Source organism: Notolabrus celidotus, chromosome 6 (genome assembly GCF_009762535.1).
Source record: "Notolabrus celidotus isolate fNotCel1 chromosome 6, fNotCel1.pri, whole genome shotgun sequence".
Taxonomy (NCBI): Eukaryota; Metazoa; Chordata; class Actinopteri; order Labriformes; family Labridae; genus Notolabrus; species Notolabrus celidotus.
Window position 1 is genome coordinate 13,363,158 of NC_048277.1, and position 121,896 is coordinate 13,485,053.

The 121,896-nt window shown below is 39.4% G+C and overlaps 2 protein-coding genes and 1 long non-coding RNA gene across 6 annotated transcripts; 2 read left to right on the forward strand and 1 right to left on the reverse strand.

Annotated features, from left to right (window-relative positions):
- Window positions 1–13,131: 13,131 nt before the first annotated feature.
- On the reverse strand, window positions 13,132–19,583 carry dnajc24 (DnaJ (Hsp40) homolog, subfamily C, member 24). Of its 3 annotated transcripts, none has more exons than XM_034686746.1 (5): window positions 19,454–19,583; window positions 17,584–17,690; window positions 17,230–17,365; window positions 14,060–14,128; window positions 13,132–13,580 (listed from the first exon to the last, which is right to left on the reverse strand). In XM_034686746.1, exons 2-5 carry the CDS (start codon window positions 17,683–17,685, stop codon window positions 13,384–13,386), a joined length of 504 nt encoding a protein of 167 aa, XP_034542637.1. In that variant the 5' UTR covers window positions 17,686–17,690; window positions 19,454–19,583; the 3' UTR covers window positions 13,132–13,383. The 3 variants fall into 3 exon arrangements, with proteins under 3 accessions (XP_034542637.1, XP_034542636.1, XP_034542638.1); XM_034686745.1 differs by having other exon boundaries at window positions 17,584–17,735; window positions 19,454–19,581; XM_034686747.1 differs by having other exon boundaries at window positions 17,584–17,687; window positions 19,454–19,564.
- Window positions 19,584–48,137: 28,554 nt separating this feature from the next.
- LOC117814762 lies at window positions 48,138–54,397 on the forward strand. The gene is made up of 4 exons (XR_004631621.1): window positions 48,138–48,264; window positions 48,926–49,171; window positions 52,226–52,324; window positions 54,127–54,397. It is a non-coding gene; the product is annotated as an uncharacterized LOC117814762 (long non-coding RNA).
- Window positions 54,398–57,151: 2,754 nt separating this feature from the next.
- On the forward strand, window positions 57,152–118,967 carry ripor1 (RHO family interacting cell polarization regulator 1). Of its 2 annotated transcripts, none has more exons than XM_034686231.1 (24): window positions 57,152–57,455; window positions 98,381–98,504; window positions 98,976–99,128; window positions 99,949–100,027; window positions 100,698–100,721; window positions 101,113–101,166; window positions 101,806–101,955; window positions 102,454–102,517; window positions 103,561–103,604; window positions 103,823–103,948; window positions 104,027–104,175; window positions 105,314–105,446; window positions 106,974–107,099; window positions 108,727–108,896; window positions 108,995–109,676; window positions 110,302–110,438; window positions 111,491–111,611; window positions 112,102–112,237; window positions 112,410–112,571; window positions 112,729–112,887; window positions 113,023–113,219; window positions 113,786–113,869; window positions 114,108–114,198; window positions 114,956–118,967. In XM_034686231.1, the coding sequence occupies exons 2-24, from the start codon at window positions 98,407–98,409 to the stop codon at window positions 115,051–115,053; spliced, it is 3,237 nt and encodes a 1,078-aa protein (XP_034542122.1). In that variant the 5' UTR covers window positions 57,152–57,455; window positions 98,381–98,406; the 3' UTR covers window positions 115,054–118,967. The 2 variants fall into 2 exon arrangements, with proteins under 2 accessions (XP_034542122.1, XP_034542121.1); XM_034686230.1 differs by lacking the exon at window positions 57,152–57,455 and adding an exon at window positions 83,412–83,698.
- Window positions 118,968–121,896: the final 2,929 nt, after the last annotated feature.

Sequence of the window (121,896 nt, forward strand, 5' to 3'; positions counted from 1 at the left end):
GCAGTAGAAATATTATAAGGTTAGTTTAGCAAAATAGTAGAAATTAGAATGTTTAATCATTGGGATGGGGAGAGCGGGATAAGACAAATCAATTTTTACTTAAATTGTCCTCTCAGTAAGAAATAACTAGACATCAGTACACCTCATACATTCAGGATGTATTTCAGGATGTTTCCTATTCACTGAAATTATTAAAAAGTTTACAAAATAAACTTTTAAACATTTCTCTTAAATAAGGTTACTCATCCAAAGCAAGCAGCAAGCAGTTTTTTTAAATCAAAACAAGAAAAATGTAACAAAATTATGTTCTGCCTGGAAAAAGTTCCAATCCGCTTGCATCTAGTCAAGTGTAAGAAAACAGAATCAAGATTTATGTTCATTTGTAATTTTGTGTAATTGTTTTATAGTTTGAAACTGTGGGGATAGATCATTTGTAGCCTCAAGAACTCAAGAATATTAACAGATACATATACGATACCTCCTCCACCATTGCAATGTGTGTTGTCCTTAGAATGTATAATTCATGAACGTAGTCTCCGTGATGTCATCCATTGGTTTCTAGAGCAAGGTTTAAAGTTTTTGTATTTCTCTTCCTACTGTTAAGCCGCTGCTGTATACTCCTGCATCCAATTGATGCCGTAGCCTATGCCATAGGGCTACTGTGTAAGGTTTATCAGAGGTATAAACCAGGCTTTAGGCATCATAATACAAAACAACACTGGGTTTAAAAAAAACAGAATTATTGACCTGATTCTTATTTCAGTTTTGCACCCAACATTCATTTGATGTTAGTGCGCTTTATTGCTGGAACAATGATGATTCAGATTAGTCTGGGTTTTTTTTTTCACATCTGATCAAATCAGTGTAGAATTTTTTGACCATGAAAATTAGCTCCACAGGGGAAAACACAGGGAACCAATGGGGAGAACTGGCAAGAGTCCAGTTGCTGAAACCTTCCTATCACCTATTAGAACACACACACACACACACACACACACACACACACACACACACACACACAGTCTCCCAGACAGTGTTTGTCATCATTTAGCTGGTGAGTACAGTTGTTTTCCTGGAGGCCTCTGGGGACCCATCTGACACACAAAGTCATCTCAAGAGGCTCCGCCATGTTTCAGCCTGCTGAGCACACACACACACACACTCACACTCACACACACACACACACACTCACACACACACAAACACACACACACTAACACGAACACTGGAAAACAACCTGGTGGACATGTGTGTGTGAGTGTGTGTATTAGCCTTAGGGAGTAGGAAGGTTCTTGTCAGACACCCCCACCCTGGGATTTCTATAGCAACAGGCATGTCATAACAGTTCCCTCCAGTGGTGTCACCAAGCTACACACACACACACACACACACACAGACACACATACACATGATTATCATTCCCAACATAATTTCATTGGTGATAGTTTGACTGTAATAAAAAAGTAAAAAGATCCCTACTTAAATTTTATCTTAATACCAATATACCCAAAATTAAATCACAAAACATTCCTCTTTCCAGTATAACATGTCAAATATTAGAGCTGCAAAACCTGCTGCTTTCTTATCTCTCATCATGTAAAGCTCTTAAATAATGTGTATGTTATAATTGGACACTTTCTGAGGGTATGAAATCTGCTTTACTTTCCAAGAGGCATGGTGCCGGGGCCATGTCGTCTTACTGCCTCCCCAGCATAGGAGGTGGTAACAAAGGCTAACAGATGCAAGACAGGATCACTGTGTGCTGGCAGTGCAGGCAAGTGTGTGTGTGTGTGTGTGTGTGTGTGTGTGTGTGTGTGTGTGTGTGTGTGTGTGTGTGTGTGTGTGTGTGTGTGTGTGTGTGTGTGTGTGTGTGTGTGTGTGTTTGTGTGTGTTTACCTCTCATACTTCTACAATGACATAACACAGTGTGAAGTCCTACAATGGGACAGCAATATTACCCCGTTGTGGGATCAATGTGAAAGGAGGAGCGATGATGCTGGAGCTTCATCACTGCACTTGCAATATGAAAGGGACTCCAGACTCTTATCTCTTCAATTTGACCTGCACATGTAGTAAGTATTCTTGCCACTGACATGTGTTATCCATAATTATGCTGACAACACTAGAGGCCCTAAGATTTTGACTTTTCCCCAGTGCCTTTATAACCATCAAACAACCAAATCCTAAATTTATTTTTGTTACTGAGAGATTTGTATGGTGGCCCTGAAGGGCAAACACAACAACATTTCACATAACACAACAACATTACAGAAAACACAACAACATTTAACAAAGCACAACGGTTTACAGAAAACACAATATAAAAATGATCCAGAAATGCCGGCAGCCTCTCTTGGCCTGAATACATCGAAGATGGGCTGAGGCGGAGTAGAAAGAACCATGCTGCAGTCTCATGAAAATGTGAACATTTTCTTCTGAAGGAAAAACATGAAAAAAGTGAAAATTTTGTTTCAGTCCAGAAAAAAAAGTGGAAAAAGTGAAAACACTGGGGCGCAGTTGGCATAGCCGTCTAAGCATGGGCCCCATGTACAGAGGCTATAGTCTCTTCGCAGAGGTCTCAGGTACGTCATTTTAGGGGTCCCTAAAGAGCTACTCTGATGCTATTGGCCTCCCCTCTCTTCTACAATAGTCTCACCAGTCTGTGTCTTTGATAGTGTGAAGTGTTCTACACAAAAACAATGCAAACATGCAGAACACAGCGGGCACTCAGTGAAGCAGCAGTTATCCCTGACTTAGTCTGTGGAGAAAATCAGCAAGAGTGTAGACACACACACACACACATACATACACACACACACACACACACACACACACACACACACACATACACACACACACACGCACACACACACACACACACACACACACACACACACACACACACACACACACACACACAAACACACACACAAATACGCTACATGGAAGTGGAGTGTTAAGTGATTTCCACAAGTGATTATGCCGAGCCACTGAGCAGAGTGTGAGGAAATAAAGCGAGTGTAAACAGTGTCTTTGTGTTGACCACTCCTGCACATTTACACAGCCGGCTGGAGACACAGCTCAGATCCTTGTTGTAATTGTTAAGTGCGATTAATTTAACAAATGACAAGGGATGCAGACGTGTTTGAGAAACTGAAACAGGAGGAGTACGGAAACCAGAAACATCCAGACAGCACTTAAGGCATCCAAAAAACCATTGCTCAAATTAGTTTGAAACCTGCAGATAGTGATCAGTGTGCTTAGCATTTCAAGCTCTTTGGTGTCCATTTAAAGCCAATGTGAGGAGTCTTCAGCTGGTAATTCAACAGACTGAAGTTAAGAGTGATGCTTCTTTATGACCTACAAGAGCAAATAAGCCTATTTGGAAAAAGTCAGACTACTTTTATGGTGCGACATCTAATGCCTGTAACTGCTGGGAGGGGCTAAGTGTCAGACAAGATCATTTATAGCATGGTGAAGAAAACCCAACACAGCCACAGCAAAATTCAAAGCAAATGCAACATTTTATGTTACAAGAAATCAGGATGAGATTTTTTTTTGACAAAAAAGACAGCATATACAAGATCAGCAAAAAATAAGATGTATAACTTTGTCCACAGGGGGCGCCAAAGTCAACACAAACAGATAGTCTCTCACAGGAGCTTTAATGCACTCCAACTTTACAGGACAGTGTCAGCTGTAGCAGCAGGAGATGCTCATAACTGATCATACCTGAAGATTTTTTCACTTCTCAGTCCAAAAAAAACAGAATATGATATAAAACTAAATGAAGTGGTGTTAAGTTACACTATGAGAGTACCCCTTAACTCACTTCCTTCCGCTGTAGTTCTCATGGGCCTTTGCTAACATTTCAGTAAAAGAACAACAGTCTCCCCATGACTAGAACATTACTATGTGTGGGAATAAATCTCAGTTGTTACAGAGGGCCATCATGTGTTAGATTTGCTCGTCAGTGGATATCTCTTTAAATTAGTAGAAACAAATTGATGTTTCTCAGCAGTTTTCCCATGAGAATCAAATGGCATAAACCAGCAGCCTTTCATAACAGTCAACTGTTCATTCTAGGGTAAACTTTTCTTTATAAATAGCACAACAGGTCTGGAATGTCAGATAGTTTCCTGATTTGTGGGCAGATGATACTGAAGCTTGACTTTAATGATGAATTAAAGTCAATGAAGATATTTTTTAACATTTCACATGTCCAAAGATAGTTTTTTGTATGTGACAAAGTAACCAAACGCATTTTTCACAAGTATTTAATTCGGTACAGTGATGATAAAAGCAAACGTAGTGAGTATGCTGAAAAGAAAGGGGGGGGGGGGGGGGGGGGGGGGGGGGGGGCGGCTGTGAGCACTGTGAAAGACAGATAAAGACGTCTCTCCTCTGACAGCTCCGCTCTTTTCACCTCCTCTTTGCTCCTGCAGAGATGGAAGAGCAGCAGCTGACAGGTCTGCTGTCCTCTGCTTCACGTCATTATGACAGCACATGTAGAAGAAGAACGACTAATGACCCAACATTTGCTCTCTGTCATCAGGTCACATCTGACGACTGGCTCTTGTCAAAGCTTTTATACTGTTCCACTGACTGAAGAGAGGCCTTCAGCTTCTCTCACGGCTACTCAGCAGGTCTTCAGATGTGATGGGATTTCTTGGCAAGAAGAAGAATTACTGGAAATGAAAACGTCACCAGACATTTTTGTTTACTGTTGCTCTTTCAGGATACAGCTGCAAAGTTAATACTGCAAAGAAAATGTTACTATTAGACTCTTAATAAATGACAATGGGGATCACAGGAGTCAGAAGATATATATATTTTCAAATATATTTTTGTCAACTTCTTCATTGATAAGAAATTCAATAAATAAATCCATCAACAATAAATTTAAAACAATCCTCATCCATTCTGAATCTGAGAAACTCTCCTCATTTGCAGTAAATGTAGTAGAATGAAGCTGAAATACATCAATCTCTTTTAATCCAGGAAAACATAAGAATCTATCAACTTGTTCCAAACACACTTTCTAAATATAAGTGACTGATCTCTGTGGCTCACACTGATCATACACAGACAATGGTGAGGTGGGAGGTGAGGGCAGGTTGGGGGGCTACTGAGGGGCAGATTAAGCACTGAGGACGGGGCAGGGAGCAGGGGCCCGGGGCCTATTGGGGGCCTGTGAGCCAACACAGATTACTCACGCTTAACCTGGACTGAAGCAGCTTAGCACAGAGCAGGACACACTGCTCTCTATTCTGTTCTGCTCCATTCAGAGAGCAGGCCTCTCTGTGCACACCCCCCATATAACACCTTAATGTGTTGGCTTGTTCTTTTCTTAATAGAGCTGCAGAGCCTAAAGATGACTCTGTCATTGTATTTAGAACTTAAGTCTGTGGTGTTTAATGTTGAAATAAAGTAGAGGGAGTTTCAATTAAATGTTCTGAATAAGCCTGGATGATATTTGTGGACAACAACTTTTCTTTCAAGTGTAACCAACAGGTTTAACTTTAAACTCAAGTAACAGTGAAAGAAACCTGTGCAGAGTGTTTAAACTGCTGCTTGATTCATTTTTACAGTTTACATTTAGCCTAAAAAAATTGTGTCTAAGGCAGCTAACCTACAATAGATTTATATTTCCTTTTATAATGTTAAAGTAAAATTAAGGATGTAATCTATTTTTGGTTGTCTCTGTTGTGTATTATGTTAATGTGGCTTAACTTGTTTTGGAAGCCTGTACAAAAGATGTGTGTGGTTGTCATAATTAGAAATACATCAAACATTATAACTGTATCATCAAAGACTGAAATAAACCTGCATTGTTAGGCCTTGGTTTGTCAAAAAAATAAACCCATTTAAGAAGGATTAGTGTCCAAATTTTGAACGACCCTAGATAAATAAGGAACAAAAAAATGGCATATGATTATGTGAATTTGATTATTCTTAAGTTAAAACAGTTCCTCACAATATCATCCTTCCTTTCTCCGATCAATGTGCTGAGAAATGTGAAAAAAAAAAAAAGATTCAATGAAGGCTTTCTGCTGCTTTAAGCCATAAAAGAAAACAGATATTAAAACAACTATCACTTACATACAGGAACAGGAATGATGGTATACAATCCCTGAATCTTGCACAGGATATTGTAAGGCATTGTACAAACCATATAGTCTGAACCTCCTATTAACACTACTACATCTTTTAAATTTGCACACAGGATGTCACTGCCATGATGCTACCCACATTAAGACATCAACAGGGTGTTTTTTCCAGACTACACACAGCTCCTCAAGATGTTTGCATAAATTGAGCAGATTCTTCAAGGGCCACACACAGAGAGACACACACACAGTCATGGGTTGAGGGGTCCATTGATTGTTTTCCTGGTCATTCATCAAGCTGAGGAGCTAGAAAAGCTTTAAGCTAATAACAAGCTAACAACACGCTAATGAGTTGACACGGTCTGAGTGTCTCTGAGGCCCTGTCTGCTACAGCCAATTAGTCAGCACCCAATGGGACATCCATTTTTATTAACAAGGGAGCTGTTTGGTGACACAGTGGTCAGACTGACTCAGTCCAGTAGAATGGTACTGTTTCCTGTCTTGTTATTCCACTTATCTTGTGAGCTGTAAGAAGGAACACCATTATTACCACAATTTGGTGTCATGGTGCAGTCCCCACATTTGCATGATTGAAAATTAGACTAAACAAAGCTTAATGATTTGTCCAATCTGAAGCCTCTTTAACAAATGCAGACAATTCTGTACATTTTCTAGAGCTCTGCGGCTGGTATTTTACAAAGTTACTTGTTCGCACATGTCCCACACAGAGTTAAGTTTCCCGTGAGATGAGGGGGATGGTTAGCAGGGGGAAGGGGGATAAGTCTCAGTAGGCACGACAGGACATCAAAAGCACACTGTTAAAACCACAGTGTGATGTTTCTAACATGATGAGCAGAATCTGACTTTATATGCTGCTATGTGCAGAAATCTTTGCTGGATCTTGTGATACATAGAATATCCCGTTCAAGTTGTTGCAACTAATTTATTGCAATGCATTGCAATACCGTAAACCTAGTATGTATATATAGTGACATTTTTGTTTAAAGATTTTCCAGAAGTCTAATTGTAAAGACAGCACCATATGGATGACTCTGAGGTAAAAATCTTAATATTTTTGTCTATATTTCTGAATGTTTAGTAGTGTTTTTGAGCATCAAAACTGTATCCTCATACATAAAATTACAAATCTCAAGTAAATCATTTATTTTTAATGTCTCATTTATGAATATTCAGGTTTTATTGTTTAAGAAAAAACAGAAATTTAATCTACCAAAGATAAGAGGAGTGAAAGGAAAGCATGTATTTTCATATTTTTCAATGAAGAAAGGTTTTTTCAGGCCCAAATACATATACAATTTTATTTTGAAGATGATTCTGGAAACACATATCTCTCATCTCAATCTAAAGAAAATGTCAAAAATTTCTGAAGGACTTTTTTCCACAAGGTGTTTTAGCTGACAGTATATAATCACAGCATATAATCCACATTCATCACAGCCTTCCAGGGAATCCAGTTATAAAAGGGCTATGCCACAGTTATTATCTTGACAGTTATTCAGCGCATCCATCAACACCCCCTCCCCCCTCCATCCACCTTCAAACACAGTCAGCCACCCAAACAGAAACACAGACAGAGACATGAGCTGAGGACCAACAGAGAGAGAGAGAGAGAGAGAGAGAGAGAGAGAGAGAGAGAGAGAGAGAGAGAGAGAGAGACTATGCTTGAGGGGAGTCAGAGTGAGAACAGAGGAGAAGAAGAAGAGAGAGGGAGAGAAGAGGAAAGGTAGGGGGTAAAAGAAAAGAAAGTGATCTGAGGGCTCTAATTGCTGTCTAAAAAGGGAGGGGCCTCCGAAAGAGAGGGACGGAATACACTGCAAAAAACCTGCAGTGACAAAGCTATCTGAACTGGTCATGAAAACTTGTTCAACATCTTTTTTAATCCACCAAAATTTTCAAAAATCAATACTTATAAACTGAAAATAAGTTGAATATGTGACAGTGTGTAAATGATTGTCTAAACCTCTTCATTTGGTGTTTTAATCGAGAGTAAGTACATCAGAAATAGTAGGAATTCAAATGAGCAGCTGTCATAAATAGGTAAATTCAAAAAAATACAAATGATACATCTTATTTCTCGAAATCAAGTTTCTGCATAAGTAGGATCCTTTTATATGAGCTCCAGTTTAAAGGGACACTTGATACATCGGATTCAATTTCTGTGTGGAACCAACAGACAATTTTTATGTAATTAATAAGCCAAACTTCTATTGGGTTACAGAGGGCACTTTGGTTAAAAGTTTAAAAATGTATATTAGAACTCATTCTAATTACAGTTGTTTTGTGGAAATTTCAGTGTGTTCATTTTGGTGCCCCCTGTTGACAAAGAATCTCTTTGCTGTTTTATCCTGAGCATGTGTAAGTAACAGATGGGGACTTGGAAGTTAAAGACTTGGACTCATGTCACACTTATAGGTGACATATCATGCAAAATCGACTTTTTAATGTTTCTCTACCTGAAATATGTGTCCCTGGCATGTCTACAAACGCCCCGAGAATGAAAAAAATCCATTCTGCCCCTGTTCTGATTTCTCCACCTTTCTGTAAATGTGTGTGAAACGAGCCGTTTCAGACTTCCGTGTTTTTGTTACGTCACAACAATATCCGGTCTGTAACAGAAGTCAGAGCTCGGAGCTTGTTCAGCCTATAGACTATAAAATACTACTGAGACCCTCCTCTGTTTTTCATTCCCTGCACATGTGTGCTTACAAGGAGCTTAGGAGGGAGGCATGCTAGTTGTAGGCTGTCTTAATAAACACAAAGGTCGGCTTTACTCCCCAAGCCTGCAGAATTGACGATCTAGTGGATGATTTCATGGAAAAGTGCTAGCGCTAGTTAGCATAGCCACATAGTTACAGGTTAGTAGCTGTGTACCAAGACACACGTCGACATACTGACAAATAAAACAAGAAACACAAAATCTGTGACCAATGGTTCAGAAAGGTCCTGCTGCCTTTCTGGCAGAGGTCGGTTTTACTCCCCACGTCTGCAGATTTGAAGATCTAGTGGATGATTTTTATTTATCATGAATAAGTGCTAGCGCTATAGCATAGCCACATAGCTACATGTTAGTAGCTGTGTACCATACACGTCGACATATGACAAATAAAACAACAAGAAACACTAAATCTGTGACCATTAGTTCAGAAAGGTCCTGCTATAGGCGCCTCTCCGTCAGGATCAGATTCTGGATCAAATTCAGAGGGTTGAAGTAGTGCAGGTCTTCATTGAGATGCAGGTAAAACACACAGGGGTTGTATTCGGTTCCAGATCCACCCTGCATAACACAAACTTGTGCATGCGCAGACTTAAACACGCACACACACACACACACACACACACACACACACACACACACACACACACACACACACACACACACACACACACATACAATGCACTTTTTTGTTTTTAACAACCCACCACCATGTCTGCTGCGGTTCAAAACACACACTCCAGAGAGAGAGAGAGAGGTCCTACATTTCTGTATAACTTTCTAGAGTTCAGCCCCCCAAATTTTCCAAAGTTGCTTGTTCACACATGTCCCTCACAGCAGGGCCAGTATTCTCCAGCACACAGTGCTGCCACTTCTAAATGTAACCCCTTGGCATAACTGGACCTCTTACCTGCTGCCTCCTGTCCTCTCCATATTAGTTTCTCCTGGTGATTCATACTAGCACCTCTACCAGGAGGCAGAACATGACGTTAAATGTGCACTGCAAAAGACTCTGTGTAATATTTGCAACTAAACAGCAGTCAAAGCAACAAAGACAGTTATTTAGTTAATATCAATGCTACATGCACACGCACACGCACAAATGTGCAGACATCTCCTCTGTTCTTGTCTTGAAAATCCTTCTTTCAACTTTAAATGCTTATATTCATCCCATTATGTTTTGCTCTCTTGCTCTCACATGGATGTTTTAGAAGGGAAGCTCGATAAACTTGGGGTAAAAGTTTTGGTTGTATGCGTTCACACATGCACACTTGTTTACAGGAGTTTTGTTCATAAATGAATACAGATGAAGAGTCCAACCATTCATTGCTAGTCTCATCACCAATTTAACCATTGTATTCTGTAAAAAAAGAAGCAGTTTGGCAAATGTATTTTTACCCCTGAACCCTAAACTTAAGAGGGGTACCAACCACCAACCCAGCTGTGGGTTTTGAAGTGGAGGAGATAGTCTTGTCTGGCTCTAGTTGTTATTCAGTGGTCATCACACCTAAGATATCTCCCAGGAAAGAATCTCATCAAAACAACAACCTAAAGTAGTGAAGCAAGGTTCCAGTGATCTTAGTTGAACTAATCTGAGCTTGAAGATTTTACAGTGCATGAACAAGGTAGAGGAGGGGTTCTGTGGAGGGGGTTGAGTCTTGATAGAAAGTGATCTAAAGTGCTGTAATTGTAGGAGGTGTGTTGGTGAAAGTGATTTTGTGTCCCAGCATGTCTCTTTCTGTCTGTCACATCAATATTCTACCAACCCTTCATTAACCCCCCCAACCCACTCACGCACCCACACACCCACACACCCACACACACACACACACCCACACACACACCCACACACACACACACACACACACACACACACACACACACTCACTCAGTCGGTAAAATGGTCACCAAACTTCTGACCACTAGTGCTGACTCTGATGACATCTCCATATATCTGCCCTCCACCCTTCTACTTCTTTGGCACGTCTCTGTGAGGAGGTGAGTTGGGGATAAATTGATTGGGGGGGACGGGTGTGTGTCAGGGGGGTTTAATAGATGAGAGATGATCATCACTCGGAGCTTCTGTCAGCTGTGACCTTTGCAGGCTGAGTGACCAGAGAGACAGCAGAGTCATTACCAGCCTTTATCCTTTTGTGTGTCTGTCGCAGTCCCGCAGAGAGGAGAACGGCTCTGTCATTTAGGGCACCGGTTCTCGACCTGGGGGTCCCGGCCCCCTAGTGTCACAGGGTAATTTTTCAGGGTCAGAGGATAAAGCTCTATCATACAAATAATTTGCTTTTTTCTGATACGCGTTAATAACTTTTTTTTTTTTTTTTGTCTGTCTTTGCTTTCAATACACCGTCTCGTGTAAATACTTACATTAAACAAACTAAAAAGCAAAACTCACTTTTAGGTAGTAATTTTAGTACCCAAAACCTTCTTCAGACCTGCATTATAATCTCCACAAGCACAATCAAAGTACATCCAGCTGAAGTGCTCGTTTTGGCCCACTAGCAAACAGATATATTTTTCATTTTACTATATCAAATCATATTATTCATTATTTTAATGTGTAAAAATGAGTTACAGTTGTTGATGATATAATTCAAACATTTGCATTAAATTTAACAACAAAATTATATTGATTTTGATTGGACATTTGATTTATGCAATAGTCTAGAGCAACAGCTAACATTCTCCATAAACTGAGTGGGAGCACTGACGGGAGAAATATTGAAACTTGTTAGAAGTTTTTTCTTGTTTGTTACGGTTTGTAAACATCATGAACTATTAAAGGCTTTTTAAACGTATGTCTTGACTCAAGCCAGTGTGCCTGAAGACAGCCTTTACAATGGCTTCTGCCCTTTTGACAGAGGAGAAATATTTATTCTAATAAAAAAAGAGTCACTATGTAAAGGTATGTAACTCATATGTCCAATGTGAGGTGATTTTTATTAATTATTGACCAATCTGACACCGAGTCTTGATGCTCCCCACTATTAATCTGCACACACATATCTGCTGTTTGCACGTATCCACAAAGTAAGATGCATAGGAATTATGAAAGATGTAAAATTATACAATTTAAAGGTGTGAAATTAAGATGAAAGTTAGGTATAAGTATAAGAAGACTGCCAGGGGAAACTCTTTACTTGAAACCCTGCTCCCTGGATCTGAACAGAGGCAGGTGGCTGTTGGTTGTATGTGTGTCTGATGAGCATCAGGTATGTTGAGCAGCATCATGCCAGTGAGCAGGCAGGTCCATACATGTTCTGAAGACTCTAAGGTGCACAGATGCTCCTCACTCTGCCTCACTTGCTGACTCTCCAGGGGTTAAACATCACCCTTTGCAGCTTCAGCATCACATTACCTCAAAACAATTCCCATGATGCTCCTCCTGAAAACCCCCCACGACACTGTGAGGGGCAGTACCATCACTACGGAGTACCTTGCATCACTCATCAATGTATTCAGTATCCCCTGTGCAGACACTCTGTTAATGGCAGAAAATAGAAAAGTCTATTGCTCAAAATACATTTCATCTGGTAGCAATTTGGAAGTCTGGACTAAACTGAGGTATATGTGCACACTATAATGCTCAGTCAGCCGCAGGATCTTTAGCTACTTTTCAATGACTCAATTACCTCTACTGTTTTCACTAACCCATGTCCCTGTACTCATATGAGAACAAGATGGCTTCACCTCTTTTTTGGTTGGATGAACCTAAATGAAATAACTTACAGTAGTGTAGTATAAAATCATGCAGGCAAGTAAAACTGGAGTAGTCTCCTGATAGCTGAAGAAACGCTTTACACAAGGATACAGAGAACCCTGCCAGTCGGAAAAAGCAGCCATAGACGACCATATATGGTGGCCACTGGTACAATCTCGTGCCATTATTAATCACGTCCACTCATCTTGTACTGCCAGTAATGATTTAAAATGTATTTTGTTACACATTTGAGAAAAAAAATCTATTCAATTTGTTTAAGCACCAATGAGACCATACTTTTTCTTTTTTTCTTAATGAGATAGTCTTGTTGAGTTATTTTAATTCATTTTATGGCTTCATGTTTCTTTTTCCAAAGAGCACCTCAGAACAAACCAATTTTGAGTAAAGGAAAATATGCTCAAGCATGTTGACAGCATATATATTTTAAAACACAATTTGGGGTATCCAACATCAGTTTACTTGGATGTTAATGGCTTAAAATTGGAAAGCATTCTGAAAGACTTTGAACCCTAAAATGACATTATACATTTTACATCTGATATGACAGAGGCTTGTTTGCTTATCAAATTAACTGTTTTATTTTGTGTTTGCAGAATAAACTATGTCCAGAGCAGACTGCCCATCTGAGTTGTGTGTGAACATAGTGGTAGCATTGTCTTCAGTTGGTGCCCATGTTCCCACAAAGACGCACAGTTTCACATCTCCCGCCGACCAACAGTGTGGTTTGATGATTTTCTGCCTCTTCCAAAGTCGTAGTCTGACTCAACAGCGTAAAATCGTCCATATAATTATGAGTAATTTCATTTTTATATATGAGTCTGTGAATGTAATGACCATGTGACATACACGCTGAGGGAACATGTATCACAGCAAAGGACCACTCCTGTGTGCTCCTCTTCCTCTTCATTATCCTGCTGTCTCCTCTCCGTCTCCTCCTTCACCTCCTCCATGGAGACTTCAAAACTTCCCCCACAGCGACAGCTGTATGTGTACACACACTCGCCTGAAATAAAAGACACACATTAAAGATAAAAAGCTTCAGACTCACCAGCATTCCTCAAATAGTGATCATGAAGATGTACAAGTATTTTGTTCAGGACATCTGAAGATAACTTAAAGTAGAAATGCAGCAACTTAAGTGAGTTCTAAGGTTTAGTTAGCAAGATGAGTGTATATTGGAATTCAATACTTGTTTAATACAATTTTTTCTGAACACTCTACTGTGTTTGCCGTAGTGTTTTCTTGATTTGCCGTAGTGTTTTCTGATTTGCCGTAGTGTTTTCTGATTTTCCGTAGTGTTTTCTGATTTGCCGTAGTGATTTGCACTTCAGGGCCACCATACCACTGAGCTGTCAAACTAAGCATACACACTGGACCATCTGAAGTTCACATGTCTTGCATGCATGCTTGCATGCTTGCATGCATGCTTGCATGCTTGCATGCATGCTTGCGTGTGTGCTATCAAATAAGATGAGCAGTTACCCCTGTCCCAGGTCATGTCCTCCAGGTGAACTGTAGAATCCACTGGCCAATCCTGTTTGAGCTCCTGTGCTGGGAGGATTGTTAAGGAGGCAAGTATTAATGATGCTGTGGTAGAAGAAGGCACAAATTATAAACCAATAACTATTTGTATATTTTCTGGGCAGCACATTCAGCAACCAATTTTTTTTTTTTTTTAAACATAGAACAGACAATTGAGGCAAGGAGTAAAGAGTCCTAAGTAGCCAAACTCCACTCAAATAAACAATGTCACCACCCCACCCACCCACGATGTTCCAGACTACTAAATGCTGCAACTACAACCTGCTTTGATTTCCCCCTGACATTCCACCCAGGAAAATAATCTATCCTAGGCTGTAGGCTCAAGACCTGCAGGGATGGCAACTGGATTCAGGTGAAGTCCTTAAAGAGGGGCTGGACTCTTGCCTCTTTCTGACCGGTCCAAGGTGTAAGGATACACATGATGAAGAGTTTCTCAGAGAACAGAGGAGTGGGCCTTAATTTGACTATGAGATGCAGAGAGGAAGGCTTGAAATGTTGACCGTGCCTTTGCTTCAACCATTCAAAATAGTAAGTTTTGTCGTAGGACTTCAATGCTCAATGGAATGATGGAACAGTGTGCCCAATCTGAACCTGAGGAGGGCTCTGATATTAGACACGAGTGTTAGTCATGAATTGGTCATGAATTGGTCATGATGCCAAGTTTGAGTACTGGACGAATTCAGTACCGTGACTGACTTTGCAGCTGTATCATCCAATTAATTCTAATGTTTTTACAGATCTGATTGGGCTGCGGACTAGGTCTCTCTTGAGAGATCATTTTTGCAATGGTGTTGGTCCCTCTTCTTGTGGGAAAGGTGGAACATGAAGGAGGGTCTCTGGAAGCAGTGGACAGAAACCATAAGAGCAGAAAGCTCTGACGTATAAATAACATTTTCACACAAAACGTGCAAAAATAAAAGCAAGTCTTACAAGACCAGGCTGAGAAGCACATCGGTAGAAGATTAAAGACAAGAGTTAAATCACTCAACCTTATGGTTACCCTGTTTACAGGAGTTTAAGTGTTATTAAACAGTCTTTTTATGCTGTTGGATAAATGCCGTCAAATGCAGCTCAGACTACTCTGCAGTGTGGTTTAAGTGATTAAAGCTCAATGTATTCACACCTGGACTCAGAGCTGTTTACTTGTGACTGGATCACCCAGGAGGTACCAGGTGTCATATCAGGTGTAAATAGGGCCATTGTGTCAGCTCTCCATTAGCCTCTAATTGTTAAGTAGGTATAGCTAATTGATAGAAGATGGAGGTAAATGTATAAGTGAAGAAGAGAAGGACGATTACAGACTTAAATCAAAACAAAACATACGTATGTTTAGGGTTTTAGCCATACTCGTGTAACAGAGTATCATCAAGTGCCCATAGCCTTCATGTATTCAACTATGATCCAGGATTGTCTGCTATAGGGATTTTGGGAAACACCTCTTAAGCCATAGAAAGTCTATAAAATACCAGTTTAGCCCTTGATCACAAGCCCCTGATTCCTAAGATGACCACATTCTCAAAAAGAAAAAGAGATCAGAACCTCCATTGTGAATAAATGGATGAATGAAAAGTGACGGCACATTCTGAGGTAATAGACGGAAGGTGAACAGCTGGGTGTTCACACACTCTTATTTTTTACAGCTTGAGGAAACAGTCATTATCAAGTCATTTTGACAGTGATAATGACTTTGAACCATTAATAATTAGTGCTACATTGTACCTGAATTTTAATTAGTGTTACACTGTGCAACGAATAATTGCTGTTAAACTAATGATAGTTTAAGATCCAATGAGGAAGAGGCTGGAGCTTTAAGACGTCAGAGTACTATCATCTAAAATCAAACCAAAAATTAGAACATTTCTTTCATATAAGACACTTTTGTATCTGAAAAAAAACCTGACTAGTGGGATACTATTAAGTAAATAAACCTTTTGGAGACCCGGGTTAATTGAAAAGAGGCCTCAGATTTAGAAGTCATGTGACCAGTGGGCAGTGCAAATCCAGCCAAAGTTGTTGCACAGCAGGTTTATGCTATCATATATTGGTTTACTTTTTGTGTGTGTTTTAATTGAGAATTACATCATCAATTTATTATTTCAATACTACATTTTGTGAGATTATCTTTGTTTTTCTTGGTTGATGTTGTTGTGATACTATAAGGTATATTCGAAAGCACACATCATACTTAGGTAAACTTGACTAAGAGGCTCTGCTTTAATCCAGCCTGAATAAGCACTTGACAGTGGCATGGGAAAACATCTTGTGACAGGCAGAAACCTTGAGCAGAACTAAACTCATCAAAGGAGCTTTCTGTCTCAAATGTTTTTTGATCTCATTGTTTTGGATTGAATCTTTTGTATTTTTTTGCTGTTTGCATATTGATTCTGTTTAATGTGATTATTATTATTACATGGTGGTAAAAACTTAATTTTATGGGTCATACTAAAATTAATACAAATAACAACACTGATTAATTATTGATAAATAAGAAGGAAAAGCAGATGAAGAAGTTGATGAAGAAGAAGGAAAAGCTGACGAAGAAATAGATGAAGAAGAAGGAAAAGCAGAGGAAGATGAAGATATAGAAGATTTTGTAGTTGTAATCAGGAAACACAGAAAATTATATTTCTAAGCCTGGTATAAATACACCGTCCACTGTACACTTTTATGTAATATTTAATTATTGTTGTACCTAAATGTGCACTAAGGGTGTTTGTAGTGGATTGTATGAAGAAATAAATTCATCAAACTATCTACACTTATCAAACTAGTTCAGTTTGGGTCCTAATGTCAGAACATAGTATGGAACATACTTCAGGAGTTATAAATATTAGTGGAATTAACATTAGGGGTGGATCAGGTATGTAAGCAAACCTTCTTAGGTGTTTTCCTTTGACATCCCTAACATGCAACCCAATACCTGCAACTGACAACAACCCACTGAAATTATACCAGTTTTTTTTTTGTAGCATGTCAGGAGACAAGCTTTTTTTTTTTATTAACAGTTGTGTACAAGCTAATAGCTTCAACACTGTAGTGTGAGACATTTTTTTAACTCAACATTGAACATGTCAGTGAGGTATCAGATCAAGTAATCTGTGATGTCCTACCTCTCCTCTGCAGGTCATACTGTTTCCTGGTGTTCTGGTCACCGAGGATTCTCCAGGCTGCATCAACTTCTAAAAACTTCTTCACAGCAGACTCTGCTTCTGAAGAACACACACCACCAAGACGGTCTGGATGGTACTAAGTTTTCACAAAAACACACAAGGCAGATCTCAAATAAGGACTGTGACTGTGGAGGGTGCAAGCTTAATGTGTGAGACATAAACACAAGCACACATGAGAAAAGTTTTACATCAGGCAAGCTGTCCCTCTGTTCATGCCTGTTTGGATTGTGCTGATTTAGCTATACTTGATGTGTATTGCTTTAAGTCTAAAGACAGTTAGAGCAGTGTTTTTACCTTTAGAGCCAGCTGCTGGTATCTGTGTCTGAGCTGCTGCGCTGAGTCTGAGGGGCTGGCTCCAAGCACAGCATATAGGTCCTTCTCAGATACCTCACACATCCCTGCTATAACACAACACTGGCATCAGACCAACCCATTGATGGCAAAACCTGTAATGAAGGAACTAATGCTTTTCACACTTGTCTTTAGAGAGAAGCATCGGATTAAGGTGTGTGTTCAATGTGTATACAAACTTGACAATTCTGATCATAATATGAAGTATGGCCCTTTAACATATACCAGTGTATTTGTAATGTATCTCCAAATGTATTGATTTAAATTAAATATTTCCTGATATGATAAGGTGATACCTCAGTTATAGCTATTGCAGGTTTGCAGGGACTAATCCCTTTAAGTACACAGACCTGCTGCTGAGTCCTCATAACGTTGAATCTAAGCTTTAAGTGGCATCAATAACTTTTATATACTGCAAAAAGCCAGCCTTCAAAAACAAGAAAAAATATGCAAAAATTAGGGGTATATTATTCAATTCAAACTAAACAAAATTGTCTGCCACAGAACAAGAAAATTTGGCTTGTCAAGACTTTCCAAAACAAGTAAAAATATCTAACCTCAATGAACCCAGAAATACCTTAAAATTAGTGTATCTTCACTAATAACAAGTGCATTTTTCTTGATAGCAATAAAAAAAATATGAGACTTCTTTTCTCAATATGTTGAAATATATTCTTAAATCAAGTAAATGCTAATGCCATCATCTTTTGGGGGGGGGCTTTTACGCCTTTTCTTTTTAGGGGAGAGGACAGTAGATAGTGCGAGATAGTGGGATAGAGTGGGGGAATGACATGTGGGAAAGAGGCCACAGGCTGGATTCGAATGCAGGCCAACCACTTTACGCACCCTAGTGCCATCATCTTGACATAATGACATGCACTAGGCATTATATTTTTGAAACCAGCAAAGTTATACTAAAAACGAATTTACTTTTCTTGATGGAATGACAAAAGGTAAGAATACATTTCTCATTATGAAGGATCATTCTCTGCCTTTTAATTTGGATGACCTTTTCTAAATGTAATTATTTCTGTTTAAAACGGTTTGAAATGTTAAATCTTTAAATATTAAGTGTCAGTTTACAGTACTGTGCCAACTATAGTAATATATAGTCAGACAGGTTTTCTATTGTTTCATTGAAAATAAAACAGTGGATTGCATTTAGCTGTCATTTGTTTTAATTGTGTGAAGAGATCCAATTGTGTCAAAGTAATCCTTTTTTATTTCATGCTTGAAATAAGAAATAATTACTTTGAAAAAGCAGTTTTATACTTGTGAGTGTTGATGAAACAGCTTTGTAACAGTTGATATTCTAGTTTAAAGCATGTCATAAAATCTCAGTAACAAGCTGTAATATCTTACTGAGATAATTTAAGACCAAAGCACTCAAAACAAGTGAAACACTCTAACATAAAAACTGCTTAGTGAGAAAAACTATCTTATCAGGCAAAAAATAAGCAAATCTCACCCTTATCTGAAATACTCAATCTTACTTAGATTTCAGTTTCTGCAGTGTAACAAAATTTAAGGTCTTACACGTATAAAACATACCTATAATCCCTTAATTAAAAATTAGCTGTGGAAACATCTTTATTTATAAGTAATGAGCGTAGAAATATTTGTTTTCACTATTATTGTGTGCCACTCGTGTAGTATAATCAAAATATGATATGTTGACGTGTAAACGTGAACTCTGTGAATCCCTGCCCGCTGCTTTTAACAAACCTCCTCATTTGACAACAACGCGTGAAACAAGCTCCATTCATTCTGCCCTTCGTTCTTAATAGTTAAGGTTTTCGAGTATTAAACATACCTTAAAATGTAGCTGTCACCTGAGATACAACAACATGGTGTCCGACGATATTATGAGTCCCCCCTGTAAACAACACGCTGACTATTGGTTCTGCCTTCCGCTTCTTGTTTTGTTGTTTGATGGCGTTTCTCAAACAGTCTCTACGAACTACCGCCACCTTCTGGATTGGAGTACGGATGAGATCCACATCTCAGAACTGAAACAAATCCTGGTGTATTTGCCACTGTTTCATGCTGCTGAAAGGATTAACAACTAGGAAATTGTTGCATGATACATCTTACACACATCTGAATATGAATTACTCTTTCCTCTTGCTCAGTTCATTATTCATTATGAGAAATTGGTAAAGCTTTATTTAATTATATATTGTTCCTAACTGATTTTGATACTTGAGCATTAGCATGGATATGTTATTATTTGCTTCTCATTGCTGAAATAATAGCCGTCTATTTATATATTCTGAATAGTCAGTGTGATATATCTTCTTTTATTTGCCGTTTTTTATTAATTAAGTTGATTCATAAAAGAGTACATGCAACCTATGTTATAATACTCACTTTGAAATAATGTCATTTTTATTTTAAATTCTGTTTTAATTATTGTGTTTTCTCTCCTTGGTGTTCAAAGTTGTGAGATTTGATTCCAACGAAATTTTGAGAAACAAAGAAAAACAGAAACAAATATTAAGCCGTGAAGACCCCTTCTATGAGGAAAAATGTCTGTCTTTACAGCCATTTCATGGGTTGAAGCAGAAGCAATCTACATACAAACTCCTATTCATTCAGAACTCCAAATATGTAAAAAATACATTATGGGGCCCAGGTTTTAAAACACCTAATTAGCCTCTAATTAACTATTAATTTATTTAACTGTGGTCAGGCAGTGACCCTCATAGTAATTTTGGAATTGTATTCCAAGATTAAAAACAAAGAGCTGATGATGTGTTCTGAAAATTAAGTGAAATATCTGTACAGCAGCCAAGATCACAGTTCTGAGTACCACTGCCAAACGTCTGAAACAGACGCCAGGAAAGAGCAGCACCATACCACATGCTGAGAAATGTGTCCTGACAATACAGACCATGAAGCGATCTGTTAATTGAGCTGGGAACAGAGGAGATGAGGTGACACAATGACACCTTTATGATCCCACTTCCTGTCTGTCACTCACTTATGGCTCTTTAACGAGACCAGGAGGGAAGGAGCGAGAGGAGAGACACGGGGTGACTGACATTGTTGTGCACTTAATTATTTCTTAATTTTGGTCGAATTAAGGCTCAATTAGTCAAATGACATATTCATTGTCAGATTGTGAGGCTGTAGTTAGCACTTTATTAAATACACAAGTGTACAGTCACATGCAGGAAGTTTAATACAGCTGCCCTAAAATTGTAATTTCAAAGCTTGTGTTGCCACTTTGTCAGATGTGTTGATCTTACTCTGTGCTCAATTACAGCCTGTAGGTGGTTGGTACTGTTTTACACCGGTGTATGACAAAAGATGTTTTGCCCTCCAAAATGTAAGAGAAGGACATTACATTGATATAATAAAACTGCAAAGTTTACAAGATCATTTTTACTTAAAGCTACTTTGACTGAGTGGGGGATCCACTGACAGGGATGGGATTTCGTTTTCATGAGTATGTTTTAAGTAAGGGATCATTCATGGTGATCAGGTGGTTATGTGACTTAGAATCCCAACAGGGTGAGCAAGATGTGGAGGGGTCACCTACTCATTACACATTATTACACTTACTGAACCAGCCTACTGACTACAGACATAAACGAGCTGATACAAAGTATTCCTTTCATGGTGATTTTGCCATCAGCAACATTAGAGATACACTCACCACCAGCCCTGATGCTGTTGCCTGGATTGCAGGCAGAACCTTTTTCCTTATCAGAGATGATTGGGGCGCAGTCGCTCCTTGGTCTGCTCTCACGTCTGCGTCCGCTAACAGTCAATATTTCCCAAATCTCAAGACCAGCCTGAGACAGAAGTTGACATTTTAGTCAAAATAATTACCGATGTACAATGCCAACTACTACTAACATTTTTGTCACAGTGTCAACAGGCAGAGGTGAAATGTGTCTGCCACCTTTTATGGATTGATTTGATATGACATGTGGGATCAGGTTTTCCCTGGTGTTACTTTCACTGTTGGGAATGAGTTACTTTTGTTGAAAAGTTTTCACCCATCAGAATCAAGTCTTAAACACAGCTAGGTATTAATAAATTAACAATGAAATAAAAAAAATAGAATGGTATTTGCTGACCAAAGCAGTTCTCATATAAAAAGTATTGTGGTAAATTCTTTTGCTCATCCTTTTTAATTTAGGAACTGAACTTATTCACTGTCAGATTATAGACTCTAATGGACGCCATGCTTTCTGTCATTACAGCTAGTTCTTGTTATTGTTAATTACTTAATTGTAAAAAGAGCTCTGTTGACAAATGCAGACTCCTGCAGTATTCTGCACCAACGTAGCAGGGTAGAGGCGACAGAAAACACAGCAAGCACTAACACAAGAGTCATTTAGCTTTCCAAAACCATAGGGGTACTTCAGCTTGGTTCAGATTCAGCTCTTGAGAGCCTGTTTACATGAGAGGCAGCTTCACGGTGTGCAGCAAGTGACACAGCAGAAAGATCTCAGATATGTTCAATAACATCATGGGGTGAGAATTGAAGATATTTGATGCTTAACAGGTACATAAGTTAAACACACCAACCTCTGAATATTCTCTTGTCTCCTCAAAAGATGTCTGGAGATTCGTAATGAGGGCATGGAAGACGGTGACATATACATTGCTTTATGTTTCATCTTTTTAAACACCTGAACGCACATTTGTGTATTTGCTGGTTTGCATTGATGTGTGCTAAATAGTGGTTCTGTGTGCTTCTTAGCATTAATTTAGCATGTTAACAAAATGTTCCTTTCAGTCAATTTGTATCACCAATGTCAAGTAATATACTTCCTTGTATACTCAAAGTGTTGAGTGACAAAGATAAAGTTAAGTTGAGGAGAGGAAGTGATGTTTAAGAAAGACTACATATTTGTTGTGTAAAGGAAAGATATGAAATTATTTAAAAATACAGTTTGGTTTGAAAAACACTTTTCTAATTAAATGTTCTCAGATGAATAACAATAAAACAACAAAAAACAGGAATGTTTTTTGTAGTCAAAAAAGACCCCCATAACTGCCCCAGGGCACAAAAACCTTATTCAAACTTTTGTTTATATGTCTGTGTGTCTGTGTGTGAGAGAGAGAGAGTCTGGCTAGCACTCTCAGACATAGAGCAGCTGTTCATTAGAAATGTGTGAAGAAACAACACAGACGATAATAACAGCGATCTCTTGCTCATTAAAGACAGAAAAGAACAACCAGACATACACATACACACACAGACACACACACACACGCACACACATATACACGCCTGTCCACCTGCTTGTGATCATAAAGCTGTTGTTAATTACAACAGACAATATAAAAACATGATAAACAAGCTGAAGAATGTGCAGCTACAACATGTCAGTCAGACAGAATCACTGACCCACACATCAGATTCATATCTGACTCCGTACAGACGGCTTAAAGGATACACACCCACAGCTGTTCATCAGAAAGGTGTTAAATAAACTAATAATCATTAACAATAAAAAAAACAACTTCTACTTCACAAGCGCTCTCATTAACTGGATCTACTGCTGCAGTTATTGTCTGTAATAAACAAACCAAACTCCTGTATCCCCCCAAAAATTATCCCTCTGCAGTTTGAAATAGTTTTTATTTATTTAAGACTACAACCAAGTTTTTTTGGATGGTGCTAACCTGAATTTTGCAGCAGACTCTATGATGGTTTACGTCAATCCGCCTAAGCAGTTTGAATCATACTTCATACAGATGTAATAAGAGGAGCCAACATTTTAGCCAAATGGGGACAAACTGATGACAAAAAAAACTCTGTAGTCTGCAGGCTGCCACTAGCCTGGGTTTATAGTATCAATGATAACAGCCTAATGCCTTAACTATTTTCATACAGTAATGTTATAACGTTTATTATCTTGCCATTTTTTTCCTCAGACAATTTTATATTTTAAGGAATGTGAGCAAATAAGTCACTCATACAACAGTTGCACATGATTTTATTACTACTGGAGTTGAAAAGCTTTGTTTGGATGTAAGCAATCTTTATGCTTATTTGACGGTCAATACATAAATAAAATACACATCACTACGCATCAAAACAAGAACGATCAACCCCCCGTAGTGAAACAACCATGAGTAACTATTACCTGGTTAACTTATGGGCTTAGATTTATGAAGTAGAAAGTTGTCAGATGAAAATACTCTTACTACTGTCTGAAGACGATCCAACAATTTGCAGACAACTACCCGATTTATAAGGTCGGCCAACAACTTCTTGTTTTGACATCATATGTTGTTTTGTGTGATTTGGACTGGTACGCGTTCCGCCCACCAGCCTAATACATGTTCTGCGAATTCCTTGGTACACATTTTGCCCCTCTGTTGCAGCCTGAAGACAGACCCCTCTCATATAATTTTGAAAGCATCAAACAACAGCACATATGATTTGCCTTCCAGAGCCACAGTTGTAGCCAAGATCATTTGATTCCCAAATCAAGACACTGGTAAAAAGTACTTTACACTATTATATGGACTGAAAAACAGTTTTGAATAAAATAATTATAAGACTTTTAAAATGTGATTAAAAGTGTGGTTAATCACTATCAAATATGAAAATTCTGCAATTAATCATACATTTGTTATAGATATATTTTGACAACCTTAGATATTGCGCTTTAATTGACCACCCACAACATCAGTAATGACAGAAAATCCACATCAAATTTTGTGAAAACAAATTTTCAAACTGAATGGATATGTGTTTGCAGCCAAGCACACACACACACACACGCACACACACACACACACGCACACACACACACACACACACACACACACACACACACACACACACACACACACACACACACACACACACACACGCGCGCGCATTTTAAATGTAGGCAACTGCAAACTACTTGGGCATGTAGACACACTGGAGTGGAAAAAAAAACACATCTCATCTTCCCACAGCTCTGTGCCTGCACACACACCAAACATACTCACAAATGCTTGCACACACAAACATGCAGATTCCCAAACTCACACACACATACACACAGACTGTCTGCCATCCACCTGCTTCCCTTGCTTGGCCTACTGACACACTCAGTTGTCAATGAGTGTGTGTGTGTATGTCTGTGTGGGTTTGTGTGATTGATGATGGGTCACATCTTGCTGTGCTCTGAAACACTTCACTGATTTTAAACTGCTGAAGCAGCAAGAGACTGTACATGCTTGTGTGTGTGTGTGTGTGTGTGTGTGTGTGTGTGTGTGTGTGTGTGTGTGTGTGTGTGTGTGTGTGTGTGTGTGTGTGTGTGTGTGTGTGTGTGTGTGTGTGTGTGTGTGTGTGTGTTTGTGTGTGTGTGTGTGTGGGTGTGTGTGTCTCAGCATATCCGAGCCAGAGAAACACAGCTGGTCAACAGAAGTTCCCGGGCAGCTGCTTCCTAAATAAGGCTTTTTTAGTCTCTCGGCTTTAAGTCTGGTTCACGCTGAAAATCTTTTACAATCTTACCAGATGTTGAAAATGTGACAGACTCCACACATGTTGACAAAAAATGGCAGGTTTACCAGTTTTGTTATTACAATGCATACAGTGCAACTATATGACCAACAGCACACCACACACTGCCAGATTCCATTCCCCACCAGCCCTGACTCCTGAGATTTAAAACCTCACAAAATCTCTAGAGGTAGAACGTGATGGATCGTGTTTTGATCATATCACTGTTTGTAATCTGAATTTGCCGGCATCCATTTGTTCCTAAAATATGCCCAGCACACTCACAGCCACAAGGAATAACAATCAAACTTAAAACCTGATGATTTTGTTCATTTCAATCATTAAACATTTTAGTGCTGGGATCTATGTACATGGTTTGGACAGGAGGCATATTGCATGAAGCAATATGTTGCAAATGCTCCAGAGCCATGTTGAAGTCAGCAGGCAGTGAGTAATTACTTTTTTATTCAATTTTGGGCTCTCAATAAATTCAACCTTAAACACGTCTGTGGGAAGGTATGATTTAGGTTTAAAGATGCTGCTAAGAATGTCCGTTCATATGTTAAAAACTCATATACTCAGGACAAAGCTGCTTTAATAAGATCACCAGATCTTTATAGTATAACTCAGATATTAAGTAGGAACTTATAGTAATTATTTTCCTCCACAAATAAAGCCTTGTACTTATGGCCATACTGTGTATTTCTGTAACAGTGTATTGTTTTGTGTGTGTGTGTGCACACTGTTTGTGCGTGTGTGTGTGTGTGTGTGTGTGAGTGTGTGTTGTTTTTTTTCTTTTGTGTGGGCTGTCGTGAGTGTGTTCTTTACACCGGACTAAGTGTTAGGCTTCAGCACACTCACTGACACATCCATAAGTGCGGGGCATGTGTATGTGTTCATGCATGCAGTGAATTAATTGTAAGTGTGTGTGAGTTGAAGCGTATTGCATTAATTGTGTGAATTCAGTTGGAGCTAAAGTTCATACAAACTAAGACAAGAAGGAATAACTTCAACACTAAACTCCTCAAGTTGAACTACTGCACCAAAAACTCAAATTAATATCAGATTTTTTATTGAAGTAAGAACGTGTGCATGAGTGGAGTCTTCAAATAATTAAACCAATTAATCAATCAATCATTTTATTTACATAAAGCCAAATCATGACAACAGGATCCTTGAAATAGTTGTCAAAGATTTCACAATCAATGTAAATATATTATTCTCACAGACAAGAAGAAGGCTTTGTAAATTCAGAGGTGAAGTGTCATTTTTAATTCATCTAGTACTATCACATTATGACTCATTGTCTGCGTTTAGTGGTGGAATGGTTGAATCTTTCAGTATCAAATGAAAAGTATGTGAGTTTTAATAAGACAGGTGCATTTTCTTACCTGGAGAGGAAGTTACATTGTGATCAGGGAACTCTCAATGTTTCACACCTCCTATATTCTTCACTGTGAAAAATAAATACGAAACAATAACTAGACATTGAAGTTAAAGCAATCTGGAAGACTAACAAAATTTGCTTGAGAACTTGCAAGAAAGCCAAAGATCACTGAATGTAAAAAGGATATTGTACCAAAGCCTCCGTCCATTGTTGAAAAAATGGAGCCAATGTGGAAACGCAAGAGTCCACTTTAGGCTGGCTCTAAAAGTCAGTAGTTGGCAGTTCAATGAGTCTGTGTTTAAGCTTTTTCAATGAGTACAATTTTGTCCTAAAGTACTGATGTTTCTGCACTAAGCAAAACCTTGCTTGTACCTTGCTTGTTAGCTAGTTCAGTGTTTATCATCCATCTGTTCTTTGTCTGCCAGTGTATGGGAGTTAGGATTAATCTTGGTTCTTCTCTTGAGAAATAATGACAGTTGGTAGTGACAGGGAGACTAGTTGTTTTAAGTTACATAGTACATGTCAGTCAAGTACCATGTAGCAGTCTGTCTTGGCTTGTATTGTAGTCATGACTGAGTTGGGTCCTGAGTCCTCAGCGTTTCAGTCTGAGTTAAGTCAGGATGGAGTATATAGACCTGAATGGACTCCAGGTAGGCAGGAGCAGTTTTGTCTCTGTTCTGTAAGCATGTGGCAGGGTTTTCAGTTTGATGCAAGTAGAAACTGTCAGAGCAGAAATATGAGCAGCAGAGTGAAGTGTGATGTTTTGGGTTAGTCGAAGATCAGGTGCGCTGCTCCGTTCTGGAACATCTGTAGAGGTTTAAATGTGCATGTAGGAAAGGCCTGCCAGTGTGTGGAGTTACAGTGGTCAATTTGGGATATTACTAGGGCCTGTACCAAGAGCTAAGCTGCATGTTCTGTCAGGTAAGATCACATATTCCTGATATTACAGAGGGCAAATTGGCATCAAGTAATCCAGGCCACATGAACCTTAAAGGTTAGGTGGTCATCGGTCATCCATCCATCCATCCATCCATCCATTTTCTTCCGCTTATCCAGGGTCGGGTCGCGGGGGTAGCAGTCCAAGCAAATTGACCCAGACATCCCTCTCCCCGGCGACACTTTCCAGCTCCTCCTGGGTAATCCCGAGGCGTTCCCAGACCAGGCGGGAGATATAATCCCTCCACCGCGTTCTGGGTCTACCCCGGGGCCTTCTCCCAGTTGGACGTGCCCGGAACACCTCTAAAGGGAGGCGTCCGGGAGGCATCCTTATCAGATGCCCAAACCACCTCAGCTGACTCTTTTCGACGCGGAGGAGCAGCGGCTCTACTCCGAGCTCCCTCCGGATGTCCGAGCTCCTGACCCTATTCTCTAAGGCAGAGCCCAGACACCCTTCGCAGAAAACTCATTTCAGCCGCTTGTATCAGCGATCTTATCCTTTCGGTCATGACCCACAGCTCATGACCATAGGTGAGGGTTGGAACGTAGACCGACTGGTAAATCGAAAGCTTTACCTTCCGGCTCAGCTCCCTCTTCACCACAATGGTCCGATACAACGGCCGCATCACTGCTAACGCTGCACCAATCCGCCTGTGGATCTCACGCTCCATTTTACCCCCACTCGCGAACAAGACCATGAGATTCTTAAACTCCCCCACTTGGAACAAAGTCTCACTCCCCACCGAGAGAGAGCAATCCACCTTTTTCGGCAGAGAACCATGGCCTCAGACTTGGAGGTGCTAACTCCCATCCCGGCCGCTTCGCACTCAGCTGCAAACCGCCCCAATGCCCGCTGGAGGTCCCCGCTGGAGGAAGCCAACAGAACCACATTGTCTGCAAAAAGCAGAGATGAGATTCCAAGCTCCCCGAACTGGAGACCCTCCTCCCCCCGGCTGCGCCATGAGATCCTGTCCATAAAGATTACAAACAGGATCAGTGACAAGGGGCAACCCTGGCGGAGTCCAACGCGCACCGAGAACGCGTTCGACTTTGTGCCAAGTATGCAGACACAACTCTCACTTTGGTCGTACAGGGACCGAATAGCTCGCAGTAGCAGCCCCCAAACCCCATACTCCCGCAGTACCCCCCACAAGAGCCCACGTGGTACACGATCGTAGGCTTTCTCCAAGTCCACAAAACACATGTAGACTGGATGGGCAAACTCCCATGCCCCCTCCAGGAGCCTCGCAAGGGTAAAGAGCTGGTCCACTGTCCCGCGGCCAGGACGAAAACCACATTGTTCCTCCTGTATCCGAGGTTCGACCTCCGGTCGGAGCCTCCTTTCCAGCACCCTAGAGTACACTTTTCCCGGGAGGCTGAGAAGTGTGATACCCCTATAATTGGAGCACACTCTCCGGTCCCCCTTTTTGAAAAACCAGTACCTGTCAGCGGCCTCCAGAGACCCCTGGGCCAGCCAGACCCGAAAGGCCTCCTTCTTCAGCCTGACGGCTTCCCTTACCGCCGGTGTCCACCACCGGGTTCGAGGGTTACCGCCACAACAAGCACCGATGGCCTTCAGGCCACAACTCCTAGTAGCCGCTTTCACAATGGAGGCCCAGAACATGGTCCATTCAGATTCCATGTCCCCAACCTCCCCCGGGATGCACAAGAAATCCTTCCGGAGGTGGGAGTTGAAGACCTCCCGGACAGGGGTCTCCGCCAGATGTTCCCAGTTAACCCGCACTATTCGTTTGGGTTTACCAGGTCTGTCAGGCAGCCTCCCCCGCCATCTGATCCAACTCACCACCAGGTGGTGATCAGTTGACAGCTCTGCACCTCTCTTCACCCGAGTGTCCAAAACATGCGGCCGCAGATCCGATGATACGACTACAAAGTCGATCATCGATCTTTGGCCTCGGGTGGTCTGGTACCAGGTACACTTGTGAACCACCCTATGCTCGAACATGGTGTTCGTTATGGACAGTCCATGCCTAGCACAGAAGTCCAACAACAGAACACCACTCGGGTTCAGATCGGGCAGGCCGTTCCTCCCAATCACCCCTCTCCAGGTGTCTCCGTCATCGCCCACATGGTAGTTGAAGTCCCCCAGGAGAACAATGGAATCCCCATCCGGGATCCCTTCCAGAACCCCATCCAGAGATTCCAAGAAGGCCAGGTACTCCAAACTGCCATTTGGTGCATATGCACAAACAACAGTCAGAGCCTTCCTCCCCGCAACCTTAAGTCGCAGGGAGGTGACCCTCTCGCCCCCCGGGGAAAACTCCAATATCGAGGCACTCAGCCAGGGGCTTGTGAGTATGCGCCCAGGCCTCCCACCCGGACCGCCACCCGGCCTCCTACGCATCCAACCCCCATGCCTACCCCTGTGAGTGGTGGGCCCACAGGGTGGCGGCTCCATGTTATTTTTTTGGGCTGAGCCCGACCGGGCTTCATGGGCGAGAGCCCGGCCACCAGACGCTCACCAAAGAATTAGGGCAGATCTGGGCTTGAGTTTGGTCTATCCCAGCTGGATTTTGATCTGATACTGTATGGGGGGAATTCAGTGATTTGAACATTTGGCTGATATGATCCTGCCATCAGTGATTATGATGTTTCTAAGAATCCCCTATCACAGACACAGATGACTCTCTTCATTTCTGAAAAATTATATGTGGCAGGAATCTAATTGTGTTTTTATAAGGTTCTCTCTGTGTGTCTTCAGTCAACCTCTACATTTGGATTATCAATGACTACATCTGAGAATAGTGATGCCACAGAAAGTGTCATACTATCTCTATTTTATATAATGTAACAATAGCTAATGTTTTTATCTAATGTATGAGTCGGTTATAAATCTTTACATAGTAGTATCAAGTATATGAAAAGGAAATGATAAAAACGGGAAACACTGAATGTATGATAAACATAGTTAGAACCAGGGAGCAAATCGAAGGGGGCAAGACATTTTCAACTAGACTTACTCCAAATCAGCTGTGACAAATAGGAATATATGAACATCAGTGAACACACACACTCAAATTGAGATGTTAAGGCCTAGTGAAGTGTGGCTGAGTTGCAAGAGAGAGAGAAAGAGAGAGAGAGAATGAAAAAAATGATGTTGGCTTAGCTATATAAAGTCAATCCAGGGCCTCATACACAACACTTTCCTTTCTCTCACATTCTGGATATCCCTCTGCTTTTCATCTCTGGACCATTTTCTGACCTGGAGGCCAGCTTTTGGTCTACAACTCTCATTAACAGCTCTGGTCACTCAGGTTTCATGTTGTTCATTTGTACATCTGTAGGTAGAGAGAAAGAGAGAAGAAAGTTTCTGACCTCATGAGAGGTGAGAAAGAGGGCAATGTAGCATCACTAGTCCAACCACCTCTGAGGGAAGAAGACAAGCAAGTAAACAGGTGAGATGAACACAGGTGGGTATTTATCATGGTTACACCTCATGGTGTATCAGCTGTCTAACAAGAGCCTGCATGCAGGACTTCACTACTTTTCTGTACAACTATGACTCATGCGGTATTTGCGATTCATTCTGTAGTGTTCGAGACTGGAGATTTGCATCCATGTATTTTGATTATGAAATACCTCATGGTCCTAAGCAGACCAAATCTCTCTGAGTAACATTCAGGATTGCTGTTGGTCAGTGCTTCAGTTCACTTTGAACCATGTGGCAGTTAGTCAACTGTGGGCACCACCAAATTTTTTTTACAGAAGTAGAATGTTTACCTAAACTTAAAATAATAATAATAATAATAATAATAATAATAATAATAATAATAATAATAATAATAATAATAATAATAATAATAATAATGAGCCCTCATTGAAAGTGTATTCTTCAATGGTTTCTCTTTCTGCTGTTTATTTGACTATAGTGGGTCATATACTTCCTGGTCTCTGGGCGTGTCTATGCAAGTCTTGAAACTTTTGCCAGTCAGCTGACCTGAGGCTTATCTCTCATTGGCTGCCTTCTGTTTTGCCCACGCCCAGATAAAAAACAGCCTTCTGCACAGCTTTCCATGCAGCTAGCTGTGTGCTCCCATTCACTAACGTGATTGGCCTTTTCTGTTAACATCAGTACCACTAAACAGAGGCACAGCTGACTGCTGATATGGTGACTCCAAACGCATCCACATAAAATTCAGTTGCTTCTTTGAAAAATTACCATTTCACAATTCGTACACTAGAAGAAATAAAGAAGATAAATGATCTTTGACAGCAGGCAGGTGACTGGAGGACAAGCATACACCCTGGGATTCTCCTGCTCCTGATAGGAGAAACAGAGTTGGGTAACTGGAAAAATAGTCACGCTGCTCACGTGGGTTCACTCACTCGTGATCAGATCAAACCTGAAGCAAAAGTTCTCCCCTCCAGATACTACAGCTTCAAGTTCTTGGTCCTTTCATCCTCTAGAGCAGGGGTGTCCAAAGTACGGCCCGGGGGCCAATTGCGGCCCAAGGTCCATTTAATTATGGCCCCAAACTTCCATCTTATAATGTATTATTATAGCAAAGAAATTAATCGCCTTCTGAATCATCTGTACATTTGCAGTTTCTTTAAAGCGCACAAACAAAACTAAAGTCAATCCAGAAATGTCTCAAAAAGCTTCATATGGACTACTTTTATAAATTCAAAGCTCTGGATATTCTGCAGGAATATAATTAGGAGGAAACACAAGAACTCTTAAAGTTGGCAGGCTTTTTCAAATTAATGTTTTTATCATGATGTGAAAATGTTCTTGATGAACACTAAAAGTTCAGAGGACACAAGACAAGATCAAAATTCTGAAATTGTGCAGAAAAGGCAAAAATTTGGTGCATAAAAAATAGTTCAGAATGCAGGACAAGAATGATTTAGTTCTTAAATTGTTGTCTGCTGGTCAGAACAGTCTTAAAAACAACATGAAATAGAAGTGTGATGAAATCCAGATCCTGATCCTGTCATAAAAAAATAACGAGACAGTATTTTTCCCCACATTGTCTGACCCGAATGTAAAACATTCTACAGAAGAAGACAAAGTTTGATCATGTTTAAGTGGCTTGTGGAGAACTGAGGACTTCCTAGTTACTGATTCATTGAGAAAAAAATGTAAAATAGTTGTTATTAAATAGAGATTTCATATATAACTTTTATGATTCCTAAGTCACCTAAGTCTCAGTAGGAGCCACTGGCCCTGAAGTATTCTGACAACATCAAATGTGGCCCTCTTTGAAAAGAGTTTGGACACCACTGCTCTAGAGGAATTTTCTATGATGGAAATCGTATTTAGCTGATGCCATTTTAGCTGAGGACCATCTGTTTGTATGGTTGATCAGTATTTCACTGTAGATATAATGAAATGCAAGGCCAACAATCATTCAAATTTTTGGACCCTCATGAAAACTATTAAGATCCTAGTTTTACGGCTTTGCATCACGTTTTTTTGCAACTTTAAAGTCTCCTCAAAAGTTTTGCTATCAACTTCCTATGTAGCTACGTATATAGTTATTTCTCATCTTAAAGTTGGTCCTGACCAGTGTTGGGAATAACGGCGTTAAAAATAATGTCGTTAGTAACGCCGTTATTTTTTTCCAGTAACGGGTGATCTAATTAATTACTATTTCAAACGTTACAACGCCGCTACCGTTACCGACAGAGAAATGTGGCGCGTTATTATGCACTGAAATCTAACAGCTCTCATCCGACCTGGCTCGCTCAGCCAGGCACAGGACAGGAGCTGCAAATAAAATGTTTGTTGGCTGTCTTTCTTTGGTGAGGGGGAGGGCTGACAGACACATAAGTAATGATGATTGGCTAAAGGTAGAGTACAATTTCACGTTAAGCCAATCAGTGCCAGAGTTCAGGTAGGTGGGTGTTGTTGTTTAAACCTCAACGCGCCGCCGCAAACAGCCGCACAAGAGAACTAGATGCAATAATGACGAGTCCGGAGCGGTCTGTCCCGATAAAATTGGCATTCACAGGATGGAAGAAGTTGAAGTTAAAGTGTTCAGAGTATATGGATGGTAGATAGATGAAGGAATGTTTGGGAGCTAATGTTTGATTTGTCCATGTCTTACTTTTCAGTTCTATTTTAAAACTGTTTACTTTTGCTTTGAAGAAAATACTTGAAGACCTACAGTTTATATCAATTGTCTGAAGCTGTGAGACAGTTTGATTTATTTAATTTACAGTTTTTAACTGAGAATGTTTTGTTGAAAATACTTGGAAGTACAGTTTATATCAATTGTCTGGAAGCTGTGTGATAGTTTTCTTATTTTACAGTACATTGAGCTAAAAGCACTTGTTGCACTTGTTATTGTTGAAACTTTTAGTAGTGAAGAAAATACTTGAATTACGGCCTACAGTATGTCTACCAGTTGTGGTTTGAGGTCCAATAAATATTAAGTTAAATGAAGTACCCGTCTATGCTGTTCTACTCTATGCAACTGGCCCGTGAAACCCACTCAAAAATCAAAATTAATTTACATATTTGAAGGTTTTTCAAAAAAAGTAACGCAATAATTACTTTCCCAGGTAACTAATTACATTCATGAAGGAGTAATTCAGTTACTAATTCAATTACTTTTTGGGGAAAGTAACTAGTAACTATGACTAATTACTTTTTTAATGTATTTTGCCCAACACTGGTCCTGACCACTCTCTGCCAGGTAACCCTTAGCAGAGGAGATTGTTGTTGAACTCCATGCTGACTCATTCTTATATCCAAACAATCCTCTTTCACCACCTGATCATTGATACTTACGCATTCCCTCCCCTCAATGACAGATTTTGCTGTCTCTTTACCAGCTAGCTACTTGATATAAAGTAGTTGGAGGTGATGCAATGCCGGCCTAAGAAGCTCAATTCTATACTCAATAACATCTGTTGTATGATTTCTATTTAGTCTTTTCCTTACAAAGTGCAGCATTACAATTACTCCAAAACAAAGCAACAAGTAATCACACACTTTGGTTGGGAATTAATTTCAAGACTCAGTGCAGTAAAACCACAAGTCTTTAAATGACTGTTAAAACACAGAACAACTAATGAAGCGCTTGTCAACCAGCAGATTGCATCTTGACTCTAGCCGTGGCGATTTTCTGCTCAGTTGTCTCATCTCTGTGCTCACTGAGCTGTTGAAATTCTCTCTTTACAATTACTCTTCTCTCTTATAGCAGCAGCAGCAAATAAAAGTTTGTGCCCAACTTTCTAATTTCTCATCTGACTTTGATATTGTTACTGTGAGAAAATGACCTGCCTGCACACCATAATCACACAGAAAGTAGAGCTGTGAAAAAGTGTATATTTGACAGTTAATCAATCTGTGCAGTGAATCAGAAGTTATTCATCGAACATTTCATTGGTTCCATTTTGAGCTTCCTTAAATAACTCATTTGTTTTTGCTGCTAGAAGTTTCCTTCTTGATGTGTTTTACTCCTTAACTGAATCTCTTGAATAGGTTGTTGACATACTTTAAAAAACCTTTGCAAATCAAACCATGAAAAGGTTACACCAAACAGTATTAGGGACTGTCATCCAGGGAAATAAGAGGCATGGCCGGAAAAGCCCCCCCCCCCCCCCCCCAGCCTCTAGTTGGACCAGCTCAGCCACAGCTAACGCTGGGTCAGAGTGAAACCTCAGCCTGTCAGCTTGCCCCGGCTGGCCAATGCAAACCCTTACGGCACCCCTCTTACAGTAACCCCAGATCAATGCCCTCAGGTGAGCGCCCATACCAGCCCTCAACTCTTTTTGTAGGGGACTCTATAATCAGAAACATCCGACCGGGATCAGCTCTAACTTGCTGCTTCCCGGGAGCCACTGCCCGGGATGTTTCCGACAGAACCGCAGAAGTCCTTACCAATAAACCCGAAATCACCAATGTCATAATCCATGTAGGCTCAACAACCACACCCGAACCCTTAAACTAAAGTGCAGAAAAATAGAATGCAATTGAAAAATAAATAAATCAAGTACTCTCCACAATCTCCTTAAAGAATTGTTGGCAAACTACCAGGCAGCAGTAACAGATGCAAGATCAGCCTATTTCTCAGACATCATATCTAGAAATAATCACAACCCCAAAACTCTATTCAAAGTCATCAATTCTGTTACCAAGGGACCAATCACTCAAGATCAAGAACCCGGACATAACTGGACTGAAAGATTTGCTACACATTTCATAGAGAAAATAAATAACATCCAGTCCAACATCTTACCCCACCCCCATAACTTAATTGTTGTTAGCAATAATACCACCCAACTCACCCAGTTTAAATCCACTAACCTCTTAGCCCTGAGTAAAATAATTTCTCAGATGAATTCCTGCACTTGTGTCTTAGATAACAAAGACGTTTTTAACACTATCGGTCCTTTTAATTTATCAATTATGAACAGTTCTCTTGCCTCTGGTACCTTTCCAAACAGCCTAAAGCATGTGATTATTCACCCACTACTGAAAAAAAAAAAACTAATCTGGATCTCTAATCTCTTAACAACTACAGACCCATTTCCAAGCTTCCTTTTATATCCAAAGTACTCAAGAAAGTCATTTTAACCCAACCTACTGATTTTATGCAACATTATAATATTTTTAGTGATTTTCAGTCTGGTTTTAGAGCTTGTCATAGTACAGAGCTGGCCTTAGTTAAAGTAACTAATGATCTTCTTTTAACTGCTGACAGAGGCAAGAGTTTTGTTCTTATTCTTTTAGATCTTTCCGTTGCATTCAACACAGTCAATCATTCCAACCTACACCGTCTTGAAACCTGGATCGGCCTTAAAGGAACAGACCTACAACTCCTCCATTCATACCTGTCCAATAGAACCTTCTCAGTGGTCTCAGTAAACTCCAGTTCATCAAATTCTAATTTACAGTGTGGTGTGCCAAAAGGTTCCATTCTCGGCCCTCTCCTATTCTCCATCTACATGCTACCCCTCAGCCGGATCATTCAGAAACATGGTGTCTCTTTTCATTCATACGCAGATGACACACAGCTGTACATTCCCCTCCATCACAATAATCCAGACAGCCTAGATCATTTACTCACCTGCCTCATAGACATCAGAAGCTGGATGTCCAATAACTTTCTAAAGCTCAACCCTGACAAATCAGAAATCATCATTTTTGGTCATTCTCACTCCTCCACCCTTCTCCATACCAAACTCGGTCCCCTGTACAATAACATCACAATAAAAGTCGAAAATTTAGGAGTGACATTTGATTCAAATTTCTAAACACTCATATGAAAAATACAGTTAAAGCCTGCTTTTTCCACCTCAAACAAATCTCCAAAATAAGACAATTATCTTCCCCCTCCGATCAGGGGCTTCTTTTCTTTTTTTTATCGTTCTGCCCCGTTTTTAAATGCTTTGTAATTTTCAGCATTTTTTGTTGTGAAGCACTTTGTAACTTTGTTAAGAAAAGTGCTATACAAATAAAGTTTATTATTATATTATTTTTAGCTGGTATATGAGCTAGTTTACCCCCATACTTCCCACAAAATGAGATCTGTTTGTGAGAGTGGCTTATTCCAGTGGTTTATCCATGTTTACCTGAGGTTTACTAGTGCCAAGTTTGATGTCCCACTGCCTACAGCAGGCTTATCTTGGTACCAGCTCCTCAAATAGAGCTGGCATTCAGTTCAAGCTGTGAAGTTTGTGTTCATCTCAACAAATAATTAATCATTTCAAATATTTCCATCTACAAAAGCTGGGCTTGCTGAAAATAAGTGAGGTTTGTGAGAAAAAGTTTGGACTCCACTAGTTGAAACCTTTACTCCCTTTGGGTCCCTCCAACTGGATCTGCCAGCTCTCAAAGCTGGCACAGAGGAGGCCTAGAGCTGGAGACAAAGGAGACAACATGACATTGAAATGACGACTGATAGCAGCAGTGAACCAACAGCTTTTAAATTGAGGATAGTCTCCTGATTGAACTTTTTCTCTCTGTGGTTCTAATGAGGTATGTAAGAGAACAAAAACACCACTTAAAGTGTACTGTTTTTAAACTGAGAATAAAGACAAATGATGCAATAATCTCGTACCAATCAACAGTACCGGTGTTTTAAAACATACACACACAAACTTTTTGACAACTCTGAACTCTGTTCTAATACACCCTCACACACACACCCTCACACACTAAACTAATGAAGCATGAATGATATTCTCTCCAGACCATCACTACAAAAATGGAATTTGCACGTTATGAAACTGTCACTGCATTGACATATCACACACACACCACACACACACACACACACACACACACACACACACACACACACACACACACACACACACACACACACCTCACAGCTTTAAAAGGTGTCATTTGTCCGCTTCAGTAACTGCAGTGAATATTCACCCTGACAGCTCTTAAAAAAGAAAGGAGCAGAGAGGAGCCATAAAAGGAGAGAAGAAAAGAACAAAGTATATATCATCAGTTAATTTTTTTCTTTTTAATCTATTATGTAGAGTTAAAAAGGAGGAGCAGGGGGGAGTGATGATGATTCCTGGACTCGTAGTAACCCCTCCTGGACATATATGGAGCAGCAGGCTCACATTATGTCAGATGATTTGAGGCACTGAAGGTATCTGGTAGAGAGTATAATGGTTATCTCATACCTGCTCTATGTCTCTTTATACAACCTTCTATTATTTATTCTGTTAGCAATGGTTACTTGACACATTACTTTTGAGATCCATTTTTTTGTCTTTACACATGCTTCCCCTTGGGTATGTTGTTCATAGAAATGGTTGCTCATTTTATTTTTTTAGACTGGTGAAAACTAGATGTACTTGCTCATTATCTCAAGAATTTAGAAATTTCCAAAGAACTGCCTTTACAATATCAAGGGCTGAGAAGTTACTTATATAACCCAACAGACCTCAATGGATCACAGCACATGACAAAACAATCTCTGTTATCTGCTGATCTCTAAAAATTGTGCCAAAAATACATACTAAAGGGTACTTTAAAACACACCCTCGAGGTCATTGGAATAGACCCTAAATGATATTGCAAAACTAATGTGTATCTGGAGACAGATATAAAAGGTCCCTCAAGTTGAGGCTCAAGGGTATCTTCAAATGTTGCTCAAAGTAACCTGAAAAGAGACAATTTTACCTTCAAACAGACACTAAGGGGTTTCCTAACACCAATGCTGGTAACACTTTACAATAAGGGTCCCTTAATTAACATTAGTTAATGCATTATTAAGCATTAATTAACAGTTTATAATGTTTTTATAATCATTATAATGCATTACCTAACATTAATTAACATATTAGTTTATTAATAAGCAGTTAATTAATGTCTACTGCTCAGAGTTAATTAATACATTATTAAGCATTAATAAAAGTTACATAATGTAATTAGTTAACTATTAGTAAATGCTTTTTGGACCCTTATTGTAAAGTGTGACACATGTATCCCTTAGGTTACTTATTATAAATGCTGAAGTGCCTCATATGCATTAGTTAACCATAATTAACCATTAGTGAATGCTTTTTGGACCCTTATTGTAAAGTGTAACACATGTATCCCTTAGATAACACATACGCTGAATCACTAGTAGATTATGAGTAGTTGAAGCAACACATATAAATAATTTTACACGTTTTATTTAAAACAATAAAACAGATTATCACAGAGGGCAGCCTGATATTGCTCTGCAGCATAAACATACACACATACACACACTGTGTTGCTATGTTCATGCCCCCTCACTTCATCTTCATATTCGTAACTAAGAGATGTCCATGTTGTTCAAAGCTCTCCTCTGTGCGAGTTGAGATGTTATCTGTGATAATCTGTTTTATTGTTTTAAATAAAACGTGTAAAATTCTTTATATGTGTTGCTTCAACTACTTTTCATCTAATAGTGGTTCAGCGTATGTGTTACCTAAGGGATATATGTGTTACACTTTACAATAAGGGTCCAAAAAGCATTTACTAATAGTTAACTAATTACATTATGTAACTTTTATTAATGCTTAATAATGTATTAATTAACTCTGAGCAGTAGACATTAATTAACTGCTCATTAATACATTAACTAATATGTTAAATAATGTAAGGTAATGCATTATAATGTTTATAAAAACATTATTCAACTGTTGATTAATGCTTAATAATGCATTAACTAACGTTAATTAAGGGACCCTTATTGTAAAGTGTTACAGGAAAAAAATGGGTACCTTGAAACAGATGTCTAAAGGAAACTTGGCAGAGGGTTAAGGTACCGTTTAATAGACACTTCAGCATTTCTTGAAACAGACACCAAAGGGTTAAACACATGCTGCATGTTACCTTGAAACAGATCCTGCGGGGTGCCTTGAAACAAATGCTGATGTGTACAAACAATAAGGGTACCTTATATCTACATTGTGACTGTATCATACTTCAGAGGGGGGCCACGAATGTCAAATTTTGACAGCATGGGGATGAGAAAGCATAAAAGTGTGTATTTTTTTATATTTAGACTACAGTATGAGGACATGTGGCACCAAGCTTCCCCCCTCTTAGCCTCTTACTGTCTGTGTGTCTGTCGGTCTATCTGTCTATTCACCTGTCTATCGTGTCGATCTGTCTTTCACACAGAATGATAATCATTGGACAGCCTAACACCATCTCAAGTTAAATGACTTGGAAAAAGAATCAGTGCCCTCAAACAATATGGACGTCCAAACATGTAGTGCAGCCTGTCAGTGTGTTTGTGACCTGTACCGTTTGCTTCACTGACTGCTTGTTGACTTGACAAGGCTCTTTGTCCTTTTGAACGAAACCCTGTGGACACACATAGTGACACAAACACACAAATCCAAATGTCACAGCAGGAGGTGAGAGAGGAGCCTTTTAGCTAATGAGCTTTTTTCATTCCCCATTTACCCTCCAACTCTCTCCCTCCACAAATATTCTCCCATCTGTGTCCCCTCTTCTTCTGCCTCAGTTATTGTTGCTTGGTCTATTATTTTACGTTGTTATTTTTTTTTCTGTTCCCTTTTAGTCTGTAGATGATTTAGGTGATTGTTTTGTCTGACAGACATTTCTCAGTTCACAGAATTCACAAGAGAGCATATGAGGGGCTGGATGAGCCAGGCTGCAACAAGAGGCTACAGTATTGGTTCTATAAACAAAGCTTAGTCACATTGGTCTGAGGAGGGTTTTATGGCTTCGATCATTGAGCAGCACCTGCCTTCAGAAGAGCTCTGAGGACTCTCTTGTAAAAAAGAATTGTTGTACAACTTAGATGAGTTAAATGAGCACTCACTGAAAGCAGACACTGTATTGAATATAAACTGTGTGTACGACCTTCTCAGTAATGACTGGTCATCTGTGTGACAAGCCTCATCCAAACATCTGATGTTAAATGACCTGTGAAAACATGTCCGCTGACACAGACAAGACAAGACTCAAAGATGAGAAAGTTTTAGCAACAGGGAGTGTAAAATCAGCAGTGTGCAGTCAGGCTGTGTGGCAATTGGGTTAGAAGAATAAATACATGTTTGTACCAGTGTCATTTTAATAAACTACACAATGGTGTGACTACTGAACAGGTCACTATTCAGAGAGTCTGAGGGTGGCACTGGATGACAGGTCATGGGGTCAACGATATGAAAAGTATGTCAGTGTTTAAACATTCTCACAGTCATACTGCATGTTAAAAGCTGACATGTTATTCTGTGGGTGAGTTGTTTTAAAATGGGCTTTATGAATAAATGTGGCTTGACTTGGATGGCATCAATGAGCTGTGTGGGCTTTCACTTGTTTTTTGCAGAAACATTTATATTTGTTGGCCACTGTTACAACAATCTATGAATATTTACCCTTACAAATATGATAAATCAAATGTTGTCACTGGTTTCAACCAAGAAACACACAAATCTGTAAATTTTACTGCCTTCTCCTGGAATTAGTTTGGATTAACTTTTCTGTCACTTGCAGTGCTTTTTCACATTCAGTTTCAGCAACGGGACATCTGTCAACTTAAGTCAACTCAACTCAACTCAAATTGTATTGTCATTCATCTGGATAGCTTGTATACACCTGAATGAAATTGCGTTGCTCACATGGCAGGTGTGAAGCGGTGCAAGTGCAATAAAACGACAGACAAACAATACAACGGACAACAAAAACAAAAACAGAAACAAAATTAAAAAAATAAAACAACAACATGAGGACAGACGAGAACAGGGCTGACTACGTGGGTTAACCTCAATATGGACGATGAGTAAATAAATAAAACAGCGTAAGTGAGGTAGTTCAAAGTGCAAACGCTGCAATATATATTGAAAAAATAATTCAACTAAAATATTGTTTCAAATAAATAGGCAGTAATAAATAACTATTAAAACACAGAAGGCACAGTGGTGGTCATTGTCCAGTATAAAGTGACATGTGACAGAGTCAAAGTCAAAATTGTCCAGGATCAAAAATAGTGTATGGTGGGACGGGGGCTGTAGGGGTCAGTCTGAGATGGTGGGGGTTGTAGAGGTGGAGGTGAATGTGAAGGGCAGCAGTGTATTAAGGAGCCTCACAGCTTGGGGGAAGAAGCTGTTGCAGAACCTTGTTGTATTTGTCCCAAGCGGCAACCTACGGTCTCAAAATAGAGTCCATGCTGAAGTGTTATAAACTGGAATTCTTCGAGCATCCGCTTGAGGCTGACTGCAGAAACACTGGAAACTACATACACACCAATTCAAAAAAGACGATCTTTGTTGCATAAACATGTTTACAGCCTGGTTAAAAAATGGCTTGGCTCTACGTAGCTAATTTCTCTATCAGCACACACTGTACGGGGGGTGAATTTTTTTCTAACGCGACGGTTCAGAAGATATTAAGATTACAGGTTTTGCCCAAATTAACTTGACTGACAGGCGGGAACACATAGCTGTTGGCTAGGAGGCTCAAAGCCCGCCTCTTTGCCTCACATTAAGTTTGGTTGAGTTCAACATTACCAATATGGCTCCCGCCGATGATTGGCTTCAAATATAAAATAGAATAAAAAAGATGGTGACTGAAGAAGAACGTACTGGATGCACATATAGAGCACTCTGTCGGTTTCCTGTCTATCTCAATCACTGAACAAGAAACAACAAGAAAGTTAGGGGCAAGTCATGAAATATAAAATATGAGAAAATAGTGATAGAAAAATGAAGAATGAAAAAACTGATTGGAAAAGAATGGTAGATACAAGATAGAATGGTGGAGGAGGAGGTGGGAGAAGAGGGGGAGTTGATAATTGTGTGTCAGATGGAGGAGGAGAGAGTGAAAGAAGAGGTAGAGTTGCTAATAGTGTGTGTGATGTTGGTATTGATCAGTCCCACAGACAGAAAGGTGGGACGTGACACCATGACCTGACACTGTGGCTAATCGAAAACTAATTCCCCGTCTCCATCATCATCATCATCGACATCACACACACACATTAACAGCTGTGATCGGCTATCGTCCAGCAGCTATTATCTTTGCTACAATTACATCTTATGAACTCCAAAAGTATTTCAAGTTTACAATTTTACTCTCAGGACCAACTTTTCACACTAGATATCATTGTGAACAAAGGACATCATCATGTGTGGTCAGCGTTATATTCATCTGGTCATCTCCTCAAAATGTAGATACACTTCTCTGATTTTCTTTCATGTGTACATCATATAGCACACTGCAGTTCGATCAGGCTGTTGCAAGTAATTTTGATGATTCTAGTATCTTCATAAACCATCAGTCATTGCTGCAGTTCATTTACATCTTTCTGAGCATCAAACTTTTCCAGAACTAGTATTTCTAAGATTTTTTTCCCTTCATTGGATGGGACAACTGAAGAGAGACGGGAAACCCAGGAGTAGAAAGCAGAGAAAGACATGCTGATAATGTTCGTGGGTCCTGGCGAATCAGCGACCCCTGTGACAAGACCGATAGCCTCTGTACATGAGGCACCTGCGTAAACCACTAGGCAAACAGTGCCCCTCTAGCATCATTTAGAAAAAATGCTTTGAAGGTCATATCAACAGAATCTCTAAGTGGACATGTGTCCATACACACCTGTCCATCCAAAAATTGTACCCCTCCCAAAAGGAAACCAACACAATTGTTTACCTATCATATGTATTTTTATTTAGTTGGCATGTAACACTATTATTATTTTGATCATGGATATATTTCTGGAAAAACAACTGCAGGTGTGTTAATCCCTGCCCCTTAGAATCAGTAGGTTCATTATCATATTGTATCATATTTGTGTAAATTTATCGAAGGCCTCAGTCATTGTAAGTTATATAATTTTAATGAGTTGTTTATTCTGAACAGTTCCATGAAAAGCCCCCCAGCCTAAATGTTTGGGGCCCCATCATACACCTAGCACAAAGCATCTTAGCATGCAGAACAATGTTATTGTAATTTTCCACCTGACACACACGTCACTTTTATGCCCAGCACTTACATTGTGTGAATAACAAGTGAACTTAATCCTATGTTAGTGCCCATTGGCATGCTGGTCTTCAAACAATGTGTGGTATATTTACTTTGTCATTTCAGTACATCATAATACTTATTTCAGTAATGCTGCTGATCAAAGGGTGTCAGAAGACGAAGACACCATCACCACTATCTCTCCAATCACCTGCTTTATCTCAGCCCTGTGCAGGCCAAAACTCTAGATCGAGACCATCAAACTCTCTATCTGGCGTGTTATTTTTGATGTGCACTCTCTCAAATTCACACTGAAACAGACACACTCTCTGACACTAATGCACAACTAAATGGTGATTATTTTACAGTCCTTAAATATAACTTTAAAGCCACTAGCTACCCCACAGAGTACAGCCACTTAATCCAGCAGCGAAAAATTTTAAGATTTACAGCCTCCCTTCCTTTGATGTATGAAAAGTTGGACACAAGACTTGAGCTTCTTAATTAACCTCAGTTCCCTTTATCCACTTCCTTTAAAGGTGAGCCTTCTCCATCCCATCAACAACGCTCTGTGATAGCCGAACACAACTATGTTGAACTATGTGAGTTATTAAAGATAACGAGAAACAATCAATCTGGATGGTGGTCTTGTTCACTTCTGTAAGGAAGAGGAGCAATCACTATCAAATACGTTGGTGAAATGTGCAGTTACTGCCTCACGCAATGCTCCAACAACGTGGCTAACCACAACTCATATAGGACAAAGATTAAGAGTCATTTTAGATGTAACTCCCTCTGCTGTCATTCTGTCGCTATCTTTTTCTGTCTTTCCCTCTGTCTCCCTCTCCCTGCTGTCTGTCTCTTTCCATTAAAGGTGTCTTCTTGGGTCGATGTTTAGCGGGAGGAGATTTGTGACGCCTACTACTCTATAAACATCCAATCATAGACCTCATGACTCTCAGCTGACCTCTGACCTCTTTCTCTGTTCAGGGGAACTGCGTGTGTGTGTGTGTGTGTGTGTGTGTGTGTGTGTGTGTGTGTGTGTGTGTGTGTGTGTGTGTGTGTGTGTGTGTGTGTGTGTGTGTGCCTCTCAGATTGAGAGCTCTGAGTGATTACACTGTCAATAAATGTGTTTATTTGCCGGGGGCAGAGAGGAGCGTTTCTCAGAGATGAAAAGGTGTTTTGAAGCACTTTGTTGCGAGGAGCGGAGCAGACGAACGCTGTAATCAGATCCCTGTCTGAAGAACAATGTGTGGTCAAAATAATGAGCAGAAATCACAGGGTAAAAACCCTCAACACACAATCAATACAACTGACAGCAGAGACAGGGGGAGAGGCAGAGATGGGACACTTGAGTCTCTCTCTCTCTGGGTGACATTTGGTCTACAGTTGCTGTGAAAACATCAGGGCTGGATCAGTGAACATTCAGCCCTCTGTAGTTTTTAAAAGCCATATTTTAATTGTGTTTACTTACTTGAACGTTTTTTCAGGTTAATGGCATGTAAGATCTGGTCAATTGGTACAAAATAAAAATAACTCTGAAACAACCTTTGCAATGTTTTACTAATAATGGGGAATAATCCAAGTAATTGAAACATCAATTAATTGGTCTTAACTAAATATTCATTTTCACATAGAGATAATCTACATTTAAAATCGCTTACATTTCAAACTGAAAAACTTTATTTAATAATTCTAGGTCAGTAAGGAGCAGAATGAGTCTGTAGCTTCATTAGTGGAGAGTGTGAAGGACTCGTTACATGAAGCCATAGCTGCTGAGACCTCATCAAACAGCTTAGTTGGGTCAAGTGACCGAATGCTTCTGCGGTATGATATGACCTGAGTAGTGGATTGTTGAGATTCTGGTAATCCCAGCGAAAACTGAATAAAGTAATGGTCAGAGAGGTGAAGAGGAGTCACACTCAGATCAGCTGTGGAGCAGTTGCGTATCAGTATCAGATCCAGTGTATTGCCAGCTTTGTGTGTTGGAGGCGTTGCAATCTGTTTTAAGCCAAAGGAGGATAATAAAAAGATAAAATCAGTTGCCTGGGCTTTATCCATGTGGATGTTCATGTCTCCCGTAACTACCAGTGGTGAGCCATCATCAGGTATGTCTGAGAGTTGCATGTCCAGTTCCACAATGAAGCTGTCCAAGTGTCCCCCCGGTGGGCGGTACACCACAATTATTGTGAGAGGTTTAGTTTTTATTTTCTTTGACACCCCCAGAGGCAACAAGCAGTATCTGCAAGTGTGTATCAAAAATTCTCATGACATCCTTGCAGACAATTTTGACAGCTCTTGTGATTGTCAGAACTGTTTCTTCTTCTTTAGATATACACTTACTGTTAAAGTTTATTTTCCCTGTTGTCATCAAGATTTCATTTTTTTTTTGTTCATCCAAAGCTACCTCTTACAGCCCAGCCAAAACCGGCAGATACATTACACCTTCTGATATTTCCTAACATCATGAATAATACACCAGATTCATGCCACCAATCCAGTTTCAAAATAGGCTCATCACTGAACACGGTGTGTGTTAGATGATGTTGGACTGTAATCACTTCTGGAGACCTCTCTCTATCAGGTGATGAAGAGATGGGCTCTTCATCACTTGACACAGGCCATCTCTCAGTTGAGATCAATCTACAGAGATAACTGTATTTGAAGGGCTCACCAGCGATCTTTGAGAGTAGGGGGGTCATTTTATGATGCTCAAGAGGTCTATTTATCAGCTTTATTAACCTAACACTCAGGATGGTTTTCATTCTACACTGATACCTGCGGAAAACGTCTTCATATAATGAGGAGGCATGAAAGACTTTTTAAGTCAATACTGGTTTAGCGATACAGTGTTCAGCCGAAAAAAAAAGAAACTAAGTACATCAGCAGGTAAAAAATCAATCCCAGGCTTTACAGTATGATTGAAAACTTACAGAGCAAATAAGGAGTCATGATGTTCTCGCTGATTTTTTTGGTGAACCCCGCTAGCAACAAACAAATAAAAAAAGTAGGGTGAGCAAAAAAAATTTATAGAAACAATGCAGTCCCAAATTTCCAGTTTATCCACACTCCCAGTCAAGATGCAAAATACCATAGAATAATGGCACAAAGAAAGCTGTGTATGTTACAAAGAGGGGTATGTACATTATAAGGATGTCTCTGTGTGTATTTTGTATTTTAAGATTTATATATATACACTTAGGAACACATGCATGCTTACATAATTAAATGTATTAGCCAGCCAGAGAACCAGCACAGAAGCTAGGCTATCAATCACACCTGATGGGGTGATTTGTACTGTCTTTTTGCTCTTAGTAAGTAACTCTGACCCAAACAGTAAGGGCCTGATCTACTAAAGGTTTACGTATATAAAAACACGTGCAAACTTGATAGCGCGTGCAAAGCTGATGTACTAACCAGGTGCACCGAGGATTGCGTCTGTCAAATGAGCAAAACAGCACGCGCAATCCATTTAGCATGTTTGCCTTCGTGAATATGCAGAATATATGCAGATTATAAGAATGTGCAAAATACTGGGAGGAGGAGATGCAAATGTAATAACTTAGCACCCATCATGTGATTAATCAAACCTGCAACCGATTGCAGTCGGTGTTTTTGCGTCTATATTTAGCACGTTTGCAAGGCAGTTGCAAACTGGCACAGCGTGATTTCACAAATGGCTGCAGTCATTGTGGCGAGAAGGAGGCATAGGTGCAATGACAGACGACAGAGAGAGAGAATCTTTCATACACGTGTCAACATATTTGGACTGTCAGAAATAAAAAATAGTAGACATATCGTCTATCCAGCAATGCCATTTTTGAGCTGCTGGATGACCTAAGGGCTGATTTGGAGCCAGTCACAAAAAGGAGCCATGTCATATCTCCTATGGAAAAACTCCTTGCACACTGCAACTTTCTTGCATCTGGATCATTCCAGCAGACCATCGCAGTTAGTGCCAGCGTCTCCCAGTGTCCACCCGCGTAATGAACGTTCATCTCCTGTGCTCTCCCCTCCCTCTTCATTCGCCAGCAGCTCAGTTGAAGGACCACTGCCACTGAATGACCTCCCGACTGTTGCCAGGGCATTGACGGCCAATGGCAGCCCAGACACAGCACTGACCGGCTGCCCTGTGTGCGCAACGATGGCCCGAGTGTCCAAGCAAAGGGCACACGCAACATTGGACACAGCTCTCACCTCCTGATCAATGGCCTGTAACCCATCCGTCTGATTTCTCTGTTGCTGCAGCAACTCCCGATCAATATCATCATAACAATCTGGATGCCTTCAGGAGTCTGCTGAGATGTTTTCTGGTCTGAGCTGATTTGAAGACCAGAAAGGACTACTGCCTGCAGTAGTTGGTAGCCTAGTTCCTGCACTGGTTCTCTGGCCAGTTTCTTGACAAGGGGGCTGAGCTGACTACCATCCCCAGTGAGTAATACTATTGACAAGAACCTTATACTACACCACTTAAAAAAACAGATTATCCCCTTAATGCATTGTCAGATAAAGTTTTGAAACATTTAAGCACCATGTCCCAAACACTAAGCAGTCTACTATTATCTTAAACTCAATTTGATTATTGTGTTTGCAGAGTTATTTTTTACACCCTGAATTCTAAATGGTGGAGGGTCAGGAGCTCCAGAGTACTTCAAGAACATAAAACTTATAGCATTCAGTTATTATCAGTGTCCATTGAAGTGAAAAGATGCTAAATCCCCTCACAACACAGCATGTAACTAACACAGTTAAAAAACATGATTTTTAAGCTTGCTTTAAAAATAACCAAAATTTCACTCTTTGATTTTGTATTCATGCAGGAAGGTTTAAATGGCTAACACTTATCTCTCGTAAATATGTTTAGGTACACTGACATTTGTCTGCAAACAGTAACACTTTGTCACCTTTCATATTAGAACCACAAATATACCTACTGAGTGTTTTAGTGTCACAGTTTTCTTTAAGTACCTTTGATTGATTTATTTCACAAAACAGCTGTAAGAATAAAACTAAGTTACAGAGAAGAGTCAACAATAATGCAGTATTCTTTAAAGGCACTCTGAGGAACTTGTGTTGATTCTTGTGAACACAGGTTGTGTTTTCCCAGGAGGAAGACTGCATTTCCCATGAGCACCATTACTCCCCGTAAAATGAAGCTCTTCACAAAGCGTGCATTTGTTGTGGCTGCAGTTACATAAAATACAGACCTCCTCTTCGACACCACTTTTCTTTGTTCAAGTGGACTTCCTGAAGGATGCAGAGTGAGTGCTACAAAAACTATTAACTTTAACGTAACAGCAACAAAACTTCCTGTAGGTCAACCCCGTCCTCTGACCAGGTAAGAATATTTCTGATTTGTCCAAGACTTTCATTCACAGATTGTTCCTTAATATTTATTTTTTGCATTTGCATTCTTATGTTTTCCTGTTAAGTTATGAATTAATGTGGATACAAAAAATTGAACTTCTGCAAAGCTAATAGCAGCTCTAGTAGTGCATCTGGAGAAGATTCTTACACTCTTAAGCATTTACACATAGATACATTTACAGATATTGTTGCACAGTGATTATACATGTCTATTTTTTCTGAACAGTAATTACAGACAACCTCCTATCATCTGGCCTCCTCTGCTCTCTTGCCCCCACCCCCCCTCCTATCATCTGGCCTCCTCTGCTCTCTTAACACCCCCCCCCCCCCCCCTTCTCTCTTTTTCTGTCCTATCCTTTTAAGTTCTGGTCTCTTTTCTTTTATCAATCTCCCATTTCACCGAACTGTGTTCAACTCAAACGATGTATCGTCACTTTGACAGCATGTGACGGGAAAGCCTCTCTTTGTACACATATTCACAACTCAACATGTATCTGATGTAAAGTCCACACAGGATGTGCAGTAATTACAGTCAGACAGCAGTTTGATCATCATCGAGCATTAATTACATACTGACCTGGTCTGAACATACATTAATTACATACAGTTAACAGAGAAACAGGACAAGGTGACATCTCAACACTCCTCTTGTGATGTTTTCCGAGACCCTCTGTGTGTGTGTGTGTGTGTGTGTGTGTGTGCGTGGTGTGTGTGTGTGTGTGTGTGTGTGTGTGTGTGTGTGTGTGTGTGTGTGTGTGTGTGTGTGTGTGTGTGTGTGTGTTTATGTATAGAGGTCACTTTCTCTACAGGGCAAAACACAACAACATTTCACAAAACAGAAAGGGTAAGGACAACACTTCTTGTTTCTGATTGGACAGAATCTGACAGCTTGACATAATTTCCTGCCTCTATAACTATTATTCAGCTGAGTCCCTGCACAAATTTTAAACTGAGTTGGAAGGAATAGAAGAGGAGACGTACATATGAGGACATCCTCAGGTCTTGGAGTCAGGTGTCAGACCTCAGATGAGTAAGCATCAGGTCTTTTTTGCTTAGGGACAAAAAAAACCAACCTTTTTTTGTATTTTTGTCAGACGTAAAATTTTCACTTTTTTCAAACTAATACTGAACCTTTGTATGTGTTACAGAAAATAGCAATCAGACTTAAATAATAAATAAGGTGAATGTTAGATAACATACTAACAGTCTGTTTATAAGCTCGCAATTATTGCAATTTAAATATCTAGTTAACTTATATAAGATATTTTATATGTTTAAAGCCAGAAACTGATCTACAGTAGTTGTTTATGTTTAGATCTCATAAGGAGGATTATAGATGAAAATTGAACTTCAAAAGTCCATATGCACTTACTACATAAGAGGAAATGTGTATTTCAGTTTATAGAGTTCAACTGGGGAATTCTCTAGATTATGCTTTAAAAGGTTGCTCAGGGCTGTTGTGTTTGGTGTAATGTTTTTGTGTTTTGTGAAATGTTGTTATGTTTTGCCCTTCAGGGCCACCGTACTTTCTCAGACCTTTTCTGTGCAAAAGGTTCAACAGAACAGGTGCAAGGAATGTATTTAGAATATGTGTTCTGTTATGGTTGTCACCATCGTGGTGCTGTTAACATTTAAAAAAAATTGTAACAGTAAAGCTCAAAATCAACCTTTGTGCGCAGGTGAATCAGGCACAGTTTAAAAATTTGTCTTAAACAGTTGAATCTCATAAAGCAGTATGAATAGAAATGATGGATGGTTGAAGCCTCATGAGGCTCTTGAGCGTTTGCCGAAAAAGATTCAAAGTCGTTAAGCGTCAAACACAGCAATCACAGTGACACCTGGTGGCTTGTAAAACATATGGCAGCCCTCAAATGACAGTCAACACCAACACACCTCTTTGATATTCAAAGTTTGAGTTGAATATTTAAGAAATAAAATTCCAAGAGAACCTTGTGGTATGACATAAAATGATCTGTTATCCTATTGTTGTTAAGTTGTTCTGCATTGAGTATGTATACTTTAGTGCAAATAAGCCTGTCAAACGATCATTTGTGTAATCAAACTTATGTCCATTTCTAACTTGCAAGTCATATGAAATTAATCAGACATTAATTATCTTCTCTCTTTTTTTAAGTTATATTTTAAAAAGACAGTTGGGAGTGATATGCAGGAAAGGATTTACCTGCTTAAGGACTATAGCCTCTGTACATGGGGTGCATGACTTAACCACAAGTCTAAACCACTCCCCACATTTATTATTTCTTTTAAATGTACCTTAAAGGAATTTTTCAGTTTTAAATCCTCTTATCAACATGAAACTAGATAAATATGCTTGCTTTTATATACAAATCTATGTCTATTATTGTTGCAATAATCCAAAACAATGACAAATACTGTCCAGAAAAATCTCCAGAATAACCTCAAAGGTACTGCACGCTCATAAGAGATGCTGAAAGCATTACATGACAAACTCAAGCCCAACAAGCAACAGCAGATGGGTATATTGAATCTAATTGCGTTCCATCTCACAAATACATGCAGTAGTTAACTTATGAAACTTTCTGAACTGTTAAGCTGAAAAAAACTTTTTTAAATATTTCAAAGTTACTGAAGTCACCGGTCACGTGTCGCTTAATCTACGATACCAACGGCAACACTGTGTCCTAAAGTTGCACAGCTCACTCAAGCAATGAACGCTTTGGATCGTCATTAAAAGCACCGATCTCTAATAGAAACACAACTTTTAGGACAGAAATGGTGATCAACAGATACATACAGATGGAAGTCAGTAGGGATTTCAAACTTAAATAAACAGATTTTAGAGTGCAAAATACTTCACCCACAACCCAGTGATGTGTGTCAAGTGGGCACTGTACTGTATGCTGGAGCAGGTCTGATCATGGTGATGCTCTGCTGCCCTCTTCTGGCAACTCTACCTAAGGACAGGTACCTGCTACAAGCTCTTTGATTTGCAAACACAAATGATAAGCAGTAAAATACATTTTTCTATGTCTTTCCTCCAAAGGGTCTCAATGCTAAGTATGAACATGATGAGTCTCGATCACAACAGAGTGTGGGACATTCAACTTGTGAAGGCTATCTGAAGGTCATCCGAAAAGTTGTGGTAATGACTTTATCATTTCATTTTTCAACATGATTTTATCAAATATAGTTGTTTTTTTCTCATGACTGGAGGCAGAGGAGGGTGTTCCATGGAGCCTTTAGGGTTTCTGAGGACAGTCTGCGATATCTATACACTGCCACTGTAACAGACTTTCACCTATCCTTTGGGAGGCACTCAAGTGGGCAGAGAAAAGACATCAAACACTTTTAAGATCCCCATCATGTGGCAGAGAGTTCTTTTAACCTCACTGAAGGCTGGTGAAGAAGCTGTAGTTTTATGTCCATGACTTTTTGTACATAAATCCTCACAGATTCAGAGATTGATGTGAGACAAAAAAGCTGTTGTTCTGTATTAGGGTTCTTCAATATTTTAAAACAGGCTGGAGTTGTTTTAACTCTTCACTGTCTCATTGAAGGACATTTTGAGTTCAATGTTATTAATTTGTGACTATTCCTTGAATGCAGCTAATCCGGCAGCGTCTCTTCCTTGGGTCCATGCTATCAGTGTTGGCTTTTCTTAGCAAATGAGTATTGCACTTCCAGACAGTTGTAAATAATGCATACTGTGTCTGGGTTCATAAGATTACCAGTAGACACACACATTTCCACTCATTTCAACCTCTTTGTCAGGAACTGTATCTGTATTAACTGTAATGCTATTTCCATTTTCTTGAGGCTGACCACTTTGATGACCTGCTCTCAAGGATTTGTGTAGGAGTCTCTCTATTGACTGGAGCTATAACTTGATTAACTGGATCTATAACTGGATATAACTGGATATAACTGGATATAACTGGATATAACTGGATATAACTGGATCTATAACTGGATCTATAACTGGATCCATAACTTAATGACCTAACTCAGTTTTCGTAGTGACTAGGAACTAGGGTCATGCTGAAATCTTTCTTTTGTTTTATTATGCTTTATTGATTCCAAAGCTTGTGAAAAGTTTGATTACTTGATGTTTAAAGATCACCTGCAGAGAGATGTTTAACACTTTGTCCCAAAAACCAGAGAGTATCTACTGATGGGTTTCACCCCAGCTCATTATGTCTGCTCTAAAGAATGTTGTGTTATCTCATATAGCAGTGTCATGCTGGTTGGTAACTGTATGATCCACATTTAAATATTCGAGAACATTTACAGCGTTACGATTTCCTTTCTCTTTCTTTAATATGGATGGACAAGTGCTGCAGGTCTGCTTAAAGTTTTTATTTCAATAACTATGCTACACAGGAGTAGCTATGGCCAGAGCCAATAAGTTTTATTCAGGGCTGTCAAAGGATTGAGTTTATAAATTGTGATTAATTGCTGAATTCAATAATTAATTGTGATTAATCACGTCTTTAACTGCAAGTTAACAATGTAACACAATTCTTACCACTGTCTTGATTTTGGAAGTAAATGAATGCAACTAAATGTGCTTTATGATCTTGACTTTAAGATGTATAATTCAAATTAATGCTGCAGTGCTACACCAGTGTGTTCTGAAACCATGATCTGGAGGTAGGATACAGATTTAAAGAACTTCTTCTGTGAAACACAGAATAAGTACAGTGTACATTTACTAAACTCAAGATTTGTTTTACAAATGTATGAAAAAAAGTTCATATAGGGCGATTAACAGCTCCACGTGTCAGCAAACAGACACAAGCCTCTCTTCACTGTAGACACAGTCCTTTCATAAATACAGCTTTAGATAGACAGAAATACATAGAGATAACTTCCATTTTACCAGCATTACATTTAGAACATTTTATTTAGTCTACTTCAGTACCTGAATTATATTATTCTTTACAGACACTGATGTTACCTGCAACCTGACTGGGTGGCAGCCCTGACAACACTGTGAATGATAGGACCACTGATGGAGAGGCCAAGGTGAGGTCAAGGATCCAAAGGAGAAAGAGCACTTCTTTTCCTTTACAGATGGAGCTTTCAGATAACACGCCCCAGCTTTAAGTACCTCATCAGAGGAGGTTATTGCTTGGTTTTGGGTTGTGTTTAAGGTACTTGGTGGGTATTTGTTTTTTCTGTTTATTTGTAATAAAAAACAAAAGGTTTAACGTGACACAGACTTAAAGATTTTATTGTCCTAAAAATATTCAGCCAAACAACACTATCTCACAAGAGTAGAAAATATAATGTGGCTACAAACTGAATAAAAATGACTTCATAAACTGTTGTAAATGAAACCAAAAGCAAAGTGGTATTTATTCATGAAAGCTATGATCAAACCAGTGATTCACACTTCTGCAATAATCATTTAACTTGTCAATGAAAGTGATTATATGCTGCCATCTGCTGTGCAAAAGCTCATCTAGACCTCTGCTAGTGATCGTTTCCTGCTTTCCCATGATGGAATTATCTGGAATATGTAGCCTTTGTTTCACCCAAAATTCTCGCCTGGGCACTTGGTAGCTTGTCGTCCATTTACTGGGATGAAGAACAGGCTGTCTTCTTGACATGAGCACATGCACTCACAGTGACAATTCAGTTCAAATAATGGTGTAGCACAATAGACTTTCATTACAGTGTAGCACTTTACTAGGATACATTTTTTAAATAGATGTATCTTAAGTATTGTGTTTGTTTTTTTGCTGAACGGTACAGATACACTGCACATTACAACTCTTCAGAACTCTGCCGTAAGGCTCTTAAATGGAGGTTCACCTGCAAGCCAATTCAGTCGTGCACATAGCTGCACAGATTTCAAACTCCACACCACATTCTGCACACTCACCTGACAAACAATTCCTCCCAGTTTGTGCTCTATTTTAGTTGCAAATTTTGTATTTTATTTACAGAAAATGTAATGCAAAAGTGTTAGGTTTTTTATAATTACTGATCGCTCTCATCCATCTTCGCTTGGTTTAAAAAAAACAATGTTATGAGTCGGTGTAGAGAGTGAGAGAATGTCAGAAAAACTAGAAAACAATGTGAGACAAAAAGTTAAAACAAGAAATTTTTTAAGTCAATTAAAGCTTACTGAAGCTTGAGCACCAAACCTCCAAAGATAAATTATCGATGACAAGGTAAGGTAAAGTGTATAGGGAGCAGGTTCCTCTAGCAGTTTGGTGAGACAATAATCCAATACATCTTGGTATTAATTATAATTTTTTAAAAATCCAAGGTAACTTTATTTGCAGGTACACCCTGGTCTATCTAGTCCACTGTAGTATCACTCGGACCATAACAGTGCTATCCATGGTGCTGATGCCTTCCTCTTTGTCCTGTGTATATACATTAACAGAAAGCCTGATGTATTCTTTTGATTTCAAAACCTTCTCAGTGACATTACCAGTCATAGTCCTCAGAAACTAGCGGGCACCAGACCTTGCAGTAACCCAATGTCAGAGTATTGTATTTATGCCTTCAGGGTAAAGCACCAAACCAATGCATTTCTCATTCTTTATAAATTTGTTTACAAAAAACACAAAAGTAACTCAAAGTACAATAAATACGTCACTAAATCTGTTTCACCTCTACAATTTAGTCTCCTCTTTATCTTCCTTTTTTTCTAACACTGAGGGTTCAAACAGATTTGTAATTAAATAAATCAACTGTGCAGTAGTTCCAGATAACTTCTTCTAAGATTACCTCGGTTGTTGCCACATTTGCCAACAGAATTATTTCACTTGAAATAAATCTTAAGGTATAATGCCTGATTTAAATTTAGACCTTTGCTTTGATGGCTTTAATTTTCCTCACAGTGAGTAGATCCTTCATTATGTTCAGAGCACATTCAAGATCTTTCACACTGCTTAAAGTGAAATCACAATAGAATATGAATTAACAATTGATATAATGCAGAAGATCTCATGTTCAATGTAAATCAATGTACTGTATACACTGAGTCTAGTTTCATGATTCTATATGAACTTAACCAAAGATAGGCTGTCTCCCTCCAGAGGTCAACCTGAAATAGACCAAAAAGATTAGACTATCATAATGCTGAAGTGAAACAAGATTTTAGTGAAACGTGTATGGAGCAGGTAACTCAGATCCCCCGCTCCTCTGATAAATACAGAAAATATATCGCACAGAGATATTTTTATGACAATCTCACAAAACACTGGGACACTGGAATGGTATGTTCGTCAAAACATTTAAAGAACACAACATTGATTTAGCGCTTCTACATTATAGCATAATCCTGATAGCATGATAGCTAAATTCTAAATTAGAGAAAATTATATAAATCTAAAATTTGATTGGTAACATGTCGGTGTAGACTAATTCTCTAAGAAACATGTATGGTGGCCCTGCAGGTAAACTGCACAACCATTTTGTGTCAACAAAGTCATTTTATAGAAAGTTTAAAAACATTCCATTAAAAGTTAAAGTTATTCATAATGTGGAGAAATGTGGAGAAAAGACCAAAATGGTCTTAACATTACACAATAAAAAAAAATACACAAAACATTAAAATAGTACACATTGTCAAACATTTCAAAATATAAATATTTAATCAAATATGAAAACATTTCACAAAATATAGAAAATACTACGTAAAATAAAAACGTTTTAGAAAACTTACAAATATGAATTTGCTATTTTTATGTTGTGATTTTTTTTGTGAAATGTTCACACATTTCTTTTTGCATTTATTAAATATCTTTATATATGAGAAATATTCTCATTGTTTGTCTTAGTTAAATTTTGGCGATAGAGTATTTTTGGGTCTGGTAAAATGTTCTTGCATTTGACTTTTAAGGAAACTGTAACTGTAGGTTGGCCGGAAGTAGAATATTTGTCAGCCGTGTCTCGCCGTAAAGCCCGTGGTAAAGCCTCATGACCAGTGAGCACACATTATCTTATTTTGAAGGTACAACCGGATGTATCATGTTTAGGTGAGCAGCGCTTGACATTTGTGAAGAGTGCTCTGCATTGCTGTCTCGCGGCGTGGAGGAAAGCTGTCTACTGAAGTAATGTAGCGGATTTATTATTTTTATTTTAGGAATTAGACTCTGTAACCACCTCCAGCAGACACAACCCTCATGGACTAAGAGAAGAGCCGTCCTCGGAATAATTTTGACCTGGTTTTTCAGGTGTTTTTTCTTATTTGGACAAAGAAAGGATTTGTGTCACCTGAGAGAGGAGAGGAGCCAGACCATCGCAGCAAACATGTATGTTTGTTTATATGTGTCTCATTTCAATGCGTTTCCCTTTATCAAGCTATCTGTTTCTCCTCCGTATTTAACCCTCCTAGTTAGCCTCCTGTTTTGGTTGGGGGCTTAGCTTACATTAGCTGAGGACATCTTCTCTGTCTGTCATGAGCAGCTTTTCTCTCACTGCTTCAGTCTGCTCCTGTCTGCTCCTGTCACACCGACACATCCCGCTCTCCTCAGTCTGGAGAACCAGCAGCGTGCTGAAATAAATCTTTAAATCCAGCAGCAGGACTTGTAGCTGGAGCTCCAGCTTCAGGCTCACGCCTCAGTAAAATATCACCTCGTTGGTTTGCTTGCTGCAGAAACCTCCGCAGTGTTCCCACAGGATGACATAAAGTAACAGTGAGGGCTGGTGAGCGTTGGGACAACCATATCTTGCCTTAAAGTTTGCTTTAAAATAAATGTTGACTGATGAGTGGTGTATAGCAGAAACCTGCAGACCTTTATGGTTGAGTCTTTAAATGTATGCTCTTAAATGTAGCCGAATGACAGTCTGTTATTTTGTACCACGACTGAGGTGAAGAACTTTCACTTGAATGTAAGTATATACAGAATTTCGCTTTAAATATTAAATAATGATATGTAAAGAACGTACCCATGCAGTGATTTGTGTGTGTGTGTGTGTGTGTGTGTGTGTGTATGTGTGTGTGTGTGTGTGTGTGTGTGTGTGTGTGTGTGTGTGTGTGTGTGTTTCGCTTTCACTTGGGGTCGACATTGTGAAATGTTCTTTTCAGACTCTTAAAGCTGCTGTTGTAGGAATGGTGTAAAAAACGTTACTTTTTTTCTGCTGGGTTTGGAGAAAAGGTCATAATGCCCATCGAGACTCATCAGTAGGTGGAGTATTTGAGACTATTGCAAAATCTCTGTGTTTTCCAATGCCTTTGTATCAAGCAATGTTATTATTCCCCTCGTTCCCGTTATGGCGGACCAATCATAGGCAATCTCCAATCCTCTGTCCTGATTGGTTAAGGGGCGGCCCCTACTACGTCTTCGACTGGTTATGAGTCCGGCACTATCATGACTGCACACGCCGATCTGTGTTGGGGGGCTAAGAGGAAATCTGGTTGGGAGGGATAGTGTTGACATTTGAAGACCCCCTCTCTGAACAGATGTTTACTCTGTGACTACCAACATCAGCTTTAACTACATTTCTAAACACTATTCAATATTACTATGTGTGCATATACTCACCCATTAACAACACAGCATTCAGTCATCATATTAATCGTATCTAAGTGAAAACACTGTTTAAATGTGTGTTTGGACAAAAAGTACAGTTGTTGTTCTTCTTTTGGAGTGGCATGATTACATAACATCAATGCAAAGTCAGTATGCAGCTGGTAAGGAGGACCCATGCAAAGTCTGATATTTGCATGATGCTGTGTTGTGAAGCATCAGCATTAAGATTCTCCTGACACAGCACCAGAAATGGTTCGTTTGACTTTGCTGCATGTAGTTATTCCAGTATCCACAAGATGTGTTTGTTGTGTCAAACATCACAGCTATATCAGATTGGTTTGGGTCCATACCTCAGTCAGTACTTTGTAAGAGTTACAGTTACAGTGAAGTAACTACTCACTGGACAGAGAGAGGAGAGTCTGCAGCTGATCTGAGAGCAAGTAGTCTGTGCTAGTCAATCTGGAGAAACTGGAAAGCTGTGCACCTCTGGGTGATGTCATGAACTTAGACTTGACACCAGTTTGTTTTTGGACATATCTGAAAGGACGATTATTTGCATGAGAACATTAGAATGGACTTAAATAAGCTGTTGTAAGACTTAAACAATTTATTGATTCACTGATGATTAAAATAGCAGTCAGTTTAGCCATCTCACACGTTTCTTAAGCTTCTGTCTCCAGATAGAGTGACAGCATTCCTGTCATAGCTGTGAAATGCAGCGCACACTGTAGTAGTAGTCCATCAGCAAAAACAAACACAGTAGTGTTTGATTTTGTTCCAAGTGGGGTCGAGGTCATGGTCTCCAAATGTTGCTGTAATAAGTGACAAAAACTATCTCGTTCAGGCTGAGTGTGGGAACGCTCCCACCAAACCACAAACACACTGTGTCTGTGTTGCTCTCTCAGAGGGAAGTGAACAGAGAGTCCTTTGTGGCGCTGCAGGGCTCTCACTGTTAGAAGACCTAATTCAGCTAATAATCAAGCCTGCGCTAACAAGCTGCATGAAACAGATACAGAGCAGGGGGTGGACACTGCACGCACTCATCTGACTGTCATCTCATTCAACATTTCCATCAACCAAATAGAACGTGAAGCATTTTAGACTTATATAAATGCAGTTCAATGTTCTCTGCTGAAATGCTGCAAAAATGTGCAAAGTTTGTGAATAGGTTACAAAATTGAAATATAAAAGTTCTTGTAAATGGACCAGGTATTTCCTTTTTTGTGCAAAGGAACTTAAAGTTAATTGATTTCATACTACCATAAGCAGATTTGTTCAGATGAATCAGATTTTGCTGTTTAATACAAAACTTCTACTATTTGTTAGTTTTCTTCTTAATCAAACTTACATGACTCTCATGTTTTGATTTTTAAGATTCATGTATAAAACAGAGTTTTTTACTAGCATTACATACACATTTGTAGCCAACTATTATTTCAGCGTTACAGGTCTTATGATGTTTAAACAGAAGCATTTAATAGTGATAAGGATTTCATCCGTCAGTCTGGATTTTAAGTTGTTAGAGGAAAAAAATACTGAGCTTACGTTTGGCTAACGCTCGGATCATGCTGGAGAGCATCACAGAAAACCAGATTTTTTAGAATAAACTGCTAAATCAGTGTTTTCAGCAGTTTTATCACCACATCTGCTTAATTGGTTCAGGGTCAGACCTCGCGTAGCAACTCAGTTCCTAATAAAACACTGAAGAGTCATTTTGGGACTCAGTATTTCAGGTTTACAGTCCTATATGTTTGCTTCTGCACCAGTCTTTGTATGCAGCTACGCAGCAGTTCAAACTTGACATCTTGCCCTTCAATGTGGCTTTCCTTGATTTAAAAGATGTTTATTTTTCTACAGCTGATACTGAAGAGAGGAAGCAGCAGTGAAACCAAAGCACTGCAGAGACAGGAGAAGTTTAAAGCGTCTGTGAGGCCCTGAAAGCCACCTGACATGGTTTACTGTGCAGAGCCTAAGGCCTCTGTCCCTCTCTCTCTCCCACACACACGCTCACACACACACGCTCATACGTGGTCCTTTGAAGATAATGACTTCCTCTGGTGGAGTAGACTTCCTCGAAGAACTGGACTAACAGCCACCAATTAACACAGAAACGTTCAAACTTGGATATATACACACTTATATAGACACACACACACACACACACACACACGCACACACACACACACGCACACACACACACACACACACACATACACACACACACACACACACACACACACACACACACACACACACACACACACACACACACACACAGGCTGGTTCGGACTCTTAAAGTTATTATGAGAGTTAAAGACTCTGACCTTCCATTTTGAAGTGAAATTTTCCACTGATGGTTTGGTTTTTGTAGTTAGAAACACTTTTGCATCTACACTCAGTGTTTTAAATCTGGATGAACTCAGTGTGAGCGTCAGTCCACAGTATAATTAAGAGAGGATACATTATAATCTATATGTGAGTATTCTGGTGCTCATTTTCAGACAGTTTGATTTAAAGTGAACTTCTCAATGGGTTTTTGTAGGTGTAAATAAGCGAGCAGCCATCACTTCTATACCTGCACTTAACACCGTACATGTGCATATGTAAAGAATGTCACTTCTCCGTGTCAATGCTGTCGAACCTGCTACATGTTGAAATATACTCTCCATTTTTCAAAAATCTGTTCACTCTATTTGTGAGTCAGAAATTCCTGACCATCGGAAACCTTTAATAATCCAACATCTTATTCAACACCCAAGAACAATTCATACACAAAGAGAGCCTAAATAACATTAATGAAAGAAGGACTTACTACAGCGACCTGATGAAGTTGAGAGGTGTGCCACATAAAGGTTTCCATTAAAACATACTCTACAGGTTTTATGTCATTTATGAGACTAAAAATAACCAAAAGTATAGTTATTTTGCCTCACAATTATTAATCTACAATTGGCGATTGTGCTTATTCTATAACATGATCTATGATAATAAATGTAATAGCAACAACCGTTTTTTCTTTTATTGACACCACCATTTGTCCCGTACAGATTTTGTTTTGAGGTCAATATTACAGATGCAGGATATGGATTCTTTTTAGCCACTGCTGATAATTATGAAAATCTGCTCCTGATGTATGATAGCTGTCAGATTACCAATGGTTTATTCACCCTTTTGCATTGAAAAAATAATTTAATAATGTGTAGTTTCTGCAAACATGAGGTTAAGAAAGGCGAAGATCTAGTGAGCAATGATGGATGTATTAGTAATCCCTATACATCACTATTGTTAACAAAACAAACAACAGTTCTGACCCTTCATTTTATTTTATCTTATTTTATCTTATTTTATTTTATTTTATTTTAGCAAAGTACCAGACAGAATCGATTTTTGTTGTACTTTTACAAAGCATATCAAAAAACCTACAACAAACATACTTTAGCCTTTTATAGACCATTGTGTGTGGAGAGAAATAAAGTTGAGTTGAGTTGAGTTGAGATGTTAAATGACAAAATCAGACAGGTCAAAAAGTTCAGGTAGTTTAATCCATGAGTGTTTCCCTCAATACAAAATGAAAGCAGTGTAAAGTCTTCATCCAGTCTTAAACTCTGCATACTCCCTGGATTAACCCCAAAGTCCATATGTCTGTCCAAAACTCATGTCACTCATATATTTGTAGATCAGACTGTGGAGACCACAATGAAACAGGGCAGGAAGGGATGTCTGCAAAGCAGCAATGGTTCTGGAGACTAGACCTGGGTTATGAGTATGCCATTACCAGGTGAAATCCTTAGTTCTCTATCAGAAGGAGGCTGGTCAGTTGCCATAACTTAAGTCTGCAGTTTTCAAATGCCTGTTAGATCAGCACTATGACACTCACCTTTTTGGTAATGCTACCTGAAGCTACTGCTGCTTCATAGTTCTTCAATCTCGGTTTTTGACTTTTCGCTTGACTTCAAAGATTTGTTGTGCACAGACTTTTATCCTAAGTAGCACATGCACATTGCTACTTACAATCATGTTCTCCTCCTCTAAAACAGTCCACATGGGGGACGTCATTTTGGCTCTCGCTGCAGCTTATTGTTGGTCTTCTTCTCTGTGCCTTACAGTGGATTGTACACCACCACATATTGTGTAGGAATGTTAAGGCTTGTTGAAAAGTAAATGAAAGCAACTATAATTAGTTGCTGGAATAATAACAAAATACTCCCATTGTCATTATTGGACTGATAGGTATCATGCATCTTTAGTCTTCATGTTTGATTAAATGGGATATGAAATGTATGATAAACACGTCGCTGGAACATTTTCAAGAAAGCTTCCTGTGGATCAAACTGGAAAATAAAACACATTAGCCTGAGGAAACTTTTACGTACCTACGGTTTTAGAAAAATACTTTGAAGCATGACCCCACTACACCTTTATAGGCACTGTATTTCGTTGTAGATGACACATTTAAAAGGCATTGGTATCAAATAGCTCATATGTAAGGACACAAAGTGAGCCTTGAAGGAACACTGAAGATGGATCACTGACCTGACCTCTGACTCAGCTGAACTCAGAGTCTGTCCGTGTGTGTGTGTGTGTGTGTGTGTGTGTGTGTGTGTGTGTGTGTGTGTGTGTGTGTGTGTGTGTGTGTGTGTGTGTGTGTGTGTGTGTGTGTGTGTGTGTGTGTGTGTGTGTGTGTGTGTGTGAAGCCGTCCAGCTCTGTGACTCATGCTCTGTCTTTCCTTAATAACAGAGCTGCTGCAGTAATCACATGTTTCACTGACTTAAACAGCCATTTAGTCTTTTTACCTTTGGAAGTCTGTGCGTACGGGATAGAGGGAGGTTTGGTCATTGGAGGGTCAGTTGTTATTTTCAGCACTGGTCCTGGGGAGCTGTTTCTGTTGAGATTACCGTCGTCGTGTTTCTTTCCAGAATGCTTTTACTTTGAAAAGCTGTTCTAGGAAATGTTGAGTTTGCGTTAGGTACTCATCTAACCTGTCTATTCTCTTCCTCAGTCCCCTCGTCGTCTTTGCAGGGATGGACTTTTGGGACTTGATACAACTGTCACAGTGTTTTTCCTGAGTTTGTGCTTCCTTGCACCTTCTCTCCTCCTGTATCTCTGAAATAACTTTCCATCGTACCTGATGGTGAATGTTGGAGAGGAGGCTTTGGAGTAACTGAGAGCAAGGAAATACAGGTGTGGATACATTTCACATCCACAAGTCGTACACAGTTCAGTGTTGTTTAAGACTCACATATTTCGGACAGAGGCATTGTCTCCTTCTTCATCGTGTTTAGCTTTCAAATCTTTGTGAAGATATGACAAGCAAGCAAGTGATGCAACCATGTTAAGGGAGGAGACGTTTGAGCTTAATGAAAAGTGAGAAAAATGCATTTTCCCTTCTCCGCCTTCCAAGGCTGCTGCACAGTTTGTTCTTTTGGACAACGTTTTGTCAAATGTGATGTCCTATTTTGTACATCAACATTGTACTGTTGTCTGTTGTTTTCTCCTCAGGCCCTTGAGAATAAACAGTGTCAACAAACAGCAACTAAGAGCTTTCTGGGAAGGATACATCTTTGTTTCCTCGCTCTAAGCTCCTTCAGGAGGTGAATCCAGGAGGTGAATTTAAGGGGCTTGGAGGTTTGGGGAACGATTTTCGAGTCATGAGAGGAGAGAGGACGTAAGGAAGCATAAGTTGGTGTAATGAAAAGCTTCCATTGTCGCTGTCCGTGTCCTCCTCTGCACCTCTCTTGATGTCTGCACATGCAGATGGTTCAGGTGAAAGAGATTAATAGAGGATTACCCACTAGGTCTTTTGCCTGCAAGACCAAAGCTACGGCGGATAGAGAGTGGAAGATATAGAGAAACAATGAAGCGTTATGAAACAAAGTCTAACCATACATTTGTGCATAAAGTCCCAAATAGTGTTATAAATTATTACATTTATGTATTTTCAAGGTTAAATTTAGGCTGTTTAAAATCCAAATGATATTTTTTTTGTTAAAAGTTCATTCCCAGTTCCATCAAAGTCCAGTGGGGTGTTTTTTTTGTCTTGTTTCAATAGTCTGAACTCAAAGATCTGTAGCTGAATTTAGTTTATTGCAGACAAAAGCAGAGAATCATCGATCAGTTTGAGAGGCTGAAACAGCATTTTCAGCCTCTTCTCATTGAATAAAAATGCGTTTTAAAAATGTAGTCACAAGCGTGACTGTGGTGTTGGTAACGCTGAGTGTTTCTGAGCACAGAAAGCTTCCGAGAAAAGGAATCTCTCCAAAACTGGCAAGATAAGAATGAAATCATTGCCCTTTCTTTTGTGCCTGGTGAGGCTTTTATCAGTATTTCACTTCTGCCACATGCTGAATGGAGTCATAGCTGGTTACAATGAAGATGAGGTCATTCAACTAATGATAAATGCTGCAGCCTGTAAGATCTAAAAAATACTGACAAATACAGTCATATCTAAAGGCACTGTGACTCTGACCACAAAAAGTAGGAACGTTTTTTTCCTTCACTTCTACTGTTTGTTAGTTTCATTATGCCAGCAGTGGTGGACAAGGAACACAACTTCATTACTTGAGTGAAAGTATAGAAACTCTTGGTCAAATGTCACTGAATACAAGTGAAAGTTGCTCAGTCAAATTATGACTTGAGTGAAAATACTGGAGTACTGGCTTTTACAAATATTTAAGAAAGTTATGTTTCTTTATAATAGGAACCATAACAGAAACAACCAACAATAGAATAAAACTGCAACTTATTTTCTTTCTACAAGCACAGACGACTTTGTTTATAATGTTAATCTGGAATGAAACTAATATTAGCTACATACCTCCACATACTGTCTCAAGTTGGACACCCAATTTTCATAGGCCGTGAAGTTAGTGCGTGGTAAACAGAGGAAAAATTTCAAATAATTTGAATCTATCTGCCATAGCCATCATTACCACCACAACATGAAGTGTCTGATCTGAGTGACATTCGCTCTGTGTATGCTCTTCAATCATGATGTACAGGTATGGGAACAACACTTAAACAAACCACACATAAAAGAACACAGAGGTAGTTTATTGTCTTTTGGATCCGAAAATTCGGCCACCGAAAATTTTTGGCCCAAAATGGCTCAAAAGTGCATTTTTCGGCCAGACGTTCGAAAGACGTTTATCACCGAAACAACATGGCCGAAACAGAATGTTGTGATGACGCAAGCAAAAACCGCGGCCAGTACATGCTTGTCTGGATAAGGGCCAACATGTCTGCCTCCGTTATTCCTTTAATTACATCACTAAGGAGTCTTTTAAGCAAAGAGGTGGAGACGGACCACGGAGTGAAAACAATGAAAAGTACACTACGCTCTTTTAACCCAGTGTGTTCAAACTGCTATACAAACTATCTTCAAGAGTCTGCTAATAAATGGCCTAGAACATGCCTGTGCAACACAAACAGAAAATGCATGGATTATGTCAAATCCAAGGAGTGAAATGTTACATCTGTCCCCGGTCTCCCTAATAGTTTGCATAATATTTTATTTTGGTGTTTAAGTTTTCGACCTTGGTTTCCTTATTTCCGGTTTTCGGTTCTCGGTCAAGAATTTCATTTTGGTGCATCCCTAAAAAATATAAGCAAAATACATCAGCACTCAAAGATAAGTGAAATACCTTTAATACTAAAGATTGACAGCAGTTTTAAGAAACAAACATGTTTCAGCTTTGGGCTTTTGAGAGTGTTTCCACGTGTTTTTGCTCATAGTGTAGCTTGAATCAGTACCAAGTGACTTTGATACCTTTTTTGAGTTCAGCACAGCTGCTCTTTCTCTCAGATTTTAAAAATATATCGCCACCCACCCTCCCAAAAAAAGAAACTCCCAAAAAACACTCAAGTAAAGTACATATACTCAAAAATGTACCTATGTACAGTACTCAAGTCAATGTTTGTATTGTCCATCACTGTATGCCACATGATCTTAAAACAGGGTTCCCACGCGTCCTGGAAAACCTGGAAAACCTGGAAAACCAGTTTTCCAGTACTGGAAAACACCTGGAAAATGGGAGAAAAAATAAAATGTCTTGGAAAATCACAGATAGTCCTGGAAAATGATTCCAACATGGCTGCGTGCGACCTGACCCTATTAACAAAACACATCCCCATTCATTGAAAGTTGAGTGCACGCTGTGCTGGAAAAGACAGCGACACTGCGCAACTTTTTTCACATCTTTTCTCCTTCACTTCATAATCATGCATTCACAGAAAACGGGGGTATATATATTGTTTATGTTTTATGGTACATTTGGCTCAATTACCGTGCTCTAGCTCAGTTGTTCTCAAAGTGGGGTCCTGGGACCCCTGGGTGTCCGCGAACCATAGCGTGGGGGTCCGTGAAATAATTTGAATACATTTCTAATAAATTATAAAATTGTGCTGTGTCATTACAAAACAGCATATACACCATTGTTATGATACCATTTGATGGCTTGAAGGGATATGTGAGTCTTGTTACTGTTAATTTTCTGAAAGGGTTTAAGATCAATTACTTGAAGTATAAATGCTGTCATGTTGAGTCCACAAGGAATGAAATGACCCTCTGTTTTAAAGTATACAAGTGGTATTTACTTGATTCAAATTGAAGTGTTATCTGTTTATCACTATGGTACAGGTCGGAAGTATTTACATTGATACGTTTTACAATACAAATAGTTCGAAGGGCAACTAAGAGTGCAAATGGTAGTAAGCATGTGCTTTAGTGATGGGAAGTTGGGCTCTTTTCAGAGAGCCGGCTCTTTTGACTCGGCCCCCAAAGAAGAGCCAACTCTTTCGACTCCCGAACGGGTGTTAATTTAGGATCTAGCCGTATATTTGACCTTAACTTTGAAAAAAAGAATAGTTTGTGTTGAAAACCCTTTTACGTACAGTGTTTTTATGAGGAGCCTTATAATGCCCAATTTTGTGAATTTATTCTTTTACAAAACCATTCTCACCCTGATCCTAGGGTTAGGATTGTGATTAGGGTTAGGGTTATGATTAGGCTTAGGGTTATGATTAGGGTTAGGGTTGGGGTTGTGAATAGGGTTAGGGTTAGGATTAGGGTTAGGGCTGTGATTAGGGTTAGGGTTGTGAATAGGGTGAGGGTTGGGGTTAGGGTTGGGGTTGTGATTAGGGTTAGGGTTGTGATTAAGGTTAGGGTTAGGGTTGTGATTAGGGTTAGGGTTGGGGTTGTAATTAGGGTTAGGGTTGGGGTTAGGGTTAGGGTTGTGATTAGGGTTATGATTAGGGTTAGGGTTAGGATTAGGGTTAGGGTTAGGATTAGGGTTAGGGTTATGATTAGGGTTAGGGCTGTGATTAGGGTTAGGGTTGTGAGTAGGGTTAGGGTTTTGATTAAGGTTAGGGTTAGGGTTGTGATTAGGGTTAGGGTTGGGGTTGTAATTAGGGTTAGGGTTGGGGTTAGGGTTAGGGTTGTGATTAGGGTTAGGGTTGGGGTTAGGGTTAGGGTTGTAATTAGGGTTAGGGTTGGGGTTGTAATTAGGGTTAGGGTTGGGGTTAGGGTTAGGGTTGTGATTAGGGTTAGGGTTATGATTAGGGTTAGGGCTGTGATTAGGGTTAGGGTTAGGATTAGGGTTAGGGTTATGATTAGGGTTAGGGCTGTGATTAGGGTTAGGGTTGTGAATAGGGTTAGGGTTGGGGTTGTGGTTAGGGTTAGGGTTGTGATTAGGGTTAGGGTTGGGATTAGGGTTAGGGTTAGGATTAGGGTTAGGGTTGGGATTAGGGTTAGGGTTGTGATTAGGGTTAGGGTTGGGATTAGGGTTAGGGTTATGATTAGGGTTAGGGCTGTGATTAGGGTTAGGGTTAGGATTAGGGTTAGGGTTGTGAATAGGGTTAGGGTTGGGATTAGGGTTAGGGTTATGATTAGGGTTAGGGTTGTGATTAGGGTTAGGGTTGTGATTAGGGTTAGGGTTGGGATTAGGGTTAGGGTTATGAATAGGGTTAGGTTTGTGAATAGGGTTAGGGTTGGGATTAGGGTTAGGGTTATGATTAGGGTTGTGATTAGGGTTAGGGTTAGGGTTTTGATTAGGGTTGGGGTTGTAATTAGGGTTAGGGTTGTGATTAGGGTTAGGGTTATGATTAGGGTTAGGGTTGTGAATAGGGTTAGGATTGGGATTAGGGTTAGGGTTGTGATTAGGGTTAGGGTTGGGATTAGGGTTAGGGTTGGGATTAGGGTTAGGGTTGTGATTAGGGTTAGGGTTGTGATTAGGGTTAGGGCTGTGATTAGGGTTATGATTAGGGTTAGGGTTGTGATTAGGGTTAGGGTTGTGATTAGGGTTAGGGTTGTGATTAGGGTTAGGGTTGTGATTAGGGTTAGGGTTGTGATTAGGGTTAGGGTTATGATTAGGGTTAGGGTTGTGATTAGGGTTAGGGTTAGGGTTTTGATTAGGGTTAGGGTTGGGGTTGTAATTAGGGTTAGGGTTGTGATTAGGGTTAGGGTTATGATTAGGGTTAGGGTTAGGGTTTTGATTAGGGTTAGGGTTGGGGTTGTAATTAGGGTTAGGGTTGTGATTAGGGTTAGGGTTATGATTAGGGTTAGGGTTGTGAATAGGGTTAGGGTTGGGATTAGGGTTAGGGTTGGGATTAGGGTTAGGGTTGTGATTAGGGTTAGGGTTGTGATTAGGGTTAGGGTTGTGATTAGGGTTAGGGTTGGGATTAGGGTTAGGGTTATGATTAGGGTTAGGGTTGTGATTAGGGTTAGGGTTGGGATTAGGGTTAGGGTTGTGATTAAGGTTAGGGTTAGGGTTGTGATAAGGGTTAGGGTTAGGGTTTTGATTAGGGTTAGGGTTGGGGTTGTAATTAGGGTTAGGGTTGTGATTAGTGTTAGGGTTGGGGTTGTGATTAAGGTTAGGGTTAGGGTTAGGGTTTTGATTAGGGTTAGAGTTGGGGTTGTAATTAGGGTTAGGGTTATGATTAGGGTTATGATTATGATTAGGGTTAGGATTAGGTTTAGGATTAGGGTTAGGTTTAGAACCAGAACTAAATTTAAGCATTCAGAACCAAACTCATGCAAACAGAACCAGAATCAAACTCACCAGAATCGAACCACAACCGAACCAGAACCCTACCAGAACTGAACCAGAACAGAACCAGAACAGAACCAGAACCGAATTGAACCAGAACCGAACCAGAACCGAACTAGGACCGGAACTGAACCGAACCAGAACCGAACCAGAACCCAACCAGAACCCAACCAAAACCGAATCAGACCCGACCCAGAACCGTACCAGAACCGAACTAGAACCGAACCGGAACTGAACCGAACCAGAACCGAAGCAGAATTTAACCAGAATTGAACCAGAACCGAACCAGAACCGAACCAGAACCCTACCAGAACTGAACCAGAACAGAACCAGAACCGAATCGAACCAGAACCGAACCAGAACCAAACTGGAACCGGAACTGAACCGAACCAGAACGAACCAGAACCGAACCAGAACAGAAGCAGAACCCTACCAGAACTGAACCAGAACAGAACCAGAACCCTACCAGAACTGAACCAGAACAGAACCAGAACCGAATCGAACCAGAACCGAACCAGAACCAAACTGGAACCGGAACTGAACCGAACCAGACCCGAACCAGAACCGAACCAGAACAGAAGCAGAACAGAACCAGAACAGAACCAGAACCGAACTCAAGCAAACTGAACCAGAACCAAACTCAAGCAAACATTATTAATGTCCTCAGGTTGGCATTGAGAAAAATCAGATGCCTCAGCTTGGATGGGCTGATCGGAATTCTCCTCAGTGAGTATTCGCCCGGTCTTCAAGAAGACTCTCTCTGAAGGAACAGATGAAGCCAGGTTACACAGCCTCCCCTCCATCACCTGTATCCTATATCCTCACATGTGATTGGCCGCATGGCCGCCATGCTGACCAATCAAAACAAAGTTCTGCTGTGAGCAGAGCTGGGGCTGAGCTCTGTGAGAGCTAAGCAGCTAAAAGAAAAAACTGGGAGCCGGCTCTCTCTCAATGCGAGCCGGATCTTCTGATTCACTATAATATAACATATTAGACTATTTAGGAACTAAATTAGGAACTAAATTTAGACGGTCATACCAGCTTCATCATCAATGAAAATGTCCTGGAAAATGATCTCTGGAAAAGAGTGGGAACCATGATAAAAGTACAGCAATGTGTAGGGCAAGATGAGTCTTTTGGTGTATATAGACACAAAGCACTGTATGCTGTGACAGGCATATACAATGTCAATACAAATATGTGGTGAGATGTGAATTCATACAGAGTAGTGCAGCTGAAATGCAACACTTATAGCTGGTGTCCGTCTGAGAAATGCTGGCTTCCATCCCAGCTAACAGGTCATGAATCGTGGCACTGGTCAACCTCAGGTATCTGGAAGCAGCGGCAAAGTTAATCCAGACACGGTTCCTGGAGAGGGTGGTGAAGTCAACCCGGCTGTGTGCAACTGCACGTGATGTCATGAACCCAGACACAGCAGCGTTTGTTTTTTTTGACCTATCACGATGCAGGAGAGACATGCAGACATCTTTAAAGTGCTTTCTTTGTAGAGTAGCTCTGATTGAACAGTTGTAGAACAATCTTAGGATGTCACAGGAATTTGGACGCTGATCTAAGGAAAAATATTTAGAAAACCACCTTTCTTTGCAAATTGACAGCAGTACTAAAGTTTGCAATGAGAATCCTGTTGGTTTTATATTAAGCTTAATCAGCAGTGTGCATAGATTCAGCATCAGAGCTGTTGCACGACTGTAGACTCTTGCTTACATTTTGGAACCTGCTATTAGTTTCTCCCCCAGTCGTGGTCTGAAGATTCTGAATAACCTCCCATCAAGGGTTAACCTAATGACATAGTACCCTGCCTGCAGATCCTTCTTGCAGGCCCAACACTGCAGAGTAACAGATACAACTTCAATCAGCACTTTCTAACAGCAGTGAGTCTTTTATTCCATTTATGTAGAAACTAATGCAAATTCTAAATTTAGATCAGGTCACATGTATACTTTATTTGAATACATTTAACATTTTAATGTAAGGGCATCTTTTTAAACATGAAGTCTGGAGATTGCTCGTGATAAACAGAAAATATAACTGTCCCACCTGATGCAATCCCAGAGAAACAGGAAGGAATAAGTGGAATCTTTCGATCTATTTCAGCCTGAGTATTAATGTAAAGGTTATTTTCAGTAACTTTATCTGTGACTTGGTGCCATTTTAGACCGGCTACAAACTAGTAATTAGCCGGCTGCACTCCAGTGACAGTTAAGCTGATTATTGACCAGCTGGAGATTAACCAGAAAGTCCCACTTCACAGGGGTCCTCACACACACACTCACCCACACACACTCAGTCATATGGTGCTTAGTGAAGTAGGAACAGCCTGTCAGTTTATTACCCAGCTCATTCTTCTTCAGCAGAATGAAACATGACTTCAGTGATTTGTTTCATTAGTTCAGTACAGGATGGTGTAGGATGTACATGTTGTTCAGACACCCTGCTTAAAAAGTGCAGTATCTCTACAGGACTTAATAAAAAAGCTTAAACAGTAATAAAATTATTAAAGTCATTCAGCTACATTTTCAGAATTGCATTAAGAAGAGATTCGGTTATTTTTAAAACATATTTTGGTTAATTCTCCATGCAGAATAAAGGCATTTCCGGTCTGCTGCTGCCCTGACAGGTAACTGATGGGTTAGTTTTTCTTGGTATTTGTGAAGTGTCAGTTCTGAGCTCACTCTGGAAAGACAGCGGTCACAACATAACAAAAAAAGGTTTATATATATGTATATACGTAGTACTATTATATAAAGCAGTAAGTTAAAAAAAACATTATATATATATATTTTTTAATTAATTGAACATTATTAATGGAGAATGGGTGAGATCCAAAAGTTTTACTTCTTCCAATTCCTTTTCAGATATGCAAATACAATTCATATGAAGATACAATTGATTATGATTATTATGATTATTATTATCATTTTTTATTTTTATTTTTTTTGCATTTTATACTGTTTTTTTTTGTCTTTTTTGTGTCTTTTACCTTTTTTAAAAGTAAACACTAAATACATAAGCTCTGAATAGCCATATATGCCTAATAAGCTAAATTTACCATCAACAAAACACAAAAGAAAACACTAAAGCTATGATCCAACAAGTGAAACTGTCATTTTTAAGTTAATTGATTAAATAACAAATATGATAACACATGTGAGTGCCTCAGTTAATGCCATCTTTTACAGACATGTAGTTCTACAGAGCATTCTAGATATTTCACTGTTTGTTTTGTTCGTAGTTATATTAATATGAAATATATTATAATAATAATAGAGAACCCTGTCTTCTAATTGGACCAACATGATTATGATTTATGGTTTTTTTTCTATACTGGAAATTTTGGTGTTTTTCTGCTGGACAACCACACATGATCCCTGCAAGAAGTAGATAGATAGGTCTAACCTAAACCCTGAAAAGCCAGCACTTTTGTTGACAGTCATGCACATTTAAAGGTGACGTGGAGGTCATTAGGGTTAATTTCATGCCTGAAGCAGCCTGCGAGTGCAGTTCCAAATCTTTTTGAACTTGTTCGTCATTTAGACCCAGAAACTAGGAAAAAAAAATCTATTTACAGATCAGGCGACTTTATGGTCCTTCTGAAAAATATGAAATGATTACTAACTGAATGGCAGAACATGCTTTTACTAAACTGCTCCTTCACTGGGCTCACATCTGTCAGGTGCTCTGTCTTTTGAAAAAATTATGTAGAATTAACTTTAAGAGATTTCTGATTAATTGTCAACTATGGGTCTTTCATTTGAGATAAAGAAGCTTCATTTTAATCAGGCACCTTTTATCACACAAACTGTAATGATAATCATTTCTGGCAGAATGTATCAACAACAGCCTATAACTTTGTCTCAGGTAAAATCAAGAACTCATGAAAAGTAACACAGAGAAGAGATTTGAGCCTCATTGGTTGTATTTGTTTGAGTAGTTTTTCCTTACAGCAAGAGAAAGGCTCCAGTAATGAGTTTGATTGCATGTAGACTTCCCCTAATCCAATAAAGAGCAGGACAGGAGTCCCTCACGTTAGCGTGAACTCTGATTGTACCACCTTGGATCGACTCCAACACAGCAGGTACTTTTAACACTGGGTTACAGTTGCTCGTAAACATGGCGTGTTAGCAGCTTATGTTAGAGAAGATAAACTTGGCGTGTAAAATATTCCCTTAACTCCGGTTCTTGAGATTTTAGAAACATTTTTTACATATACACTGCAAACAGAAGCAACATCAGACTAGCTCCATGTCTAAAATTTTATGAAATGGTTTTACATATCCTCTTATTTCACAAGTCCCAAATCTTTGCGCACACTGGCCTTTAATGCAAAATGTGTTGTCTGAGTGATGAGTCTTGCTTCACTATCTCACAGTCTGACTGATTCACCTGGGTTTGTAGAAACCAAGAGAATGTCACCCACCTGAAGTAAGATTTGGTGGATACTGGTGTAACAAGGGTTTAGTCTAAACACCAATTAATTTCAGTGAAGTCTCCTTTTAATACAGGCAGGAAGACATAACCAATGTAATGATACTTTGTGAGTAGGGATGAGAACTGATAAGATCTTGCACCCTCAGTTGGGAGGAGCAGAGTACGTTTATCAACCTAACTGCCTGGGGGAAGAAGCTGCAGCATCCTGCTAGATCTGGCGCAGATGCTCCTATTCCTACTTTCACATGGTTGGAGGAAAAAGAGACTGTAAAAAGTGTGATGAGAGGGGTTTGGATGATCCTACTGGCTGTCTTCACTCTCCTGTTCAGCTGCTGTTGATCAGACACCTTACAGCTGCCTAACCAGGAAGTGAGGCAGTAACAGAGTATTATGTGACATCATTGTTTTGCAAGGCAAGCTGATCTAAGTGGAAGGCATTGATTTGTGAACCATTCAGCATAAAGGCAAATGATGACTATAGCTGGAACCAATTGGAACTGGTTCTCAATTGCCACTCCCTATTTGTGAGACAATTGAAAATTGGTATCTATGCAGGACGATTGAAAGCAGTGGGGACAAAAATGAATCACAATACCCTCTCTAAACAGGAAAGGGCGCTGCCTTGTTTGACATAATTTGTCTCTTATGAAGAATGTTTCAGAGTTGGGGATTCACCAACAGAGAGTAAAAGAGAGGTAACAGTCAACAGTATGACCATGTAAGAGCTCATACCTCTCTTTGGGGTTCTAACTGATCAAATATTATTTATACTGTTAATTGTTTCATATTTTAATTATCCCCCACAAATAGCTGTTATACGAGGCTCTCTTTTCTCTAAAGTTTGAACATAAACTCGGACACTTGCCCCCCTTAAAAAAACATGACAAAAACGTATTGTGAACCCATCATTGTGTATCTAATGGTATTTTCAGTTGAAGGTATTGTTGATCCGAAAAGACATTTTGATAAACTGGGAGTTTCCAACCCTGCAGCAACAGTTGAAGGAAAACCCTTTGCGTATGCTGCCAGACTGTGAATCTCTGGACAAAACAAAGTCACTAAAAACATAAACTCCAGGGTCTTCCCAGAGCCCTGACCCCAACCCCACTGATCACCTTTGGGAGATGTTGGGCTTATTGCTGGGCGATATTGAAATAGATGTTATCACGATAACATTTTTCATATCAGTCTACCGATCATTTCCATGATAAATAGCAAATCATTCTTTCATATCATTTTAAAGGCATATATTTTTCTCCTGAGTGAAGGTGGAAGAAACCAGACAGTTTGTTAGCTTGTATCTGAGATTTACTAGTCTAGTAAACAGCCAAAACATCTTCACTAATGAAGTTTAGTGGCCTTTCTTGTCGAGCATGTTTTCAGGTTTTGCGTTTTCTTCAGTGTCGCTGTCGTTTCAGCTGTGTTTACATTCTGTTCCATGCCAACTTCCTCTTCTGTTTAATGTTAGGTGAGAACTAGCATTTAAGACACACTAACGTCCCCTCCCTTTCCAGTGGTTTGGGGGTGTAATTACAGGTTTAAATATGTCAACGTTTATCGTACATTTGTTATATTTATATTGAGAAAAATAATATCCCGATAATTATCGTTATTGTTTTATCGCCCAGCCCTAGTTGGGCTCGACATCTAACATCAATGTCTCACCTCACAAATACTCTGTTGGCTTTAGTAGCAAGCTTCCACAGAAACCCTCAAAGACCATCTGTCTCATGAACTTATCAGCTTAATCTTCATATCCAACAGACTCATAAATGTGATGATGTGGTGTCCATGGACTCCTGTCGAGGCCGGGTCTAATTAAATGATTGCTTAGTATGAAATTCTAAAAATATGAAGCAGGACATTGCTCAGCTCTGAACATTCCCTGAGCAGGGTTAAAAATAGATCTATCCAGGGAAAAGGAAAGAGGTCACACAGAGAGCCACATGGAAAAGCTTCAGCAGTGTGCTGGATTCTGTGACCTTTGTATTAAACTCATGACCTGTGTGTTAAGCTTTTGACCTGTACGGTCTCTGCTGGTTAATTTGAAAGTTTTACAGATACACTGATTTTGTTTTACCTTAACAGAGAAATCAGCTGGAGTACAGGAATGGACAAACAAACCCCAGCTAAAGCACTATTCTCAGTGTAATTGTTTTATATAGAAACTCTTCAGGACCTTACTTTGCCATCAGAAAGCCTTTTGGTTTTTGCACTTCTGTCAAACGCAATTCTCGAACCATGGAGTTATGGAGCAACTACTATCTCTGATCTCGGACTTTAACCAAACCTGATGGAACAATTTTATAACGTCTGTTGTTTTGTAGTCTTTTTGATGGTAAAATAACCTTGATGATGTCATCAGTGGAGGTCAGTTAAACAGAGTAACTGAATGTTTTAAACTAACTCAGCTCTTCATGGTGCATAGTCCTGAAAAAATACAAACCAGAGACTCTAAATATCATATTTACTACAACTATCTTATTTTAATATGTCTGTTTTTAATTTCATGTCTTTGGAGCCTGACCAAGCGGCAAACCTCCGGTCTAAGAATATGAGTCCAATGTGGAAGTGCTAAAAACTGCAGTTCATCGAGGATCCGCTTGAGGCTGGCTCCGGAAGTACCGCAAACCACATACACACTAATTCAAAAAAGCCGATCTTTACAGCAGAAATAAACATGTTTACAGCCTGGTACAAAAGACAACTGTAGTCTGGATAGCTCATTTCTCGATCGGCACGCACTGTGTACGGGGGGTGACTTTTTTTTCTAATGCGGCAATTTCGAAGATATTGAGATTACGAGTCTTCCGATGAGAGGCACAGCTGACTTGATTGACAGGCGGGAACACTGTAGCTGTTGGCGAGGAGACTCAAAGCCCGCCTGTTTACGTCACACTGGCTCAACAGAAGCAATATGGCTGCCGCCGACGATTTGCCTCAAAACAGCGCTTCAGAAACAGATGGGTGACGTCACGGATACTACGTCCATATTTTATACAGTCTATGAGCCTGACCTTTGTGAAGTAAAGGTTTAGTGATGTCCGCTGCTGTATTGACCTTACTTAACCTTGAACCTACTCTGATCATGTGCTACCTTTCGTGTGGAAACTTTGAACTCATGAGCCGAAACAGCAGTAACAGAAATGAGTAAGTTGATAGTCAACTGAAGATATAAATACTATCTAGTGTAATAACTGTACATGTGTCATGAGGATGACTACAGCGATGTGTGTGTTTGTGTGCCAGTGCTGATTTCAGTGTGGACAGTGGGTTGGTGTTGTCTCAGTCTTGAGCCGTGCCAGCCTCCACGATCATCACCGTGAACTTATCTGAATTCCTCTGTTTATGAAATCCCCCCTTTTTCCTCTCACTTTCTCTTTCTGTCTTACCCGCTTACTGCTGCCAGCATGTGCTGAAGATAAGAATCATGGACGTGATGTAAACTTAGGAAGGAAGAAATTGCTCATCATTTACAGTAAATGGGAGTGGGTGTAGGGAACTGAAACTGGGGTTTGACTCAAGGTCTTTCTGTTTCAGAATGTGAAAATAGGCATTTTCTTGAAGGACTGAAAATAAGGCAATGAAATCTTTAACAGAAATCCTTTCATTGATCTACCATCACACTGACCAATACACTTTTTTTTTACTGCTGGTTTAGACAAATGATCACATTTTTATCTGTTGAAACAGGCAGAAAAACACGACAAAAACAGCTTTCAGAAAGCTTGTTGTCAGAATAACAACCTCAGGTTCATCTAGAGCGATAACAAATAGTAGTGAGTGGCTAATGTCAGTGTTATTATATGTTTCTTTGATTCAAAATGCTGCAGTGGCTTTATTAACTGTAGCAACCTTCAACACGCCAGCAGAGGGAGGACTCAACACTGCCCCTGCTCCCCACATCATCATCATCATCAGTCTGTTATCTGTAACCAGAAAATTATGTACAAGTAAAGATATCTTATACTGTGATAGACCAACTGCAAAATAAATTTTAAAAAGAAGATAACGCATTTTGAATACTCTTTTGAAACTGAAGGATACGTGCATTTCTCTCAAGTAACACTCTAGTTAAACATGACCCCTGTCTGTTTACAAGAAACTTTACAGAGCACCTTAAACTCTAAGCTTAGGACACATATGCACAAGAAGAAACAAATTGGAAAGTCCAAAGCAGTGTCAGAGGAAGGTGAAGGAGAAAACTGAGGGGGAGCTAGCGTACCTGGGCCGTTGGGGTATTAAAGATATGACAGGAATGCGAGGAATGGGGTTTCATTTCAGGAGGAGTGTGTTTGTGCCGATGACTCAGCTGAAAACGGTTGAGGTTTATTGAAGAAGTGGAGACAGGTTTAATTTAAAGCAGCAGGTGGGAGGGTGTGCTAAGTGTGTGAATTCTGTGTTAGGCAGACTGTGCTCTAAACACAAAGACTAAAAGAATCACTGTTACAAATGAAATACTCCAGTCAGGTGAGATACATGCACACTGCCCACAAACATGTCTCAGTGACTAGACGTGTTCCATTGAACGGTTTCATTCATCCCTAATGTGAATATTGATCCTTTGACAAAACATGTTGGAGTGAAATAGAAGACGGTTGAGGATCAATGTAGCCTGATGAGTGCAGCAATAACTCCAATGCTCTGTTTGTCAATGGAGTCTGTTAGCTTTAAAGTGAGGGATTATAACAAGTGTTTCTGTTTAACAATAGATTCATGAAATAAAAGAAAAATGTCTGAACGATCCTTTCTGTAATGTTGTCAGACACTGTAAATAATCTGATACTGTCAGTGGTGAAATAAACACTTTTAGCAGGCGTACTTACTTGGGAATATTTGCCTTCAGCATTTATTAACTTTCAGCCATTACAGCCTGTTTCAAGGCTGCTGACTAAATCTGTATTAAACCAAACTATACTTAACCTATTAGTCATTTCTATTTTTTTATTTGTTTAATTTTAATGAAACACCAGAATATTTATAAATTGGGGACAGGTTCAAAAATCTGGTACTTCCTCATTAAGTGTTACTCATTAGTCTTATAGATCAGGGGTTCCCAAAGTGTGGGTCGGGACCCCCTGGGGGGTCGCGAGACAAAAATGGAGGGTCGTGAGATGTCTTCCAGAATGTTTTTTTTGTAAGTAATCTAAAAATAGTACATTTTACCCATTATAGTAAAAAATTTTGACAAAAATAGTAGCTAAACTTTAAATAAAACCTTGAAAATAGAAAATGTAATGAGTTTTCTGCCTTTCTTTATTGTCAGATGACTCCTAAGTTTACGGTTAGTGAACAGTTCATTATCAATCATCAGTAGCAGCAGGTTAATTCATAATGGCACAGTAAACTCATATAGGTAGGCTAATTTGCTGCAGACTAGCTAAATAAAGCCACATTAAATCACTTAGAGGGACAGTCGGGGTAGCGAGTCTTTGGCACCAATATTTTAGGGGTTGGGGGCTGAAAAGTTTGGGAACCCCTGTTCTAGTATAACCAAGATTCAACTTAATGAGATGAAATGGGTTTTCAGATATTAGTATAATTGAATTGCAGTGGCAAACTATGATTACTAAATGCAAACCCTGTCTGGAATAAAAATAAGAAAACACTTAATTCTGATGCCAAAACATTATCTGAAAAGCATTTCTTTTGGCAGAACAGCAGCAGGAGGTGATCTCTGAGCAGTGACTTGATGCTGCCCTGATGCATCTGTAGTAGAGTATTCATTCCATATCTGAAAATCAACAAACTAACTTACAACCCAACTTAGGCTGCTTTGTTGACTTGAAACATCACTGAGAACATCATGTTGATTGCAATAACCAGTAAGATTTGACTTTTTTTATTCTTCAAATGGGCTGGGCTGATGTCTGGATTCTAATTCTTTAACATTGTTGAAAGTCCCTCCAATGTAGGGCTGGGCAATATTGAAAAAGATGTTATCACGATCAAATAACAGCTGATATCGATAATTATCACGATAAATATCAAATCAATATTTCAGGTATACTTAAAGGCAGATTTTTAGTCCTGAGTTAAAGTTGTTAGCTTGTATTTGGATTTCATTCTCTGATAAGCTTCTTGAATCCCTCATTTTTGACGGTGTTAACAAGAAGCAGGTCTTTTGTGTAAGATGAGATTGTGACGGTGGTTGCGGTGGATATTGGACGTGTTAGAAATGCACAGCAGAAGTTGTCTCTGTGCTCTTTCTTTACCCACAGCATGAATATTTAATGAAGTATATTAAGTTAATAGTTGACACCGAGTGGACACAGTGATAGACTAACGATTCTGCTTTGAGCTGATTTTCTCTTTCAGCTGTTTACATTCGCTCTAAATGTCTCTTAGCCCGCTTACCCCTCACCCTGTGGCATGATTGGCCGTTCAATGGGGTGGGGGGTGTAATTACAGATTTATTTATATCAAATTTTTATTGAACATTTGTTATATTTATATTGAGTAAATATATCACGACAATTATCGTTATTGAATTATCGCCCAGCCCTACTCCAATGTAGCTTTGACTTACAATTTGGGTTTGATGAAATTCTATATAGTGCATACACTGTGAACAAAATAGATTTAACCATCTGCAGAGCTTTTGTCCAGATTTTTAAATTGTGTTCTGCAGCATTCTCCATTTCCTCTACCAAAACAAGAGCATGCTGCAATGAGACATGCCCACTGCATACTGCTGTCACTATCAGCCCTCTTGGCAGACATGTTCTCTCATTTAGTGCTGCTTCAGTGAAACACAGAAAGCTAAGTTTTGTCCTCAACACCAGGCCAGATAACCCAAATCCAGAACCCTCTAACTATGTAACATAGGCTCTGGTCAAATATAACAGTTAGCATCTAAAAAGTGTTAGAAATAAGTTAAACACTAAGTCTTAGATGCTTCCATCTCAGTTTATGTAAAATTCCCTGATGTTGGGTTTAAATTGGGTATTGTTTTGGTAGTAATGAAAAAATTAGGCAATCCAGTCATGAGAAAAGTCACAAAGCTTCACAGCTGTCTGCGCTCAGTGAGCATGGGCCAAGTATTAAAGGCCAAAGTGGCTCCTTCTCCCTCTGATCTGACTCAGACGACACAAATGTAAAGCTCTTTATGATGCTGATTATCACATGTGCTGTTGCTGTATACAGAGCCGGAGAGAGCTTTGTTGATACTTATTCAGAACCTCTACTCATAGATCATAATGTTATTTTGATCATTTCAGGCTAGATATCAGAAGTATTTAAAGCTGTTCATGATGAACCAGCAGAGCAGCAGCTGCTGTGTTTAATTATCATCACTCTTTATATCTTCACCTGTTCTATTCTGTAGATCAGTGTCAAAATACCCTGATATCATCCTTGTGTAAGGGTGTGTAGTTCTTGGTGAAAGAGCATACTGTTTGTGCCTCATCTGTATCAGTGCAGGTTGAATAGCAGCTGTTCTGCTATTCATTAACAAACGTTAGGTAAACACTATCTCTGCTCTCCACATCAGGTTTTTTAACACAATGTGGATTTCTTTTTGTCTATGGACAAGGGGCACAGCTTGGCCCCTGGTAAAAGATAAAGATTCAAGCTTTCTAGAAAAATCAGATAAACAGCAAATTTTAAGATTAAAAAAAAAAGGTTATTTAAAGCTTCTGTTGACGTTTAATTTTAGAAGCCTTCTAGTATAATAATACTTATATAATAATTTATTATAAATAAAAAAATACAACACAAGTTAAGCAATGTTCAGCTTTGGAATCCCTGCTTCATCAGTGGTCCCTGCAATCTTTGATAAAAATATAGGACTTTTACTTTAAAGACTAGCTTTAGAGCCCAATACAGTTCAAAACAACACCACATTCAATCCAAGAGAAAACTTGAACAAAAGGAAAACATCTATATTTATTTGACATGTTGAGCATTTCATAAACTGCTGCAGATTCATCCATCTATACAAAATGGTTCAGCTGAACGTTTGGGGATGTTTTTTTTTAGCCTTTGGATCCCATGAATCAGATTTTTCGGAGACCTGTGCTGTTAACTCAACATTACCTTTTTTTCATAATTAACCTGCTGATGCAGAGGAAATAAAACACACACAACAAAGTCCAGATTTCAAACAGTCTAGCTCACTTTTTGGCTCAATATGGAGAGAAATGCAGAAGTTCTTTGTGGCAATATTTTATCGATCCAACACAATTTTTTTTTTTAAAGGTATACATTCAAGCTCAGCATTTTTGTATCTCATTTGTTATTCATTTTAAATTGTTATATGTTATCAAATGCAAATCAACAACAACAACAACAATGTGATATTGGCATTATATATATCAGCTATCGGCCAATCTGCTCTCTAATTATCAGGATCAACATCTGCCTTTGAAAAAACAATATTGGTCAACCACTAATTAAAAGTGCATCTAGCCACTGAATTTTACAGTAATTTGTTTTGTTGTTAAACAGGCTTCCGTCATGTTAGCAGGCCCTAACGTAATAGCTACTTTCAAAATTGTCACTATGAAAGTTAGCAAAAACTATTTTCAAAGTGTTTTATTAAAAACATCCTGTTGGAGGCGCTGGTGGACTAGCGGTCTAAGCGCCCCACATACAGAGGCTACAGTTGACTCCCGGCCGTGACCATTTGCTGCATGTCTTCCCCCACTCTCTGCTCCCCACATCCCCTGTCTCTCTTCAGCTGTCTTATCAATAAAGGCAAAAAAGCCCAAAATATAACTTTAAAAAAACACCCTGATTGTATTTTGTCACCTTATGTAAGTTGATCTGCTAGCAATATCCTAAAGGCATGCCAATGTTATAAATGTTTAATGATGGCATAATTTTGTCACAGAAATTAAATAATAGTGTGACTGTAAACGCATCAGTTTTTAGTCTACCTGTAAGACCATATAATTTTGGTTCATGCTCTTGCAGTGTGTCTTTCCATTAGTTGTGTGCTGGATTCTGGCAGTGTTGAGGCTCTCATGGCTAACACACTCCAAAGTCTTCTCTAAATACTGAGCCTTTAGATCCTCAGAAGAACTGAGAGTGTGTGTTCATGTTTGTTCTGGATGTGTGTATTGTGCCATCTCTTGGCACTGAAAGGACGCTGGGTAAAGACTGATTTGTTGTGGTCAGAAACAATATGTTCAGCAGTAAGAAGGAGGAGCAGGAAAAGCAGTGATGTCATCAGGGAAGAAGAGGAGGGAGCGCTGCTTTAGGTTTCTCTTCCCCCTCCCTCTACACCCCCCCCTCCTCTTCTTATCAGTGTGTTGGAGAGACAGAGGGGATCAGTAGGTGGGTGGACGAGGGATTACCAACTGTGACAGTGGACATGGGGGAAGAGAAAAAAGGAAATAGACCAGGATAGAGAAAAAGAAGTGAAGCAGCTTCCAAAAAGAGTGAGTAGAAAAGAAAGAAAAGTGAGACATCAGAAAGGACTGAGACACCACTTGGAGCGAGGACTGAGCGTTTGTTTCTGGATTGGGTGGACTCATCGCTGAAAAAAAGCCTGAACACCAGAGCCAATATGTACAGTGGATATGGAGGTATGAAGCAGTGCAGCTCAGTGAGATGAGCTGCTTTCTAATCATTAACTCTTTGTTTGTCAGGATTTCTCACAGTTGCTGGTTAACAGGTTTGTTACTTATTCTGAGCTATTGGTGGGAAAGTTCAACCAAAAAAAGAAAACAACATAAAGGCAACCTCTAATATATTTATATTTTACTATTTTAGCAAAAACTGTGATTCAGTAAAGTGCTTCAATAACTTTTTGGCTCATCATGTTCACATGTGAGAGATCTCTGGTTCAGTGGGTATCAAAACACTTTGCCGTTAATTCTCTTTAGATTTATCTGCCAGTTTCCCTTTCTTTCCCACTCATCTACAAACCTGTTGCCACTCAGCCTTGTTTCCAATGTGTGACAAGTCAGAACTGTAGGGAAGTCAGTTTGGCACTTGGACTCTTCTACTACAGAGCTATGTTGTTGTGATACTTCCAAAATGCTGTTTGACGTGTATCGTTCAGCATTAATGAATGGTGCCTTCCTTGATATGTTAACTAGCCATGCCATGGACATTGTTTGTTTCTTTATGTGTTCCTTTACCATCCTGGATTCTGGCTTTGATCTGTGTTCTGTTAACAAGCTGGTTGGCCCCTCCCCTTTTTAGAGCAGAGGATTCGGTGTCCATGATTTCCAAAAAGAATGTCAAACTTTGACATGTCAGACAACAGGACCATCGCCTCGGTCCATCTTAAATGGGCTCAGTCCTAGAAAGTCACCAGTATTTCTAGATTATGTTTACATTTGGCTTCCTCTTTATATATGATTTTAACTGGCATGAATTTTTCAATGATAATATGAACCGTAGTTAATGGAATCCTCAAATTCTGTAGGGTTGCACCTCTCCTACTTTTTAGGTCCCGATACCGATATCGATACCTGGGCTATGGTATCTGCCGATACCGATTCTAGCCGGTCCGATCCTGGTATTGATTTAACAATCTCTATTCCTTAATGTGAGGATAGAATCATGTTTGGCAACTTCAGGAATTTCTGACTTTGTAAACCAAAACAAAATAAACAATTTAAAACTGACAGTATCATTACTCAAGAGATTATAAATGTGAACCAGCAGTTTGGTGAGTTAATCTTCATATCCAACAGATATTACAATTCCACTGTAAACCTCAGCAGTGGATAAGAAACATTACCACTGCACATGTTGCAAGTTTCCGGCGGAGTTGTTAGCAAAAGAAGCATGCACCTAAACTGCAGAGCCTCTGTAGTTATCTTCCATCATGCTCCGCTGGGCAAAAATGCACAGACTGGCGCTGATGACGTAGGAGATGCACATGGCTATTTTAAACACAGAGAAGCATAGAACTGAGATTAATAGATCTGCCATATGGTTTGGCACTATAAATCGGCCCCTTGGCACCGATATCCGATCTAGCTTTTTGAGCCCGATCTAGCCGAGACCCGATACCAGGATTGGATCGGTGCATCCCTAAAATTCTGTGCTGTTTTATCCTGAGGAACATTTTCATGAAATCACCGAAGTATTCTCCACCAAGTCTCTCACAGAGTGGTGAACCTCTTCCTATAGTTACTTCTAGGAGACTCAGTCTTTCTAGAATGCTCTTTTTACACCCAGTGAAAGTACCGACCTGTTGCTAATGAATGTAATTAGTTGTGTTGTTCCTCTGGATGTTAGTTTTTTGCATTACTCAATTTTTCATTTTTTTCTTTGTCCTTGTCCCAAATATTTGAAGCATGCTGCTGACATCAAATTTGAAATTAGAAATATTGATTGTTTCCATAACAAAATTCAATATTTGATTTGATGTCTTTGCATTATTGTAACTGAAATATAGGGTTCAAATGATTTACAAACCATCACATTTTCTCAGGGTCCCAACTATTATGGAGTTGAGGTTGTATGAATGCTATAACAATCTGAACCTGTCAGTGGCAAAAACTTTAAGTCCAACCACAGGTGGACTAACGTCTGATGGTATATATTTGCCAAAGTTTTATCACAGTCAGTTTCATCGCTGCAATCTTCCCAAAAAATACAAAAAATCTTGAACCTCTTTGTCATTAAGAAACCAAAACAAGTAAAAATGGGGTCCAAGCTTAATTTTAACAGAATCCCTTTTCAAAACTCTTCCAAACTTAAACCTGAAGTTCTGCATGATTATTATCACACCCAGTGTTTGAGACAGACAAAGTAGGGTCGGTCAATAGTGAATGCCAGGTTAAAATTTGACAGTGTGTATGTGTGTGTGTGTTTGTGTGTGTGTTACCCTAATGTGATTCATGGAAATACACTTCATGCTGACCTTGCCATAACACATGGAAGAAGTGCTGAGTGTCCAAAACAGCAAATAAAAATGAACTTGAAAAAGGAAGTTAGTTATTCCAGCCTGGCTCTTGACTGTGTTACGTGAGCTGTCTGTTAATGCATTGATAAGTTGTTACGTTTGTTACTAGCAGCAATTTATTTAAACTATTGACTTTATGAGTCAGGTTGGATTTAAAACACAGGAATGTCCTACAATCTCCATCATGTATAAATAGCTTGTTGAGAAGCACATGTTTGCAATGTAAACAGGAAGTCCCCGCAGCAGCAAAAGCTCAACATAACTTCCATAACAACAGTTTGAGGAACCCAGTGATACATTTAAGTTACCAGTTAGTCTTCTGTTAATGCAGATGTCACATTGTTTTACTTATAGCTGCATTCATAGAATGATTTATATGATTTAGAGATTGTGTGTAGTATGAAGTCAATCTATCTGAACATGCATCTTTATAATGTCATTAAGACAAGGATGTTGGTAACCTTTTTGGCATACAGTATCTATCTGATTGATTAACTGAGGTTATTGGTAAATGGTAAATTGATTTGTACTTAAATAGTGCTGTTCTAGTCTTTCTGACCTTTCAAAGCACTTTTACACTACTTGTCACATTCACCCATTCATACCCATTCACTCACTGATGGTAGAGGCTGCTATGTAATGAGGGTCCATCAGTATTAGCTAATCTAATTGAATCTCTCCTCTGAATAACAGAGGGAGCAATTCGGGGTTCAGTGTCTTGCTAAAGGACACTTCGGCATGCGACTGCCGGAGCTGGGATCAAACCGCCAACCTTCCGATTGATAGACAACCGACTCTACCCACTGAGCCACCGCAGCCCACATTATTTCGATATTGTTGATATTTGTCATTCTGAGAGTACTTCCTTATCTCCGCATCAATCCACAATTTGGAGAAGTTAGCAACATGATGAAACAGAATTTTAAAGTGAGTGTAAAAAATGTCTTTATTCCATGCACTCTGTCATAAATAACAGATCTTATGAAAACGTAGTTGTATGGGTGCAACTTGTCTTCTTTTGGATTTGCAGAAATCTTTCAGGCTCTGCTAGAAAACTTGAGTAGGTCCTAAATGTGTTTTATAATTTAGGTGATTTAAGTATTTTTCAATCATAGCTACGTAGGAAATGTTGATTTAGTTGATATCAACTTTTGACAATACATTTTGTATTACAGTTACACATGAGAACATAACAAATAATTCATTTATACTGTATTAACTTTGTGTTTTTTAGCATGGCAGGCAGTTCTCAGGATAAGTACAATGTAGGGGTTGATGGTACACATTCTACTGGACTGTTTTTGGTGCAGGACTTTCGGTACAGTCCAGATGCGTATCTGAATATGTATGGAACAAAAGTACTTAAATTGTGGGTTCCCACATAGACTGGAAGACTGAGTATGTCTAATCCATCATGGAAGCCACAACAATTGAAAGGAGAGAGCTTGAGAAAGCCTTGCTATCATAGAGGTCTCTGATTTGGCAACACTTCAGTCCCGCTGAAATACAATGATCGACAAAGACGAAGTGGATAACACAAAAGTTGTATGCAGACTTTGTTCAGTAGTAGTAGTTTCAACACTTGTTAGCGCATTTGAAACAGAACCACAGGAAGATGAACATCAATACAACTAAGAAAAAAAACACCTTACTGCAAACGCAGAAGCCTTTTGCTGCTAGTTCTGAACTGGTTGAAGCAACAACAACTGTCACTGATGTTTTTATAGCTGTGGATCTTTGACAAGAATCAGATGTTAAGAACAGATTTTGACCAGATTTAGCATCTTTTCTTGTAAACACTCACACATTTCAGTGCAATCTCATCATAATACATGAGAATTTTCAGCCACTCTCTCACAATTCAGTTTGTGGGAAGAGTGGCTTGTGACTTTGTTTATTCACAGCAAAGGGCTTTTCTCTTTTTCACCCAGTACCCTCAGGACTGCTACAGCCTGATGATGAACCGTGTTTATGGAGCTGTGACTGTCTATTGATCAAGACTCTCATATGAGTACAGGGGCTGCACAGTGGTGTGGTTTCTGGTTCAAATCCCTGGGCAGGACAGGGGCCTATCTGTATGAAGTTTGCATGTTCTTCTTGTGCATGCCTTGGTTTCCTCGGGGTACTCGTCTTGCTCCCACAGTTCAAAGTCATGCTTGTTTAAGTGGCTCTAAAACTGCCTTTAGGTGTAAATGTGACTGTGAGTGGATGTTTCTATGTGTCAGTCCTGCAATTGATTGGTGACCTGTTCAGGGTGCACCCCGCCTCTCGCCCAATGACATCTTGGATTGGCTCCAGCACTCTAAACAGAAATAGAAGGATAGGATGGATTAATGGAATATAATTACAAAAGTTTAGGAAAATGTTAGTTGTAGGCTGTTGGGCCTTATTCGGGGTGAGCCATATCACTTGTGATGCGTGGACCGTCAAACTGAGCTCAGGGTCTGCTTCAGTTGTTGTCAAAGTTACATAATCATCTCATGGTTATACTGTCACTGATGCAGATTAATTATAAACCACTCAACAATAACATAACTTTAACCAAACTGCTAAAGCCGCTTCAACCTGACAATAGCATCAGCATCCTTTTCCTGAAGCGAGTGGGCAGGGCTGTACTGTAGAACTGTGGGGTTATTCCTGTGACTCAATTCAGCCATCATTTGCTGGAGTCTTTCCCCGGCCTTGCCCTCCCTGCAGGATGCGACTCCCGTGCTGGATTTCCTTTTCCTATATGGAGTCACATGATGGAGGGAGGGACCTGAAGTGGAACTGTGTTTTCTACACTTAATGTTGAGGCCTCTGTTGTTGAGGTTAAACTGTCACGCCATATGAAGTGTTTGTGATGATACAAAGAGGATTACTCAGGACTGACCCTTTGTTCACCTTGCTTAATATCCATCCAGTGTCGTCTGTGTCTCAGCAGGAAAAGCCTCGAGTCATTTGTGTATTCACATGGGACAGTGAGCGAATTCACGGAAGTCACATCTCTGAGATCCAAGGCTATAAGAGGAAAGACTTCATCTGAAACTGAGGAATATAAACCCCTCAATGTTATTCTAATATTCCAAATGATATTATCCTGCCATCACACTGAACAGAGCTCATGGTAATATAATTTTCAACCCTTAAGTATGTACTGTATAAAGTTATCTGTGCCGAAATACCAGCAGCAGTTGTGGTGTGTAACAAATATGTGATATGTTCAACATTAGATTGGTATCTGAGTAGTAAGAATATTGTAAGTTGCCACATCTGACTGCGTCCTTCTTTACTCATCTTCAGAGCGTACACCATATCTCCGGCTGTTACAGTAGCCGCTCTTTTAAGCCTGTCAGTGTCATTATTATTCTTGACTCAAGTGCATGTTTTTCCCTCATTCACGCTGTGTGTGTGTTCCTGGACTTGCCGGCCTTTCTTGGTTTTACATTCCTTACATGTCGGAGAAACACACGCCCAATTTCCCAAGGGTGCATATACACACACACAAGCACATCCACCAAATGGGATTTTGATGAAGCAATCGCCTCAAGTAGACCAAACAAGTTTGCTGTTAATAGAGCCTGAACTGTGGGGACCCAGTGATGCTTAGAAGTTGGTCAGGCTTGGCATACTTTCTGTCAGTCTTCCTTTATGTAGTTTTATTTATTTATTTTTTTCTTGTCTGGCTCTTTTTTTATCATGGATCAGAGCGCTTAAAAAAAAAGGTCAAGTTGTAATTAGTTGTGCCAGTGTTTTCTTTCTGTGTGGCTGCATTTTCTCTGGGATACTCCTCTGCATTTTTCACCTCTGCATTCCATCTTTGACAACAAGTTAGGGGTAGAAAAACTTATAATAATAATTATGCATTTTATTTATATAGCACCTTTTAAAAACATGTTTACAAAGTGCTTTACAGAGTGCAAGACATAGCGTGATAAAACACAAAAGCACATGACAAAGGTAAGGAGAGCTAAAATGAGTTAATTAAAAGACATTAATAAAAAACATGCAGAAATTAAAAAGTCAGTGATGAGTTAAGAAGCAAAAGCACAATATAAAAAGTGTTTTTAAAAGAGGTCATTCCAGAGTGACGGCGCCCTGGCTGCAAAGGCCCGGTCGCCTCTAGTTTTTAACTGCGCCCTTGGAAGTTCCAAGAGGGACCTGTCGGAGGATCTCAGGCAGCAGTTGGGGACATACATTTTAAGGAATTCGCTGAGGTACTCAGGGGCCAGTCCATTTATTGCTTTAAAAGTGAGTGTTAAAATCTTAAAATCAATTCTAAAACCCACAGGCAACCAGTGAAGAGAGGCTAAAATTGGTGTGATGTGTTCCCTTTTCTTGTTGTGTGTGTGGAGTCTGGCAGCAGTGTTTTGGACAAACTGGAGTTTTGAGAGGTTGTGTTTGCTTAGGCAGGTGTAGAGTGAGTTACAATAATCTAATCGGTACAAACTGATGAATGCATGGATGACAATTTCTAGGTTATGGTGTGAAAGGAAGGGCCTGATCTGAGAGATTTTGCGTAGCTGGTAAAAACAAGACTGAACTGTGGTTTTGATACAGGATGCTTTCTGAACCTGTTGTCAGTTTTCCTGAGAGTAAGCTTCTGTCATCAATATTCGCTCCAAAAATAACATATTGTCTCCTCAGCTAGCTTGGCAGTTACCTCTGCTAGGTCAATTGTTGTTGCATCTCATCATCCATAAAGGACTATAGCAAATGATTGATCACATACCCACTTGTTTCAACATATTCATGACAAGAAGTAGAGTCAATCTAACCTTTATAATCTAGGACATGTGTCTGTTTTGACAGGGCTTGAAAATGTCATGAGTTATCCTTTTGGGACCACGAATATGCAAAGCAGTTTTCATAACAGTCAGGCTCGTATTGGATAAGATATCTTGTGCTGACTAAGTAACATCACCATCCGCAGGTCATCCCGCTAGCAGGGCAAAAGCAGTGTAAGGGAAACATGGACGAAGTGTGTGTGTTTATATGTGTGTGTGCGTGCGTTGGGTCCCAGGCAGAGTTTTTCCAGAATGGTCTGGGAGAGAGAGACCAGAGAGCATCAAACAATAGGCGTGGTGTCACACACTGGCTCACCAAAGAGGCGTATGAAGGGCTGTGTGTATATGTGTGTGTTTTTTTGTGTGTGGCGCAGAGCCACAGTCCCTCAGTGATTATATGAGAACATCAATGGCAGGGGAGATGGTGTGACTGGGATTTGTTGTTGTCATTGGGCAGGACTGGACCACTGTTTGGATCAGGTAGGGAACACCAAACACAGCACAGTCTGATGGACATTTTCACTTTGATGGATTTAACTGTCTGGATGAGCTGGTTACAGTCTGAATGAATCTTTTAGCTGAATGTAAAACTGGCTGATTAGCTCCTAAACCTTAACAACGATACTGGTTACAAATCCGAGGCGACACCGGGGTGTGACAGGGGGAGAAATGTGCCGACTACCACTGCCCTGTCTGAACACAGACTGTGACAGAGACACGGAGTACCTCCAAGGTTAGTGTCTGGTTTTGTAGGACTTAGAGATAAAGTTACGCTAAAAATTGCGCCATCGTTAAGGTTCAGTATGTTTTGAATACAGCAGGGAAATAAAAGAATAACAGCGGATGACAGTCTTGTCATTTATTTAAATGGATGAAATCAAAAAGTGTATTTTGCTATCGTTCTTTTTAAAGTAAAGTTGTCGTATGGACCTAAAAATGACATTGTTATATAAAGTTCACCCCGACAAGTGCAGTGTATTTACAATCAATCATTTGCAGAGTGTACTAGGCTGTTATTACAATATGTATTTGGTTCCCATGGCTGGTTTTACCAAGGTTTTTCTCAGCCTCAGGCTAAGGGCACAGTTTTCTACAATTTACTCTGGACATCCAAAAACTAAATGCCATTGTGTTTGTGTTTACAACATCAACTGCATCGCTTGGTTGATTTTACTGCCTTCACGATCTGTGTGCCTGGATTAGCTCGGCTGCAGCTTCCAGCTACCTGAGGCTGGCTCGTGCCCAGTTAGACTACCTGTTAGTCAGGTCACGCACGGCTCGGACTGGTGCCTGGGTGCCTCAGGTTGAAAACAATTACTTGCAGCCTGTTTCATCAGCTTTTAAGAACGCACATGATAACCATAGTTTTTATACTGAGGAGAGGTTGAGAAGTTTGTAATGCATACAAAGTTAATCAGGTATATCTTTGTAAAATGGCTTTATCCGATTTAACTGTACAATAACCGTGCAATACACTGTGCAATATCCCTGCTACTTTGACATCCTTGTATGTATGTCCTTCATTCTTAGCGCTTTTGTACATAGGTCATTCTAACTATTCTGCACTTCTTTATTATTTTATTTTGTTTTATTTTATTCAGTTTTCTTTAATCTTTATTTTATTTTACTTTATTCATATTTATATATACTTTTATTCCTTCTTCTATTAATACTTTGACATTCTTATCCTGTGAATGAGAGCTCTGTCATGACTGAATTTCCCTCCCTGTGATAAAGTGTTTCTGATTTTCTGATTTAGCCCAGATTACAGAGAAACAGCGTTAAAAGAAATTTGACACCAGTATTGACATTGATAATTAGGGATACTCATTTCCTGTCATTTCAATAAAACATTTAAATTCCATCTCACTGATCAGTCTTAAAGTATGAAATCAAAGAAAATCAGTCAAAATTGGGCACTTTTAATTTGACATAGCTAAACACATGATCACAGAGTCTCCAGGTAGACAATGACACCACCAGCTCACATCAATGTGCCTGTGCTGGTTACGTATGAGTATTGAGCATAGACTGTATAAAATATGGACGTAGTATCCATGAGGTCACTCATCTGTTTCTAAAGCGCTGTTTTGAGGCCAATCGCTGCAGCAGCCATATTGCTGCTGTCGAGCAATTGTAACATAAAGAGGCGGGCTTTGAGCCTCCTAGCCAACAGCTACAGTGTTCCTGCCTGTCAGTCAAGTCAGCTGTGCCTCTAATTGGAAGACTCGTAATCGCAATATCTTCGAAATTGCTGCGTTAGAAAAAATGTCACCCCCCTTACAGTGTGTGCCGATCGAGAAATGAGCTATCCAGACTACAATCATCTTTCGTACCAGGCTGTAAACATGTTTATTTTTGCTGTAAAGATCGGGCTGTTTGAATTGGTGTGTATGTGGTTTCCGGTACTTCCGGAGCCAGCATCAAGCGGCTCCTCGATGAACTGAAGTTTTTAGCACATCTGCATTTGACTCATATTTTTAGACTGGAGGTTGCCGTTTGGTATTGAGTAGTTGTATATTGTTTTGACCAGATCTATTTTACCAATTATAATACTGCCAAACTGTGCAATGAGATATCATCTGTCACCTGTGCTTGTTTACATCTGGGTAGTAGAGCATTAAAACATTATGGTAGTATAGTCATTAACCTGAGCTACAGCCTCAGCTAGTGGCAGACCGCTGCGTTACAGCTAAGATACAACATAGGACTGGGATTTTCAGGCCTACCATGAAAAAATGTATTCATTTAAAGGTGACATATTACGCTCTTTTCATCAATATATATTGGTCTAAGAGGTCCCCAAAACATGTCTTTAAAGTTTATGCTCAAAAAAACACTTTGAAATCAGATTTTGGCATTCCTGAAAAGCCCTCTTCTTCAGTCCTCCTCAGAACACTCTGTTTTCTCTCTGACCACGCCCCCTCAGGAAGTGGATGTGCGTCGGCTCTCCAGCAAGTTGATCTAATGTTTACATGTTGGCTGAATATACACGGCTGCTCACAGATAGCGTTACTTCAACCCTCTGAATCTGATCCAGAATCTGATCCTGACGGAGAGGCGCCTGCAGCAGGACCTTTCTGAACGATTGGTCACAAGTTTAGTGTTTCTTGTTGTTTTATTTGTCAGTATGTTGATGTGTGTCTTGGTACACAGCTACGAACATGTAGCTATGTGGCTATGCTAACTAGCGCTAGCACTTTTCCATGAATAATAAAAATTATCCACTAGATCTTCAAATCTGCAGACGTGGGGAGTAAAACTGACCTTTGTGTTTATTAAGACAGCCTACAACTAGCATGCCTCCCTCCTAAGCTCCTTGTTAGCACACATGTGTGCAGGGAATGAAAAACGGAGGAGGAGTTGAGTTGTATTTTATACAGTCTATGGGCTGAACAAGCTCCAAGCTCTGACTTCTGTTAAAGACTGGATGTCGTTGTGACGTAACAAAAACACAGAAGTCTGAAACGGCTCGTTTCAGCACACATTTAAAGAAAGGTGGAGAAATCAAAACAGAGGCAGAATGGATTTTTTTCATTCTCGGGGGGTTTGTAGACATGCCAGGGAAACATATATCAGGTAGAGAACCATTAAAAAGTCGATTTTGCATGATATGTCACCTTTAACTGAGCAGTAAATCTGTTGATGTCAAATTGTTACGTCAACTAAACATGCATGGCCCCAATGACGACCATAGTTTTTTTTCTGTGATTTGGTTTTCCATTCCATGTTGGTTACCTTGAAGATTATCTCCGTGACTCCATTACTGGAAAAGTGTTGCTGTTTTTCCTTAGTTAGTCTCTATTCACAGATATCTAAAAAACACTTTTACAAAAATAAATAAAGATAAAAGTGTTTGATGTAGGCTTCTTATCCAGCATAGTCTGTTGACTGTAACCAGGTTTCGACTTCAAAGTTGTCATTTCTTATCTAGATGTACTCACAGAGACAGTGAACTGCTTTGACAACACAACAGGATGATTAATCAGGAACTTAAAGAGGAAAGTTCCTGAATGTGATGAACCCAGTATTAGCCAGCTTGTCCACTTGCTCATCTGACAGGCTCAGTTTCTCTGTTGTCTTCCTTTATCTCTTACTGCCTGTCAGCTCCTCTGTAATCTGTGAGAGGACTTAAACTAGGTTAAGTCAACAAGAGCCAGACCACACAGTCACTTAGCAACACACACACTAATGATTTTTAAGGATGGACGTAACCTTGCACTCTGTAAGTAGTTTTAACACTCAGTTAAGGTAAATAATTGTCCCTTTGTATTCAGAGAGTACATTATTTTCACTCAAAGAAGAGTATTGATGGTTGTGAATGTGTTTTTATCAGAAAATACACCGTAAGTCATTTTTCCATCCAATGTGCCGAAGCTAAACTCCAGCAGAACTGACCTTTTCTCTTAAGCTCGATGACTGCAGCCCTCAGGACTATCTCCTTTGTTAAATTTCCTGTCAGGAGAGGCAGTTGCTTCTGACTTCCTGTAGGATTGTGACATTTCCTGTGCTGTGGGAGGGGGGTGTTTGGCAGTCTTCTTGCAAAGGTCTTTCAGCTGTTTGAAGAAACAGGATACAGGACACTGGATATTCCACAGTAGGAAAACACAGCCTCAGCTGACAGAAATTAACCGCTGACATAAGCCACAACAACAAACCAAAGCTTCAGGCCGCAGACTTCAATTGTTGGTTAAAAGTCAGAGCCACTACATGTTTTTAAAAAGCTGACTGTCCTTTAAGAATGTACTCCAGGGATTAGAGTCATAGACTGTTAATAAGAGGTGAATGCAGTCTAAAGGTCTGGAAAGTGAAGCTGATGCTTAAAGGGGTATTTCAGTTTTTTCAATGTGGGTGTGTATGAATTACATGTGACTAATCGAATAAGAAACAATGGATGATCGTCAGCTCGGCCCCTTCAATGAGAAACTGCCCAGAGAAACAGCACGCAAGCTAGGCTATAGTTATCTGCAGACGGAGCAAAGTCTGCCACGTAATTTAGCTAATTTTAAGACACTCCATCCTGAGCACTCATCTTGGTTTAGGTGTACCCTCTACTGTGAATTTCTTCAGCACTACTTTGCTACCTGAAAACCCATTTGTATTTGCACAATTTGCGGACACAACATAAAAGTCATCTTCTGCATGCAGTGCACTTATCAGCTAATCAAGTCTATGATGTACATTATTGATACATCGGGAATTTTGATATTTTTGCATTTCAGTTTAGCATCACTATAAGGACCAAATGCCTAAGATTACCCTGTGGACACAGTAATATCTGTGAAGTTCGTAAAGCCTTCCGCTTGAGCAGCTGACACAGTGTATTTTGATCACGTAAACATGACGTGCAGATCATGGGGTTTGCCATTGTGCAATAAAAAAAAACAATGGGAGCCCAACACTTACTTTGAAGACACACTTGCTTTTGGCCTTCCTGGTTTTCCAATTTAAATCCTGAATACTGAGGAAACGTCAGTACGCCAGTGGACTCTTGGTGAGTGTCGCAGACTGCAGCACTGTTTGATATGATGGTATATCTTAATTCCCAAAGGTCTAGAGGTACTTTTGTCACCAAGTCTAACTCGTGGGCATTCGTTTACACACTTGCTAGTAAAATTACTAGTGGCATACAACTCCAACCACCGTACATCAGAAAAACTGAAATAGCCCTTTAAGTGTTTTCATTTAATTCCTTCAATTGGCCAGCAGGGGGCGACACTTCTAGTTGCATAAAAAGCCTTTGAGAAAATGAGCCTGCTTCTCAGCTCAGCTATGACCTTGGTTAACACTTTCCCAATCTTGATTACTGCGTTAACATCTTCTTTGAAACCAAGGAAACCTGTCAACCAGTATGGACATGTAGCAATGCAAATCCACTTATTCAGCCAATATGGTCACTTCTAGCTCCTAAACACCAAGATTGTTAGTGCTAGCGCTGATTTTAGCTTATGATTCAGTGTTAGTAAAGACCTCGCTCCTTTTTACACTTGTGTCCAAATATAATCAGTTCTGCTCCAAGAAACAAGAAAGTAACTGCAAAAAGAAACAGAGTTTAATCTTCACCTTGTTGTCTATATTTTCAATGATATCGGCACATTATTGGTTTGATTGGAGATGATGTACAGCTGATTTTGGCACACTGGCTCCAAAACTTATTGTGCTTGAAGAAGTTTTCTTTCTGGTACATGGCTTCGTCTGGGACTGGGTACTTCGACACTTTGCTTCAGCCATAATCAGTGAAACAGGCTACATCATACTTGAGAAAAGAGTGTGCTTGGTTATACTATGAAGATATGCTCAGCTAAAATTAAATATGTTTTAAAACATGTCCACATACATGTGGATGGAGCCTAATTCTTTACATCTACAGATATATATATATATATGAAATTTGTTGGTGAGTTCAGAAATGACCAGTTTGTGGTGTTTATTGATCATTTTTGTTCAAAACTGTTTTTCTTATTTCAATATAATGAGAGTTTAAATGTACTTATTAAACTACTGAAAGTATAAGTGTGGCCTCCTGTGAAAGATAAAGTAATAGTCCTTTACTCTTTCTTAGAAAAGCTTGATCTCTTTTCTATCTCGTCTCTCAAAATGAGAAATTTAAGAGTTAGGGTGAGTTATGTTTACTGTAATACAAGACTTTGTTCCTGTTTTTTTTTTTTAAATATACAGTATATGGTCAAAATGATTTAAAGATAAAATCTATCGCTTATATTAGACTAGTGGCTACAAATTTCACCAGATCAAAGTGGATCCCATCAAAGTTCTGTACTTGTGTTTCTGAGCGGTCAGAAAAAAAGAAAGAAAGGAAACCCACAGTTAGACCTTTTAAAGAGTTCTTGTTTTTATTGAGGACTACCTTTTAGTACTAAGCACTTTGTCAGTTTCTTTCTCATGTCTTGTCCTGTTCTGTTTGTTGGTTGTTGTTAAAAGAAGGCTTACTCACTGCAAACCAAATCTACCTACGGGCACAAATAAAGTAACCTTGGCCTTGAGAGGAAAGTCATTTTTTTACCTCACAAAAAGATGAAAAGCTGTTTCATTGCTCTCTTTGTAGCCGCTAGACTCCAACTTCAAAGGTTTTCCTCACAGATCATGGTTGTTGCTGAAGTACAGCTACCAGAACATCCCGGCACCGGAGCAGCTTTTTCCCTCAGGCCGTATCCCTCATGAACAATCACTGTAAACCAATAAAGACTCCTGATATTTCACATACATGTGCAATACTTTGATTTTCAGTGCAATACCTCAATAACCATGTGCAATATTGAAATAAGTTTTCATAAAAAATGAACTTATCACAGAGGAATTTCTTAGTCACCTTATAGCTTAAAACTTAAGTCAACCGTCAACATCTCTTCCCATGTTCCCTCTCTGTCATTGAATTTTCCAATAAGGAAAAAAAATAATCCTCAAAGTCTCTTAAAAAGATAGCCAGTGGATAACACTTATGCCTGAATGCTCTTTAATGATAGATACCTGTATCTGTGAGTGTGTGTGACAGTAAACATGGGCAATCAGTTCAGTCTGTAATGGTTCCTCTCTCTCTCTCTCTCTCTCTCTCTGTGCAGGGAGTCCATCCCGAACGCTCTCCACCATGTCGCTGTCCATTCGCCCAGCCAGACGCCCCAACTCCAGATCCATCACTAGGAGCCAGAGCTTCACTGGAGTCAACACTTACGACAAGGCCTACAGGTACACACACACACACACACACACACACACACACACACACACACACACACACACACACACACACACACACACACACACACACACACACACACACATACACACACACACACACACACACACACACACATGTACATGTACATACTGTGGGGAATTTTACAGGACATCCTGTCAGGTGGAGCTCCATAGACAGAAAGTCTGACTGTGTGTTTCAACACAGAAGCCAGTATGGATTATTGTAACTTCATATTTCAGATACAAGAAGGAAGAACATCAGATGAAATACCTTTTAACCCAATAAGACAACATCTGTCTGAATATTAAAGGGAAGTGTGTTATATGACATACAATTGTTGGTAGATGATTAAAAGTGTCCTGCTCTGTGATTTTATGATTGTATTTCTACCAAACACAGCATGATGAGGCCATTCAAAGAATGTCAGATTTTCATCAGCTGTTCTTGTAATCTTTCAGGAGCCTTTCAGTGTTCAGCACCCCAGGTCTGAGCAGGAAACCCAGCAGAGCCAGCAGGATGTTCACTACGTCTAACAAGTCAAACCCACCACCCAAAGTTCCTCAGCCGGAGCGACTAGACCTGGTCTATGAGGCGTTAAAGAAAGGCCTTCAGTGAGTACAGTCCCAACACACACCATTGCTCACACAAAAAAAACAACTCTAACAAGTCATTTAACGGCTAATGTCCAGTGCTGAGTGGAAAAATAAGGGCCACTGGTTAGTGTCTGTTTCATGTGACCAGTATTAGTAAATTATCAGTTCTATATTTTACATTTCTACAGTTAATAAAAGTTGCCAGAATGCATTTATTGAAAAAACTACCCGAGTATGTCACAAAAACTAAGTGCCTCTACCATGCTCCTGTCCAATTTGTTGTGCCCTTTTGAAGCCAGGCCATCATTACTTTCCTCATCTTTTTATTCAGATTTTAGAGACTAATGATTCTATGTTAGTAAGACATTAATCCTCAGGGAAATCATTTCAACATAAAAGATTTCCTCAGAGTAAAGATCTGATAACTGATATCCATCATCATTCAATCATATCAGAGAAAACAGTTCTGTCTCACCATCGTTAAAATATTTAAATTTGTTTTTACATTCTGTCTTCATAACACCAGGATTCATGACATAGTCAGCATCATCAGACATGATGTGTGCTCATCTTCTTTCCACTCACAATACATCTTCATAACTATTAAAGAATGCACTTTGATGGCTTTATAATAATATCAGCTCAAATTTGGGAAAGAAACAACAGACGTGAATCAGCCACAATCATTTTTAAAAAGTTCTGTTTTTCTTTATTTGTGTTAATTTTTGTGTATTTTAAAGGAAAAACAGGGGACCGTAATTTCAAAACACTTTTGAAAACTTATATACATATACAGCACAAAAATACTAAATTAATAAATAAATGTGTGTTCTCTCAGGTCTTACCTGCAGGTTTATCAGACAGACTTGGACGGCCTCAGCAGACAGATGAAAGAATCAAAGAGGAACTCCAGACTGGTACGTTCTCATTTCTGTTTGTCCCAAAAACAAATACTTATTCCCATCACCATTTCAACTAGGACTGTGCAGTGTGGAAAAATAAAATATCCTGAAATTATTAAAACTGATATTTTATACTCTGTTATAATAACCCTCATTGAATAATGATTGAAGTCCTTAATGATGATTTGTCATATGTGGAGCTCTTGATTCGGACATGATGTTTACACAGAGAAAGAGACATGGCTGCAGTAATAATAAGAGCTCCTACTTAAAATTATGTTAAGCTAGACTTCCCCCCCTTTTAAAACTATAAGCCTGTGAGATAATGTACACAAACTTAATGTACTTGGTCACATTGAAATTTGGATAACATTTTGATTGATGGAGCAGACCTAATTTTAAACCTTGCCCTTCTAAATTAGCCTGAAGTCTCATGGCTTTATATTTAGCAGCTTCAGTATGATCCTGATGGAGGAGTCTGACGTTTGGAAAATGTCTCTGTAAAAGTAAAAAAAAAAAAAGTAGAGAAAAGGTTTTGGTGAGTTGCTGTAATGGTTTTGAGCTTTAGTTTTCAAATGAAAAAACAAGCTAAACATTTTTAACATGAAGAGTGTTATTACATATTACTGCATCTTTAATGAAAAATTAAAAAGATACTGAAGACTTGTTTTTTCTTCTTCATCAGGGCTTCCTGTATGAACTGGACAAGGTAAGCCACTGTTCATCCTCAAGTACATACTTAAGGGTCTTTATGAGAGAAAACAAAATGCAGCTGCTCTGGTATATTGATCTGAATCAATTAGTTTAGGGGTGTTGTTGTTTTTAGGTTAAAGAAAGAATACTGGTATTAATGCAATCAATGACAGTAGCACAAACTCCCTCTGTCCTGGAGGGCTTTTAATTTGAATATGTAGTTTGAAATGTTTAATGTGCCTTACAGATTAAATAGCATTAACAAACATCACATATTTGTCTGTTTTTATTTAGCAAACCAACATCCTTATCTATTTCTAAGACTCTTGAGACTTTGGCTTAGTTTGAAATAGTTCAGTCTGTTCTGACATGTAGGACTTAATGTGCCTCTGCGCTCCCTCTTACAGCAAGTGAAGGTGACTGAGAGGTACATACGGCGACTGGAGTTTCACCTCAGCAAGGTAAGACCACCACCTTTTATGGACATACTGGTGCAGTTGTTATGACACAACCACATAGTTTATCTTCAGACAGTGCTCTTGAACTAAGCATAATTAACCCCATTACTTTCAGTTATGGCCAGTCCATGATAATCAAATACAGATTCAGTGCGCCTGTTTCACTCAATCATCCCCCTGTAGATTTCTGTATTATAGAAGCAACCCAGAAGAGAATCATTTTAGGAGCCAACCAGCAGAGCCTTATTGCACATACTGCTGTTGTCTTTAGGAACCTGTATAAACGTTGAACTTAATGCAAAGTATAAATATGCTATTTAAAAAGTTGTATGTTGAGTTCAGTTATCTGAAGATTGTGTATAATGACCAATTTGAGCAGAGGCGTTTAACCTCATCATGAAAAGCATCCCAGGTAGTGTTTTATAATTTTCCATAACACCAGCAGCCGAGCTCCAGCAGTGATGTAATATACAAACATAATGCAGGCAGGACTTCCTAACTCACTGATTGATTGGCTTCCCGTCCAGTTCCTGTCTGCTACTAACTGAGATTTTCAGCGCTCCACTTGCTCTGAGGCTGTTTTCTTATTGGATGAGGAGAGAAAAGATGAATTATGACACATTTTCTGCCTGTTTTCCCCAGATTGATGAGCTGTATGAGGCCTACTGTCTGCAGAGGAGACTCAGGGATGGGGCCAACAAGATGGTGAAAGCGTACACTGCCTCTCAAGTCAGCAAGGAGGCCAAGGAGAGTTTATCAGAAGCCAACAAAGGTTACAAAGAGTACACTGAGGTAGGAGGAAGGAGAAAGAGGATTCAAAGGTTGATCAGGAATACACAGATCAAAATTTTAAAGTATTATGAACTTTGTTTGAGAATTGCACCAATGAGTGAGTAATAAGTGACTCTTGAAACTCTGCAACTTAAACAGTCTGCAGTGTCTTTATTGGGTGCTGTGTTTATTGTGATGTTATATCTTTAAGATCCATTTACACATGATCATACCAAAGATCTCCTGTGGGGGTGATTAAGCTGCTCATTTCCCACCATTGTTGTCTCCACTTTTTTTTACTAGACATAATGTGCTGATGTCAGGAGCAATATTAATGATTTGAAAGACTTTCGTTTTATTATTCTCTAACCGTTCTGTTGTCCTTTTTCACTGGGATAAATAAGGCATAACAAATCATTACTCATAGAGATGATGTACAGAAATAAAAGCTTTGCATTTCAGACCTGTCAAGTAAAAATGATGACATGAAAATGTCCCCCTCTCTAATCATCTCTGCAGAACATGTGTGTATTAGAGAATGAGTTGGAGAACCAGCTTGGAGAGTTCCATATCAAAATGAAAGGTAAGAATAAAAATGTCACTGGTGAGTTCAATCACAATGTGTACTGTTTTGCTATGACATGTTAGCAATGCTTTAATAGAAAATACATAATACTATCTGGTATCATGTAAAACTAATAATAATGATTACTTTATATATAAGCACCTTTAAAAACACAGGTTTACAAAGTGCTTACATGATCAAGCAAAAACAATTTGAATGCTGTATTTAGTTGGTTTGGAAGGCATATATTACCTAAGATGGAAGGAACCTCTAAATACCACTAGCCTTTCATCCAATGTGACATTAGAAATGCGAAATAATACTTTTAATTATTTAAAAAAAAATTTAAACTTTAAAATGGGTCAGTTTTACCCGCAACATAACAGGAGGGTTAAAACATCACAATGCTACTCTAAATAAAGCTGCTGTTATTGTCCATTTAGCTGTGTTTGATGAACTGCCACCTATTTTTTGAAATGTGAACACTTAATTCATCGAGTAACTGGGTACAGATGAGAGAACCATTACCTACCTGTAGCTGACAATATAACCCCCCATTTATTAATATAACTTGAATTTCCCCTCACAGACTAAAATAATGTTCTTATTCTGTCATGATGGATTCAGAGTTTTCTGTCATCGTATTATTTTCCAAATAGTCCAAAATCTCACTCTGAGAGAATAAGAATAAAGTTAAGTCCTCTTTATTGTCATTCAGTCACTCAGAAAGTTTACAGCAGAACAAAATATCACCCCTCTAGGCAAGGTGCTAAGAATTTTTTTTACTCATAATAAACAATAACAAACCAAACAACAAATCAAACGAGGGCAAGCAGATGTTCCTATGTAAAAAATATACAGATCCTCAAATACCTAAATACAGGATGTGAATTTGATATTTATTATCACTGGGATGGGGCTGTAATTTACCCATCCACAGTCTGCTCATAGACCAGAGCAGTTCAAGTTAAATCACAAGAAATCACCTTTTGAAGCAAAGACGGTGTGAGTGGGAGTTCAGTGACACTGATTGACTGCGTCTGTCTCTGTTTGTCTTTCAGGTCTGGCTGGATTTGCTAGATTGTGTGCTGGTGACCAGTATGAGGTTAGTCAGTACGAAGAAGTCTGTGTGTTTTTTTTGTATGACCAAGAGTGTATGTGAACTTATTCACGTGTGTACTTTGAGAGGGATGCATTTCATGAAGAATGAGAAAGAAAACAAGCACATGAAGGAATTCAAACAAAAGAGGAGAGAAAATGAAGATGACATTTGAACACAAAGTATACACACAAGAAGAGACTGATGTCTGATTGTGTGTTCAGATCTTTATGAGGTACGGCCGGCAGCGATGGAAACTCCGTGGCAGAATAGAGCTCAACGGCAAGCAGGTGTGGGACAGTGAGGACATGGTTTTCATGCCGCTCATCAGCGAGTTCCTCTGTGTGAAGGTGAGACCCCCACACATGCCCTCTGCCTGATTGTTTAGTGAAAGACAACATTTACTTACAACTTATGTGTTCTTCTAGGTGACAGAGCTTAAGAGTTTGGCCAATCACGTAGTTGTAGGAAGTGTTTCCTGTGAAACTAAGGACCTGTTCGCTGCACTGCCGCAGACGGTCGCTGTGGACATAAATGACCTCGGGACCATCAAGCTGAGCCTGGAAGTCACCTGGAAGTAAGTCATGCTTATATGCTCTCATAAGGCTGATGGATAGGTCAGTAATATCAAGATAATTGTTTTATATACTGAAAAAAATGTGTGTTGATTACAATATAAAGTCTGATGATGCAGCAAGTTAAACAAAGATGTAAGACAAAAACAAACAAGTGGTTCATTGTTCAAACTTGAAGATGTTACTCTGCTTTTGTTTAAGTGAGTATCTTAAGTGTTTATCTAAGGTTTTTACTGGGGATGTTTTGAAGCAACTCATTTCCTAGTTGTTTAAATTCCAGCTTGCGGACTAGTCTAAAGGTCAGACATAAACTCAGAATGCAGTCAAAATTGAGCACAATTTATTTAAAACGGCTGAACACAGGATCACAACCTGAAAGTTAATGTCCACATGCTGGTGATGCAATGCCCCAGTTGAGCTAACAAGAAACAGCTTATATTTAGCTTTTTCTCCATTTTCTAAACCAAAATACAGCCAAACAGCAGTGTGCATCAAGGTACCTTCTTTGTTCGTTTACATCTAGATAGTAGAGCATTATAACATTTTGGCAATAGTCATTAACCAGAGCTACAGCCCTTCTATTGATAGGTGGCTACACTACAGCTTAGATACACAATCACCAGGATATCAGGCCTACAATATTTCAAATATTGATAACTTGTTTTACGACCAGTAATTATGTTGTCAACTTGTGAAGGTGACACCATTTAATCATTTAGTCGACTAAACACACACATCTAGTTGTTACGAGGACCAGAACTACTGGCAGATTTTGTCCTTTTTCCAGAGAACCCCACTTTCAATATTAAAGGTTAAAACAATGCTTAATTTGCTTAATTGTTGAAATTGGGTATCTTACATAAAGTTCCCCCTTTCATAGTCTGTGAGATCATTCCATATCAAGTTAAATCATCCTAAATTTGTCATGATTAGTGACACATATTTTATGCAGTCAGCTTTCTAGATCAATTCCTTAGATTACCACCTTGCCCTGAAGTCAGCTGGGTGTTTAAATAGATCCTGATCTGTTTGAGCACTGCTCTGTTTGCTGATCTAATCAGCAAAGTCATATTGATGACATATTGTCTTAGAAAATAACTTTGTCTTCCTCTTCCTCCATTTCTCTTTCTCTTTTGTCAGTCCATTTGATAAGGATGACCAGAGCTCGGTGGCCAGCACCGTCAACAAAGCTCCAAGCGTCAATAAAAGATTCTCAACAATCTTCAACCAGAGTCCTCCTGACACGCCGTCCTTGCGAGAACAAGCCTTCTATGTGAGTGTCTGTTTCCTCCTGATTAATGTTTGACTGGTTATTTTCAAAGGACTGAAAATACTGGAACATTTGACAAGAGTCACTGGTCAGTCGACTGAAACTTTGTGCAGATAATCAAAACCCTTGTATATGTTAGTGTATAGAAAATGAAAAAATAATGCTTTTATCTAAAAAAGAGAGTTGAAAAGTGAAAGTAAATAATGGCACCTCGATTAGCTCAACACATCTTCATTTTGTATCTACCATATGTTGTCTCCACATAATGATCAATGCTGTCGAACAAACTTAAAGAGCAAGATTGATTGTTCTGTGGGTCACTAAGGAGGATTTGAATGAAGTGATGGTTGAGGTTTGGTGTATCAGAAAGGCTTCTTTACAGGGAACATTTAAGTTCAGCCCAAAACCACCAGTTCCTAACTGTCCCGTTGCCTTTTGTTCCACCTGCTGCCCCTCTGGCGTGCAGTCTTTGCCTCGGAGTCTGACCAGGCGGCAACACTGGCCACTGTTGGACATCTTCAGAGACACTCTTAGCCAGAGCTGTTCCTGTAGTGACAACTCACCAGCAAGACAGCCGACTGCAGTAAGTCATTAGGCAGAGAAACAGAGCCCACTGGTTTGTGCTTTAGTGACAGTAGTGATAGCGTAGAGCTTTGAAACCTAGAATAGTCATCTCCCTGTGTTTGTGCGTGGAGCCATGATATATCTATGCAATGTTTCCAAACCCTGCGGCTGCTTTTACTGATTGTTGCATATTTAGAAGCAGGAACTAGAAATCTGCTGAGGAGTGTTTGGTCAAAGTACATTTCAAAACACACACAACTCTCCACCGACCTTTAAAGAAACTGCAGTTACTACTTTAACTCAGATCTTTTGTTGCTTGAACACCTAAAACACTTCTGAGAGTGATGGCTCATTCTAGACCTTAGAAATCAGAGGCTCACTTATTGGTAGGAAAGTCTGGATCCTGCAATCATGATCTGTACCCACTCTCTGAGCTGTAAAGCTGTCAGCTGGTCTTTTTTACCCACAAAGCTGTCATGAGAGGAAGCAATAGTGCAGCAGTCATCAACTGTCCTTCTGTCTCAAATCTGCTGAGCACCTTGAATCTCGTCCATGTTGGATTCTTCACGGAGTCTGAATGAAAGCTTGATTATTAACATGGAAAAGTGATACCTAGGAGTTGTTTGATACAAATTGGACTTCTTTAAACCTCCCCAAACAAGTTGTATCTAATTAGTTTTATTGTGAAAACACACACACAGTTTGTGGATGAGGAAGGTGTTCATCGAAGTAATTCTTTTAAAGCCTCTTTCACACATCTACTCCTCAAACTTTCTTTAGTTAACAACCATGTACAATGACTGTCTGCAGATTCTTGAAGATGTGTTCTTTTGCCGAACATAGTACCAGAAATACCCAAAACCTTTGCTACAGGCCGAGATCCTGGACAGACCCTCTGGTTTGTCTCTATCTGTCCTTATCAAACTTGTGTTTTCCTCAGATTGATAACACTGCTGCTCTCTTTAGAACATGCTCCGCCGTCATGAGGAGTTGGAGAACGGAACAGCGTGGTCAAATTCATCTGAATCCTCCGATGACTCCTCCAGTCCTCAGCTGTCTGTAGGAGGGCTACGCAACAACGCACATCACAAGGTAACACACTTTACTTTATCTGTGATGTATTTGAGTGTAATATAATTCTTCCTGGTTCTTATTGTTATATGTGTGAATGTTTGGTTTACATACTGGTCTAAAGCTGCTGAAGACTTGAATGTCTCTGTTTGATGCTTTTAAGACAGATTGATGTAAGCAGGTTTCCCTCATGGCTAGTCAAACTAAACTCCACCTCTGTATTTTAACATTCACATTAGTAATGTTTAACATGAATTAACATTAACACAAAGGTACATCTAGAGACGACAGGACACTGAGAGTAAATGAAGCTGTCATTAAATCAACCATGAAAACCAGAATAAAACCAACATCAGTCATCAAAAGTTATCTCCTGAATCATCATTTAAATTTTGTGGTTTGATGGCCAGCTTATGAAATTATTTTTCATTCTGTTTGACTTGGCCTTCAGTAACCTGTATCTCTTGCTTAAAGGCAGAAGCTAAATTCATGGCAGAGTGGATGTTGAGACACTGTAAGATGTCTGAGCTTTAGCTGTTGCTCTCCTACTAAAGGTGAGAGACAGGCTGGTTAATTAAAGACAAATGATCGTACAGGTATCTTTATTATGTTGCCACCTATTCTTATTTTTAAGAAGTCTGTAGTCTCTAAGATCATTTAGTCCAGATTTGACAAGTCTAAGTGTAGTGGTTGGGGATTAGAACCTTGCTTCCGTAACTTCCTCATAATAGCAGATCCAAAAGTGGCAAATTATCAATCAATCATCTTTATTTACATCGCACCAAATCACAACAAATGTTATTCCAAGATGCTCCACAAACAGAGCAGGTCTAGATCATACTCTGTGTCATTTTATTAACAAAGACCCAACACCAAGACAGGATAAGATCCAGTCCCATCTTACAGACAGGACTCAGTCAGATCTCATCTTAATCCACCATGAGCAGAATACTTTGCAGCATTTAGCAAGTTACAGTGGCAAGGACAAACTTCCTTTAACAGGCAGAAACCTTGAGCAGAAGCAGACTCATGTGTTAGACAGCCATCTGCCTCGACCGTGTTGAATTTGATGCTAACTTCAGTGTTGCTAGAATAACACTATTGCAGAGGTTAATGTGTAAGGTCAAAGGATCAGGACTACATTACGGCACTGTTGCAGAATTGCTGTGTGAGCAGCTATTAATTAACTACACAAACCAAAGCAGCTGAGTTTCTGGAGGAAGTGAGGACGACTTTTATATGAACAGTTTTTTTATTTTCATTGAATGTTAGCTCCTTATTGATAATATCAAGGAAGGCTACCTCTAAAATCTCTGCACACAACCTTTGTTTTACTGGCATTTATTTAAGAAGTAGTTCACCACTTTGTGAAATCATTCATCACTGAGCCAGGTGCTGTGTCCCTGCTCTGTAACAGGCTCACTCTGACTGACTCATGTTAACCAGCTGAAGGAGAAAAAACCGTCACACACAGAGCCATTTACCCTTGTGCACTGTCAGCTAACATGTGGGGCTGAACTGTATTTAAATCAGAAAAGAGACAGTCACCTACTTTACTCAACATTACTGTGTTCTGTGTTCTTCTCAAAGGAAATACATCTTTATCAGTACACCTTACTTTTTGGTGTCCATGTCTCTCATTCTCCAGGCGGTAGTGGTGACGCCAGATGTCCAGCCAGTTGTGACAGGAAGCTCTTACCCACAGCCTGAAATCTCCTTCTGCCTCAAAGACTCCTCCTCCTCCTCAACGCCAAACTCCGCCAACAGAGTCACTTCTTTTAGTGAGGTTTCCAACAAACACCACGCAGAGAGCGACAGGTAGAGTATTTGCTTTTATTACTCAAATATTTGTCTAAATCATGATTATTGGCTATGTTGGCACATATATTGACGATCATGAATACACGGATTCACAGGTCAGAGCAGAAGGTGACTGTCACCGTGAGGCCTAAACCTTCAAGTGAGGAGGAGGATGCAGGGAAACAGTCTCATGTAGCATTAGAGGATGGAGTCTCTACGAACAGCCTCGCCTCACGAAACTACTCGCGCTCCCTGAGTCACATCAGTGAAAGCAGTGCTGACGGCATCATTTTGACGGACAGGTCGACAGGTGAATCAGGGGAGGTGATGTCTGTGGCCTCTGCGCTCTCTGTCAATGACATCGAGATGGAGGTGAACAGCAGAACTCAGGAGCAGCCTAGCTCTTCTGCTACAGACACTGACACAACACCAGAGAGACTTGTTGCTGTCCAAGAGAGCACACCGGCTGACTCTGTCACTGATCAACATCAGAAAGATGTCCCAACATGCTCCTCGCCCAGCACAGGAGGAGCGGACTCTACCACTCCCTCAGAAACAAACACAGACTCACACACAGAGTGCAACACACTGCCAGATAGCACGGACGTGACATATGTTGCTCGGCGGGTGGCGGTGGAGGAGGAGATGCCAGGTGTAGCAGAGGGTGATGGTCCTGTAGACAGTGGTCTGGAGGAGGCTCTGTCAGCTGTAGTTTCATCTATGGATGATTACAGAGGACAGTTCCCTGAGTTACAAATAATGGAACAAGAGCTGAAGCTGCTGCAGGTAACGCTGAAGGTAAGGATGGAGAGCATGTGTGAGAAAGTATCACACATATATTTTATGAAGTCACAGAAGCCAAAACTATATACTTGTAAATGTACTGTTTTAGCAGTGGACCAGCAGCTCATCTACAGGGATGAGTGTTTATGTCAGTGGGGTCAAGTGGCTTAATGTGGAGCAATGAAAACACTGTTTCTTTTTCAAAGAGGCATCTTGCTCTCAAAATAAACAGCTGACTCATCAGAGTGTCCTTTATACAAACAAATGCTGAATGAGACACTTTATAGGTCCTCGTGGTCGTGCTTTTGGATCACTGGAGGCCACGCCCTGAACAATACCCAGTTTTATTGTATTTGTCACCTTAAATTAAGCCATAACATCAAAAAATGAGTGTCTTGCTGTTTTGAAAAGGAATTCAAACGAGCTAAAGAAACATACTGAGGTCATAGATCAAGCGAAGAGACGGCTCTTTTTTCTCATTGACTTCTATAATCAGCTGAGTTTTCCCCTGCCAAGTCCACTTCACATTGTAGCTTTATTGTGCATCTGTTTGCCTTGTGCATTGTAAGACATACGTGACTGCTGCTCTAATGTTTGAGTGTGTATTTGTGTGTTTGTGTGTTTGTGTGTTTGTGTGTAGGGTGGTAAGCACAGCCGTTCACCCAGCGTGGTCAGCCTCACAGTGGAAACAGCTCTGGGCAGCTTTGACTTCCTCAACACGTCTGATTGGGAGGAGGAAGAGGAAGAGAAGGGTGACAAGAGGAGTAGGAACGGAAGGTCAGTGCTCACAAAACGCATATTGGTGTAAACACTGACACTCAACCACAGCCTTAGACATACGGTCATTAGAAATGTTTGAAGGGATGTGGTGCATTAGAGATGTTTAAAGCCAAATATGTCTCGATCATTCTGAAATGACATTTGCGTCACTGTCAGAGAATAAGATGTGTTCCAGTAATGCTTTAGATTAAGGCCCACAAAGCAGAGGGTAGATGTTCGTCCTGACTGTGAAGAACTACAGTATGCACTGATACGAAAAGTACAAGAGGTGATTGAGGATAACAATCTGGGAGCTTGGCAAGAATTTATACTATACTATAAATACTAACCAAACACAATAGCTTCTCTGTTCTCTGCTTCATAGTGTTTTGTGTTCATAGAGTGCAGAAATCTACAGTCATCGAACTTCTGCTGTTATGATTGTAGCTCCATGCTGCCATCTAGAGGAGCTGAGCTGTATTGCAAACCTCCTGTTCTACTAATTAAACTTCTGTGAGAGCTCTTTACAGCTATAGAGAGTGGTAAGACGCACGTGACAATAGAGTGCCAGGATCACTTTTATAGCTTTGACTATCTGGGTGAAGGAATTGGCAAATATCTCCTTGTTAAACATGAATGAAAGGAGATTTTATTAAGTTAAAGCCCTTGACAAAAATGTGACATTCAATCCAACTTTCAGCCTGAGAGCTGCAGCTGTGGTTTTCTCAGGCCAGCTGCAATTCATCCAAACTTTATTCTTAAATTCACTGTAATTGGGTTTTTTTTTTGTACCTCAACAAATAATTTGTAACATCACTCCTATATGACTTTGTTGTAGTCTTTCTTATGTGTCGCTTATATTGTGTCAGGGATGAAGTACAGTGAGCTTATGGTTCAGCAGAATAAAGTCCTGACAGTGTGATACAAGATTCCATGTGATAGATTATTTTTCAGATAGCCACTCATACACGAGATACACTGCACTGAACTCTCTCCACTCATATACACCTTCATAGACTCAGTCTAGTCTCCACCTTACCTGTCTCAATTTGCACCTTTTCTTTGCGCAGGTCTCTGCAGGACAGAGGCTGGGACAGCCCCTTCACACCCTCCTGCCCCCTCACTACAGGCTGCGCTACTCTAGACCGCTCCCTAGTGGTCCACCTGAAGAACTGCTGCACACAGCTGCTGGTAGGAGTCATGCAGGAGCTGAACTTTTTGCAGCAGTGTTTATAATAGTTAAATTGAAGTAGAGGTATCACTTTCAGTCTTTTCAGAACTCACTAACAACTTCATAAACATGTGGTTGCTTGTATTACATTTTTTATGGAAAGATTGGTTGGCCTCAAAAAATGTTGTAACTACAAGCAGTTTGTAACATGTAGAAATCAATTTACAATCTTTGTAAAGAATCCTGTTGAAGTAGAAGTTCTGTTTGTTTAAATATCTTAACCAGATGTTAACAATAATTCTGCGGTAGTTTTTAAGTTTTGCCTTTCGGAGAAAAGGTTAGGTTTAAGATGCAGTAGCATCATTTTTTTATTTATCATCAAGGTGACAGATGTAACATTTTTACATCTTTAATATCTTGTAACATAATCAACAAAAGTTCATCTTATCATTTCAGTTTAGTTGAATGTGCTTTTTTGTTTATTGTGATTCGTGTGATTCTGTTCTGCAGCGTCTGGGTACATTTGGTCCTCTGCGCTGTGGAGAGATGTATGCCTTAGATCGACTGCTGAGAGAGGCACGACTCCTCGAAATCATCCGACGGGTCACCAAGGACAACCCCAAACGCCTGAGACAGCCTGCTGAAGGTGACATCTCTGAAAATGTTTCTGTATTTCTGTACTTTTCAATCTTTTAATTCTAAAGCTAATAACAAAATGACATCATTCAACCGTTCTTGTTTGTTGTTTCAAAGTCAGAATTGATGCGTCACATGTTGAGTTCAGTATTCGGTCTAACCCTTCTCTCTACATCACACAGTGATACCACAGCTTGGCCTATGCCAGGGTGCTGTGTTACTATGGCAACAGAGTGTGGGTCAGGGTAGCATGTACAGCGTCTCTGCTGAAAGCTTCCTGTCCGCGTTGTCCATGCTGTACTCAACCAGTCTGCCTCAGAAAGCAAGCAGCATGGCCGACACAGGTAGGACAACTTCTGTGTGTGTGTGTGTGTGTGTGTGTGTGTGTGTGTGTGTGTGTGTGTGTGTGTGTGTGTGTGTGTGTGTGTGTGTGTGTGTGTGTGTGTGTGTGTGTGCGCATGCCATAATGCCATAATAACACCTGTTTGTGTGTTTCTCCAGTGTTCCTGCGTCTGACTGAGCGAGTGCTGGATCAGAGGTTACCACGGCGAGGAAGCAGCAGAGACAGCGTGACAGTGACAGTGTTCCAGCTGTGGAGTTACCTGGAGGCTAACAGCATAACAGACGTGGAGATACACGTCAATGAGCTGGCAGAAGAAGGTATAACACACACGCACACCCACACACAAACACACACACACACACACACACACACACACTGAAAGCTAAGTTAATGCAAAGAAAACTTCAGTAATTGTTGGGTGGTATTAATCAGCAATTCATTACCTGTCTCAGTGTGGCTGGTGCAGAGCCTGGCGTCATGTGATCCAGATGTTATCGTGCACGCCCTGCGGCAGCCTGCGTCATGCAGCCTGAGGAGAGAGGGACTTCACGCTGTGGCCAAATTACTGAAAGATCCTCGAGGAAAAGTGTCAGCATCTGCCAGCTCTGTGCTAAGGAGCCTGAATGCACAGTCCAGACAGAGAGAGCAGGTAAGAACAATAAGATCTAATATGATGAAGTAATAAGGCCCAAGTTTTAAATACAGGAACTACCCTTTAATGTTCAAATTTAGTTTGGATGATTTCATTCATATTGCTTAGTACTTTGACTTTGATAATGATACTTTCATTTGTTCCTTTTCACACACAAAAAATTTCTATCCTCATTGTCATATCAAACATGTGTAAATATATTAGTGTAAAGAAATAATAGAACATGTAACCAGGATGTCCGTGTGTGACATATTTAGTGTAATAATGACATGTTTTCTGAAGGTCAGCACATATAAATGCTTTCAGCATATCTGTGCTGATGTTATTTGATCATCAAGCTGCAGACAGAGTAGAACATCTTTCTCTGTATGATATCAATTGAGCTGATAATATTGATTTTGCCATAATCACAAGTCAACAATAGTCATGATAACACATTACATGTACAACAATGTGAAGCAGGACGTCATCATGTGATAATCAGTTCATACTAACTTAAACTGCAGAACTCTGCAGCGACATAAACACTGTTGACACTGTGCATTTGTGTGTGTTCTTCTCAGGCGCTGGTTATCTGTTTGGAGCTGCTGGAAAATGACAATGTGGACACCAGAGTCTGCGGATGCAAAGCCTTAGCTTGTCTAAAGGTACATTCACAAACTGAGTCTGCTTTTACCCAAAGATATTCCATTCTATCACCATACTAAAACTCTGGTTTGTAGCTATTAGTTATTTCACTATCGGTGTTCCTGTTTGAGCAATGTTTCTATATTTCAGAAACAATAATTATGGTGGAAGTGGAAACACAAAGAAAAAATGTCATAAAACCTTATCAGTGCAAAACAGCATGCACTGACCTCTGCGCCCACTCTGCTGTCATTTCAGGCCAAAGAAAGCATCGACCAGTTAGTCTATCTGTGTCGGACAGACAAGGAGGAAGTCCGAGAAGCTGCCAAACAGGCTCTGCTGGTGCTCGGTAAGAATAACCAACATGTCATTAAGAACAACAGCAGCACTATACATTTCCTGTGAACATTTTTTAACAGCTGTCTTAACAAAGCATTAAACACAGGGGAAGGGGATAATGGTGATCTTACTGTAAGGTGATGACTAAAATAAATGCAGACACAGGCTACAACCAGAGGTCTCAGGTTGTATTCTATTAAAGGTGCCTTTGTTTAAAGTTTCTGTTAAATACTAAACTCCCTCTGGCACTAAAACCCTTTCACTTGTTTTAGTGCTAGTTCTGTGCCATTTTAACATTTTCCATCAATTTACTGCTCAATACTGTGTAACTATGAACTACTCAAGCTCAGGAAAGTGGTGGTAGTTCTCTTTCAAAAGTAAATAAGTTAAAGTGAAGATCGACAATCATTTTCAAACATCTTTCCTAACTATGATTTAACTGAGACCCATGTTTTGAAGGAATTTACTGGATATGGCAGTGGTTGTTATCTATTGATGCACATGCACATTGAAAGAACTCTAACTCTTATCTTTCTGTAATTTTTCTTCTGTTCTTTTGTTCCATTCATTCATATTTTTTTGACATTAGAGGAAAATTGAGGCAGAAATGAGACAATTGCACCTTACTCATTGTCTGCCCTTTTATTTTGTCCAACATCAATGTCTTTGGAGAGCATTCATTCATTCAATCGTGTACACATTCATTCATTTGTTCTCGTGTTTATTTTTCCATGTTTCGCTGTTCTACAATTCGTTGTGTTGAACAGGCGAGGAGGGGAAGATGGCCCACAGACACGTGGAGACGTCTCAGGACAGTTTACCAAGACTCTTCGCTCCGGGAAGCATGGCCAGCACAGCTTTCTAAAACACACACACACACACACACACACACACACACACACACACACACACACACACACACACACACACACACACACACACACACACACACACACACACTGAGTGGGAACAGAGCCACTGAGTCAGCAACACACTTTAAATGTTTTGCTTTGACACATGTAATAAAAGAGCACAGTATGCTGTCGTTCTGCCCCTTCAGACCACTAAAACAGATATATGATATGAAGTTTATAAACTGCCGGATGGGTTTCCTTCATACTGACACTAGAGACAGCAGCAGCAGTACTAAAGGGTACTCATATTTTTTTAAACTGGGCCTGATTTTTACTGTTTCGGTGTCTAAATGACTCATTGGTACAAATTGTCAAAGAATTGTTTCTATAAATTTCTTCAGCTGGCAGATGCAAAACAGGCTGTAGTGGCTGGAACATAATCCCCAGGAGCAAAAGAACACCATCAAAGTATTTCTTCCGAAAGTATTAAAAAAAAAGATATTTTTTATACCAGAAACATCTGGATAAAAAATCGAAAGAATCTCACTCCTTAATAAAAAAAAGTTTAAGAGATTACATTACAACGATCACAGCCCATTTCACAGCTGCTGACTGAAATAATCTACAGGAGAACTTCTAATACATATTTTTATCTATTGGTCATTTAGAAGAAGAAAAAAGAGCAAAAAGAGGGCCAGGTTTAAACAAACAGGTTTCATTTTTAACACTGGACAACATTTTCCATCAATAAGCTACAAACACATCATATTTATCAAGTTATGCTAACCAATCAGATGAACCGTAAGAGGAATGTACAGTATGAGCAGGCCTTGATAAAAATGACAGAAAGAGGGAGGAGCAGAAGGATGACATGGACACTGAGGGATAAGGAGGACTGGAGGACATGTCTGTTACACATTACTGGACTGTCTCCTTAAAGGTGCAGTTGTGTCAATTTCTGCTGTGAGAGCTATGTAAAGCTGTTTTGTTAAATTGTTTCAATCACACAGCCTACCAAGTGCCCAAAATGTACAAATGTTCAGTTTCTTGTATTTAAATTATTTTCTTACTTTGACTCTTTGTGGTTTTGAATGGGTATATGGTGAACCAGTAAGCATACACAAAGTAAATATTACACTCCTAAAATATAAAGCTACCCATTACATTACATGAATGGTCACTGTATTCTCTAGTTAAGGTTCCAACAGGGTTTTGAGCAGTCCTGCTGCAGACAGACTTCTCATTCTGTGATGTGACATGCCTGACATTCAGCTCTGTCTCTACTACACCTCATATTTCAACATGCGACTCATCTCTGATTTGGGCTTGCTCAAATAAGATGGCTGAATGTGCACTAAAAGTCATGTCAAAGCTTTCTTCAATATTCACCTCCAACAGGTAAAGTAGAAAAAAAGGGCCAGTAGACTTTGCCCAAAATAACAGAGATGACTAAATTCTGATTAATTACAGACACAACAGAAATAATCAGACTTAAATCAAAGACTAGCACTATCAGGACTTTGGCTTTCATGTGTGTCTGTGCAATACACTTCAGACTGTCTACACCGAAAATAAGAGGGTCAACCATGCCAACATGTAGAAGCATACAAGCTGTTTTATAACCACTTAAAAACACATAACAGTAGCAAAAACCATGTGGGTTTTTTTTTGTTATATTGAGATTTTGAACATTTTCTTTGAGTTACTTTTTCAATGCAGGAACAGCAAACAGAGTATTATTACTATGAACTGATTCAAATCTAAAATACATAAACATAACTCTGAGCTATGTTTATTTATTGGATAGCTTTGGATCTTTCTATCTCATTGGATTTCAAGTTAGCAGTTACCAAAGCCAGTGTTTCAGTCTGTAATGACCATAACCTCTGACTGTTATTGCATTTCTGCTGATTTGTTCAGCAACACACAACTGAGTTAATTCAACAACAAAACTATTCTCCCCTGCACAGAGATTCTGTATTCACACACTGTGTACAGAGATTACATGTACAGTAGTTGCAGTTAGGAGATTCCTGACAGAGATGACACCCCACACTTGCAGAGGTCTCTCCTCAGTGGCATTCATATTTGTTAATGCAAAAAGTGACATAGTCTATGGTTTTAAATGCAAAATCCTGTTTTCTTGTGTCCACATGAGACTTTGTATTGGCCCACTGGTTGGATTGCAAAGCCATGTTTTGTTCATGCATTGGAGGAAGTAGAAATATTCATCAAAATTGTAAATTATCTTGAAGATCTTTCTGTCTGAGTGTACATATGTTTTTGATCCAGCTGAGCTGAACTCCAGGTATGTTTAATCACAGAAAGAGCACCAAAATAACTTTGTATTTGTCCCTCACTCTTCCTGGGCCTTTAGTGTAGCCGGAGTCCTTAAGCCAGCTCTATTATTAATCCAGGTGTGGTGACAGAGCAGTCAGGGCTTCACTGTCACTCGGGTTGACATGATAGTGCATACGCAGGAGGTGAGCCCCGTGAGATACTGTAGATTCAAACAGCTGCTGTCAATGATTCACTGAATACACGTTACTGATCTCAAACCTGCTGCTGGCTAACTGTGAAATGTTTTCCAATTCAACATCTGCCTCACAGGCCTTTAAGTTCAGTGTTGCTCATTTATTGGCAACAGATTTAAAAGAAAGAAGTATAACTTATGCTGTAGGTCAATATAAAGGTTACAGAGAACTTCAGTTGCTTCTGCACAGAGAATAGTTCAATCAATTCAGTGCCATCACTTTACTGCAATCATGACTTATCTTCTTCTTCATATAACATGACTGTATGCCACTGGAATTTATGATTTTCTGATTGTAAATTGTTTTATCTTCACAGAGTTTTAATTTGTAAATGTACTCTATGTTTTATGAGATGCATTTTTACTGTCATACTGATTATGTTCAGTCTGATGAGCTGATTCAGTGAATGACACCACTCTCTGTACCACTGACATGTCTGCTGTAAATTAGGGGCATTTTGCTCAGAATCACTGAATGTTTGTGATCTACTGCTGCTGATGACGTTGTCTTTTGAGAAGGCGACACCAGATCACTGGTTAGAGATCAGTCTGTCCATCCAGGTCTGGTGATTAGTTTATTTTAAAATCAGATCAGTAGCAGTTGAATCCTCAAAACCAGGTCGTTTTCCAGTTTGTAGAGAGAATAGGACATTTGTTTTTCTTCGTTGTTTTGTCGTATAAGTTTCGGAAGTCTTATACATTGAAACAGAACTGGATTGAATTTCCGGTGAATTTTCTCCAGATGTGGAGTCATGAATTATTAAAGGGCAATACTAGAGTCTCTACAAAGCTGCTGACCATTTCCCAAAGAAAGCACCTTGAATTCACTGATGTAAAAACTACGACCATATTTTGTTTTTATTTACATCATCATGGTAATACTTTTATTTTACGATTTCGACCGAGTAACTGATCATTGAAAGAGCTCTAATTATAAATGAAGTATTACAAACTGTTTTCCTCATAGTTATTAATTATTATTTGAGCACGTTTTTGTATTTATACATTTTTAAGTTATAGTTAAGGCATGATGGGGCTATTTTTTTGAGTTGAGTGAATTCATGATTTTTCTACAGAAGAGCATTGGCACAAGAGAAGAAAGCCTTTTGAGAATAATGTCTGAATATGATGAATGAAGTTAAAAAAAATGTAAATTTAAGTGTAAAGCCTTATTGAAAAACATGATTATTTGTTTGAATATTATTCGTTATTCTCAAAAAGCTGATTAAAAAATGCTCTTATTACTCTTTTGTAAGTTTCCATTCCAAACCAAACCTGAAGATTTCTGGATTTTTATTTTTTCCACATGCTATGCATGTATGTAACTTGATAGCAATACTGTATATGATCAAATATGTGAAACTAAATGCCTGTGGAAATGGCCAGCATGAACACACTTTTTGTTTTTTCTTTGTAAATGGATAAGAAAAAACATTGCAATAATTTTGAATTTCAGATCTAAAAAAAAAAATCATGTGGCTGGACAGTACTCAGTGTGCTGAGTGTTTCACTGTCAATGAAATGTGACACTGTCCAGCACCACTGACTACATATGTTTCTGGTTTGTAAGATTCCCAGTGATACTACCAACAGTCATGTTGACTCTCTACCTTTCGTTTCCTTAACTCTGTTACTCTAAGGTCCTCTCTGCCTAATGACAGTATATCTTTAGTCCACTGTATACAAACTTTTCCAGTCTCAGTCAGTACACTGATAAAGTGATGGAAACAAAAAATAGTAGAGTTAACTGTGACTAGAAAAGAAAGAAATTAGCCTTTCACCAAATGGTCATGGCCATTTCCTGGAAACATACAGGAAATACACCTGATTTCTGAGGCATGCTATCAGTGGGGCTTGAGGGATGGTTGTGCTGTTTGGTAAACAACTTCACTCAAGACGAAAATATCTGGTCCAAACATTCACGTCATTGGTTAGAATGAGTCATCAGAACTATAATTCTAGTAACTCATGTTGGTTTGCCTACTTATTATTTGGAGTATTGATTTTGGCATCTTGATGATCACCATGTGGTTTTTAATTAATCAGAAGTGGGGATATTTGTAAAGCATTAGGCTGTGAATTGCTACACCTCTACCTATTTTGTCTGATTGCCATGGTAGCAACTTGCAAATCACATGTAGCAACCTTAAAAACATACCATGTCTTATTATTTCTTTTTCCTAAATGGGACCATGAATTACAAACATTACAAAATAAACACCATGCTGCATTAAGGGACACATAACACTGATAACTTAAATTCATTCAGAAGCTGACCAAGAGGCAGACTCATTTTTAGCATTATTATTGACTTATTTTGCTGGCCGACATAAACAATGCAGACTTTAGCATGGCCCTCACTTCTGAAACCAAGTGGGTCTCCATCCACGTCTTCAGTCTGTGGTCAAACCTAATCACATTCCCATAATCAGCAGTTTTGTATTAATGTCTGAAAGGCAAATTTTAGCTAACATGCAAAACAACTGACATCTGCATGAAGGCTTTGATATGACAAAAATGTTAGCATGCTGACGTCAGCATTTACCTCAAAGAGTTGCTAAATTATGGCCCCATAGCTAGCATGGCTGATTATTTTCAGTTGTCTGAGTTACTAAATATTGACCACAATTGTTTTACTATTTGTGGAACAGCAGTGTCTTCCAACATCACACAAAAGTGTATCTGTTTTAGATTAACAGCTGATGGTTATAATTGTACCTCACTTTTTTATTCTATTATTTTTTGTACATGCTACAAACTCAAAACAGTGGTCACAATCAGTGGAGAAATGCACAATGTGCCAAGCCTTTTTCTTCTGTTGACTGTCTTAGATGTCCATAGCAACACTAAACTGCTAGAAAATGTACTTCTGAAAAACTATGATGGGAAACATATCAGTAGCTGTGTTTTTGAAGATGTAAGAACATGAACAGAGGATTACGGAAATTATTTTAAAATATTTCTGATCATTAGGAAAAGTTCATTTTAAGTAAAACTCTTATATAGAAAAAAAAATCAGAAAAGGTCTCTGTGCTGAGCATAATATCAGAATTAACTCTTTACAGATGAGTGTTGGATCAGAAATATTTTTCATAAAGCCCTAATCCTCTTCTGAATGCAGGAGTGAATGTAATATGTCCAGATAAGGGATGATCAGACAATAAGGTAGTTTAATATTATGTTCAAGTTGGATGTTTAGTTCTTTGATACAAGATAAAATACCCAAACAGAGGCTGCTGTGTCGCTGGAATCATCATATAGGACTCTTGTCACATATGGGAACTCACTTTTTGTATAAATAATGGCTTTCACTGTATTTGATGCTTTAGTTTATAGACAGCAAATCTGCAACTTAACCTCTGCATCAATTAAGCATCTCACAGTGTTAAAAGTGCCTCAAGGTTTGTAACATAGTAACATAGATGCAATAAAACATAGATAAGATGCTTTATTTAAGAATGAAGAGAGCGTGAAGCAGTGGAAAACCACTGCGGCTCATTATATTTTTTCCACAATCTTGATCAAGTGTGCAGCATTTAAAACTAAATGTTTTATTCCTTTTTTTTCTTTGCTAAAATATATTTCCAGGAATTCTGGTGTCAAATATATGCAAACTATTAAACATATGTTTAAAGATTGTCTCATGTGTTAATGTGTTCGTTTTTATATCTAGAGTTGTAGACACACAAATATCACACTACTTTATGGCTGATAGTCCAGCACTTCACTTTACATATAAATGTCAAAAGTTCACTGACATCTACTTAATTTGTCTGGGGATCTCTAGTGTTCTTGTGTGTCCAGGATGGCACTTCAGAACATACATGTACAACAAGACTTAGCTTAGAGAGGAAAGGATATAATGTATACTGCTTTTAGGTAACATAAGAAAGATGTGAGCCATAGTGCATGAAGGATACATTGATAGACATATGTTAGACTGTACATCCACATCAGTTTGAAGCTATCAAGGGGTGGTGAAAAGATATTATATATAACATAAGTTCTCACAAATTGAACATGTTTATGCTCACTTAAAATCAGTGGTGGAGAGTAACAAAGTAAATTTACTTGAGTACTGTACTTAAGTACATTTTTTGAGTATCTGTACTTTACTTGAGTATTATTTTTTGGGGATACTTATTACTTTTACTCCACTACATTTCTATCAATGCTCTAGTTACTCACTACTTTTGTTTTGAAGTTAGCTCATGAATTTCCTCCTCTTTTCTGAAATCTGATCCCTAAGACAGTAAAACGTGTTTGTTTAGTTCTGTTTGTCTCAGTGGTTTAGCCGTACCTGTATATCATGCATCTTCAC

Excerpts from the sequence above, each read along its gene's own strand:
- dnajc24 (XM_034686746.1), bottom strand. The coding sequence starts at position 17,685 with ATGTGTGAGGTATCTGAGAAGGACCTATATGCTGTGCTTGGAGCCAGC. Across the intron at positions 17,366-17,583 it reads ACCAGCAGCTGGCTCTAAAG|TACCATCCAGACCGTCTTGG; the intron begins GTAAAAACACTG and ends GTGAAAACTTAG. Across the intron at positions 13,581-14,059 it reads GGACATGACCTGGGACAGGG|GCGAGTGTGTGTACACATAC; the intron begins GTAACTGCTCAT and ends CTTTTATTTCAG.
- ripor1 (XM_034686230.1), top strand. Across the intron at positions 112,238-112,409 it reads CCTGAGACAGCCTGCTGAAG|TGATACCACAGCTTGGCCTA; the intron begins GTGACATCTCTG and ends TACATCACACAG. Across the intron at positions 113,870-114,107 it reads AAGCCTTAGCTTGTCTAAAG|GCCAAAGAAAGCATCGACCA; the intron begins GTACATTCACAA and ends CTGTCATTTCAG.